Consider the following 133,878-nt stretch of genomic DNA (forward strand, 5'->3'; position numbering starts at 1 on the left):
ATATTTGCAACTTTCTCTAGTTCGTGACATCACCAAACGTGATGGGGAAAAAATAACGCATACTCAACCTGACAGGAAGAAATTTACACATAAGTGATTTTAAAAAAAAAAATAATTTAACTTAAAAAATAAGTGAATCATTTCAAAAAAGGGGGACTCTACAGAAGGGAAATGTGATATAAAGCTAGCACTGCTCTTTTAAATTAACTTAAATTTATCCTTTTCAACCATTATAGATGCTCTATAAAAAAAAAAAAATAATAATAATAAATCAACACTCACCCAACACCCTATCAGAAGCCTGCCTGCATCTTAGCTTTATGGGGAAACCATGCATTGAAACAAAGTTTGCTCCAGCAAGAGCCGAAATGGCAAGTTAGCAAGTTTTAAAAAGTACACAGCTTGGGTGGCCACAATGGCAACAGTCTGCTCTCTTCCAATGGTAGCCAGCTGCATTCTGTTTTATGACATTAATGGGATGCACTAAGGTGATGCTTGAGAATATGAATGGTAGGTTCACTTCCAAAGAGCAAGAGTCCATTTTCTTGACACCAATGCAGATTACTCAAGGCCACTGGTGGATACATTTACAAAATGATAAGGAGCCTACTATATCTTCTTAGGAGCCACAGGGAAGAGGTTTCTATACCAAAATATATAAAATATAAATATTCATATAAATAATGCTGCATAACGTAGCCCATGCCAAGTCTGTTCCTATTGGAGCAAACTAAAAGATGATCAGTCCCTTTGAGAACAAGGATGCAGAATGTTCTGTTGGTAAATTGCAATTACAGGTGCCAGTAACTAATGAGGGCTCTCAGCTACTGTAGAGTCACATCACATTCATATCTCGATTCACCATCTTATCTGTACATTCTAACTCTTCCAATACATGAATAACATTACAATAGTAGTTTTTTATGCTTTGATAGGACCAACATAGCTATATCCTATAAATAAAAATACATTTCTTTGATAACTGATTGGAGATGTGAGGACTCTGTATAGTTCAACCAAAACGGTTGGATTCTGTATAGTCCTGTGCAAATATTAAAATAAAAGGAAAACAAAAGAAAGTTTTTTTTTGCTATAAGGATTTGACCCCCTACAGTTTTCACAGCAACACCCACTGTCCAGAACGGTACCATGTTTTGTAACCCTTCAGTCCAATATGTTTCAGCAAACAAATTTTAGCTTTCTGTCCCGCTGAAGCACCCTTTATTTAGAAGCCAGTTGGCAGTCAGTCATCTATTGTCATACAAACATCTCCTGACTCATCCCATCGGGGCTGGTGTTTCGGTCGGTCCCACTGAGATGGATTGTTCTGTTCTCCCCAGCGGGACTGATCATTTTGCTCTGACCACCGAGAATCATTCGGGTCTTCACCATCATCCACTAGATCATCATCAGCATCGACAGCTTCTACGGGATCATTGTCATCATATTCTTCATCCCTGGGAAAATCTGCATCTCCCACTGGATCAATGCCTGCTTCTTGCAGCCCTGGTTGAGATTTATCCACACAGTCTACACAAACTCCATAGCGCCGAGAGCCGTGTCGAATCCCTACACTAGCCGCAAGCATGAAGATCTTCTTGCACACCATGCATTTATATTTTTTATCTTTTTTATGCACCTGTAAATATATAAAAACATGGGGATTAGCGACAGTGAAATGTGTGGGTCCATAGGTTATAAAAAGTTTTATAGCCCGAGTGTCGACCTACTGCCCCATTTGTTCAGACCAACAGCAAAAAGTAAAATGGAGCTGGTGGCTCATTTGCTGCTGTACTATACAGTCACCTAAACTGGTGTATTAGCAGATGAACTTTCAACCATCTCCAACTGATAAACCAACACAAAGATATTGGTTGGAATTATCCACCAAACACATACATACTGTATACGGTACAAAATATATATATTTTATCTGTACGTGTATGCTAGTTATTGCAAATTTATATAGTAGAGGCTTAAGATCAAACCTTTAAGTTACACAATTGCTTTATGTTTTTCTCTTTTTAAATAACTTAAACTGAATGATAATATTGGTCTGATTTTGCAAAAGCACAGCAATTCATACACTGTGTTTGACAGGACAAAAGTAAAACTTTTGGATTCCCTTTTTTTACATGCACACTTAAAATATACAAAGGGAAACTCTATATTGAAGGACTAGTAAGAAGCCTATGAAAAGCACACTGTGCCAAAATCCAAAACACACCTATACACACCCACATAGCTCTTACCAAGGAATGTCTTTTTACATGCTCTCTTCGGGTAAACAGCTTTCCACAGATGTCACAACTAAAAGATCTTACTCCGGTGTGTATCAGTAAGTGTCGTTTTAGTGTCCTTCTGTACTTTGCTACATAATTGCAATGAGGACATTTTAACTTATTCATTAACCCTGATGATGCATCTCCTAAACACAAAAATGAGAGAGAAGTGGACACATTAGAGCAAACACTTAACATTATTTTGCATATGAAGTTAGCCAAAAAAACATAAATAAATGGAAGGAATAAAATACAAACAAAATAAAATACAAAGAGAATTTCCTCCATTTTTTTTATTTTTAAATTTACAGAACAAATAGATGATAGACTTACCATTTTCCCAAGATTCTCTTGTCCACGATTCAGGGAACATACCAAATTTAAATTCATTTGAGGTCCCTGAAAGAAGGATAAAAGCAAATATTGTAGTTACACAGTTTCTGCAATAATCGGCTGCTTCAGTTATACATAAAATAAATGCAGACTAAAATAAAAATTAGAAGCAAGGTTTTACAAAAATACAGCAGCATGATATATTTGGCCTTCTAAATATACAGGGTCCTTTTAAATTGCTGTCATTTTTCTTTAAGGGAAGGACTTCTGGAAAAAAAAATCCTTAAATATATTGTGTAATACTATGTAAGCATTGTATTTTTTTATCATTTAAGTTAATGGCACATTTTATGTTTGAATGGATCAATCCATTTTTCCTCCAATTTGAGTTGTTTAGCCTACATTTTACTTTTCCATGGCCAAGATTTCCTGCCTTTGAGATCTCATATTGTAGAAAATGCTTCCAAAGGACCCGTGTACCTTTAATGATGGTCAGGCAGAAAGGCATGGCAACACTTTCCAACCATCTCACTGCATGCCCAGAAATCTTTCCCTGTGGCTCACTAAGCTGAACAATTACCAGCAATCGCTGAATCTATATAGATGACACCTGACGCAGGAGTGCCATTATACCAGCAGCATAGACTCTGCATACACAGGTTGCATTTTTTAGTGGCAATACACTTCAGGAAAAGACAAAGACTAGTGGCATAGAAAGGGTTTAAGTACAATCAAATCTCTTCTTAGATAGAAAATAAGATTATTAAAAGACAAAGTATTGTAGTTTTGTAAACATTCTAAGGGCTCTGGCACACGGAGTTTTGTCGCGGGCGACTAATTTCCCCATGTTCGCGGGCGACTAATCTCCCCGAGTTGCCATGACCCGCCATCCCACCGGCGAACATGTAAGTCGCCAGCGGGATGGCACACAGAAAAAGACTCGCGAGTATTAGTCGCCCGTGACAAGGGAGATTTGTCACAGGCGACTAATCTCCCCGTGTGCCAGAGCCCTAAAGCCCCAATTTACTACTTTTTAGTTGCAAACCAGCCGACTTGAAAGGGAAAATTCAACATCAAATTTAAATCAGTATTTTATAGAGTAACATATGCTAAGCAACTTTTCAACTGGTCCTCATTTATTTTGTATGGTTTTTAAATTATTAGCCTGCCTATTTCCAGACTGGAACTGAAAAACTCCTTTTGATAGGGTTTCTGACCCCTGAAGCAAAAAAAGAAAAGACACAACACATTTAATTTTAGTGCTTATCATCCTTTTCGGACCCTCAGCTATTTATCTTCCGTTCTGATATCCAAGCTTTTGCCTGGATGCTACAACCAGATATTATATCTTAGAATACAACTGTCATAGTAAATTAATTTTACTATTTACTTCATTTTAGAGTGAACTAACCTTTTATAGCTCTGTCTATATACAAAATACCTATTATCTATATCTACACACCTTTTATTTCAAGAAGGTACAATGTCTTGTATAATCTAAATAAAATATGCATAGGAGCAAGAGTGGTATAAATGAGTGTTTGTACTTGATATGTGCCTATTTAAAGGGCACAAGAAAACAGCACTTTGGCAGCCTTATAATTTAAGGATTAAGATATACTAAGGACAGGGTTCGCATTTGTTTTGTTTTTTTTATGCTTGTGTTGCTCCCCAACTTTTTACACTTAAATTAGGCTCATGGGTAAAAATGTATGGGTACTCCTGTTCTAAGGCTTTGTGCATATTTGTGTTTTTAATGCAATTGCAGTCATTAAAACAGCTACAACAGTGAGCGTAAACCAAGACTGATAAAATTTGGCTGCACTTAGCCCAAAATATCATTGGGCAAGTGCATTATTTTGAAGAATGCTAGCCCAGGTTAGGAGATAGGCTTCCCTAGTTGGCCAGCTTATCTGGCCAACTAGCCACTTAACAGTTGAAAGCTGAAGGCAAGTTTTAAATTTTAAAAAAAAAATATACCCCCAAACAATGTAGGTATCTATATAAATATACTGCATAAACAAGCTTCATCTAAACAAACCATTTCCATAAAAATATACTTTAGTAAAATGTGCTTTTGGGTACTCCTAAATAGAAAACAGCCATTTTAAGAATTAAGGGCCGCGTCCTGGGATCATAGGATTCACAGTGCACACAGACAGCCAAGGCACACATACATGCTAATAATATAAACTGTTGGTTAAGTTTCCATTCTGTGGGTATAGTTTTCCTTTAAGGGCGAGTGATTTGCAGTATCAATCAGTGCCATATTTTCACCAATCTGTGACCTTTTCACCAACTAATGCACGGGGGAAATGGCCTGAACAAATGATTGACAGCAAATGGGAACCTAAAAAGCCCTCTGCTTTCAGTAATGGGTGAAACCACCCACTGAACTCCATCTTGTACTTATACACATGGTTTTCCACTGAAGCAGAAGTCTTGGTATCTGCTAATCAGCCTATTTTTAATTGCTGTATAAAAGTGCTACCCAATCCAGTGTGTTCAATGAAGTCGTAAAAGATGTATATTCATGGGGGTATTATCAGAGCTGTGGCGTCAGAAGCTATTTTGGGTACCTGGAGTCAGGTACCAAAAACTGAGTCAAAGACTTTATGTGCTTTCTCCCTGAGCATTATGGGTATTTGCAAATTAAAATATTAAGTTTCTAGAAACGATGTACAATCTTCAGACAAAGTAAATGAGAGTTTAGCAGCACTGCTCTCATTCGCTATACTAGGCACACTTACATTCTATTCTATACCCATAACAACACAGTTTTTACACAATATAGCTACTTATGCCTGCACGCGAATGAATGAGATACGCTCGGGTGCAGGCACATGTAGCCAATATACGCATGAACACGCGAGAGAATGCAAAGTCTCGCGTTTTTATGCGTATATCGGCTACATGTGCCCGCACCCAAGCGTATTCCATTCATTCTGGTGCAGGCACAAGTAGCAGGCGTAGGGCTGAATTTTTGCCAAGCATTTTTCTGCTTGCCGAAAATATCAGCCCTACGCCACGTGTGGCATCAGCCTAAGACAACTTCACTCGTGTTTTTGTCTAGCAATAAAAGCTAACATCATTTGCAATGGATGCAATTAATACACATTACTGTAAAAGGGCAGTATATAACTTTTTCCCTCAAAGATTAGCAAAATAAAGAGGACTAATGCTGAAAATACAATCTTAAAAATGCATGTTTCTCATATTTAAGGCATTAACTGACAAATTTGCTTTTATACTTCTTACATCTTACTATTATTTAGCCAAGTTACTGTACCTAGGTACTGAAATCTAGGTTACATATAAGCAGAAGTCTATTATGCATTGTAATGATCTGTGAACTGATATTATAACCAAACATGGTGCAGCTTCAATTTTGTGATTAAAAAAATATGTATGTTCATCACAAGCCCTGTTCATTGAAATTATGTTGAACAAAAGGCTACACTGTCCCTTAAAGGGGTTAATCAGCATAAAATTAACATTTATTATGGTGAAGACAACGGAATTCTAATACGATTTGTAACTGGTCTTTTTCATAGTATTTGAATAATTTACAGTTTTTGTTCTGGATCTCTTAGGCTTGGAATTTAAATGGTACTTTGGTAGCTAGGTTGCTCTAGCAACTATGAAGCAAATTTTAAGATCAAAATGAAAGATAAGTAGTCAAGGGCCTCAAAAGAAAGAAAAAAAAAAAAATACAAAAGGAAAAATAGGCAATACCAAAAACTGATTCCCCAAAATCGATTTGTTTAGGTTGTTAAAATGTGAGGTTTTGCTAGCATAGGCTTTTTTGGGGGGAAAAAATGCACTGAATTCATTAGTAGCCACAGAAGGTGGTCGCAGGTGTTTAATCAATAAATGTGACGTTGGCCTTTTTGCTGCTGACCAATTAGAACCAATAGCACATTGGGCACTACAGATTTTCTACTCCAGCTTGTGAAATTGCCAAGATCGAACTGTCAGAGCAAACAAGAATTTAAATAGGCTAGATGCAGGGCAAAGGAAAATTGAAATACATATGTCTTGACCTCACAGGGCAGAGCACTTCTATGTCTGGCCAGCACTGCAAATCACTTGGCTCCCTTTTAAGAAACAAAAGGTACAATAGCATCTATTGCCTGTGTCTCTTTATAGGAGAAGGAAAGGGTAAATCACTGTGGGTGCCAAATGTTAAAGGAACAGTAACACCAAAAAATAAAAATAGCTTTAAAGTAATAAAAATATAATGCACTGTTGCCCTGCACTGGTAAAACTGGTGTGTTTGCTACAGTAACACTACTATAATTTATATAATAAGCTGCTGTATAGCCATGGGGGCAGCCATTCAAGCTGGAAAAATGGAGAAAGGGCACAGGTTACATAGCAGATAACAGATACGTTCTGTAGAATACAATAGTGTTTTATCTGTTATCTGCTGTGTGCCTGTGCCTTTTCTCCTTTGAATGGCTGCCCCCATGGCTACACAGCAGCTTATTTATATAAATTATAGTAGACTTTCTGAAGTAAACACACAACTTTTACCAGTGCAGGGCAGCAGCATATTATATTTTAGTTAGTTTTATACACTTTCATTTTTTGGTGTTACTGTTCCTTTAAGGTGGCCCATACACGGTAAAATCCCCTTGCTTGGAGAGTTCGCCAACAAACAGATCTTCTCCCGATATCCCCACCTTCAGGTGGGCGATATTGGGCTAACGTGGTAGTTTGGGATGAGCCAAACAATCGAATAAGAAAGCTAGGTATAGGCGCAGTCAGTTCAAGGACCACATCAACCAGCCAATGTGGTCCCCCCCAATCCAAATGAAAAAATCAAACCTGCCCAATCGAGATCTGATCGATTTCAGGCCAGATGTCGGTCGAGCAGGCCCATTGTTCCTACCCATACACGGGCTGATAAGCTGCCTAATCTGTCTAAAGCAGGGGTTCCCAACGGACCAGTACTGGGCCATGGGCGGCTTTCAAGTGGGTAGCCTCGGTTCCTGTCCGCACTAAAAATGGAGGCGGCGCACATATAAAAGGCATGATATGATGTGCCGTGCGTTCAAAGTTATGAGTTGCGCATATAAAGACACACAGAGGCACAGATAAAAGGCGCACATGAACGTGCAAATGACCGCTGTTCGTGGAAAAAAATTTCAGCTTGCAGCCGGTCCATGGTGAAAAAAAGGTTGGGGACCCCTGGTCTAAAGGACCAATATCGGCAGTGAGAATCCGCCCATGTATGGCCACCTTTAAACATCCCCAGTGAATGTTATCACTTACCCGATACACCGGGCTGGTGCTCCTGTTAGGAGAAAACTGCACTGGCCCGGGGTATATGCAAAAGTTCTGAGACAATTTGAAATGTGTCCTCATTTTTATTTTTTTAAATATTTAACTTTTTGTTAAGCAGCTCTCTAGTTTGGAATTTCAGCATCTGGTTGCTAGCAACAATTTGCAAACTTACTGGCATCTCATGAACATCATCTTTGTGTGCAAGATGAAACATAGAGCATACTATGTGAATTATTAACTTCTCTTTATGTTACTGTTCAGTGTTATTACAGAAATATTAAAAAATGTATCTGCTAGCTTACTCTTGTGGCTTGTTTCATAGTGGACTACTGCATTCAACTTGGCCTAGGTAGCATTTCTGCAGGTACTCTGCCTGGTTCTTCCCTAAGAAAGATCTCTAGCTTGTGTGCAGCTTACAAAATAAAATTTGGGTAGCACCACACTGGCTTCTTTTAAATTATTATTTTCTAAATAACCAATTTCATATTTTCACTGGAGCCCTATAGGATCCTTGCACTTCTCAGGCAGTGAATTCATAATTTGATATGCCAATTATTAAAGGGGATATAAACCCTTGACTTCAAAGGAGCTGCTGTTTGTTACAGAGGATCTAACCCAAAAAAATAACTCTCAGAATGTTTCTAGGAGCAGTTATGGCCAAAGACACTCTTCAGATAGTGTTTAATGGCTCAGATTACTGCTCTGGGGAAGTTTCCAGCAGTTCATGTTTGTGTTTAGATCCCCTTTAAACACATTGTGATAAACTATTGTTTAGTCATATTGCAAAAAAACAGTTTTTAGTTTCCATGTTACCTGCTCCATCCTGAAAGCACTGCACATCCTCCTCTGGATAGGAAACCGACTGCTGCAGCATTGTGTTACCGTCCACTTGAAGTTCATTGTTTGGAGGGATGTTATAAACAAATCGCTTTGTAGTTTGGTTTTTTCTTCTTGGCTTGCTCGGCTCTTGCACAGCAATGGAGTTGGAACCCATGTCATTCCACACAAACACTTTGCCCTGAGCTTGGGGCTCAATTTCAGTCACTTCAGGGGAGCTATCCTGAATCCAAGCAGAGTCATTAGCTTGGAAGTTTTCAGTCGGTGTCTCATCAAGATTAAATCCATCATTATCTACCTTTGCATTGGTAGCCAAATTAGTGAGATTGTGGGTTGCCCAGAAGCTAGCAACTTTTGAATCCTTGTGTGCGAGTCCGTCTTTACTTTTCCTTTTGTTATAGTTTACCACAACGGCTTCTGGAGCTTCTGACTTTGTACTGATATTCAAGGCATCTTTGATGAAATTACGGCAGGACTGAACAACTTCAGTCATCTGCAGGTAGCTGGCAACTGTCATCACTTCAATGGCATTTTGGCTAGTGAGCACAAGATTGCCAGAGTACATAAAGTCCAAGATGACTGAAAAGCCATGAACAGCAACAACGTCTAAATAAGTAACAGTGGTTTGGTCACGGCTCTCTTTGTTTGTAAAACAGTATAGGGTTTTAAAAAAGCGGCTGCCTGCAACCAAGATATTCTTATGAGCTCTGAAAACTTTGCCATTTACCACTATATTGACATCACAAAAAATCCCTTTCTTCCTCTGGTCATTTAATTCTTGCAGCAGCTGGTAGCAGTAGGAATTCTCATTTGGCCTAGTACTGTAGTCACCAAGCGACTGGGACACTTCCTGCTTCTCGTCAGGCTCCTGGAGGGAAAATAAATAAATAAAAATCAATAAAGTGCATCTAAACTACAAAAAGTCTAGAAGATTTAATGCAAAGTTTTCACATTATGAAATTTTGTGGGCATTAAAAGCAAAACTATAGCTAAAAAACATAATACACCTGTGCAAGAATGTGCGTCAATGCAAATTACTATCTGGTGCCTTCTATTTATTATGTATTTAAGGGACAAGGAAAGCCTGACTTATTGAGGGCGCCCAAGTGACCCTAAGATCCTTAATGCCTACTCTAGGCCAGTACACTTTCCCAAGGTACTTTTCTCTAGGGTGGGCCATCTCCCCCCAGCTTTCCTGACAACCCCTGTGCTTCTTCAGATGTGGCACAATACACAACTCTCTAGAAAAAGTGTACTGTGCATGCACATGTCTAAAAGTCTGACTATGGTGCAGGGTATGCCTTGGGGACTAGGAGGAATTGCAGTAGCCGGCCCTAGAGAAAACTACCCAAGTAAGTGATTAGCCAGTATTTATTTATGAGTGACTATGGCATGACACACAAATTCAAGCCCAGAATTAAGGAACTAGCCACTGAAATGAATTGGGAGATTTTGCCACTCTCCCAGCTGGAGATAGCCCAGAAGACAAACAGCCAGAAACACTATGTGCCACTGCCCTAAAATTGCAAACTTGTGGTTCAAGTAGCATGTTTCTGCTTTCCCACACATCTGATAAACAGGAGCATCTCCCTGTTCTGTTGAATAGCAAAATGTGTGCCAAAGGAAAATGAACTTCTAGAGATAATGCTCTTAAACATCTGAAGAAGTAAATACAGAATTAGGCACTTTGTGATGTATTATAAACATAGCCGAAATTGCTTTTTCAAGAGCTTGTCATGTGATTCTCACCTTAAAAAAAATTCTCACTTCATCAGTGGAGTGTGATCTCAGTCACTTTGACCCACACGATATATGCTACTACCCTGGTGCAGAAAAACCATTCCAGTGAAGAGACTCCTATGTGTGGAACTAAATGGGCATATAGTAAACTGCAGTACAAGCAAACTGACCAGAAACGTGCCTGCTGCCTCCACATAAGTGTTGAAAGTGGCCGAAAGGTCACATGATTGGCTGAATCTCTATGGATTTTAGTTACACTGCAGGTTCCCTTGGGGCAGTGAGTGATGATATTAACTAACTGAACACTCCCTGCAAAGCATCACATACATGCTACATAGAATCATAAGTGATACTAAAGTGCTTTTTAAAAGAAAATAAAATACTGTTTTATGCTTTTCCCCTATGCTGCAGTATAAACATACAATCCCTAAAGCAATACAATGTATGCAACACTAAAAAAAAATATAGTTAAACCCCATGACCTCTTACAGTGCATAGTTTACTGATGAAAAAAAAAAATACTTCTTGTGTCAACAGAAATGTAACAAGCATAAGTAGTGAGTAACATGGGTATTTTGAAGCAAAAGTACTTGTGCCACAAATAGCAGTAGGTTATGCATACTTTTTTAATCCCTAAAGATGGGGGATATGTTCCTCATGAAGGAAAATTATATTTTAGGCAACTTCCCAATGAACATTCAGTATGAATTTCCAGCAGGTTATTTGCAAATGCAATCACAGCTATTGTCCCTTTCTATACCCGGCATCCGTGGGTCTGACTCCTAAAACGTTAAATGTAGCTGCAGGGCAGTGCTGACTTCTTATGTGGGTTCAAGAGCCAAGACCAGCAGCGCATAAAGCAGGGATCCCCAACCTTTCTTACTCATGAGCTACAGCCAAATGTAAAAGGACTTGGGGAGCAACACAAGCACCATAAAAGTTCATGGAGGTGCCAAATAAGGGCTGTGATTGGCTATTAGGCAGCCTCTATACATACTATCAGCTTACAGGGGGCTTTATTTGGTAGGAAATCTTGTTTTTATTCAATCAAAACTTACCACCAAATCAGGAATTCAAAAATAACTCCCTGGTTTGGGGGCACGGAGAGCAACACCCAAGGGGTTGGTGAGCAACATGTTGCCCCTGAGCCACTGGTTGGGGATCCCTGGCATAAAGGAACAGGGAAACACTGGCTTCAATGGCAATTACATTTACAAATGAGTTTGATGGGACTGCCAATAGGAAAGCTGCTTGGCATATGATTAGGCAAATGTTTATTGTTGGCTGTACATCTCCCATAACTCTACCCCAGGCTGCACCACGTTGCTTCATGCCTAGACATGGGATTTTGTAGCTAAAGTGGCACTCTAGGAACGACTTCCTGGTGCTGCACAGCCCATGTGTATGTGACAGAGAGGGACAAGCGGCCGGGTATACACGGACTGTCGGGCCCCCATTGGGGAGCAGCCACGTAGCGACACGTCCCCTAAGCCAGGACAGTCCGCAAGCGGGCGGCGCCCACCTGGGGGAGGCACAGGAAGGGGACAGGGGGAGTAGAAGAACAGGGCGGGGGGAGTACACTTCCGGCCTCACAGCAGCATCTTAGGCCCCTGGAACAGTCTATGTAGGTCACCCCCTTCCTTCCCAGGGACAGTGACTGTGTGCAGCGCCCCCACCCCCTCCCGGCGTGAGGCAGCGGATAATCAGCTTTACCCACAGGGTGCGCAGCCACTGGCTCCAAGGGCAAAGCTGCCCAACAAAGGGGCGGCCGGGTCACGTGATCCGTACACCCCAGGAGCCATGATTAGGGGCCCGCCATGGTATAGGGGACATGTTGTGTCACAGAGAGAGGCAATGTTACACGGCCCTACACTATGGTATAAACACTGCACCCACTCCCGGCCCCTTATTACCTGAGCAGCTGGGTCGTTGATGCGATGCCGGGCGGTGAGGCTGTGGCGGAGCAGCGCGGCCCGCTTGTAGTTGCGAGTGCCCTTGGACAGCTCGTCGCGCCCGGGGCTCCCTCCCTCCTCCCTGTGGCACCAGGCGCAGGACATGAGGCCGGTCTCTTGGCAGAAACGAAGCCATTCGAATTCGTGCAGCCAGGAGCCCTGGAAGGAGCAGTGCAGGCTGGGCAGCAGGGACTGGGGGCGGGCAGCCGGGAACAGGCCGAAACGCCGGGTGCCATCACCCTGAATGGCGCAGTCTTCTTCTTCTTCCTCCTCTCCCGGCTCCCCCTTCTCGGCCTGCTCCCCGCCGCCTGGCACTGCCTCTTCTTCCTCCTCGTCGTCGTCCTCTTCTTCGTCGTCCTCTTCGTCACTGCTTTCCCCGCTTACCGAGCCCCCCTGCCCCGCAGCCGTATTACTGCCTCCCGTACCGGCTCGCTGCTCTAGCCGGCTTCCCAGCACCACTCCCGGGTAGGCCTCGGTCTCCTCTTCGTCATCCTCCAGCAGGCCCTCCGCGTCTAGCTCCACTTCTACTTCTTCCTCCCCGCCGGCCCCCCCTCCGTTCATCTGCCGCATGGACCAGGCCGCGGCTTCCTCCATAGACAGGACCCCTGAGCCGACGCCATTGTTGTTGTTATTGTTCACGGGGGTCCCCGCTGTGGACAGGCCGCCGCCGCCTCCCCGGAAGGCCAAAGTCCTGCGGTTCATCTCCGCCATGTTTTACGGCTTCCCAACCTGCCACCTCCTGCCGGGGGCCACCACGCGTCCCGCCTGTGTGGGGTGCCTGTGAGTGTGCCTGCCCGCACCGCCGCGCAGGGGCTTCTGGGAAGTACAACAACCGCCCCCTCCGGTCACCGAGCGGCTACTGGGCAGCCCCAGCTCCGTCCGTACTACAAGCGCGTTCCTCCGTTCGGTTTGCGTGTAGGAAACAGATGGCGCCTAGGGACGCATCTCTCCCCCTGCACGGCCCTCGCTGAGGTCGAATGGCAAATGAACAACGGACTGCGCCCACAATGCACCGGGGCGCTGTCCGGAGAGGGGGAGTCAGGGGGGCGGGTGAGGTGGGGGTGGGGGGAGGCCTCCTTCCATGCACAGGCTATTACTGTGCCTCACCCCATTGCTGGGACTGCACCCTGTCTGGGGGAAGGGATTCGGCTAGGGACAGATGGGTTCTGCTTGCACAGTCTGCCGAATTCATGGGGCTCCCGTACCCCAACATTGCTTCTGCCTGTCTGTGTGCTATCTGTATTTTCATACTCGCTGGATACCCTGCGCCTTGGCTTGTTAGCTGGGGTTCGATTTGTTCTCATAAGCGGTCATGTGTAATTGCTAGCAGCCCAGTGTTTGGTGCAGAGAGTTGTAGTTCGACAATAGGTGCTAATATCATTGTTCTCATTATATGTGTCAGGTTAGAACCTATGTTAACATGGCTCAGTTCTAGGTGATTCTGAACTCTTGTAGCCTACTACAGGCAGTGTTTGTTCCACTGATTTAGTTCTGGGCTGAGTCCCATACACTTGGCACAACCTGCCATTGCTTTCCTATAATAAACCTGATATCTGGATGAGCTGAGTTTGCCTGTAGGCTCCCTTCTCTTCTGTACATTACAACTAACTCCTGCTGCACCTGTCACAAGTCAATAAGATTATGTCACCAAAGGCCACACTGGGACCAATATTGTCTGCCCACTCAGCCACACTTGACTATTGACCTGTGTATGGGATCCAAACAACTGCCTTCCGACAAAGCTCTGCGTAACCTGCTAGCTATAGAAAGAAATAAGTATGTGTGGGCAACTTGTGCATAAATGCTTAGGATTTCTATAAAGTGTGGTCATGGCGACTGCCCAAACGAAAGCAACCCCCCTCACACCCTGAGAATGCATTTAATATATATATGTTAAAGGGGTTGTTCAACTTCAAACAAACCTTAAGTATTTTATTTGTTGTTTATTTTTTTTATTTATTTGTATTGTAGTTTTGAATTTCAGCAGCTTTCTGGTTGCTAGGGTCTTGTTTACCCTAGCAACCAAGCAGTGGTTTAAATAGGAGGCAGGAATATGAATAGGAGGGGGCTTAATAGAAAGATAAAGAATAGAAAGTAACAATTATCAGGGTTGGAACCGATCCCTACTGGGTGCTTCGGGGCCCGCAGGTCCCCCTCTACAGACGAGCCTAAGTATGCATGCTCGGGGGAGGAGGATGGGTGAGCAGCGGGGGCTTGGGGGCGTGGGGACCACGGGGGGGAGGCCCTTAGGTTGTTGGGCCCATGTGGTGGCAGCCCTGGTGGGCCCTGCACCCCCCACTCCGATTCTAACAACAATAATAATAAAATTTGTAAGTTCATGGAGTAATAGTAGTTTAACTACTGAGGTCAGTGACCCCTCATTTGAAAACATGTAGAAGAGAGAGGATAATAATTAGAAAATTATAAAAAAAATAATGACCAATTGCAAAGTTGGTAGAAATATGACATTCTATAACATTAAATGTGGTACGTGAACAATCCCTTTAAAATCTGATGTGTTTTTTTAGAGTGCAGTTTTGTGCTGCCCCTTAGGCTGATGCCACACATGGCGTTTTTACGCTACGTTTTTTCTCAGCCTAAAAACGCCGCACAAGCCACACAGCCCCTGACTATGGCGTTTTTCAGTCTAGTACTGGTGATGTAGCAAATCCCGTTTCCATCGTGCTAATAGTGCAAAATAGTAAAAAAAACGCTGCGTATTTCCGCTAGGTCTGGCAGCTACCTTTGTGTAGACATAGGAATAGCTTGCTTTGCAAATACTGCGTATTTCAGCGAACGCTTGAACAATCCGTGCTAAGGCGTTTTCTAGCGTATTTCCGCATTGTGTGGTTTGCCTAGAGTCTTTTCAAGTTATTTCTATGGATGATGATACGCAGCGTAAAAACGCCACGTGTGGCATCAGCCTTAGCACTGGAAGTTTTGGTGCAGTGCAACAGAAGTGTAACAGTGCAGTGGGAAGGCAATGCAGTCTATCTAGAGATCACTTCATTAGCTCAGTAGGTGTACTCTCACAGTGTGGGTACAGGCTGTCAGATCCAATGATTGTGTGTAGAGGCACAACACCTGACCTGTATGTATGTTTGCTTTATATACACAGCACAGTGCATTTAGACTTTACATTAATACAACAGGCATGGAACAATACAGTAATAAACATAAATAACCACATATAATGGGGCATAGTTATGAAAGAGTAAAAAAGAGAGCTTACTGCAGTTTACTAAAGGGGACTTCCCCAACTCTCTATTCACTTTTACAGGATTTTCTACGGCATAGTTATCAATGGGTGAGTCAACAGAGGAAACTGATTTTTTACCCTGTTTCCCCCAAAATCCTATACAAGTGAAAAACAGGTTGGTGAGTTTCCCTCTGTGGAACTGTGAGCAAAGAAAACATTAGTACAGGTATTGGGGGAAATAAAGGGGGGCTTCAAATGAATAATTACCATCTTTTTGTGTTACTTTCTGGGGGGTCATCTGAATTTCTGTACTGGGTGGTGTTGGGGGTGTGGTCATAGCATAAATTAGTGAGGTCAGTGTAAATAGATGTGGATGATGCATACCTGGGTGTGGCCAAAAAAACTCCCAGAAGCTCCGGGATGCAGATGGCTCAGCCTTAGTAATGCAGTCCAGGGCTGATAAGAAATAAACTGTACTAAATGCAAAATCTAGTTTGTTTCAGAATATGTTCTATTTTTTTTTTATTAATTAGTTGTATTTCCTTCCTAGACCCCTGACCATCACACACATATAATTATAAATAGATATTGATATTCCTGAAAACTATTTTAATAATAATTAATTTTGTTTTAAAAAAGGTGATTTAACAAAAGGCGATTTAGGCCCATGGTGCAGAGGAGATATGATTTCCACTGGCATTTTTTAGTTGGTGGAGAGGCGCCTGAATGTGGCCTTGCAGCCTATCATTGACTTGAATGGAATTGGCCTGCCACTAGTAGGGGAGACTGAACTACTATGCTGTAAGAGAAGGGAAGGAGACTGAACTACTATGCTGTAAGAAAAGGGAAGGAGACTTCACCGTTTGCTCACACTCCACTATGCAAACATAGACATTTTTCCCTTTTTCAAGTGTCCCATTTCAAGGGGTAGTTCTCCTTAAAACAAGCTTTTAGTACAATGTAGAGAGCATTATTATTAACAATTAGCAGTTAGACTTCAAATTTAATTCTGAATCAGTGACCACAGCAAGCAGTTCAAAAAAGTCAAAGAAATATTAATCATTTTTAAAACATGTCAATATTATTAAAGTTTAACTTCCCCTTTAACTTTTTTTTTTTTTTATCCATTTATCTTCCAAGATTAGTACACTAAGCATGATGTTTGTTTCCAAAAGCTACTGTACCAAAGACAGTTCCCACTTCTTCCATAGTGGCTGAATGCCAGTGCTGCTGAACTACAACAGCAGAAACCCAAAGCGATGCTTATGTCTTCTCACTGGCAATTTACTTTGTTGTTGGTGCCATACCATTGCTGCAAAAGTAATCCTAAACATAAAAGTTAAAATCTTATGTGTGACTACCATGTCTGTAACCCTCAGTCGTTAGTAGTATGATAAGTGAAGTAATCCTTCACCAATAGGCACAATGAAAAGTGCAAAGTAAATCAATAGACTGACACTGTGAACACCAGTGTGAGCACCTAGATTATTGTGCTTGTGCCACCAATTCTATCTATACAGGCATCTAAATTGTGCATCCCCACCCCCCCAAGGCTATTACCCTAGGCATGAGCTTTTTTATGGCTGTGTAGAACAGGGATCCCCAACGTTATATACTTGTGAACCACACTCAGATGTAAAAAGTGTTGGTGAAAAACCTTATTTGGGGATTCCAAATAAGGGCTGTGGCTGTTTGGTTGCCCCGTGTGGCCTGTAGGAGGCTCTGCTTGGAGTAAAACTGTGCTTCTAAAACTTACCTCCAACAAGAAATGTAAAAATGGGCACCTACTTTGAGGCCACTGGGAGCAACATGTTGCTTACGAGACTCTGGTTGGGGGATCACTGATGTACAAAATTCCCCCTTATCCACCCTATCTTCAGTTTGGTAGGCACATGCGCAGCACAATTAATGCTTCTGCCCTGATTGGATAACAGAGGTACCATGCTACACCTTAGCTCTGCCACCAGGTTTAGCCACAACAAGTGTTCGTCGGTCCATCAGGCTGGGAGTGCAGATTTATTTTCTAAATAGGCACATAAGGGCTGTGTCCTGAAGCTGCCACCCTAGGTACTTGCTTTGGGTGCCTATATAGAAAAATGGTTTCTATGCTAAAAATAATGTTATATGTCTCCAAAAGATAGCGTGAAGAGGGAAATTTAGTATCAGTTTCACACAGTGCCATCTGTATTGCCCAGGGAGTGACTCTGGGCCCATGAAGATGGAAAACACCTAACATGTTTGGCTGACTCTTTATAAGCTTTCCTCATTCACAGACTCCTTGTTCTGCCCACATTAGGGCAGAACAATAAAGTGTTGGCTCAAGTTGATTGAGCTCTTTTTCCTTTTCATACATGCATCTGTGTTAGTGATCGAAAGTAGATAACCTAAAATGATTTTTTTTCACAGATCAGGAAGTTTTGACAGCATATTGTTTGTTACTTGGACATGTTACCAAATAAGCCCTATATGTGTGTTACAATTTATGTAACTTGTGTATGTTGCCAATTCTATCCACAATTTGATTTTTATTTTTGAAATAAGGACAAATTCTGCAGGGGTAAAGGGACAATGGGCTGTGTTCTCAGCACCAAGCAAGACATTTTATAGGTCCTGCCTTCTCTGCAACGGCATCATTACAGGGGCCATTGGACCTCACCAGCAGGGGTGGTAATAGGAAGGCCTTGTAAAGACCCACATTTACCCATTCCCTCTCTTCTGCCTGCCTCTGCCTGCATCTCCCAATAAATATGTGTGCCAGGGAAAGTGGGATTGTGGATTGTTTAGTGGAGCCCTGAATGCAATGACAATTTCTAGCTTTTGCTGCCTAAAATCACTGCTCACTGAGAGTGCTAATAATTGGCTTGAGTGTCTCTGCATATCTAGTGGCTGCCGACTGTCAAATTTACATGCAGCTCAGTGCCAGCTCTGTAAGCACTTATGATAAATGTTAGTGCTCTCAGCAACCATGGCTGTTTATGGTAATTTAGTTTTTTTAAGTGCCCACTGGTTTAGAAAGAGTGAAGAGGAAAAAAGGAAGATACAAGAAGGAGAAAATGATGGCAAAGTAGGTTAAAGTTCAGAACCAAAAAGCATGGGGTAGGGAAGATAAGTGAGGGTGTGAATGAGAGATGTAAAGAAGGGAGAGCAGAAATAGAGTGCAGAAGATAAAGAAAATTAGCAAAAGATAAAAATGAAGAAGACAACAGGAGATGAGTGCAGTACATACTATTGTAATATGATGAGTGCACATGGGGCACTTTGTTGCCCACTTGAAATCACATTCCCTGAAAATACACCTTAATTGTGCTGAACAGAAATCTTATAAAACTTATGAATGGCATAATCATGTGAAATTGGCTTCAAATGATTTATTGTGATCAATTCATGTGTTTAACCAATGCCAGTTCCTGCAATTCCCAATGAGCTTATATTAAGGAACCCCGGGAGAGTGCAGATTTCCTCTGAGTAACAAAGCACTCTGTGCCATTACCCTTACTTGATATCCAGTGCCCTGTTTATCTGATGAATATTCTGTTTCTTGTATCTACATGGATTTGAGATTTAGCTATAAATCAGAATAAAAGTTGATGGTAATGTAGCAGCCAGAGAAAGGCTTTGTACATAGTCATGTTTAGCATCCTGTTTCATGCATAAGGGATTCGGAGGTATGAGCCCAGTTAAAGCTTTAATATCTGCTGCCAGTAATAGCTAATCTGTGGCACACCAACTGTGCCGTTACTAAGCTTCCAGCATCCTCCCAAAGCCACTGCAGGGTTTTTTATGTTCAACTTAAAAATGCTTGGAAATACTGTATATTCTCCCTATTCTAGCAGGTGTTACAAATGCAAGTAAACCACAAATTGCAGCATTTTTGCACAAAATTTGGTAATATATTGATATTAGTGAATGCAAAGAATTTCTTTGTATGATCTTTGTGGCCAAACACCGATTGCACAACCATCATTCCTAGCCTTCCTCTGAAGTAAACTGAGTTCTTATAAGCATGCAAAATAAAATACTACTAAGTTGAATGAAAGGACCGGCAAGATGAATTCAAACGTAGCTGGCTTCCTGCATATACAATAGCTAGATTAACAATTCAGTTCTCGTGAATTGTTTGAGTAGCAAGTTGCAACCGATATCTGCAGCTTTCTGCGATATCGGACGCTTCGGCCAGTTGCCATACACGCACTGAATATCATATAAAACGAGGTTTCGTACGATATTATCGGTGCGTATATGGCCAGCTTTATTGAAAAGACATCTAAAACATATAACAATTATTTCTAACCTGAGTAGTGCATATGCAGATGGTTGTGTCTTTCTAGGGGTAAAGAGTGACTGCATCCCAAGGTGTTGCCAGAAAGCGGTCACTTTATTGCAGAATTGCGCACCAAATAGGTAAGTAATCAGGGCTAATTAGTAACAACAAAAAGAGGGTGTTACCATTTTTAGACATTATTGTGCCATGGCAGTGTATAACTGACAGCCTCTGAAAGTAAAACTTTAATTTGCATTTACTTGATCAATATTACATGTATAATCCACTTAGAGACTTTTAGCGCCAGTGTTGCATGAAGAACTTTTTGACTTGAGGCCAAATAATAAAATGTAGTGTTTGAATTGCATATTTCTCCAGAGGAAGAGTAGAAGACAGGTTGCTGGCGAGACTGACAATGTCGATGCTTCCTGCTGGAAATATTCTGCCTTTACTTTCCCCCCTTTCAGTAGCTCCCATCCAACATATGGGCTCATTTGGCAGCATTTTTGCAACTGACTTCCTGTGTGGCTACATCAAAAACACGTTGTGGGTTGTAGATAGAGACAGATAAGCCATTGGAAAATAGCAAGCAGAGCCATCTGCCCTTTCATCTCTGGCTGAAATAATTTTAGCACATATTTATTTTAGCATGATCTGTGTGCATTATACACCAAAGCAACGTCAGCAGCAAATGATATAAAATAACAGGTGATTGGTAAGTGAGCAGAGAAATGCATTGAAATTGGGAAACATCTAATAATTAAAAGGAACATTATAAATTGGACATTATACTCTCACATTTTCTTAGTCAAAAACAACCCTGCTGGCATATTTTTGGGGTATCTCTGTACAGGCCATGCAAAAATACTATACTATGGAGAATGCCATCTATAGTCCCATTTGGCTACATGGTTGAGGATGTTTAGACTACATTTTTTACCTGGAACAGTGAACTCCCAAAGACAGCCATGTGGGGCATTGCATTAGAGTGACCAGGTGAGTGAATAATTATGCTGGTTCTGCTGTATAGAGGGTAATATGAGGCCTTTTGCTCACATTTTTAAATGCCTAAACATTAATTTCTATGTGGTTTGCCTAAAACTGTATGTTTAACTGCTTGTCAAATCCTTCTTGCCTCGAAACACTTTACCTGGTGTTTACATCTGATTTTCATGGAGGGTTAAGGGATTTTATTTCAGGCATGTTGGCACTGCCACCTAAGCCACTATAAAATAAAGTACAAGGTTGCCTATGTGCCATTGCCCTTAGGGACCGAAGTGCAATTGTGTGTTCTGTTTACAAGCTAAGGAAGAACACTGGATACTTTATAAATTGTCACTTTAAGTTGCATAAGACCTTCCCAACAAAAAATCTTCGGAAGGGCCCAACTCAGAGTAGCAAACCCTACCCGGCGCCCTCCACCCTGCCTACGTGTGTCCCACCACCCGCTCGCATATAAATCCCTGCTCTCAGGTAGGAGAGCCAGCGGGAAGTAGGGATTTATATGTAACGATAACGGAAGCAATCCCCATGATCATGGCCCCCTCCTGCAACTGTGCAGTCAGCTTTTTCTATGATTATGCCACTGGTCACTTTCTAAAAGTGACAACATAAAAACAAATATAAAATTGTTAAAAGGGGTTGCTTCACAAGACTCTGATAGTATTCACAAATATTTTATCTATTTCTATTTATTTTTCTAAAGTTTATATTTTAAGAATGAATATGTTTATTTAATTCCCTCCTCATATTTCCCATGAGGAAGCTCCTGGTCACCAACTCTGTTACAATTTAATATAATTTTTGTCGCTATTAGTAGCTTTGAGATGTCAACAACTGATGTATCAAATTGTAACATTTACTCTAAAACAAACGTTGCAAACCTTCACATGGAGGAGCATGCTCAGTATGGGTTGAAGCCGCTGCAAAGAAACTGATCCTATTGTAAATATTGTAGAGCAATTTAGTTTAATTTTGTATGCGTTGAGGACTGATTGTTTCATATACAGCATGTCAGAGGGCTGGATTTTATTGAAAATAAGGTGTTCAAAAAAAAAAGTCTTTGGAGCTGAGTGTGCATTATGCAAATCCCACTAAAGTTGATTAGTAAGGTTGGCCCATGTGTTCATCTTGATCCTGGCCCACCAGCTGGAACATACCATTCAGCACTGAGTTACATCTGTCTGGCATTTATAATATGTTTATGGGCAATCACCATAACCTCATGGTTCCTTTACAACTGAGACATTTGTTTTCAATGTTTGAACATGGCCACACCTTTTTGTGAGATCTATTTGGGCCAACAGATCAAGTAGTGCATGATATGTCCACTAGGCAAGCATTCGGACAAGCACTGGAAAGCGGAAGGCTGTGCAAAGCCATGTCTGTGATTTTCAGGACAATCCCTGACCTCAAACTGATGGAAATAATTGTCAGACAAATGTTATGCCTGACAGAGCAAAGGACAACCAATGGGATGTAACTGAATGGTGTGTCACTTAAAGGATGATTCAATTACTAAGTACTCTGTGTATGGCTTAACCTACTAAGCCTTCATCCGACTGCTATGGGCTCCTGCTCTGGAGCAATGTTTGCAGAGGGTTTAGGGCTATGGCACTTGTGACCATTTCTGTGTTTTTTCTTCAGCTTTTAACTACTTGCTAATGATTAAAAAAATGCCCCAAATTGGCCTCCACTGCTTTCTAGTTGCTGTTTGTTTTCTTTTATTAAAATTTGAACTTAATTGTTACTGTTCTTTCAACAAAGAAACCAATTCTACGGTGATAAAAAAAACCCCACACCGTGTGCTAATAAAACCTGTAATATTATTTTATTATTCTTAAAAACATAATAATAATAATTAAAGAGAAAGTTGTATTCATGCAGGTACGTGTATAGAGTGTTTCTTGTTCTGTAATTGCATTGCCTACCCAATCACTATGTGCAATTCAGTTGCACATATATAGTGAATAATGTTCTCCCTATAGTAAAATATAAGGATAATATAAGTTACTGAGGAGTTCCATGACCATATAAAAGCATAACGCCAAAGGCCTTTTTAATATTCTTATATTTTACAACAGGGGGTACATTGTTTATTACAATACACAAGTTTCATTATTATTTACAGGATATTCATGGCTCTTTTGTATTATATGTTTTTTAAACACAGCAAAGTGGAAAGCTGACTGAAGGGTTATGTATCTGGAGTCATAATCATAATATAGTAGTAGTAATAGTCAATCTCTCCAAAATAATTTGATATAAAACAACTGTCTGCAAGTAGGACTAACAGGGCCAGGCCCAGATTTGTGGGCAGGCCACAAAGGCCTGGGCCTAGGGGGGGCAAAAATCTGGGGGCGGCATGCTGCCCACTGGCTACATATGAACTAGTGTTGGAGGTGATCGGTAGCAACAGTCAGGAGGTGTGTGTGAGCAGGGAGGTGTGAGAGCAAGGAGGCGCATTCGAGCGGGGGAGGGGGTTGTTAGCAGTGGGGCGGGCTCTGCAAGTGGCCTAGGGGTGCCCTATCTTTAAATCCAGACTGTATGAGACAGTGGTTAGTTGAGGCTCATCTCTTCTGCAAGCTGGTGTACACTCTGAGTAATGTTTGAGAGCTGCTTCCAGGCTTCTTTCTGCGAAGACTCACTGACATCCCTCCGAAGCTGCAAGCTATTCATATCGTAGCACAAGCTGTCCACATGACCTTGCATGCGACGGATTTCATTATCTCTGTCAGCAATCTGGGAAGAATAAATACATTTGTTATCTAGTGCACAAAGGTGATAGTGTGTAGAAGTGTGTAGAAGGGAAGTCATTGTGAGGAATGATAATGAGGCATGATTCCTGGCACCAGGAAAGTCATTAAAAAAAAAAAAAAATAGCAAGCGCTACGCACATAAACACTGTATACAAAGCAACTGTGCCCAAACTGCACTGAGTTGATTGTATCTATTAAGGTGAAAAAAGTGAAAGGCATAAGGGCAGATCTATCAAAACACAAGTTCAAATCCCGAATGGGAAAAATTGGTACGGATTGGAAACGAAAATTTATGAAGATCGCAAATATCATGAAAATGCTTACGAAAAAATCGTATTAGTCACGATAATATCATATTGGCGATCCGAAAATCACTAAATTTTCGTACTGAACGATTGTAAAAAGCGAAAAAACTGATCCGATTTTTTCGGGTGAAAAATACGAAAAAGTCAGGCAAACGTCGAAAAAGTCGCGCAAGATAGGAAAAAGTCACGGATTGGCCCAATTGAACGAACGCCCGGAGCCTTCGTGGATGAGTATATGTGCCCCATAGTGTGCGGAATTGCAACTGCTAGGTGTTCTTGGTTCTCTTTTTCTGCAATGCACATAGGCATGTACTGTATTTAACTGCACTTTCAAAGTCTTATGCAATTAAAGGGTTGTAAACATACAGCATGGGCCCTAATACTCCTGTTAAAATGCATACCGTGATACTGTGATCCAATCTTGGCTCTGAGGCCAAAGGTTACAAGCAGCCCATCACCTATTGGGCCAGCTTGGGCAAAGATCCACTAATTTGGCAACCTCAATAAAAGAATGAATGGCCTGGTTAAATCATACAAGTAGAGGATCTGTTATTTGAAAACCCTTTTTTCTAGAAAGCTCCAATTTACAGGAATGCCATCTCTCATAGGGTTATATTTATCAAAGAGTGAAGTGAGCTCGCTACAGTCTGCTAGAGTGAAATTCCGCCACTTTCCATTCATTTCTATAGCATTTTGAAATGCATATTTATCAAAGGGTGAACTTTCACTCTAGCAGACTTCTCTAGCTCTAACGTCACCCCTTGATAAATATACCGCACAAACTCCATCTGTACTATTTTAACAGTTTTTATTACATGCGAATATAAATAAGATAATAAATGTCCAATGGAACAACTTAATGAAAAGTCAGGTTGGAACTAGTAGATGATGCTTCACAAGTGTGTTTACTTTGAATGTACAAACTTCATAGTTAAAAAGGCTAATTTCACATCTATACACAAGTTTGTTGATGTTTCCATTGCAGCCAGTGTGGTGAACTTTTGCCTTCGGACTCGCTACTGGGTTGGATCTGCTCAGCATAAGCCAGCAAAGCAGGCGCTTTCAGGCCAGTTTCCAATCCACTCTGCTGTGTGTGCCTGCAAGCAAGTGAATGCTGTGCAGATCCATGCAGCGACTTACAGTGGCAGACCTGCTTCTCTCAGGCTGAAAAATAAAGCCAGGCTGAGAGCAGCGGAGCCAACGCACCGTGGGGCCTTAGACTAAGTTTTTGTGGGTGGATAGAAACTCGAGCAGATAAGGCCCTGGTGAGACTTCAGCATTGGACCCCAGTGCTGCAAAGCAGCAATGCTATTCACAATGCCACTGTGCTGCCCATATTCTAGTTCAGTGCTGTCCAACTGGCGGCCCGCGGGCCGCATGGGGCCCGCGACCCCCCTCTGTGTGGCCCCCCACCTGTCTGGCTGCTTTGATGGCTTACCTTTGAGTAAGCATTAAATGGTATCAGTACTGAGATTAACTGCCCCCCCTGCATGGTTCTCACCTCAGATTCAGGCTGTAATCCCTCTGTATTGTTTAAAAATGTAATCCCCTGTGGTGTTCACACCTTTTAATACCTGCATTGTTCACCCCCTGCAGTGTTCACACCTCAGGCTCAGGCTGTAATCACTCCCATTGTTCCCTTCTTCACACCTCAGACATAGGTACTGTAGGCAGAGTATGGCACATACAGCCAGCATAGGGCAGGCAGAGTATGGCACATACAGCCAGCATAGGGCAGGTAGAGTATGGCACACACAGGCAGCATAGGTCAGGGAGGGTATGGCACACACAGGAAGGGTAGAACAGGCAGAGTATGGCACACACAGTCAGGGTATGGCAGGCAGAGTATGGCACACACAGGCAGGGTAGGGCAGGCAGAGTATGGCACAGAGGCAGCATAGGGAAGGCAGAGTATGGCACACAGAGGCAGCATAGGGAAGGCAGAGTATGGCACACACAGGCAGGGTAGGACAGGCAGAGTATGGCACACACAGGCAGGGTAGGACAGGCAGAGTATGGCACACACAGGCAGGGTAGGACAGGCAGAGTATGGCACACACAGGCAGGGTAGGACAGGCAGAGTATGGCACACACAGGCAGGGTAGGACAGGCAGAGTATGGCACACACAGGCAGGGTAGGACAGGCAGAGTATGGCACACACAGGCAGGGTAGGACAGGCAGAGTATGGCAGCCCTATGCTGCTTGTGGGAGGTGAACCTGGCAGGGGTTTGTTGTGGGAGTTTGTTAGCAGTTGGAAATAGCCATTAAATGGTCCCAAAGGAGTGTAATTATGTACTGGGGGTTGCTCTACTATCCACAGGGGAGGAGGAGGCATATGGCATTTAAGGGTATATCTTAATATGACATAATTCTTTCACATATGAATGATGGTTGATATCCCCACTGTAAGGACCAAGCATTTGGGACTTTGCTGTGCTACCACCATTGTGATAAAATAGGTGTGGTTTGAAGTGGGTGTGGTTTCAAAAAGGGGAGTGGTCAAAACTGGCCTCCATTAGCGGCCCTCCACCATGTATGCTAGAGAAATTCCGGCCCTCGGCACCGTAGAAGTTGGACAGCACTGTTCTAGTTCATAGCCCTTTATCCTTGGTTATATTCCTGGCTCATTGGTTCTTTTGCTTATTTTGTATTGCTTGTGGTCTGTTCCTGCTTTCTCTCCTGTCCATCCCATGCTTAGTTCTGTAAAACTGACCTTTGCCTGGCTTATGACTATGTTCCTGGCTCATCCTTGTCTGTACTGTGCCAGTAGGTGAAATAATTACACAATTGTCCCATGCTTTTACAGACTTTTGTTATGACAACTATTTTATTCCTGTAATTTGTTATTGTGTGCTTGATTGTTTCTTTACAATCGAATGAAAGATTAAAAAAATTGTGTCCATAATTAGGCTTGTCAGCAATTAGCACCCACGGAGTTCATTCCTGATGTCCCAGGCTAGATCAGTGTAACTGGCTTCAGACAGTCAATTGTGTTACTACCTGCCTTTGAGGCACATAGTTGTAATTCCATTGAAGATGAAAATTCTCTCCAAAAAGTCTGAACTGGTATTCACTTGTACAAAATTCACAGTTTCCTGTTGGCTCTAATTTTCTTGGACATTTCCCCATACTAGACTAAGTTGTCAACACAACATAAAATTGATGTTACAGTATTGTTCAACAAGCTCTCCATGATGGAGTGATAGATAAGGAATTTCAATCAGTTTTATATTAAATACACCCTGTGACACCTGTGTTACACTATACAATGCTTCAAACTATAATTAATTCTTTTGTACCTTATCCATGGATTTTGATAAAAAAAAAACACAGTCATGTTCTTGTTTTTAGGACCAGAGCTGGGCCTAGAGCCAAGGGTGCCCAAGACAAGCCCTTGTTCTCCTTTCACTCTCGCTTGTCTTCTTACATCAGGAAGCAGAGGGAATTTGAGTAGGCAGCAGGTATGTGCCTAAGGTCCTAGCCCTACCCCCCCACATGTCCTAGCCACATGCATATGCTACCTATCCCAAGCTCTGGCCCTGGATAAGGATAGAACTTAGATATTGGAAATACTAAATCTTTTTGAGGTCTGTGATGCTACCATTTTGGTAAGCATGGATATCCACACTTTATACCTCTGTTATGTAGGAAGCAGGGCTTGGAGCTGTAACAAGGTATTTTGAAACAAGAACCAAGATTTATTTTGAAGGGTCTACAGAATTTTTCATGGCTTTATTAAAAGTAATTGTTGGAAAAAAGCATTTCTTTTTTGGGGATCAATTACAAAGGACAGCTATGGGCAGTAATGTGGCCCCCACACATATGCAACTATTTACATGGATTGTTTTTAACATATTCATGTATATAATACAGTATTCAAATAATATTGTCATCGTAACCATTATTACATAGATGGCAATATTAAGTTGTGGGAAGGCCCTATTAAGTTTGCATGGGTAGGGCACATTAACAGGGATGCAAGAAAGATTTGGTCACAGAAGTTTTGGATGCTAGTATGTGGAAACTGTTAGAAATCCCAAAATTAGACATTTAAAAAAAAATGTCTTCAAAAGTCTTCTAGACTCACCTGTTAGCAAGTTTACACCTAGCAGTCTTGTGAGGAGAATCATAAAAACAACATTTGCATAGATTGTAGACTTGCTCCCAGCATGTACCACCATTTGCTGAACAACCATTAGGACCATGACACACAGGGAGATTAGTCGCGCCGTGACAAATCTCCGTTGTTGCAGGCGACTAATCTCCCCGCAATGCCATCCCACCGGCTGGAATGTAAATCACCGGTGGGATGTCATACGCAGCGCCGCAATTTGCCGAAGTTGCCAAAGTTGCCTTGAGAAAAAACTTCTTCAGCTTTTGGCAAGTCGCGCCGCCGCATATGCCATCCCATACGCCCATACTGTGGGATGGCATTGTGGGGAGATTAGTCGCCCGCAACAACAGAGATTTGTCGTGTGGCGACTAATCTCCCCATGTGTCACGGCCCATAATGGCATATCAACAAAGAGATATTCTGGTCAAAGCAGACATAGGTTCTGGCAGGCGAGGAACACAGAGGAAAAAATGGACACATTTTCCTGTCTGTCTTGTACAAACAGTAGCAGTAATCTACATACATGCCCAATGATACCAATCAAAAAATATGTACTCGTAATTCCACATTTGTGTTCTATTTTATTAAATACCCCTGTGGCATAAGCCTAAGTAAGTAAGATCACACAAAAAGTCAAATTCCAAATTAAGCAACACAAGTGTAGTATTCATTGTAGCTATACACATTTGCAAATACCGGCCCACTTAAGCAAGACACACAATATGGCAACTTAGGTACCAAATGATTGACTAAGAAAAGGGTAGGTTTGCAATCCCTTCTGGAAAAAAAACAGCCTCTCTATATTTTTGCCTTTCCTATTAATAACATCAGCATCAAGCATCATTTTTACTGGCCAGGCTGGTAAAATACCAGCCAAGTGGCAACCTTAGACAATGGGGTGATTGTGTAAAATTGCTGAAAAGCCTTAAAATCAAGTTGATGCATTCTACTTATAGACTTACAACTGTTGAAAGGTTTGTAAAACGGTTTGTAAATCACAGTATCATATATTTATGGTCCCTTTTCTATCATTTTATATTTGATATTAAGATACTGCAAACACTTATTAAGCATAATTATTATAATGGAATTTTATCAGGGTATTTTTTTTTTTTTTTTTTAAAAGGTTTTTATTTTCATTTTCTTTACAAACATAACATAAAAGCACATTCACATATACAGTGTATAATGCCATGACCGTATACAAGTATGCAATAGCAAGGACGATTGGATACAGTGGACATTGCCTGATCTAGTTGCAGAGTCAAAGTTAGGGAGGAACTTTATTACCAGACATCCTGGTGTTATATCCTGAGATTCTCGCTAGAGTGTGCGTCTAACCAGGGAGACCATACATTCTCGAACTTATTTGGGCAGCCCCTAGCCAGATATGTCAGCCTAATAAGTGGGAGTCTAGAGTGGACCAGTTGTACCCATTGGTGGAGGTCGGGGGGGTGGGGGCTCATCCACTTCATTGCAATTACCTTTTTGGCGTAGAAGTATAGTGATCTGAGTAGCGTTTTAGTTTTATTCAGAGGGACTAAGTCTTCTATAAGTCCCAGGAGACATACCTCTGGGGACAAGATACCTGGCAAGGGGATTTGTTCATTTAAGTAGTTAGTTACATCTGTCCAATATTTAAATATTGTGGGGCAGGTCCAAATTAGATGAAAGAACCCGGCTTCTGTCATTTGGCATTTCGGGCAAGAGGCATGTTGGTTCTTCCCCATAACCTTTAAGCGCATTGGGGTGATATATGTTCTGTGTATTATTTTAAATTGGACCATCTTGTCCTTGGTGGATATCAGAAAGCTGTATAGATCATCTGTTACTTCTGCCCACTTGTCGTCATCGAGTTGGGGGATATCACCGTCCCATTTACGTTTAGCTGTGTCAAATGGGATCCCAAGACTTGGTAGGAACATTTTGTATATTTCAGACACCAATTTTTTGGGGTTTGGGTCCCAAAGTCTTGTTTCAAAGGGGAGTTCTGCAACCTTAATAACTTGAGAGCCAAATTGTGATATCATTGCATGGCGTAGCTGGAAGTACCTATATATTTCCAAGTTTGCCTGGTCTAGTTTCCCTTTTAGTTGGTCAAAGGATGGGAATATACCTTCTATTAGGAGATCTTGCAGGTGGCGGACTCCCAGTTTAGGCCAGTATTTAAAATCGGGGAGAAGTAGTAGGTGTTTGAAGTTGGAGTTCCTCCACAGTGGGGAACGGGGAGATGGCAGATGCATAAGTTTGGGGAATAGGGTCTTAGTGATTGCCCAATTTTTTTGTGGGACTTTAATAACTGGGGGAAGTCCTAGGGTGTCTTTAGCCTTTCTATAGGGGGCGTTTCTCAGGGCTTCCATAGACTCCGTGCACGAAGCCAGTAGTACTGTGAGGGGATTGTCCATCTCTTGGCTAAACCAACTGTGCAAGAACCATAGTTGTGAGGCATAGTAGTAATATTGTAGGTGAGGAAGGGCCAAAACCCCATTGTCTTGCGGGGCCATTAATGTACGTCTATTAATCCTGGGAGCTTTGTGCGCCCAGATGAAAGGGAAAAGGATTGAGTCAATGCGCTTGAATAGTTGTGGGGGAAGCCATACAGGAGCATGATGTAGGGCATATAGGAATTTGGGTAAGTATACCATTTTAAATAGATTTACTCTACCCCATATGGACAGAGGGAGACCTTCCCAAAGCCCGCTAATTTCTTTAAATTTGTGTATAATTGGGTCGATGTTTTTTGCAATATACACAGTAGGGTCTTGTGATATTATGATACCTAGGTATCTGAATTCCGTGACCCATTTCAGTCCCTGTATATCATCTCGCACTTGGGGGCCCTCAAGAGAAAAGAGGGTTGATTTAGTTTTGTTTATTTTCAGACCACTAAATGCTCCAAGGCTGTCTGCTAAGTTGATGGCGTTGGTAAGGGAGTCCTCGTGATCTGCAAGGAACAGAAGGACATCATCCGCGTAGAGGGCTATTTTTTCCTCTAGCCTGCCATATTTGAGCCCTTGTATGCTGGAAGTTTGACGGATCAGAAGGGCGTATGGTTCTATTGCGAGGGCAAATAAAAGAGGGGAAAGAGGGCATCCCTGCCTGGTACCGCGTGAAAGGGGGAAGGGTTTGGAGGAGACATTATTAATGCGAATTTGTGCCACTGGGGAGAGGTAAAGGAGCTTTATCCAGGAAATAAAAGTGGGGCCAATACAGAATTTGCTTAGTATTTTCCATAAGTATGGCCATTCTACAGAGTCAAAGGCCTTTGTTGCGTCTAGTGACACTACAGTTCTGGAGCCTGTGTTGGAGTGATCAATTTGGAGGTGGGTATAGAGGCGCCTTAAATTTATTGCCGTGCTTTTATTAGGCATAAACCCTGTTTGGTCTGGGTGGACGATGGAGGCTATGACTTTATTAAGGCGCTGAGCTAGGATTTTCGCCAGTATTTTTACATCAGTATTTATAAGGGAAATGGGTCTATATGAGTCACATAGTTCAGGATCTTTTCCTTCTTTGAGGATGAGCACAATTATTGCGGCATAAAAGGAGGGGGGGAGAGTGCCTATTACTTTGGCTTCTAAGAGGGTGGAGTGGAGTCTAGGGATTAGTTCTTCGCTCATCACGCGGTACCAGGAGGCTGGGAGACCATCTAGGCCCGGGGTTTTCCCAGGGGGGAGGTCACCTATTGCGTCCGCTACCTCACTTAGGGTTATTGGGCTGTCTAGATAGGCAGATTCTGTGTTACTAAGCGTGGGGAAGGAAATATCTTGCAAAAGTTGTTCCATATCTGGCTCTGTGCATGCGGTGCGTGAGGTATATAGGTCTTGGTAGTATTCCGCGAATACCTTAGCTATGTCTAGTGGGTCAGTGGCATAGGTACCTTGATTGTTTTTGATTCTTGCAATCATAGTGGTGGGGTTGCTGACTTTGGCCAAGTATGCGAGGGTCTTCCTATTCTTGTCCCCTTGGTCGAAGGCTCACTGGCTAGCATATAGTATTTTTTTGCGAGTGCAAGCAGTTTGTTTTAGTTCTAGCTACCTTTGGCCAGATATTAGTAGCTGGTGGTTGTAGTCAGTGGTGTCCTCACTGTATGTTTTCTCGGCTAGGGTGACTGCCGCCTCTGCCTCATTCATTTCAGTTTTGTTTGCCTTTCTGACTGTTGCTATTGTGCTTATGAGAGACCCCCTAGCTACTGCTTTGGATGCTTCCCAGGTTGTGTTGCTCTGACTGGTGCCTGCATTAGTTTCCCAGAATAGTTTATAGTCTGTCTTGCAGGTTTCTGCTACTACACTATTACTAAGCCATAGGGGAGAGAGTCGCCATAGTTGGTGAGTGGGTGTATTCTAGTGCGTATTTTTAGGTGCAGTGGTGCATGGTCTGATAGGGCTCTGGGAAGGTATGAGGCTTCTGTCACCCACTGCGTAAAGTCCGGTGAGCCTAGAGCCATGTCTATGCGTGAAAGGGAGCTTTTGCCTATTGAGTGGCAGGAATATTGTTTATCAGTTGGGTGCTTGTGTCTCCATATGTCATGTAGGCCATGGGCCTCCAGCCAGTGTTTGAGGTGACCACTTTGATGCGTTGCTGTAGAGAGTCTATCTACAGCAGGGTCTACTACTGTGTTGAAATCGCCCATTAAGACCAAAGGGCATGGTAGGTATGGGGAAGTTTTCTCAAAAACAGTGTCTAGGGTCCCACTGTCAAAGGGGGGGGTATGTAGAGAGAGACTATTACCATTGTTTGGTTATTGAGTTTGCAATGGAGGATTACGTATCTGCCATAGCGGTCTGTAGCTAGATTCAGTAGCTCAAAGGGTGTATGTTTGCGGACAAGGATTGATATGCCCCTAGAATAGGTGGAGTATGGTGCATGGTAGGCAAAATTAACCCACCTTTTTTTAAGCGCCAGGAGTTTCTGTCCTACCAAATGAGTCTCCTGTAAGAGGAGAAGATCAGGTTTATATTTATTGACATAGTCAAACATAAGGGCTCTTTTAAATTTAGAGTTTAGGCCGCGGATGTTCCATGATATAAAGCTAGTTTCCCCCATTGTAGTGGTGTTGAGATTTCAGGCCTAGACTGAGACTTCGTAGGTTAGCGAAGCCTAGGGGACTTCCTTGCGTAGTGGGGTCGGCAGTAAAGGTCATAGCATGTTGTGCGATAGAATAGTGCTTCGAACATAAACAATAACAGTAACAAATAAACCCATCCCATCCCTCCTTAACCCTCCCTGCCCATCTATCCAACATAGACGGCCTATACCCGAAACAATTAAACTGGGTTGGTGAAATTTTATCAGGGTATTTTTATTATTATTATTTTAATATAGGGTTGGAGAACACCAAAAATGTTGCCTGCCTTTTGGCACAATAAATCACCTTTTTCAATATTTTAGAGTGCAACTGTGTTTTCAAGAGATATACACTTCTGGTACTAACCATTGGCAGTGAGAGCCAAGGGCTAATACCAGCACCTGATGCTACAACAAGCGAGTGTAGAGTGGTGTAGCTTGTTACCAAAATTGTGTGTTATGGGTTACATGTGGCATTTGGGTTACATGTGGCAGTTCATAATATCCCTTATCTATCCAGTTTTTTATCTGGACATCCATGATTTTTAAATTGTCACAGTAATGTATTGTTATAAAAATATCCATGCATTCACAGAAAGTGAGTGCTATTTAACTGGTAAGTGCTATGCCAGTGCAGTGCTTTGTGTGCTAGCTGGGGGCCTGGCCAGTATGTTCCAGTTTTTAATTGAGGAAGGTTAAACATGACACAGTGGGAGCTCAATGCTGAGGTCTTTGCCCAACATTCTGTAACTTGCAGGTAAATCACTCCATAAGGGGAAGGGAGAACAGCTGGTAGCCAAGGTTTAGCAGATTAGATGGGGGTGGGTTTTAATCACCTTAGAGCAGTTGCCTTGGCCGGAGCCAGTCCTGGTTAGCCGGCCTTCTGATTTGATGGATTAGCTTCTGATCTGGGGACCCCTGGAGCTCCGGTCCTAAACAGTTTGCCAACCCCATTCATTTTATTCTGCCATGGGCCTAAAAATGGCCCCAAACTGACTCCCACAGACAGGTCACAGAATTTATAGGTGAATTCTGATCCCCTATAATGACTAAATTCTAGTATTTTAATCTGTTCAATAATATCATTATAATTAGCTTTCCCTGATGAGAGTTATGATTAGGAGATCATGTTGCCATTGTTACATTACTTCTGTATTATTACGATTGTGTTCTCTAACCTTAATATTCTATGCATATGGCTGACTGCAGTCTGACAAAGCTGTATTAGAACTGGCACACATTTGTAGAAGAGGAGCTGAGAGATTAGGGTGCTGCCAGTGCCTTTGGTCTGCCAGTGCCCTGCAAGAGTTGCTATATAAGGGCCAATAATCTTCCGACTTCGGTCCGGTCAGACAGAATCAGCAGCTTTACAGTGGTACAAAGCTACTTTACTCAATCACACTATTATGCTGGAACTTTGGGGGAAAATACTTTTTTCACTTTCCAATTGCATTTGTCATTGAGCCCTATCATTTCAAAATCCAGGCAATTTGTACCTATGCTATTTTAAAATCACACTTTTAACCATTACTTTAATATTTAAATTACCCCTGGATTAGTCTGATGTTAATAGCATAGTACAATGCTGTTTGCAGAAAGTTGGGACCCTGTGTAAAATATAAAAGTAACAGAATGGGATGATTTGCAAATCATTTCAACCCTATATTTGACTGAAAACTGAGAAATGTTATTGCTTTCCGAAAAATATATGCTTGTTTTGATTTGATGCCAGCAACACAGACAGGGGTATGTTTCCCGCTGGGTTGTCTCAAGTCTTCTTTTAACAATACTCTTGTAATTAAGAGTTGTCATACACACAGGGTGATCAAAGAGGTTAAATCAGGCCAACTCTAGTAATAAAACGTTGCTATCAAACTGCAGATTTCCAAAACCAATTTTAAACAGAGTCTAGTGCCAGTCTGCCATACAGTCGGGGGGTCACAACCTGTTTATAAAGCATGGTGATTAAATGTAAATCTGCAGCAGGACTGCACTCTTTTAAAGGAGAACTAAACCCTAAAAATGAATATTGCTAGAAATGCCATATTTTATATACTAAACTGTGTGCACTAGCTTAAAGTTTCAGCATCTCTTTAGTAGTAATGAGATAGGTCTTTACAGCTGTCAAAGGAGCTCCCCATCTTGCATTCTGTTAGACCTGTTGGGGGCAGTGCAGAGCAACTGTTGAGAAGTTAAACTTATCTATCAGCTTTATGTTGTGACATTTATATTGTATACATACAGTATATAGTGAGTGGGTCCCTAAGCTCAGGTAAGTGACAGAAGCACAGAGCGTGTGCAGTGAATCAGCAGAAAAGAAGATGGGGGGCTACTGGGGGCACCTTTGGAGGTACAGATCCTCTCTGCTAAAGGGCTGTGGTTGCCTTGGGTTGGTACATTTCTAGCCTATTTCTTAGTTAAGCTTTAGTTCTCCTTTAAGGACTTTCTGAAATTTCTCAAAAAAGAAAAATCAATGTTAATATCATGGGTAGTAGAAAAAAGACGTCCAAACAGTGCTCTAAATGCATTTCTTACTCTCCCTAGAGACAGGCCATATCTCATGAGTGCCATTTCTGCCCTTTTGGTCGACTCTAAGACCATTAGCATTATAACCCTTCCATCTGCTGTCAAGGTGCGTCCTGACTAAGCACATCAGTGAGCTGTACAGTTGCTGCATATTACCCTGCCTAAGCACAGCACTGAGTGCTAGAATTGCTGCATACTAGAATACTGAAGCTGTCCTGTTCATAAGTACCTGCAAAACACATCAGTTAGGTTCTTTACTTGGAAAATGATTATACCTAGAATTTTGTTGGTTATATTTATAGCATGTTTGATGGTCATCAAGAACCCAAAGGTGAAATGTGCAGGTAACAACTGTACTAAACCTAATGAAAAATGTCTGCTACGTGCATAAAGTAGAAATGACTTCCATGGAACTGGAAGTATTGGCTCCATGGACATGGAGTATTGGCTACATCTCTGCATTGATACATCTTGCTCTGGGAAACTGGAAAGAAATGTTTGCCATTTTGTGTGAGCAAAAGAAAGGATGTTGCATACCCAAAAGCTTGCATTTTGTTTGCCAATTAGTCTTTATGTCTTGATGTCTGTGCTAGTTCATTTAATCCTAGGCAAGTAAATACAATCCTATAAACAAGGAATTAGGCTCAACTCCTCCCACCAAGAGATTAATAACCCTCTGTTAGTAAATGAGCTAATTAAGGCTTTCCTGACAAATAAACTTAATGAGCATGAATTCCTTACTGTAACTTTACAGATTTATAATGAAATTAAATAAGCCCCTTGAATAAATATGGCACATTTTCCCTCAAGTGGAATAGCCAGAGGTCAGGGTCACTTCCTGGGGAGCCCCTGCCATGAGGGGAGCTGACAAACCCGCCTTGGGCAGTAGAGCCCCACAAGTTACTAGGGGCAGTAAAAAGCCGCTCCTGGTAACTTGAACTTCCAATTTTTTAAATTTGAATTTTGGCTCTTTTAGTGCAGAGAGTGCTATTTTAGCTAAAATACATAAGATCATTTACTATGGAGGCTTGTAAAGCTGCTATGGAGTACAGAAAATGTCTTTTGCTGAAAGAGGACTAGGAATCAATTACTGAGTCAACTGAACTATAGAAATAATGCTTAGAAGTCAAAAATAAATAAATAACAGAAAAGTACCAAATTTTTTTATGATCTTTTATGATCTTAAGACCCCAGATCAAGCCAGAATCAATCATACAAATATATACTGTAAATAAAACGCAATATTTATTTACCACCATGCCAACAAAAGAAAAAGGTTAAAAACAATTAAAAACAAAGGCAAAGAAGGAGGGGCTCTTACTTGACCTATTATTGAAGTAATCATTCCTAAATCCCATAATAAACCAGATTATTATGAGCATATATTAAAATGATGTGAAAACCATGGGCATGTAAAGACATAATACTGAAACATCAAGCAGCTAGACTGGGATAAGTCACCCTATCCTACAGTTTATGGCCAGTTCACACGCACAATAATCAATCATCCCATACCATATGTCCCTACATGCTTATATGATCATTATTAAGTAATTGAGCATTAAGGAGTATTAATCAATTCTTGGCACAAACAGGTAATGCCTCCAATATGGTATTGAAAGTTTCTTTCTTATAGGGGAATCAGCTCGCCGTACAACCTTTGTATTATTTCACCGTGCCCCCATAATGTTCATAAATGTGCGTCACCATCAGTCATGTTAATAACACAATGGTATCTCAGTGGCTGTTCCAAGATATTTTGCTTAAGGGCTCTGGCACACGGGGAGATTAGTCGCCCGCGGCAAAACTCCCTGTTCGCGGGCGACTAATCTCCCCGAGTTGCCTACCCCTGCCATGTTCGCCGGTGGGATGGCAGAGGGAAGGCAACTTGGGGAGATTAGTCGCCCGCGAACAGGGAGTTTTGCCGCGGGCGACTAATCTCCCCATGTGCCAGAGCCCTAAATGTCTCCAAATGCCATTTACAGCTATGTCACACTTAGCTGGACTCTTACACTCCCAGCATAGCCCCAATAACGTGAACACCCAAATAAGCATTAAGTGCAGATCGGCAATTAATCTTATGCGATGATACTTATCCACTCATGAGTTGGTTCCAAAGGCCTTTAGTGTCTGTAGTGTCTTTCTTACAGTAAATGGAGTTGTGTAATAAAATGGTGAAAATACCTGCTAAAATTTGGCTTCCGGTCATTTGAAATAAGGCGATACAGTGAAGGAAGGAGCAGCATCCACTATGTAACGATCGATTGATCTAGCCTAGCCTGACTCCTTCCTATACAGAAGGAAGGCTAGGCTCGATCAATCGATCGGTCAGTGGTCCCCATTTGAAAGCTGCAAAGAGTCAGAAGAAGGCAAAAAAATTTAAAACTATAAAAATAAGTAACGAAGACCAATTAAAGAATTGTTTACAACTGGCCATTCTTAAACATACTAAAAGTTAACTTAGAGGTGAACCACCCCTTTAACTAAAGGGCACTGGGCCTCCAAACAAAATCATATTAGGACATAAAATATTCTATTCTAAAAAAAAATAGATTGCCTAGGACCATACTTGGTCCCCTACACTTCAGGTCCCCTAGCAGCTAAAGGTTTTCACATCTAGGGTTGCCCAAAATTACTCTCTACTTTTTCTACAAGGTGCAATTTACATTTTGATGCTGCAGGCAAAATGGTAGTTGGCTAACTGAACAATCATTGGAGAGTCACTGTTCTTGCTTGACTGATAATTTGCCTCCCTGGCCTATAGCTGACAAAGCAGATTATGCTACCATACATGAATAGGTTGCTTGCAGATTGCACATTTCTCATATGACATTCTGATCCTATAGAGTATGTATGTACATATATTTTTTTATTTATTTAGCACTACTTATGTATGCAGCGCTGTACAGCACAACAATAAATGAATAGAACAAACAGGGGTCATTACAATAAAAACATACAAATAAATACAAAATACAGTTAAATAAATATTAAGAGCTAAATGTCCAAGAGACCAGAAGAAGGAGACCCCCTGACCCATGAACCTCATACTCTGTGTAATGTGTTATTAACAAAAAGTCAGAGCATTTACATAAGTTGTTACTCATCTTGCAATGATCTGTAACTCGTGCATTGACTGGAGCATAAAGTACAAATGTGCCCCTTTATTTGTCCCTGACAGATTTTTTAGTTTTATTTTTGTATTTATTCTCTTGGCAGTGGCGCTTTTGTATGCCAAAAACAGGGGACGATAGCAAAGTAAATTGCTTCCCATGTGTTTTATGACCTGGAGCCTGTGACCTTTTTTACCACAAATACAAAAGGGTGAAAAAGGAGAACCCCCAACCCCCATTTCCAGTACAGAATTCCTCAGTAACAATGAGGCATAGAGAAGAGTGCTATGAGTACTACATGGGTAATTTCAGATAAGCAAGCAATGGAGTTTTACCAGTTTCACCACTCCCTACAATGGAGTAAAATAATTCCTTCTGTGATATAAATAATTATGATTAACAGCAGTCATTGTATCTCCTACTTTCCAAGAAGCAGTAGAATTAATTGGATTCATGACCCTAACAGTACACAAAAAACATCCAAATTATAATCTTCTGCAAGCTCAGGTCTTTTCTGGGGTTTCAGGTGGGGAATGCTGGGAGTTGTAGTTTTGAGACAGCTAGTAGGCCTCAGGATGCCTTTACTCCCCAGTCCCTTTCTTCCCTATTATACCAGGTCCTCCAAGTCTTTATTATCCCTAAAGCTTTAATCTTACATTTTGATCAATCTGCCCCTGAGAGTCTCAGCACCCATAAACAGTATTTAGCAGTAGTGAGAGATTTAGTTCAATAACTGCAATTCCTAGCAGCCTTCTGCCTTTGGATGCTCCATGCTGAATGCAAAGAATACAATGGAAAGGTCAAGTGTTTTCTGGATCCAACAGACAAATATAATCTTGAGGGGTTTTCATAATTGGTCTAAATATCTCACAAAAGCCGTATTATTCTATTCTCAATACTGACCATTGACTTTTCACCCAATTTATTACTCCACCTTGATACACACGTTCATCTATTTTTCTTAGAGAACATGGAGAGGTTGAGAATGCCTTTATCAATGGCTATTAGGCCTGGGCCAGAGACACAAAGAGCAGACTGTCCAGTTAGGCTCTTACCCTCCCCCCTACTTTGCCTTAATGGAGCAGCTGCCTATGGATTACATGGAGAAGAAACTAGAATTTCAGGTTTGTGGAGACCACATGTTTCCTGTACCATGGCTGTTTAGACCCTTAGGCTCTGTGCACTGACATCTGCTGTGCAATTCTGACCTGTATAGCTGAGTCTCTATAGAGGAAATACTCGATCGCACAACACATTATTTATTTATGGTTCCTCAAGAGCAAAGAGAAAGGTCAGCCCTGTTTTGTGGATAACAAACAAACATGTAGTCAATGTCACTATATATTTATAAAATGATCGAATGGGTGTCTAACATACGGATCATATAAAGAAAGAGGAAAGCAGTGGTTACTGAGTCACAACATGTACCCCTAAATGAGCTGAGATTCTTGTACAGTACTGCCCCCCGAAGCCCAGCTACTATGATTCATACGCAAGAATTATTTGAAGAATTACTTGTTAGGCAATGGAAGCCTTCATAGCATGTAAAACAATTTGACAACAATAATTTTATAGAACAGGACTTTCTACTGATCTCTGAAATGAGGGAAAGAAAGACCCAGTTTAAGGGTGACAACACACTGAGCTACTAGTAGCAGCTACTTTTTCAAGGCTACTAAATGCCAGAAAATACCCTGCCATAGACAATACTGTGAGCTGCCTCTGCTAAAACACACGTAGAGACAATTATCAGTAAATGATCAGCATTGTCTTTTTTAGTAGCCACGACAAGTAGCTGCTACTAGTAGCTCCACGTGTTTTCACCCTAAGGGCAGGACCCCGTCCGGAGCAAATTACAATATACTCTAAAAGATCCAAGTGCATCGCAGTCTCTTTCTCACTTAATCTCACTTCTGGAAAGATCTTGGCCAACAGGACTGAATAAACAGGATCGGGGTCACCCATTCCAATGTACTCACCTATTGCAATTCTTTTCCCTTTATTTAAAATACTTGATTTCATTCTGTTATTAAACCTTATGAAGGTGGGTGGGATAGAGAAGCCATTTACCCCAACTATGGGTAACTTCGATTGTTATAATTCATCAAGACAAAAATGCAAAAAATACCCTCATTTGAAGAGTACTCTAGCAGCATGCAGCCTGCAGCTTATTTAATGTTCTATTTTGGTATTATCTATCAAATATAAAATTTATTTATTCCATATTACTTATCTTTTGTTAGAGATGAAGTAGTAATGTGCACAGTCCCTGCCATATGTAACTGCAGTTACTGTAATTATCATGTCACTATCCTGGCACAAAATGCATTGGAAAGGTGCCACATGTGCTACAGGCCACAGATCCAGCATGCTTGGCTTAATTAAGTACATCCATTTTTGTTGCAGTAAGTAAATTACCATTTCCCAAACACATGCGCCACCCTAAATCTAATGTCCTCTTTTATACTGAAACCAGGGGTGTTTCTGGCCTCTGAGCTGCCCTGAGGTGGCTTCTGCGATGCCACCCCCCTCAGCCCCCACGCTTACCCTTACAGCACTGGAAGGGGTCCGCAGGGGGGCTGCATTAATTGGCAGAGCCAAATTTCTGGTTTAAAAATTGAAAATTTGGCTCTTACTAGGAGCATTTTTTTCCATACCTGGTAAACTTAGGGGCATTGCCGTCTGAGGCGAGTTTGCAGCAGTGCAGTTACCCTGACTGGAACCAATTTAACCCAAGTTGGATTTATAAAGGTGAAGAACTTTACAAAAATATAAAAATGAAGATGTCTTTAATTTTGCAAATGCCACAGACTTGGGAACCCAATAATAAGTGTATTACAAATAAAGTATACCTTTTAACAACTGGAGCTTGCTCCTTGTTGCTATTCCATTGGTGTGTATTAGAGCGATAAATTCAGCTTAGGGAACACCCTACAACACTTCCCCTTAATGTCAATGGGAAGTAACCAGGTTGGATTAGCCCACTGGTGTACTGGAAGAAAACCTGGTGGCCCCTGTCCTGTTGGGCCCCATCAGCCCAAGCACACTGGCAGGCTTCGTGGTGAAGTTCTAGGAGGCCAGAACTGCACAACTCCTGGCGCCAGTATTTATGGAGGGTCTTTAGCTGGGGGGCAGGGTGTGGCTGGAATGGTGGGCCCTTTTATTGGGTTTTCCGTTGGGCAGTAACAGTGGCAAGTAGCAGGGTTTTCAAATGGGTTTGGAGGGGCTGAGTTGCCAAATTTTATTGGCCCATGTGTGGTCAGCTTTACTTTTTTCTGGAGTTGTTCACCTTTAAAATAACTTTTAGTATTATGTAAAGCAGTGATCCCCTACCAGTGGCTCACAAGCAACCCCTTGGGTGTTGCTCTCAGTGGCCTCAGAGCAGGTACTTATTTTTGAATTCCTGGCTTGGCCAAACAGGGCCTCCTGTAGGCTGCTAGTCTACATAGGGGCTACCAAATAGCCAAGTTTTGATCTTATTTGGCCCCCTGGAACTTTTTTCATGCTTGTATTGCTCCTCAACAATTTTTCCATTTGAAGAGGTATAAATGGTTGGGGACCCCAGAGAATGATATTTTGAGACAATATGCAATTGGTTTTCATTTTGTATTATTTATTGTTTTTGAGTTATTTACCTTTTATTCGGCAGCTTTCCAGTTTGAAATTTCAGCAATCTGGTTTCTAGGGTCCAAATTTCCCTAGCAACCATGCACTGATTTGAATGAGAGACTGGAGTATGAATAGAAGGGGGTCTGAATAGAAAGATAAGAAATAAAAAGTAGCAACAATAACAAGTTTGTAGCTTTACAAAGCATTTGTTTTTTCCATGGGGTTAGTGACCCCTATTTGACAGCTAGAAATAGTTGGAAGAAGGCAAATAACTCAAAAATTATAAAAAAGAAAAAATGAAGGCCAATTGAAAAGTTGCTTAGAATTAACTATTCTATAACATACCAAAAATTAATTCAAAGGTAAAGTGCCTTTAATATTAACGAATTTTGGCATTATGAAGTCTACTTTTTTGTGTGTTTTTTTTTATTGTGACAGAGCTCAGAATTACTAACAAATAACAAATGAAATTTGTGGCTGTCTATGTAATGGGCTGCATACCTGCTTATGAAGCTGAGATATGTGTTCCACCAAATGGGTTTTGTCCACACGCAGCTGCGAGTTCTCTAGCTGAAGACCGGAGCGCCTCTTCTCTAAGTCAGTCAGTTGGCTCTTAAGGGAACTTCCATTCAGTTCCACAAATTTCCTTCCTTTTTGTTCTTTCAGCAACTATTAGAACAGGAATTGCATTTATTGCTTCAGCCATTCATAACACAGAATATGCAGTATATTATCATTATATCACTATCTTTTAAAGTGGTCAGTCTATCGTGTCTGTAAATTGTCAGTCAAAAAAAAATGTTGTTTAAAAACAAAAAAAATTTTAATGGTAGTTTATACATTTGGAGTGGCTTTGCATATTTTGTTATTTGTATGTACTAAAGTATATTTATCAGATTTTTATTGTTTTGACATGGGAAGTTTGGCAAACACGGGGAAATCAAGGAAAGGCTTAAAACTGGTAGTTCATCTAATGAACTCCCCCCTTCCCCTCCTCTCAAATGGTATGTACATTCCTAAAAAAATCCTCCCCATCCAAATAAAAAGACAGTGAAAAACAGTGCTGTTATCTGAAATGCATCCATCATCTTGGATCTGCTTTGTCATGGCATCACTCTTACAATACTCACACAATGCCCCTGCCAAAGTCGCTAAACCAACTGGTATCTATCGTGGCATACACAAGCTTGAATCCTTTGTTCACAGTATCTGGCAGAGCGCTACTAAAGCTCACTATACATGAAAAGATCTGCTTGTTTGGCGAGGTTGCCAAAGGAATGGATCTTTCCCTGATGTACCCACCTATACCAGATTGATGTGTTCATTTTGCTCTAGGGCATCTACCCAATACTGACATCTGCCCAATATTTAGAAAGATATTGGTTGGGTAGGCCCATCTGAGGGCTCCATAAAAAGGCCCATAAGCTGCAGACTCGGACCATGAGCAGCTTTTATTGACCCGTGTATGGCCACCTTAACAGTAACCGGAACGATTAAAATCAAACTGCAGGAAAAAAACTTTCGCAAACTTATAGCTAGGGCTTTCCTTGTCCTTTATGGCTTCTGAATGTGTAACTTGTACATTAGATTACTTATCCTGGCCTCCATTCCAACTTTACCACTTCCATGGCACAAGATTTGACATGTCCGTCAGGATGACTGGAGTCAGCGCAGGGACTTTAAAGCTGGCCAAACACGTACCAATAAAATCGTAAAAAAACTTAGTACCAGCCATGTGGGCTCTAAATTATTGTCCTGATAATTTTTGCACCACGGCAATTGGTTGTTTAGTGGATTTTTCGGGCGGATAACGACAATATCCTTGTGGGACCTACAATGGGAGTGACTTTGGTATGATTGGTGCCTGCCAACTATTTCATGTTCAGAACATCCTCTGATTTGTATTTTAAGGGCTTAAGGTCCCCATACACGGGCCGATAGTAGCTGCCGATATCGGTCCCTTGGACCGATTCGGCAGCTAATCGGCCTGTGTATGGGCACTCCCGACAGGCCTGCCCGACCGAGATCTGGCCTGAAATCGGCCAGATCTCGATCGGGCAGGTTAAAAAATCTGGTCGGATCGGGGACCGCATCGGCTGGTTGATGCGGTCCCCGAACCGACTTTGCCATTGCCCGTTGTTGTAATTTGATCGTTTGGCCCCAGGGCCAAACGATCGTATTACCCTGGATTCTCCCGATATCGCCCACCCGTAGGTGGGGGATATCGGGAGAAGATCCGCTCGCATGGCGACATCGCCAAGCAAGCGGATCTTATAGTGTATGGGGACCTTTAATCCTACAGTTTCAGTTAGTTTCAATGTTAGTTTCAGATTGTTGCATTTAAACAAATGACTGATATCAGAACGTTTGTCGGAAGAAGACTAAAATCTAAATCTGAACGTGAATGGAAAGGGAGGGGTTGCATTACAGTGAGAGTCTAGGGCAGTGCTGTCCAACTTCTGCGGTGCCGAGGGCCGGAATTTCTCTCGCATACATGGTGGAGGGCCGCTAATGGAAGCCAATTTTGACCACTCCCCCTTTAAACCACACCCACTTCAAACCACACCCATTTTATCACAATGGCGGTAGTGCAGCAAAAATCCAAATGCTTTGTCCTCACTCACACCATCATTCTTATGTGAAAGACTTATATTATGTCATATTAAGACGTACCCTTAAATCCATATGCCTCCTCCTCCCCCATGGAAGCAACTTCCAGCATATAATTACACACCTTCGGGACCATTTAATTGCTATTTCCAACTGCTAACAAACTCCCAAAACAAACCCCTGCCAGGTTCACCTCCCACAGGCAGCATAGGGTAGGCAGAGTATGGCACACACAGGCAGCATAGGGCAGGGAGAGTATGGCACACACAGGCAGGGTAGGGCAGGGAGGATATGGCACACACAGGCTGGGTAGGGCAGGCAGAATATGGCACACACAGGCATCATAGGGCAGGCAGAGTATGGCACACACAGGCATCATAGAGCAGGCAAAGTATGGCACATACCCTCCCTGCCCTATGCTGCCTGTGTGTGCCATACTCTGCCTGCCCTACCCAGCCTGTGTGTGCCATATCCTCCCTGCCCTACCCTGCCTGTGTGTGCCATACCCTCCCTGCCCTATGCTGCCTATGTGTGCCATACCCTTCCTGCCCTATGCTGCCTGTGTGTGCCATACTCTGCCTACCCTATGCTGTCTACACACAGGCAGCATAGTCCAGGCAGCACATACAATGTCTAAGGTGTGAACAGGAGAACAATATGGGTGATTACAGCCTGAGCCTGAGGTGTTAACACTGCAGGGGGTAAACAATGCAGAGATCAGAAGGTGTGAACAGTACAGGGGATTACATTTTTAAACAATACAGAGGGATTACAGCCTGAATCTGAGGTGAGAACCATGCATGGGGCCAGTTAATCTCAGTACTGATACCATTTAAAGCTTACATAAAGGTAAGCCATCAAAGCAGTCAGACAGGTGGGGGGCCACACAGAGGGGGGTCGAGGGCCGCATGCAGCCCGCGGGCCGCCAGTTGGACAGCACTGGTCTAGGGGATGGGGCAAACACACAGACTGCAATCACACAGACAGAACATCATGGTTTCCTTCAGTCTGTGGATCAGGTATGTTTGTGTAAAAATAAAATACAGTTATATGTATATCTGGAAGTTCAGATATTGTTTATGCACTTCTTCTACATAAGTCCAACTGAATAAGCTCATGTCAAAATGGGGGCTATATATTTTCCTTTAATGTGTTTACAGGCAGAACCTCTGCTGTCATAAACTAGCGTTGCTGCACTGCTGCATGTATTATACATTGCTGCCGAATATGATAACCATTTATATATACAGCATAATCAATTTAATTGCTAGTATTTTTAGCTGAATACACAAGACATGCTTTGCATACAACATTATAAATGCAGACACATAAGGTATGTAAAAAGGGGATTTTATTCAGCATATATGTTCAACAATGCTAAGTTCCAAAGACATTAAAAATAAAATGAAATACATACCACACAAAGTGTCCCAATATAAGCAGCAGCACTCAGGCTTAATAGGCAGATAAGTTGGTGTGTGGCAATATTTGGCTATTAAATTTTAATAGTAGGTAGTGCCCTCCATTAATTGCAGTTTTTTACACATAGACATACCTACCTGCATGACAACAGGAAAGGCAAATGTGTACCGCTGGTTGCAAGAAAGATTGTTTATTCCCTCCATTGACGTTTGTGGGTTGAATCGTCAGATATGGAGGTGGAAACAATAGGGATTCTACCTCCATCTGACGATTCAGCCCTAAATGTAGATTTTTCTTTTGTCCTGCCTGATCGACAAGACAACAGATATCTGAAGCTTTTGTGATATCAGTCATCTTGTCGATCCTCCATACAAGCACCAAATATCATACAAAACAAGCTTTTGTACAATAATATTGGTGCATGCATGGCCAGCTTAACTCCTAACGACACAACTAAGCTGCCATCTTCACCCCTCTGACCAATTTGGCAGCTTATTGGCCTGTGTATGGTGCACTTGGAAGGGCCTGCCTGAACCAATATCTGTTCTTTTTTTTATCAGTATCAGACAGGTTTGGAAATTCAGTAGGAAGAGGGTTGCACTGGTACATTGACGTCTGAAGACAGTACTTGTCTGATGGGTCTACATAGGCCCACTGTACGAGCCAGACTGTGGCTGCCAAACTGAGCTGAGATCAAGCAGCAAATGAGCAGATCTCAGCGTGTATGGCCGGCTTTACATTGTCATCATTGTTTACTTCACTGCTGGAGTTTGAGCCCTTACCATAACAAAGGGGTTTTCTATTCATATGATGGGATGGTGTAAGCAGGCAGGGAAGGGTGATTGGACCACTGTGGTTCTCCCTAAAGGAAAGCACTGCAACAGTAAAACACCCTGTGTGCCATTAGCATTAAAATATGTCCATTTATAAAAAGGGCTACAGCAGCCTATTTCACCTTTTTAACATTGTTAAATAAAAATGAACCATAATCAAAGACATTGTAAGGTTGCTGCAGAAGAGTTTCATACAAAAGGCATCAGTATAATTATCCTACATTATTGCTGTAAATTGACCGTGAATTACAGTCCTCCACTGTGGGTTAGAGCACTTTCTACACCCAGTACATTGACAGCTGAGAAAGTGTTATTATACCACAGGCACCCGACAAGGGAAGAGGAGGTAAAAGAAAGAAAACAGGTTGCCGACCCAGTCTTTTTCTACATCTGTCCCATTAGTTCTGGCAAGGTGGTCTAAGCCACAGCCCTATTAAATGAGCTTATTTTGTTGAAACTGGGCAAGTTTGGGTTTTATAAGGCTCTGTACACAAGCAGCTTGTATGTGCATTTACAAGCAAATGCATGTATAAGTACAGGGGTCCCCAACCTTTTTTACCCATGAGCAACAATTAAATGTAAAAAATGTTGGGAAGCAACATAAGCATGAAAACATTTCCTATGGGATTACCAATAAGGGCTATAATTGGTTATCTGATAACCCAATGATGACTGGCAGACTACTATAGGCTCTGCTTGACAGTACATATGGTCTTTATGCCTCCAAACCTTGTCTTCAAGTCAGAAATTAAAAAATGAAAACCTGCTTTGAGGCCATTTGGAGCAAAGGGGTTAGTGAGCACATGTTGCCCCTGGTTGGGGATCACTGTATTAGTACATATAAACTCAAAATTGATCACAGTGTACTGGTATGATAAAGCAAATGCATATGTAAGTGCATACAAATATGAATGTGGTCACAGTGTGCTTGTTTTGTGCATTTAACAGTATTACATACATTACACAGGTTAAAAAAAGCTGGTGAGTACTGCTCACTTTAAGTTGTATTGAACGATTTTAACGCATTAAAATGCATTCAAAAGAATTAGGAACACATCTGAAATGCATGACTCTTGAGCCTAAAGGTGGCCATACACGTGGCGATCTGACGATGTTTTGTACGACCATCGGTCGCACGAAACATCGTAAGATCCACCACACACCATTCAGGGCTGAATCGGCAGGTAAGGAGGTAGAAACAATAGGATTTCTACCTCCTTCTGCCGATTCAGCTCTGAAGGGAGAATTTTGGTCAGGCGCCTTCTATGGCGCCCGATCAAAATTTTCAAACTGGTCCGATCGGCGAGTCGTCCGATATCAGCAGCTTCCTGCGATATCGGTCGACTCGCCGACATGCCATACAATCACCGATTATCGTACGAAACGAGGTTTCGTACGATAATATCGGTGCGTGTATGGCCACCTTAAGGGCTCTGGTACACGGGGAGATTAGTCGCCCGCGGCAAAACTCCCTGCTCGCGGGCGACTAATCTCCCCGAGTTGCCTTCCCCCTGCCATCCCACCGGCGAACATGTAAGTCGCCGGCGGGATGGCAGACGCGGCGGGGCGATTTCGGCAAATCGCCGAAAAAGCCTCGCGAGTCTTTTTCGGCGATTTGCGCGAAATCGCCCCGCCGCGTCTGCCATCCCGCCGGCGACTTACATGTTCGCCGGTGGGATGGCAGGGGGAAGGCAACTCGGGGAGATTAGTCGCCCGCGAGCAGGGAGTTTTGCCGCGGGCGACTAATCTCCCCGTGTACCAGAGCCCTTAGTGTATAAGCCATAAGATAATAGAGTTCTGTGCAGGGGTTGGCACAGTTAAAGCACCATGGACAGCGGCCTCCCATAGCTACATAGTAACTTGTGTAAAGCACAAACGTAAATCAAATGTGCAACACTGGCCTGTGCCTGTATTTTATTAGTCATAAAGTATGAATAACTCTGAATGTACTCATCAGTGTGCATTTGTTCCAACACAGTACTAATCAATTTATTATTTATAAAGCACCATCATTTGCCACAGTGCTTTACAGAACAAAGGGATACAAATACAAGACCAGTAGTTTACGCATAAAAAGATTTCACCAGAACAGATGCACAGTTACAACTGCATATTGTTAGGAGACAAAGCTGTTTGCAGATTTAAATGTATCTGATTATGTATCAGAGGAAAAATGTCTGCTATTTGCTTTAGGAAAATGTGATGGTGCTGGCAAACGGAGGGGATAAATGCAGTACAAATGATGCCATTTGGGTGGGGGAGATGTACCCAACTGATATACTCAGGGGCGCTTCTGCCATTAGGCGAGTTGAGAAACTCGCCTCAGGCGGCAGAAGCGCCCCAGTTACCAGGGGCGGCAAAAAGCTGCAATTGCGCTCTCTGCACTAGCGATCTCACTGCCCCTGGACCCGCTCCTGCGCTCAGAAGGTAAGCGCTGGGGAGCGGGGGCCGCATCGAGGGGCCGCCTCAGGCGGCGATATGTCCAGAATCGCCCCTGGATATACTTTGTAGGCAAATGTAGGCTTTACACGTCCTTTAAAGCCATTATAGAAAACAACTGACTATGCAGTTAGTTGCTGCAGCATATACAGTATAGCCAGCAAAGCAAGTCAACATGTACACACTGCCAGGTCAGCTAATACAAATTTTTAGCTTGTAAACTGGAGTTATGCCACTGACACTAAGGAAATTGGATCTTGGCATTGCAAGCAGGTGATAGAATTATCCCAGTACCTGCTCTTGGGCAGAGGTTACTTTTTCCTTTTCATCTTGTACAAGCCTCTTCCAGTAAGAAAGTGTCATTTCAAGTTGCCTTTCTTTTTCTTTCCCTGATGTGAGTTCGGAAATCCTTTTGGTGCGATTCAGATTTTGTTCTTCTCTCAGCTGACGCTCCTGTGATGATAAAGGTAAGATAGAAAAATTAATGATGCTATTTAGAATTTGCAAGAATGAACATGCAAGGAAATCCATTGGTATACAAGCATGCTTTAATTTAAAATTGCCATAAGGAACAAGAAACAGCAAACTACTATATACCAAACTGACATATGGTGAGATGTGATGTTATCTGATATAATAATTTAATTGCAATGATTTTTGTGCTTTGGGTACATGTAAATTCTAGTATTCCACCTTTGTTGAATGGGGTAGGTATGGCATTGCAATGTTCATTTTGCACTTTCCAAGAGGGTATACCTCAGAGAGACTGTTGGTCTGCTAGGGCCCCTGAGCCAGAGACTCATTATAATATTGTAGGATAGATTCACACAAATGATGCTACAGGGATCATTGCAATCCTCCTGATACTTATCTGTTACTAAGGAAGCAGCAGTAATATCCAGATGGGCATGTTGCTGCCTGCTTGTACAAATCCAGTGGCAGTGGTTCCTCACCTGAATGTTGGGATTACCAGGACAAGCTAAAAATAAGAGTCCCCTGAATAAGATTTTTTTTATGTAATTGCTGATCAATCAGTGCCCCATTGGGTTCTATCCAAGGTAATACCACTAGCATTAGTACATAATAGGAGGTAATGCTAAAAATACTGCAGATCCTCTTTAATTCCCCTAAACCAACTGATGGAAATTTTTATCTCTCCAATATAATCATAAGAGTATATGGCTAAATGGCTCTCCAACTATCTATACATACCCAGATAGAGAAACAGTACGGTAGAAATTGGCAAAACTGCCCAACCAAATTTGAACATGTATGTCCAGCTTTATTCTTTCATGTTTACCATTGTCTTCACTTCCCATAGTAAGTTCATCCCCTAAACTAGAGGCTTTATGATTTCTTAGGTTCAAATCCCCTGTGTATCACGACATATTTTAAAGGCCTTTTAAGATAATGACAAGTCACAGATATATATACAAACATTCATGGAAAGTAGTCGTTTAATACGTCTTGGAATATGCTAGATACCAAATAAGTATCAATCCCAAATCTCACTTTAACTGGCCTTATTTGGAGCCTAGCTCCCATTCTTTGGTCTGCCCTGGGGGAGGTGAAGCCCCAGTGTTTTGGAACATATGCCCTAAACAAAGCAGGACTGAGGACAGAAAGCCAAGTAGGAGCGGTCAACTTACATATGGCTTTCTTTCTTAACAGAAATGAATACATCTCCCATTTATTAACAACATCTTAACATATTTGGCACTGCCACCTAGTTTCATTGCTTCTGTGGGGATAACTTATTGCTACAATGCTGATAGAAGCAAAGAAGAGTAATTTCAGGTATTTTGATGCTGTGTTTTATCAACATAAAAAAGGATTTGGGGTAATGAGAGTAAAGCAGAATAAATTTTGGAAACCCAGTTTTATCCCTTAAGTTTTCATTTTTGTGGAATACCCTATAGGCTAATGCTTACCCACTAGGCTTTAAAGCACAACCAGGGCAGTGGTTAATCAGATCTGGTTAGCAACTGCCCTGGTTGTGCTTTAAAACCCAGCGGGTGAGACTATAGGCTAATGCCACACAGGGCTTTTTCTCCACCCGTGTAAATACCCTGACAGAGAAAACACCATTTGGTTGCCATTTGTGACTTTAGCCACAGTAAATATTAGGAGCAATTCTGGGTCCCCCTATCCACATTTAAAAAAAAAAAATGTGGCATTTTCTTTATGATAATGTAAAAGTTGGCTTTTTCCCAACCAGCAGAAAAAAATCCAAATGTAACATCAGCCTCAGAATTGAGCCAGAATTGTTTTTGGATGATTTATCACTTCTGAAAGCTTGCTCAAATGGGTGGTGATATTTGCCGTTTGCATTTACATTGCTTTTGGAAGACAGACAGTCTTCAGTCTATATGCAAAGAGAGTGTCTGGTCATTACAAATAGCAGTCTCTGGGCTGGAACTAATTAACAAGTGTATAGTTTATCTTGCTTGATTAGCGGCACCACCCAAGACAAAATAAATAACCATGGGTGTGAGAAGTTAACCAAGAGTTCAAAAGCCACAGAGACAAAGGAGACTAGAACACAACAATGGAAAAGATGCACTTTTGTATGCTCTGTATCATTAGGGACTTGAGAGACTGTATGTATGTGTAAGAAACACAAACAAACCTTACCTTTTCAAGCTGTTTGGTAGCTTCCAGAACTTGGGAATGTAAGTGCCCATTTTCTTTGGTTAGACAACTACAGTCTTCTGCCATTTTGGTTCGCAAATATTTATCTTCATCTGCAGACATTTGTTTTTCTTTCAGCTGGTATCTTAGCTTCTCTGCTTCTTTGCTGGTAATAACAACACATATGAAATTATATGTTTCAGAACATTTTGTAGGATTTATCCAGGCCTGAGATAAAGCTTGTTCCTCTAAGCCAGGGATCCCCAACTTTTTTTTACCAATGAGTAATATTTCAATGAAAAAAAAAAGCTGGGGAGCAACACAAGCACAAAAACTTTCCTAGTAGGTGAAATATGGGCTTAGATTGGTTAATTGGTAGCCCAATGTGGATTGGCAGACTACTTGAGGGTCATTTTAGCAGTGCACATGGTCTTTATGCTTCCAAAACTTGCCTCCAAGTCAGAAATTAAAAAATGGGCACCAACTTTGAGGCCACTGGGAGCAACACCCAAGGGGTTGGTGAGCAACCACTGGCTGGGGATCACTGCTCTAAGTATAATAGAAATTAGCTTTTTTATTTTAAATCAATGTTTATTTGCATTTATAATTATAAATTGGAGCTGACATTCACAGTTTGTCTGGGCTAATGAATTTTATAAAGGCCTGAGCTGGGTTGTTTCATCTATTGATGGCAAAGGGAAATGGCAGCTATCACTAGTCTGTATAAATGTAAATATGCAACGAAAGATGGTTCTATGCAGTGAAGCAGCTGCAGGATTCAGACTTGTGAGTCCCTCTAATCAGCTGAACTAGTGCATATATTTACATTACTTGTGCACCTGTGAGATACTGGAAGGTCATGTAGTACTACTGGACTTTTTGTTTTAAATAAAAAGGTGCCATCTCCAGGAAATTGGGTAGTGAATATGGCATTAATAGTGCACTAATAGTGCAGAGATTTTCATAGTACTGATTAGAACTCTATTATAAATTTCAGAAATCCAATTAGGAATGCAGAATAACATTCAGTATACATTAGCATTTCAAGCATGATTAACCTTTATCAAAACTCCTTCCTACAGTCCAATTTATCTCAGATCTGAATACAGAAGTGTTTATCAGCAGGCAAGTGAAAGAAAAAGATGCAAATAAGACCACACCAGCCAGAGTAACTTTATACAATTATTTTGTAGGGTTGCTTTGGGGCCAAACCACCAACATGCATGAGCCTTTATGTAGTGATGTCTCTATTATCTGTTGTAACCCAAATAAGGAACCCCACAAACAGGTTTTCAGCATTCAGTCTACCAAAAAGGTTCACAGAGCTAGCTAATACATACCGTAACTCTGAACCAATTTTGCTTTGTACAGACTGTGCAGCTGTGAGATATTTTTCTTCCAGCTGGTGTAGAACAGACTGCATCCTAAGGTATTCTACCCTCTTCTCTGCGAGTTTTTGCTCTACACTTTCATGTTCTTTGATTTGTTCCTGATGCTAAAAAGTAGTGAAAGAGCAAATATTAAATATAGACAGACATATCTTTTAAAGCACTATACATAAAGATAAATATAAATAAACTACAGCCCAGAAGAGATAGTTCTACAACAGTCAAAGAGCAGGGATGGTTATCCAATAGAAGTAAAGCAGCATGAATACTGTTTACAAAAAAATAAAATTTGTAATTTTAATATCAGTTTGTTTGATACAGCTTTTTACAAAAAACACCTGCTTACTCTATTAGTATTGCCTCACTGGTCTTCAAAAAAAAAAAAATACCCCACCACGCCAGGGAAACAGATGAGCTTTTACAGAAGCTGATAGGACTGCAGACTTCTGCAAACACAGCACGCAGTCCTAACGGCTTCTGTAAAAAGATTATTCTGTTAGCATGTGTGAGGTTCGGCGTGGAGCTGGTGGGTTAGGATAAGATGCCAGGAGATCTGTACGGCAAAAGGGGAGGATACTGCTGCTGTATTGATGATTTATTGCTGGTAATACATTTTAGATGTCATTTACAAACTCCAGTGTGCAAGTGAAACAGAGAAGAGCATGCTCCTTAGTGCTCACTTACAGGGCATTTTCGCCCAGGATTGCTGCACTCTGTACTTAGCGCCAGATCAAAAATCCAGCACTCGGGGCTGGATTAAGGACAGGGCCCTAATGCTGGCTGCACCTCATGCTCCTCCCTACTTTGTGCCTCTGAATGAGGGAGGATGCCTATGTGTCACACCCCTTCCACCTCTCACTAACACAGCATTGACATCAGTGCAATCAGTGTTACATTCGTGAAGGGAGCCACAAGTCTCTGAAAATCACACTTTTGTTTGCACTACAAGGTATACCAAGTTCATTACTAGTACATAGTGGTGCTTACTTCTCTCTCCAGTCCCTCTGGATGGGTGGGTCAGATAAATACCAGAGAAAGCAGCTCATAATACCAGCATGTTTCACAAATAAACTGTGTGAATACATTCCATGGTTTTAATCTCTATTCGCATGGGTTCCAAAGGACAATTCTAATCCACCATTAAATCCTTAGGTACATTACTCATTTCTCTTATACCGCAGGTTTACTATTCCTAAAAATAATGACCATCACCCCTAGCTGGAAATATGGTATTTAATAACCTCAGCCTGCAGGTGAAGGACCTCGCTTTCTTTCTCCTTTACATTGTTTATAGTTCTCTGCAGTTCATGTTGAATTTTCTGTAGCTCTTCTTCCTTATGTGCAATATCTAGTGTGGAAACCTCTGCAAGTTTCTTTAGCTGGGTGACTTCTTCCAACAAGACCATCTTTTCTCGAAAGTTTGTCTCTGGGGAAAAAAAAGTAATTAGCAGGTTAGACCCGGGAGTGACAGCAGATAGGTCACTTATTATAATGGGACAATCTCCCCCAAGTGCATATATCAATATCAATGGTTCGAACAACATTAAAACCAACTGCACTTGTGTTTTCACTTAAATTGGGCGCAATTATGCTCAGCAGACTTGCATCTAAAGCAGACATCCCCAAACAGAGGCTCGAAAGCAACATGTTGCTTACAACCTGCTTTGATGTTGCTCACAGTGTCCTCAAAGCAGGTGCCCATTTTTACATTTCTGACTTGGAGACAAGTTTTGGAAGCACAGAGACACAGATTTACTCCAAGCAGTCTCCTAGAGGCTAGCAGTCAAGATGGGGTTACCAAATAGCCAATCACAACCAACTTTTTCATGCTTGTGTGGCTTACCAATATTTTTTACATCTGAGTGTGGCAACCAAAAAGGTTGGGGATTAGGTGCATACACCATTCTGATGACTGTCAAACCACAAGTGCAATTGGTTTTGATGCATTGGCACACACAAAGTAAAAATTCTGGGTTAAAAACATGGCGATTTGCATCACAAATTGCAAGCTGCATTAAGTGATTAAATTACACATAGGGCTTCATTCATGAAATCACAAGTTCAAATCCCAAATGGGAAAAATTCGGATTGGATACGATAATTTCTGAAGATTGCAAATATCACGAAAATAATATATATATATAATAACGTATTGGCAATCCGAAATTTTCGTACTGAACGATTGTAAACAGCGGGAAAATGTTTCCGACTTTGATCCTTCTCTGCACTCTACAGCTCCAACCTGGCCCAAGGAAAGTCACAATACCGAAGCTTGAATGAATTCGAAACTTTCGTACTCGGCGCGACAATACGATTTTGTTGCACAAATTTTGTCACAAAGTACGAAAAAGTTGCGAAAGGCAAGAAAAAGTTGCAGAAAATACGCACGGAGCATTCAAACGAACGCTCGGAGCGTGTTTGTGTTTTTTGTGCTTCTTAGCTTAGCTTGCACGATTAGTTATGCCCTTTTTATTACAATAAAATCATGGACAAAAAAAATACCCTTTCTTGTACAATAAAAATCCTTCAGACTTTCTACTGAAGGGGGATTGTGAAGCATGTGGGACATCATACTGCCTGCATGCTCTATAACAGTGTTCCCCAACCAGTGGCTCGTGAGCAACATGTTGCACCCCAACCCTTTGGGTGTTGCTCTCAGTGGCCTCAAAGCAGGTGCTTATTTTTGAATTTCTGGTAAGAAGGCAAGTTTTAGTTGCATAAAAGCTAAGTATAATCCCAAACAGAGCCTTCTGTAGGCTGCCAGTCCACATAGGGGCTACCAAATAGCCAACGATAACTCTCATTGGCACACCCAGGAACCTTTTTCATGCTTGTGTTGCTCCCTAACATTTTTTACATTTAAATGTGGCTTTTATGGTATAAAAGGTTGGGGATTCCTGCTCTATAAAGTGTGTGTGGCTCCTTTAATATTTTGTGTTATATCCTACTGAGAGGCATGATTTACATTTAGTAGAACTGTAAGCCTTTGCTACTAGTTACATCTCTTCTGCTCACGGCTGGATAAAAAATATCTGGGTAAAATATTGTTATGGTAAAAAGCAGCTAGAATGTATTTTGCCAACAGCCAATGAAGTTCCTAGAACTCATGGGCTAAGGTGCTAAATCTAATCCAGGTTCAGATTACGCTCCAAGCACTGAGTGGCCAGTAGTGTCTAAACCCACCCATATCCCTCACCCTATGAATGTGTGATTGTGTGCAAGCTCTTTCACAATTCATTTTTTCATTTCCTTTGGTAAAAGACCTTATTGTTTGTTGCTGTTAGGCCCCTCAGGTCCTGGGTGTTGCCAGAGCGCCTTGTGCTATATACAGGGCTATACATGAACTACGCGAAGTTTTAAAGTGCAAAAACCCCCCCTTTAAGACATGATCTTATTCAATTGGGCTTCTGTGAAAAAGGTATAAAAATAAAATCCGAACTTCCAAAAAATGTTATATCATTTTTTACATAGCCATATATGATTCCATATAATTAAAAGGGAAACATTAGATTTTATCTCTAGTTTAGAGATAGTGTAGGATTTCCCAACCCCCCTTAGGTCACACAACCCCCCACTTTGTATTGGCTGTGACCCCACCGTGTAGGTTTTTCCTGTTTTCCGAATTTTCTCCTTTGCTGACAAAAACCTGATCACATCACAACCTAAATAGTTTTGAGTTATATCTTATTCACTATTCCACATCTCAGACATTTGTTTTCTAATTGTGTTTAAATTGTCACACATGACATAAAGGGTTTGGAGGAGAAAAGGAATTCATGGCAGATGGTGCCTTTCTCTTGCCTATAGAAAAGATCTGACACCTGGCAAAGCAGATGATGCTGCAAGTGGAAAATGTAAATTCTTTAAATGTAATCATTTGTAAATGAAGATCTATATTGTATCTGCTTGGTTATAAAGTGATCACTGGCTCGAAAAGTAGGAGAAACCCATTGTATTGGTACAGGCAGAAAAAAATTAAACAAATATTCTGTTTAAGAACCAATCCGAATAAGCTCTAGAGAGTACACACCCACTAAATCATACAGATAGTGTTTCCCTGCCAGGTGTCTGTGTATTGTGTGCATTGAACCACTGGCAACCCTTTCAATAAAGAGCAGGCAGACACTGAGAGGCACAGCAGTCTTATGATCTAATCTGATTACCTGACAGACTTTGCAGGTTATTGTGAATCGTCTCCTTCTCTCTTTTCACAGAATTTATTCTTTTCTCTTTGATGCTTAGCTCCACCTCCATGCTGTTGATATGGGACTGCACCTCCTAAACAGACAGGAAGAAATGCCATTAAATATATATATATATATATATATATATATATATAAATAAAGGATGTCGGCACTCTTAGGATTTCCACAATAAGGCAAAAAAAGTAAAGTTTTTTTCAAATGCAAGTGGTGAGATTTATTGTTTCCAACAATAAATCTCACCACTTGCATTTGAAAAAAACTTTACTTTTTTTGCCTTATTGTGGAAATCCTAAGAGTGCCGACATCCTTTATTTATCTACAGATTTTATAGCTCTGGCACCTAGGTTTACTCTCATTTTTATGGTGTGCCTCCCACTCTGGACTATATATATATATATATATATATATATATATATATATCGGAAAAAAATCGCCAGCACTCACATCTAAAAATAGATGGACTAACATTTCGGTTAGCAGTCTAGCCTTTCTCAAAGTGATACAAACAACACAGCTATTGCCTCATAAAGCCAAAGTGGCAGGAAGATAAAGCACTTCTTTTTTTTTTATAAGTGAATGCGGTTACATTTTGTTTTTGTTATAAAAAAATACAGATATTTTGGCCTCCTTCATAGTATATATTGCACTTCAAGACCTGTGTATATACATACATATATATATATACATAAACATTCACACTATCCATGGAAAGACTGGTTATAGAATACACACGGAGCTACTAGTAGAAGTTACTTGTCGTGGCTACTAAAAAAGACAATGCTGACCATTTACTGATAATTGTTTTCTATGTGTGCAGAGGCAATTCTACGTATTTTTAAAGTTTAGTAGCCTTGCTACTAGTAGCCCAGTGTGTCTTCACCCTTATGAATGGAAAGCAGCTGCATGGGTGGCAAACCTCCCATCTGCCACTGCCGAAAAACCAAGTATTGCAAGAAATAAAAAACATTTCTACAGAAAAAAGACCTTTAAACAATTTAGTGATATTTCTATTAAAATTTCCATTAGGCATACATAAAATGTACATTTAACACTCTCTGTGCATATAACAGGGAGCTAACATTCATTAGAAAAGGTAAACAGACCAGGAGACAGAAACCCAGAGCCCGTTGGTCACTGTCAACTAACTGCATTATATTCCACTTTCTATAGAGTTTGTTCAAACATCTCAACAAGGAAAGGTGGCATCCAGGTGCAACCAAGAAATTCCAAGAAAGTCAAGTTAAGTGACATCAATCATCATATGAAAGCTGTAAGAGACTTCTTGTCAGCTATAATTTTATTCCACTTACAATGTACATGACCAAACACCTAATGCCGTGCTGTCCAACATATTTAATATAGCAGCTGATTATCTAATTTATAGATACTATATATATTTGTGTTCTGGACTATATTAAAATAATTGTTAAATCTTATAAAGGCATCAATACAATGCAAGGGACAACAATCCATTGGCATACATGGGATGTTATCCTCTGACTTGGAAGTGGCATGAGTTAGAACATCTTCATTATTTCTCGCAATCAAATGTATTGGTGCAGCTAGGATGGCTGTGCATCTAAATATTTTTTTCCATTTTTTATTATTTTGCTGGCCTGTTTGTGAGTTCCCAGAGTGCCCAATATCTTTTTTGCTATTGTGATTACGCTTGTCTAGGGTCTGGGGCTAGAGCACCTGGACCACCTCTCTATTTTGGTGAGTTTTCTACAGTAAAGAATGCATTAGTGTCTGCATTTGTTTATTTTCTCTAGCTGTTCATGTAGCCACATGAAATGCGCACAATCTACTCTTGGCAATTTTACAAGGGCATAGCTGGTCATACATGTACAAATAACATCATACAAAATTATTTTTGGTTTGTGAATGATGGTTCACCAATCATAATGTATCTATATGCACCATGATTTATGGCTGGTGCATTGATTAGGCAATTTTGAAAAATGTAATTAGCCCATGCACCATGCTGAAATATACTACAAAGAGCATTCAGGCAGTGAGCTAGTTTATTGGATACAGTTAGGGTCTGCTAGTGTATGGCTGCATTTAGTTAAAAGGCAGAAACTGGCACCAGCAATTATTCTTTACTGGTCTCTACACTGTGGCAAGCTTTACCCATCTGCCTACCCAACATTCTCTGAACTATTTTCACACAATAGCAGACACAAAAAAATGCAAAACAAATACATACTTTCATTTGTGTTATCATGTTTTCAGCCTCAGAAGCTAGTTTTGGCTGAATGCTGGTTGCCTTTTTAGCTTGATCTCTTGTGAAATATATTGTTAAGAAAACATCTCACATTGAAAAGTTTTAACATGTTTCCCCCTTTTCAATAAAACACATCATTTTATTCAACGCCATCATATCTTTTACTTGATTCTTCAAATTCTGAACTAGAACCTGAAACAAAACCCTAAAGAAGAATTTGTACTGAAATAATTATAAACCATTTTCTCCACAACTTTTCACCAAAAAGTGGCAGAATACCTGGTAGAATATTGCCCCCCCCCCAAAGTAGTCCCACATTCCCAGTGGGCACAAAGTGCTTCAACCTAACACTGGTGATTCTGCATCTGATGCTTATATTGAGTGTACTGTACTTACAGGGGGACTTTTCTACTAAGGTTACTCTCGCACTATTAGTTTTTTCATTGAAACACATAGGAAAATCAGATTGTAAAGGTCCCCATACACAGGCCGACTATAGCTGCCGATATCGGTCCCTTGGACCGATTCGGCAGCTAATCGGCCCATGTATGGGCAGAACAGAGCGGCCTGGCCGACCGATATCTGGCCTGAAATTGGCCAGATCTCGATCGGCCAGGTTAGAAAATCCGGTCGGATCGGGGACCGCATCGGCTTGTTGATGCGCTCCCCGAACCGACTGCCCCATAACCACAAATGTAATCATTTGTGGGGCCAAACCATCGGATTATTTTTTTTAAGTTACTTGCTACCCGATATCTCCCACCCGTAGGTGGGGATATCGGGTGAAGATCCGCTCGCTTGGCGACATCGCCAAGCGAGCGGATCTTATAGTGTATGGGCACCTTAAGACCCAAGGGGTCAGGGAATAATTAAAGCAAGTAAACACTCTAATTATAAATTCTTATCATGACTTTTTTTATGTATGGCATTTACATTGTTCTAGTACAGGTATGAGACCTGTTATCCAGAATGCTCGGGACCTCGGGTTTTCTGGATAAGGGGTCTTTCGGTAATTTAGATCACCACACCTTAAGTCTTCTAAAAATCATATAAATGTTAAATAAACCCGACAGAATTGTTTTGCCTTCAATAAGGAATAATTATATCTTGGTTGGGATCAAGTACAAGCTACTGGTTTATTATTATAGAGAAAAAGGAAATTATTTTAATTATATGCTTATAATGGAGTCTATGGGAGATGGCCTTTTATTACATAATTCGGAACTTTCTGGATAATGGGATAAGGGGTCCTATACCTGTACTTGAAAGGTTTAGCAGGCAGTTGGAATTTTTTTCTGTATATATTTTGTTGCCATTTTTCTGCACACCTTTGATTTGGAATTTAAATTGTTATCAGGTTGCAGTCAGAAAGTGGTCTGCATTAAACACAGAAAAGTGAATAAAAGAATAAAATGGTCAATTACACATAAACAATGGCAGTATCGTTGCCCATACTAAGCCAACAATTAATGTCAACTTCACCCCTATGACTGCCTGTGATTTGTAACTTGTGTTCCCAGGCCTTAGGGAAAAATAACTGGGAAGATTAGTGCTCTTCTAAGGAAGGTTGTGAAAATCTTTTAGAACTTTGGGTCCTTTTGCACTTACATTTTATGAGCGCCCATCTTACCTTGCAGTGGGGCTGAGACTCTGGCAGTTCAAGAATTTGTGATCTTCTATAAGACAATAAGCCGTAACTGCTATTTTATAAAGGGAGGCTATAAATCCAGGTGACACTTCTCGACCAACTTTATGTTTAGGGCCAAAGCTTGTAAAATTTACCAATTTATATGCAGATTTTGTTCTGTCGTGTTTTACCAGCATTCATTCTTTGTTCCTTTAACAGTGTAAGTTTTAGCTGAATGGAATGAAATCAGAGTCTCTCTCTTTATATTTATATATGGCTCAGGGTGCCAGCACTCAATCACATGAATATGCAAATTGCCTCTGATCAGGTTTTGTTTGACAGCAGCAGATTGTGACTGGTCAACTCAGTTGGTATAGGGAACACAAGAGTTAAGGTGGCCATACACGGACCGATTTTTTACTTACAAACGACCGATTCCCGAACGATCCGATGCTATCGTTAAGTTATCGTATAGTTGGTGGTGTACGAACGATCGTCGGCCCACTAAACGAGCCGACATTATCGTCCCCAAAATCGATCGGCCAGGTTTAAAAATTTTGGTCGTTTAACGATAAAATCTGCCAGTTGGTGTGAGTGTCAGACATTTGTCTTTCAACGATTGTTCTCTGCGCATGTCACGATTGCCAGCAGCAGAAGTCAACGACATCGATCGTACGTAGATGTACGATCGTAGGTATTTTACGATAATGATGCGACAAAATCTTTCCCGAATTATCGTTGCCCGTGGATGGCATATCGTATGGGAACTCGATCGCCATACGATCGTTTGTCGATATAATCGTTCATCGCACAACGAGCGAAATCGCCTCGTGTATGGCCACCTTTAGGGTTCTATGTCTGGAAATCAATTAAACTATAAGAAATATTGAAAAATGCATGGCCAGGGTTAGTCAACTGAAATTGCACAACAAGCACTAGCTCTTCACTATCGGCTTCATTCTGGCCCAAAATCTGTGCACTGGCAGGCACAACATTACCCTGTTTGTGCACAGACGAATCAGTGCACAGCCATTTGGGGCTAGAAGAAAGCAGATTGTCTTTTAATCCCCCAGCACAGATTAACTGGCAGAGGAGAAGTCAGACTGGTAATCTATGGATTCTGGCAATTGCCAGAGGGACTGCTGTAAATTGCCATATTTATTGGGCTTGTGGGAGGCTCTTTGAACCTCTGTGTACTCGAAATGCAGGGGCTTATTTTGAATCTCATGCTGGGGGAGAGGAAAGCTTAATGGTGGAATGGTACACTGGTCGTTTTAACGCAATATATTAGTGCATCGCTTTTAAGTAGACAAAAAGTATTGTACAATAACACCCTAAACAGTTCTGCAGAGACTTGTCCTAAAATCAGTTACATGCTCTTGTGTCAACACTCTGGTGGCGAAAAGTCCAAAATTACAGAATATGCCATTTCCCTGAAGAAAAAATATACCTTCCTTTTTAAAAAAAATTAATAAGTAAGGTTATTTTAAAAAGGTGCATATGTCACCAATACGATGACATGTACAGAAAAAAAGTTTTGTCTTTTATTTAAAGGTATTCATGAATTGAAAGTTAAGTCTACCTTGCATAGGTGGAAAGGACTGACTGAAGCTGTCAAGAAAAAGGGATCAAGACAAATCTTTTCATAGGTTTGCAAAGAATTCTGACATATGTAGTTCATTAGTCTGCCCATACCCAGACTGGCAATCTGTGGATTCTGGCAAATGAGTGGCTGCTGTAAGATGTCAAAGACAGTCACTATTTAGTGGCTAGTGGGGGATTGTTTGAGCCACTGTCACTTCAAATGTCAGGGCCTATTCTGCATTCCAGTCCGGGCCTGAGTCTGCCCAGCCAATACACTTCCAACAGCTGCCCCATATCATGCCAATAGGCAATGGTGGAGAACAATGCTGGTTTCCTTGTCAGCTCAGACATGCAAAACGTCTGCCAGCAGTGAATTGTCAGCATGCAAAACTCCTGCATGACTGCTCAGTCAAGAGAACCAGCACTGCCATACATTGCCACCTTCTTCAACTCCCACTTCTGCAATCTTTCAGCAAGATACATTTTTACCTTTGTGTTAGACCAGCTGAAGCCTGAGAGCCTGTTGATATCATACCCAATTCTATATCTGGCCTACAGATTCAAAGCTACGAAAGGAAATGCAAATAGTTTTAGATCTCTATTGCTTTGCCAATAAACAATCTGGCCATTCATAGGTAGGGTAGCAATAAAGCCAGTGTAGCATTTTGGATAAAGAGGAAAACGTAGTCCTGTTGCAGTATGTATATTAGTAAGGATATAGAAAAGATGTCTCTAGATCCAGGAGATAGACTTGTTTCTGAAGATTCTTTATATATTCTGCTTCAATAAAAGGAAACAGCTCCTTGTTTCTAGAAGAAAAAAAAATACACAAGGTTGTGAAGAAGTAAACAATGCCATTGACAGATGATAGAATCAGTGTTTTACTGTTGTTACCCTGTTTATCTCTCCAATATGTCTTTATCCTGAAAAGTTCTCTTCTGAGCAACCTTGATAACAGGGGTAGAAGGTGACAAGTTGCATTTCAACTAAATTTGGCCATACATTATAAGATTTGATTGTTTGGCAAAATCGCCAAGCAATTGGATCTCTCCCCAATATTCCCACTTAAGGTGGGCAATATTGGGCTAATTTTAAGGATGTAGATAGGAGCGTTCAGAGTGAGGACCACATCAATGAGCCAATGCAGTCTTTGTTCTGACTGAAAAATCAAACCTGCCCAATCGACACCTTGGCGATATTTGCCAGATATCAGTCAGGTAGAGCCGTTGTTGGACCCCATAAATGGGCAGATACTGCCAAATTCGTCTAAAGGACTGGAATCGGCAGCTTAAATCTGCCTGTGTATGGCCACATTTAGAGCAAGGCAACTCAAAAGATATGCTCACCCAGCCTAGGTGCTGTGGCTATATTGCTGAAAATTAACCATGTTTTTGTAAATCATTGCTAAAAGTCCACCCTGAAGTAATATACTTGTCAAGAGAAATAACTAAAGATGGAGGACGGGGGATCAGTAACGGGGAAAATTTTTAGCACTGGGTGTTGAAAATGCAAAATAACCATAGCAGCTGTGGTTGGGAGGTGTACCCTTTCTGATATGGCTACTGGTTTAAAGGAATACGGTCAAAGGAGAAAAATGTTTTTTACAAAATGCATTAGTTAATAGAATTTATCCAGTAGAATCCTGCATTGTAATACATTTTTCAAAAGAGCAAATAGATTATTTTAATTTTGAAATTTGACATGGGGCTAGGCATGTTCTTAATTCCGCAGGTGCCCTCAGCCATTTGACTTTTAATAAACTTTAATAAACTTCAGTCACACTTTGCTGCTGCACTGCCAGTTGCAGTGATATCACCCCCCTCCCCTTGCCTCCCAGCATCAGATCAGCTGAACAATGAAAATGTAGCACAATAACAGTCCCTAAAGGTGGCCATACACAGGCCGATTGTAGCTGCCGATATAGGTCCCTTGGCAGCTTATCGGCCGGAATGAGGGGCATGACCGACCAATATCTGGCCTGAAATTGGCCAGATATCGATCAGGCAGGTTAAAAGATTTAGTCGAATCCGGGACCGCATCGGCTCGATGATGCGGTCCCCGAACCGACTGCACCCATTCCTGTTATAATTCGATCTATGGCCCCAGGGTCAAACGATCAAATTAGCCTATATTTTACCAATATCGCCCACCCCTAGGTGGGAATATCGGGAGAAGATCTTAACGTGTATGGCCACCTTAACAGTCATAACTCCTTCAGTTACACTGAGTAGGAGAAACAATAGGTTACCTGAAAGCAGTTCTAATGAGTAGTGCTGGCTCTTTCTGAAAGTTCAGAATCAGGCAAAGCACACACCAATATTACAACCAAAAAATACATTTGTTCGTTCAAGAAATACATTTCAAATGGTAGAATCAATTATTTGCAATGTGAACAGCCTAATATAGTAATAAAAACTATTCCATAAAAATCATGACACTCTTTGAACAACCCTTTATCAAGCTCAGCTTTAGTTTCTTTAATCAGCTGGAGGCTGAATAGAATAGGCAAATCATTTATAAACCATGGAAAATAAAATATTAAGTCCTAATTGTTACTTAAACCAGGTCCATTTATAAAATAATAAAGTTAGTTTAAAAGGTTTACCTTATAATATTTTGTATATTAGTTGGCCACTTCATTTAAAGACCTATACATTTATTATTTAATATCATGTTAACTACATTTATCATAAAACATACAATTTAAACTCCTGATGATCTATCTACTACAACTAAAAATAAATAAAAGCAGACAGTTGATCGGTCACCATGGACTGCATCGTAGGGATGTGTGGGCCCAGCCCAAAACCTGCAGGTCCCATGGGTACAGGTTAACGAACACTCAATTTTTGCAGGCCACTTGTGGGCGCAGGCCAAACTCTGCCACCCTGCTCAGAACATTTTAATGCCCCACTTCCTGCTACCTGTCTCTATCTGTCTTGGTGTCATCACAGTTAAGGTGGCCATACACGCACCGATATTATCGTACGAAACCTCGTTTCGTACGATAATCGGTGCGTGTATGGTATGTCGGCGAGTCGACCGATATCGCAGGAACCTGCTGATATCGGACGACTCGCCGATCGGACCAGTTGGAAAATTTTGATCGGGCGCCATAGAAGGCGCCTGACCAAAATTCTCCCTTCAGATCTGAATCGGCAGAAGGAGGTAGAAATCCTATTGTTTCTACCTCCTTACCTGCCGATTCAGCCCTGAATGGTGTGTGGCGGATCTTAAGATGTTTCGTGCGACCGATGGTCGTACGAAACATCGTCAGATCGCCACGTGTATGGCCACCTTTAGGGGGGTTGGGTATATAGAGACAGCTTGCTAGGTTGGGTAGGGTTCGGGTTGGGAGTAGGCAGGTTAGGGTTGGGTGCTGTTCACTACTGCATTGGTACAATTTAGTAAATCAGCCCAATGGGCTCAGTGTTACAAAAGCTACCAATCAATGTAGAAAATGTTGTGTTATACTTACTTAATCTCAGTGGTTTTCATATTTCTTTTAGAATTTTTTGACTTGAGGGATGCCTTTATGGTTTCTGTAAGACCAGCAAAATAAGTACAATAAATGTGAAACGGCCTTAAATTACACTTGAACTATCAAAAGGCAAAAACAAAACACTATTTAACTCTTTTACTGCCAAGCACGTATGGCATACGTGCTGGCAGTAAAAGGGCTTAAACGCCAACGACGTGTCTCATACGTCGTTGGCATTTAAGCGCTGCCCTCTGCAGCGGCGGCATGTGCCGCCGCTGCAGAGGGCTTCTAACAATGACAGCCCCCCTGGGCAATGTGCCAGGGGGGCTGTCATCAGGGTCCTGCGAGCCGATCGCTCGCAGGACCCTCCAGGAAGCAGCAGACGCGATCGCATCGCATCTGCTGCTTCCTGCTTCCTCCCTCTCCCCCAGCGCCGGCCCAACTGAGCCAGGAGCGATCGGGTCTTCAGGAACAGGTAAGGAGTTTTTTTTTTATTGCTTTTACACACTTTTACACACTTATACACACATTTACATACATTTATACACACTTACATACATTTACACACACTTACAGCACACATTTTAGCATTTTTTTATTTATTTTTTTTTTTTTTTTTTTTTTTTCATTTTTCACACTTTTATACACTTATTTACACTCATATACACACTTACACACTATCACACAACTTTTACACATGTACACACATGTATACACAAACACTTTGGTTTTTTTTGTTTTGCTTTTTTTTTTTTTTTTTTTTCATTTTACCACTTTGTTTTTATTTTCTTTTACCTAAAAACTGTTTATTTTGACAGCGTAACTATTGGATCAGATATTCTGGCCACTAATTACACTGTCATGTGACTTATTTTGTTGTTTCACTGATTTGCACAATTTTTGTGGTTTTATCACATTTTATCCCTATATAAGTATTCCTGATCTGTTTTTAGCGTAGCTTTGCCAGGTGTAACTTTGGTGTACAAAAATAACTTTACCTATTTTGAATTCATCAGAATGTGTACTTTCCAAAAATATATGGTTTTCTGGGGGTCTCTGTATAGTTAGGGGAAGTTTTGGCACATAATACACTGACAGGGGGCTCTGTGTGCAAAAGCTGAGCTGGCAGGCGAGAAATCCTTATGCGCTATTTTCATTTAGGGTTCAGTACATACTGCAGACTTTGGTATATCTATGCATATTGGGCATCAAACTGTTCAGTAGGCCTCTGGTGTTCCTATTTGGGGTGACTTGCCTTTGTACGCAAGAAATTGTGTGAGATAAATGCGACAAATTGCAACATTTTTAGGCGATTTTCTGAAATGTCATAAAAACCAATAACTTTAGGAAAGCTCTGCAGATTGGTACTTTGGTGTAGAAAGGACTCTTTACCCTTGTTGGATTTGTCAGAATGTGTACTTTCCAAAAATATATGGTTTTGTGGGGGTCACTGTATAGTTAGGGGAAGTTTTGGCACATAATACACTGACAGGGGGCTCTGTGTGCAAAAGCTGAGCTGGCAGGCGAGAAATCCTTATGCGCTATTTTCATTTAGGGTTCAGTACATACTGCAGACTTTGGTATATCTATGCATATTGGGCATCAAACTGTTCAGTAGGCCTCTGGTGTTCCTATTTGGGGTGACTTGCCTTTGTACGCAAGAAATTGTGTGAGATAAATGCGACAAATTGCAACATTTTTAGGCGATTTTCTGAAATGTCATAAAAACCAATAACTTTAGGAAAGCTCTGCAGATTGGTACTTTGGTGTAGAAAGGACTCTTTACCCTTGTTGGATTTGTCAGAATGTGTACTTTCCAAAAATATATGGTTTTGTGGGGGTCACTGTATAGTTAGGGGAAGTTTTGGCACATAATACACTGACAGGGGGCTCTGTGTGCAAAAGCTGAGCTGGCAGGCGAGAAATCCTTATGCGCTATTTTCATTTAGGGTTCAGTACATACCGCAGACTTTGGTATATCTATGCATATTGGGCATCAAACTGTTCAGTAGGCCTCTGGTGTTCCTATTTGGGGTGACTTGCCTTTGTACGCAAGAAATTGTGTGAGATAAATGCGACAAATTGCAACATTTTTAGGCGATTTTCTGAAATGTCATAAAAACCAATAACTTTAGGAAAGCTCTGCAGATTGGTACTTTGGTGTAGAAAGGACTCTTTACCCTTGTTGGATTTGTCAGAATGTGTACTTTCCAAAAATATATGGTTTTGTGGGGGTCACTGTATGGTTAGGGGAAGTTTTGGCACATAATACACTGACAGGGGGCTCTGTGTGCAAAAGCTGAGCTGGCAGGCGAGAAATCCTTATGCGCTATTTTCATTTTGGGTTCAGTACATACCGCAGACTTTGGTATATCTATGCATATTGGGCATCAAACTGTTCAGTAGACCTCTGGTGTTCCTTTTTGGGGTGATTTGTCTTTATCTGATCTTTATCAAGAAATTGTGAGAGATAAATGCGGCAAATTGCAACATTTTTATGCGATTTTCGAAATGTCATATAAATCTGCAAACTTAGGAAAGCTTTACAGCTTGGTACTTTGTAGCAATAAGAAATGTTTACCCATTATAGATTCGGGGGGATGTGTATTTTCCAAAAATATATGGCTTTCTGGGGTGAATGTACTTTTTTTGTAGCATTATCCCACATAAAGGATGTAAATGTGTTGATTTTGCAGGAGCTGAAATGATAGATCATATGGGGGTATGTTCCCATTGGGGCCCCTACATGCCACATACTTAGGTAAACCTATACATATTGGGCATCAAACTGTTCAGTGGACCCCTGGCGTTCAAATTTAGGGTGTTTTATCTTGGTACCTAACACTATGTGGGAGATAAGATGCTGCAAAGTGGAAGCTTTGAGGGGATTTTTGGAAATGTCATCAAAATTGCTAACTTTAGAAAAGCTGTGCGGCTTGGTACTTTGGAGTAGAAAGACATGGGTACCCATTTTAGATTCGGGGGAATGTGTACTTTCCAAAAATATATGACTTTCTGGGGTGAGCGTACTTTTTTGTAGCTTTATCCCACATATAATGATGTAAATGTGTTGATTTTGCAGGAGCTGAAATGACAGAAATGACAGTATATATGGGGGTATGTTCACATTCGGGCCCCTACATGCCACATACTTGGGTAAACCTATACATATTGGGCATCAAACTGTTCAGTGGACCCCTGGTGTTCAAATTCAGGGTGTTTTATCTTGGTACCTAATGCTATGTGGGAGATAAGATGCTGCAAAGTGGAAGCTTTGAGGGGATTTTTGGAAATGTCATCAAAATTGCTAACTTTAGAAAAGCTGTGCGGCTTGGTACTTTGGAGTAGAAAGACATGGGTACCCATTTTAGATTCGGGGGAATGTGTACTTTCCAAAAATATATGACTTTCTGGGGTGAGCGTACTTTTTTGTAGCTTTATCCCACATATAATGATGTAAATGTGTTGATTTTGCAGGAGCTGAAATGACAGAAATGACAGTATATATGGGGGTATGTTCACATTGGGGCCCCTACATGCCACATACTTAGGTAAACCTATACATATTGGGCATCAAACTGTTCAGTGGACCCCTGGCGTTCAAATTCAGGGTGTTTTATCTTGGTACCTAATGCTATGTGGGAGATAAGATGCTTCAAAATGGAAGCTTTGAGGGGATTTTTGGAAATGTCATCAAAATTGCTAACTTTAGAAAAGCTGTGCGGCTTGGTACTTTGGAGTAGAAAGACATGGGTACCCATTTTAGATTCGGGGGAATGTGTACTTTCCAAAAATATATGGCTTTCTGGGGTGAGCGTACTTTTTTGTAGCTTTATCTCACATATAATGATGTAAATGTGTTGATTTTGCAGGAGCTGAAATGACAGAAATGACAGTATATATGGGGGTATGTTCACATTCGGGCCCCTACATGCCACATACTTGGGTAAACCTATACATATTGGGCATCAAACTGTTCAGTGGACCCCTGGTGTTCAAATTCAGGGTGTTTTATCTTGGTACCTAATGCTATGTGGGAGATAAGATGCTTCAAAGTGGAAGCTTTGAGGGGATTTTTGGAAATGTCATCAAAATTGCTAACTTTAGAAAAGCTGTGCGGCTTGGTACTTTGGAGTAGAAAGACATAGGTACCCATTTTAGATTCGGGGGAATGTGTACTTTCCAAAAATATATGACTTTCTGGGGTGAGCATACTTTTTACTAGCTTTATCCCACATATAATGATGTAAATGTGTTGATTTTGCAGAAGCTGAAATGACAGAAATGACAGTATATATGGGGGTATGTTCACATTCGGGCCCCTACATGCCACATACTTGGGTAAACCTATACATATTGGGCATCAAACTGTTCAGTGGACCCGTGGCGTTCAAATTCAGGGTGTTTTATCTTGGTACCTAATGCTATGTGGGAGATAAGATGCTTCAAAATGGAAGCTTTGAGGGGATTTTTGGAAATGTCATCAAAATTGCTAACTTTAGAAAAGCTGTGCGGCTTGGGTACTTTGGAGTAGAAAGACATGGGTACCCATTTTAGATTCGGGGAATGTGTACTTTCCAAAAATATATGACTTTCTGGGGTGAGCGTACTTTTTACTAGCTTCATCCCACATATAATGATGTAAATGTGTTGATTTTGCAGAAGCTGAAATGACAGAAATGACAGTTCATATGGGGTATGTTCACATTGGGGCCCCTACATGCCACATACTTAGGTAAACCTATACATATTGGGCATCAAACTGTTCAGTGGACCCCTGGCGTTCAAATTCAGGGTGTTTTATCTTGGTACCTAATGCTATGTGGGAGATAAGATGCTTCAAAGTGGAAGCTTTGAGGGGATTTTTGGAAATGTCATCAAAATTGCTAACTTTAGAAAAGCTGTGCGGCTTGGTACTTTGGAGTAGAAAGACATGGGTACCCATTTTAGATTCGGGGGAATGTGTACTTTCCAAACATATATGACTTTCTGGGGTGAGCATACTTTTACTAGCTTTATCCCACATATAATGATGTAAATGTGTTGATTTTGCAGAAGCTGAAATGACAGAAATGACAGTTCATATGGGGTATGTTCACATTCGGGCCCCTACATGCCACATACTTAGGTAAACCTATACATATTGGGCATCAAACTGTTCAGTGGACCCCAGGCATTCATATTTAGGGTGTTTTATTTGGTTACTTTATGACCTGTAGGAGATAAGATACTATAGACTAGAAGCTTTGAAGCGATTTTTAAAAAAATCACAAATTTTGATAAAACCAATAACTTTAGGAAGCATTGCGACTTGATAGTTTGGAGTAGACAGACAGCTGTGCCTATTCTGTATTCCCCAGAATCTGTTCTTTCCAAAAATGTACAATTTTCTGGGATAAACCTTCTGTTAGTGGAATTTTGGCCTTGAAATCCAAAGTATGCAGTTTTTTTGGAGCAGTGCTTTGGGAATTTGGTAGTGTAATGCTGGGAGTTTTTGACCTATACAAGTGAGAAATCTCCATAAAACTATATATATTTGGTATTGGCACGTTCAGGAGACATGGGACTTTCCAAATCAGTTGTATATTCATGCATAAAATAATTTTTCTTTCTAGTATGTGTGATTATATTATGGAAAATTTGATTTTTTTTGCATTTTTAGACATTTAGAAGCCTATATCTTGTTACAGAATTGGAATTACACAAAAATTCTACCATATTTTGAAAGCTTAGGTTGTTCTGAAAAAAACGATATATTGTTTTCCTTGGTAAACTAAAAGTCCCCCCGAGGAAAGGCCCCTAAAGTGAAACAGTGCAAAATGTTCAAAAACTGTCTGGCAATACAAGTTCCGCTTTGACCAAAATGGCTGGCAGTAAAAGGGTTAATGGCTCATACTCTTGTGTTTATTGTCGAGTTCCTGTGTGATGGGTTTTTTTATGCATTCCAATGCACAGATTAACAGAGCTAAAGCTTTCCTATGGGGCAACTTTTAGTTATTTAGCTTTTTATTTAGCATCTTTCTGGTTTGGAATTTCAGCAGCTATGTGGTTGCTAGGGTCTTGCTTACCATAGCAACCAGGCAGTCTGAATGAGAGCCTGGAATATAAATGAGAGGAGGCCTGAATAGAAATATAAGGAAAGGAATATAAGGGAAAAAAGGAACAATAGAGTAGAATTTGTTTAGCTGATGAGGTCAGTGACCCCCATTTGAAAGCTGGGTAGATGTAGAAGAGGAATAATTTAAAAACTAGAAAAAATAAATCATGAAGACCATATTTGCTAGAAATAGGACATACTATAATATGTTAAAAGTTACATAGTCACACCATAGCCTGAACTGGAGGACTAATGGCTAGCAAGTTCAGGCACACACTGGACATGGGGACATCTTCTAATGATTATAGCAGTATAACGATATATTTATTTAGGTACAGGCGCATGCCGGTCTTATTGACCAACTGACAGCTTTATATGATTTGCACTTGTGATAGAATTGTATTAAAAAGTCTAAAGATTTATATACAGAAAGGCAAAACTACAAGTGTTAATGTGTAGAAAATCATGGGTAGGGAACTGTGGTTCTTTATATGATCTGAAGTACACTCCCAGCACCTCAGTGACAAGTGTATATCCAGCAGTGCAAAGTACATTTTTTGTTTTATGCACTGATTTTCTCATTTCATTACTTTTTTCGCTGGATTTGACATATGATACAATTATGTGTTTATACCATACCTGTCATGAAAAGATATACAGATTTGGGATATGTACTTGATGATAACTTAGGTGCATGAATCCATATTCGTGGCAAAACCAACTATTGGGTTTATGTAATGTTTACATGATTTTAATAGGCTTATGGCGATCCAGATTACAGGAAGAGCTCTTATCTGCAAAACCCAGGTCCCAAGCACTCCAGATATTAGTTCCTATACCTTTACTGCTACAGAAAGGCTTTACTGTTTTGCTAGAACTGCAGGGCAAATAATGTATTTCTGTTTTCAAAACATCCATGATTAGGGCATGTACAGGTGAGTGTTATTCCTTTTATATTTATGGAGCATTTGTTTTTGTTGAACCTCCCCTTTAGCTAATAGCCATCCAGTTGGCAGGGTTAGCACTGGGAAACCAGATGGGATCTAGTAAATCTCAGTTCATATGTGTTTTACATGAATACTGAGTAATATATCTGGATGAGCTCTGACACATTAATTAGTAAGGCACACCTGCTAATTAACAAAGCTTAAGCTCTCTGTCTTCTGGGGCATTTAGTAACGCTGCTGCTGCTGAGTAGAACTGCTTGTGAGGTCCCCCTACTGGATGTGACAGGGTAATACAGGGGAAATGTATCTCAATATACATGTAAAGCTGATGTGTTAATATAGATTAGATTAGATTAGATTAGATTAGATTCAAATTTATTGTCATTACACATGTACACCTACAAGGCAACGAAATGCAGTTTAGGTCTAACCAGAAGTGCAATTAGCAGAAAGTACAGGATAAAGGTATAAGTTCTAAGTGCATTAGTGAGCATACTAGTAACCATGCTTATGAATTTTCATTGGATGAACCGTATATACAAGTACTATTAACTGTAGTCAGGAATTTGCAGATAGATATGAACATAGTGTACAGGATATTATGTAAGCTTAGTATACAGATGCAAGTAACTATAATGATAAGTTTACAGTGGATGAACCGTATATACAAGTACTATTAACTGTAGTCAGGAATTTGCAAATAGATATGAACATAATGTACAGATTGCTAATTTCTATAGACAGAAATTTACAAGTGGACATGTACAGGTAGATATGAACATAATGTACAGGAATTTACAAGTAGACATGTGCGAATATATACTCAATCAGAAGTATTACAATGTATTGTACATGGATATTTGTATTTTCAAACAGATATGTACATTGTGGTGCAATCCATATTAAATAGTGTAACGTGTAAATAGTGTAATGATAAGAGTATAGGGATGTGAGGGGTGGACACGTGTCAGTGGGGGGCAGAGTTCAATAAGGAGACGGCTCTAGGAAAGAAGCTGTTCCTCAGTCTGCTGGTTCTTGACCTGAGACACCTGAAGTGCCGACCAGAAGGCAGGAGAGAAAACAGTTTGTGGGCAGGGTGAGAGTAATACATCATGGACCAAAACGCATGGGTGCTAGGAACCTGCAGCTCCTGAGTTAAACTGAACCACTGCTTCAGATGGGCTTGGGTTATGAGCTGGTGTAGAACAGGGGCACAGAGAAGGCAGCCCACAAGAAGATCTTGTCGGGCTCTGAGAAAGACTGCTATGACATTATAAGTTATACAACAGCCACATGGATTAATACTAATAAAACAATTATACATGCATTTTACATAAATCAATCTTTCTATCTACATACAAAGTATATGTAACAATTATAACCCTTCGGAAACTTTTCTGTGGTGGGTATGGAACACTACAATGAAAAATAGCAAATCACATGACAAAGGAGTAACTAGTTACATTTAAGTTACATTTTTGTAAGTTATACAATGGCCTATTTTTAGCAACTTTTCACTTGATCTTCATTTATTATTCCTTCTTTATTATTTCTTTAGAGTTATTTGCCTTCCTCATCTACCTAACCCCAGCTTTCAAATGGTGGTCAGCCAAATACAAACCTATTGCTCTGAGATGCTGTAATTGTATTGTTACAAGGGCATCTCATGCATTAGAACTCATTTTGTACTTTTTTATCCCAATCAGTTTGATAGAAATGAATCTCCTCTGTAGTCTCCCTATATGTCTCTTTTGTAGCACACCTTATGCATGTGTATATTTATTTTTGCATGCCATATTACTGTGTATGCCAATGGAAGCATATATGGTGTCAGTATACTAACTATCTAAATACTGTAACCTGAAGGGTGTGAAAACAGAAACTAAGATGTACACATTTTCAAGAAAACAGAATGATTTCTCACTGAAATGTATGTAGTTTACAGTACACCAATTCCTTCCTGTTACTCTGTTGCAACTATAGTTATATAGTGTTGGCAGAACTGATCCAAACACTAATCCCATCAACTGGGTGAACAGTAAATACTACTGCAGGTAGCTGAACTAAACACTTCACCCACAGAAGTATTTTGGGGACTCCCGGTTAGTATGATCCCTGACTGCCAAGTTATGTCCCAATTGACCACCAGAAAGGGAAAGTAGTGCACAGAAGTGAGGCGGCAGGATCACAGCAGCAGATATAAATATCGCGCCAATAGGCTGCGGAAAGTCAGCTGAGATCCCCCCACACAAAGCTGTCCCACTCACCGGACATGCCTTCTTTCCTGCCCAGGTGCGGGGCGAACATAAGCTTACACTCTACGGCGTCTTTGGCGTTTCTATGACAACTGTTTCCAACCAAAACCGAAAGACGTCAGCCTGTATTGCGGCGTAGTATCAGTGGCACTGCGGCCATTTTGGAAACTGGTAAGACGAGATTACGCCATATAGAAATAGCGTTAACTGAATGAGAAAAAAGCAAAAAGACTTGTTAAATATATATTTTTTGCAGAGATGACAGGTCGCCCATAATAGGCTCAGCCACGCAGCTCTAAGCTTAATATGTGAGCGCTACGGGATACAATACAAATTACAGGCGTGAGGGAAAAGTCTCTTCTAATGCAAAGTTCTTGCGTATTAGTATCGTGTGCTAGATGCAGAATTCTGTTGGAGGTGGGATATTCATCAACATCTAGACCTCATTTTCTATGGCTGTCTGTTTTATTTAGTTACCAGGATTGTAAATTTGTAACTGTGTTGTTTCGCACCTGAGAGCTGCTGTTGGAAAGGAAATGCTGCAACAAGTTGCGCTGCGACACAATGCGACCGAGTGCACCTAGTTAACGCTTCCTTATTATTAGAAACATCGGGGACCCTGAACTTTTAATAAATGAAAAATATTTGTCTGCAGTCTCATGGCAGTAGCGTCCTCCATAGCTGTGGAGTTGGATAGATCTATTGGTTCCATAGCAAGTGTAACACTTGTTTGGCTTAATAGGGGTATTATTACCAGGCTAGTGGGACATTAGAGCATGTGTTACAGCAACCCCCTTTCCCAGGATGGGCCTCTGCTATATGGGAGCTATGTCAGGGGCTAGATGATATAGTTGAACTACAACTTCACTGGTGTTGTGCAATAGATTGAGATAATAGGACGCCAGGAGCTCTTGCAGAATAACTGGATAATGCTTTATTGGACAAGGCACATACAGAATAGTGCAACAGGGTATATACTCACAGCCACAGCAGTATAGGACTTGGTCACAATGGAATACAGCAGATGTGATACTTTAGGAACAGAATAACCCACTTGGAGGATGCACAGGGGATTAGCTGATACCTGAGATGAAGACCTTTCAGTAGGGAGTGTTCCGGCCGACTGTGGTCCAGGGGAGAGCTCCTAACACTGGTACCTGGCGTCTAATAAACCGGTCCCTAAAGAACGACAACAGAGCCGGGGTAGGCTAAACCCTTTTACAACTCCTGGTTGGGGCTATTAACTGCCCTTGCTGAATAAGCTATCTGAACTTACCACCCCTAGAGGGTGCTATTACATAGAACTGACTGTGCTGGCTTGTTCTCATTCACGGGGCCCTGTCCCCGACTTATCACTAGGGTATGAGGTCCCCTAGGGTACAATTGGCTTCTGGGCCTATGTCTGGTCCAGGCTCAGTTGGGGCTCTGCCTAGGACACAGCATGCAGCCAAAAGAGAAAGACACTCCTCCTTGCAAGACACTATATAGTCCCCAAGGGGAGTGGTCAACCTGGGCTAAACCTATTAAGTGTTTCAGCTGCCGATTTTGGCCTTGAGACCAACTGGGTAGCTTCTCTGCCTGTGTATGGGGCCCTCCCTGACCAATATCTGGACAAAAATTGGGCAGATATCGACCGGACAGGCTACCATGGCTACCATGAGCAGGGGCTGGCTGAGCCTGGTCGGCCTGAGCCTGTTTTGGCGCGTAGTTCGCGTGGGGGGGGGGGTTGCGATGTGAAGCGATAGTTCATTGCCCCCACCGCATAATGAAAAGCAGCAGGGAGCACAGACTAAGGGGCACATTTACAAAAGCACGAATGCTCTAGCGTTCATGCGAACGCTCCGATCGTATTTTCGCCGAATTTTTCGGGCGTCCGCACGACTTTTTTCCTGCGGTGCACGACTTTTTCGTACGGCGCACAACTTTTTCTGACGTTTGCACGAAAAAATCGGAAAAAGGTTTTACCGCTGTTTACAATTGTTCGGTACGAAAATTTCGTGACTTTCGGATCGCCAATACGATATTATCGTGACTAATACGATTTTTTCATAAGCATTTTCGTGATATTTGCGATCTTACGAAATTTTCGTTTCCAATACGATTTTTTCCCATTCGTGATTCGGATGCGTGGATTAGTAAATGTGCCCCTAAGGGTAGCCAAGAAAGGCTCCTGCTTGGCGCCCCCCAATTGTTGCGCCCTAGGCAGCTGCCTCTTCTGCCTACTCCTAGTTCCGGCCCTGACCATGAGGCGAATTGAGAAACTCACCTCAGGCGGCAGCGCCCCCCAATTTACCAGGGGTGGCAAAAAGCCATTCCTGGTAACTTTAAGACTCAAATTTCAGTTTTTTAAATGGAAATTCCGCTCTGCTAGTGTAGAGAGCGCAATTGCGCTTTCTACACTAGTAATATGATCGCCCCTGGACCCCCTCCGGTGCTGTAAAGGTAAGCGTCGGGGGGCGGCATCAGCGGAGGCGACTCGGGCGGCTGAAAAGGCCCCTGAAAAGGCTTGATTCTTCAGTGTCGGCTCATTGATGCGGTACGACTTTTACTATCTCCTTCATTGCAATGCGATCATTTGGCCCTAGACCGCATTAGCATGATATCGCCTACCCAAGGTGGGCATATCGGGGAAAAGATTTGCTCGTTTGGCAACCCTGAGAGGGACTTTTGTACATATTTATGGTTATGGCACTGTGCACTGGGTATTTGGCACCTATTCTGGCTGGATTTTTCAGGTGTGTGCAAACCAAGAAACACACACATTTGTTTTTATTTTCTTAGTAATTGTGTGTGTCCATGTGTATATTATATAATTATTATTTTTTTTAAGTTTACAATTAATACAATCTTAGATTGTAAGCTTTCACAATTAGGGCACTTCCTCATTCTTTCCTAACAATGTAAAATTGTAACTTTGAATTGATTCTGATGAAATGTTTGCCTGTATGTGTAAACTGTAAGGTCTTGTATTTGCATTAAAATCTGCAACCACATGTATATGTTCTGTGTATGTATGCTTAGGGTATTGGTATTCCATTTTAAGATTTGATATCTGCAGTACTGTATTTTTGATTAAAAAAAACCTGTACTCTCCACTAGAGTGCATCATACTATCACTTGTTAAACTGTTTGACACAAAAGAAATTCTTTACAGCAGTGCTGTCCAACTGGCGGCCTGCGACCCATCTCTGTGTGGCCCCCCACCTGTCTGGCTGCTTTGATGGCTTACCTTTGTGTAAGCTTTAAATGGTATCAGTACTGAGATTAACTGGCCCCCTGCATGGTTCTCACCTCGGATTCAGGCTGTAATTCCCCTGTATTGTTTAAAAATGTAATCCCCTGTGTTGTTCACACCTTTTAATCCCAGCATTGTTCACCCTCTGCAGAGTTCACACCTCAGGCTCAGGCTGTATTCACCCACATTGTTCACCTGTTCACACCTCAGACATTGTATGTACTGCCTGGTAGGCAGAGTATGGCACATAGGCAGCATAGGGCAGGGAGGGTATGGCATATACAGGTAGGGCAGGCAGAGTATGGCACACACAGGCAGCATAGGACAGGCAGAGTATGGAACACACAGCAGCATAGGGCAGACATTAAATGGTCCCTAACGTGTGTATTTATGTGCTGGGGGTGGCTGTGCTATATACAGGTGAGGAGGAGGCATATGGATTTAAGGGTGTGTCTTAAAATGACATAATATAATCCTTTGATGTATGAATAAAGGTTGATATCCCTGCAGTGAGGACAAAGCATTTGGGTTTTTGCTGCACTACCACCATTGTGATAAAATGGGTGTGGTTTGAAGTGGGTGTGATTTAAACAAGGGGAGTGGTCAAAACTGGCTTCTATTAGTGGCCCTCCACCATGTATGCTAGAGAAATTCTGGCCCTGGGCACTGCAGAAGTTGCACAGCACTGCTTTACAGAATCATTCTGTTAAAAACCTAGCAGTAAGCATATAGACCAGTGCTGTCCAACCTTTGAGGTACCGAGGGCTGGAATTTTTCTGGGCTACATGGTGGAGGACCGATAATGGAAGCCAGTTTTGACCACTCCCCCTTTTTAAACTGCACCCACTTCAAACCACACCCATGTTATCACAAGAGCTTTTAAGACTATACCCACATTAATGGTGGTAACGCAGCAAAACCCAGGGCCGCCATCGCCATCAGGGGAGTAGAGGGGGTATAACTGTCCCGGGTCCCATGAAATCTTCTGCATTGAAACCATTTGAAACCATTTTTTTATGTTTGATTTTGAAATTTCAAATTGTGCTAGCTATATTCTTCATTTCCCAGGGTGCCACAGCCATGTGACCTGTGCTCTTGTAAACTTAAGTCACACTTTACTGCTGAGCTGCAAGTTGGAGTGATATCACTCCCCCCCCCCCCCTCGTAGCCGATCAGCAGAACAATGGGAAGGGAGCAAGATAGCAGCTCCCAGTAGGTATTAGAATAGCACCCAATAGTAAGAAATCCAAGTCCAGCTTGGGACTACTCCAGTTACATGGGAGTAGGAGATTAATAGGTTACCTGAAAGCAGTTCTAATGTGTAGCCTTGGCTCCTGAAAACTCAGACCCCAAAATGCACTGAGATGGCGCCTACAAACCAATATTAAAACTAAAAAAAAAATACATTTGTTGGTTCAAGAATACAATTTTAAATGGTAAAGTGAATTATTTGCTATGTAAACAGTGTAATTCAGAAATAAAAGTGCACCATACACCGTCAGAATCCATTTAAGAGGAAAGATAGCAAGCAGATCTGCTTTAAGTGAAAACATGCTACTTTTCGCTCAGCCAGATCTGTCCAGCTGGAGGTCCACAGCCTAAATGCAGTATTACTAGGGAAACCTAATAACCATTGCTTCTCCACGCTTTGTAATCGTCATCTTTAGAAATAATGCAGAGGCATATATTATCTAAGTGAAAGTAGGCTAGATAAACCTACCAGAATTATGGCACAAGTTTTGTGGGAACATTCCTACCTCAGTTTTTCTACATGGAAAATAGTGAACAGCATCATTAAACATTTAGAGCTATGCTGAAAATATAAGTCTTTATGGGGAATGAATTAGAGTTCCCTTTCTCAGCCTGAAAACTATAGGCCTGTTAGTCTGACATCAGTAGTAGGAAAGCTTTTGGAAGGGGTAATAAGGGATAGGGTACTTGAATACATTGCAGTTCACAATACTATAAGTTTGTGCCAGCATGGTTTTATGCGTAACAGATCTTGCCAGACTAATTTAGTCGCCTTTTATGAGGAGGTGAGCAGGAACCTCGATGCTGGAATGGCAGTTGATCTCATCTACTTGGACTTTGCTAAAGCGTTTGATACAGTACCTCACAGAAGGTTAATGATCAAGTTGAGGAATATTGGCCTAGAACATAATATTTGTAATTGGATAGAGAACTGGCTGAAGTATAGATTACAAAGAGTGGTGGTAAATGGAACATTTTCTAATTGGACCAGTGTTGTTAGTGGAGTACCGCAGGGGTCAGTCCTTGGTCCTTTGCTTTTAAATTTGTTTATTAATGACCTGGAGGTGGGCATAGAAAGTACTGTTTCTATTTTTGCTGATGACACTAAATTGTGCAAAACTATAGGTTCCATGCAGGATGCTGCCGCTCTGCAGAGCAATTTGCCAAAATTGGAAAACTGGGCAGCAAACTGGAAAATGAGGTTTAATGTTGACAAGTGCAAAGTTATGCATTTTGGTAGAAATAATATAAACGCAAACTATCTACTGAATGGTAGTTTGTTGGGGGTATCCTTAATGGAGAAGGATCTAGGGTTTTTTGTAGATAACAAGTTGTGTAATTCCAGGCAGTGTCATTCTGTGGCTACTAAAGCAAATAAAGTGCTGTCTTGTATAAAAAAGGGCATTGACTCAAGGGATGAAAACATAATTTTGCCTCTTTATAGGTCCCTGGTAAGGCCTCACCGTGAGTATGCAGTGCAGTTTTGGGCTCCAGTCCTTAAGAAGGATATTAATGAGCTGGAGAGAGTGCAGAGACTGCAACTAAACTGGTAAAGGGGATGGGAGATTTAAGCTATGAGGTTAGACTGTCGAGGTTGGGGTTGTTTTATCTGGAAAAGAGGCACTTGCGAGGGGACATGATTACTCTGTACAAGTACATTAGAGGGGGTTATAGGCAGATAGGGGGTGTTCTTTTTTCCCATAAAAACGATCAACGCACCAGGGGTCACCCCTTTAGATTAGAGGAACGGAGCTTCCATTTGAAGCAGCGTAGGTGGTTTTTCACGGTGAGGGCAGTGAGGTTGGGGAATGCCCTTCCTAGAGATGTGGTAATGGCAGATTCTGTTAATGCTTTTAAGAGGGGCCTGGATAAGTTTTTGAACAAGCAGAATATCCAAGGATTAGTGGTTGTATATATAGTTTATGTATGTGAGTGTATAGATTGGTAAGTATAGGTTGTGTGTTCTGGGTTTACTTGGATGGGTTGAACTTGATGGACTCTGGTCTTTTTTCAACCCTTTGTAACTATGTAACTATGTGCATTGCTACTGAAGGCTACTGCCGCTGGCACCTACAGGAAGGGGAGAGAGATTAAAGTGATGTCACTGTAGTCTTCACATTGCTGTAGGCTGCCAGCACCATATCTCAGAGAAGCAATCAGGGATCTGGGAATTTAGATATGCAGTAAGTACTTAAAAAGAATGCCTTTAGACTTACTTTTAATTTATATTAACCTTTCCTTGTCCTTTAATGTTTAATTTATAGTACCCCCCAGCATCATGCATCCTTTACTTAGAACAATATACCATGGAGAGCTAAAATTTATAGTATAAAACACAAAGGGATGCCACCACTATTCTAATATTACATTGTATTTTTGAGGTGTTGGGCTTCTGCAGTTTCCATTGTTTTAAGTGGATACATAATGCATAGCTATATAGAAACTATCACATTCTTTGCTGAGTAATCATGCAGCTTTTGTTTTTTAAGGTAAGATCTTAAGGGCCGTGGTAGACGGGGAGATTAGTCGACCACGACAAATCTTCCTTGTTGCGGGCGACTAATCTCCCCGATATGCCATCCCACTGGCTTGAATGTAAATCGCCGGTGGGATGGCATATGCAGCGCCGCGATTTACATTCTGGTAATAATAATTGACTGTGCGATTTACATTCTGGTAATAATAATTGACTGTGCTTGCTTGCAGCAAACAAAAATAGGCATTACATTAATACAGAGCCTAGATTTAATGAAACATGAAAATATCAAAATGATAAGAAAAAAAGGAGAACAGTTAAAACACAAGTTTATTAAATCAGCATACAAATGTAATAAAAAAATGAGTTAAGGTTTAAAAAACATCTATAAAATTGCACTTTTATATGACACACATTGCTTGGAAAATTCACTTCATTAAAATGTTCTGTTGTGTTTTTGCTTATATTTATAGTGTTCTATTTTCTAAAGGCCTTGTTTCTTAATCAGTCTTTTGTATTTTCTCATTTGTAGTGTGGATTGTCACAATTACAGTCTTAGAATTTAGTTGCAAAGTGACTAATAAAAGTCTCAAATTTGTTTTTCTGTTAGTTCCCAGCTTGATGTAGAAAATATTTTATGTTTTGTGTGGCCAAACCAAATTTTAACTTTTGTAGCTTGTTGGAGGCATGGAGCGATTAATTACAAAATGTGGCCCCTCCCACATCCCAGAGGTCTATGTAAATACAGCTATAAGCACTCACAGAAACGCTGCACTGAGTCCTCTGTCAAAAAAATTGTTGTTTCTGTTTTCCTGTGCCAGAGACACGCAGCTCTCTCCTCTCTTCCCTCTCCTGCTCCCCCCTCCCTCAAGAATGCTAAGAACTCACTCCCCACTCACCCCCTAGGGAAAGTGTGATCTGAGCCAATCAGCAGGAAGCTTCCTCATAGTCTTACAAACTGAGCATGTACACGTGTCTTGGTCTTGGTGCAGGAGTGAGGTATTATGGGAACTTTCTTTACAGAGCTCAGTGTTTTTTTTCTATGAGGCTTCTGATCATCTGAATGCGAGAAATATGGGGAGACTTAAGGGTACTATTGAGAGAACTGAAGGTATGCCTGCAGCTTGAGATTAACTCTTTATTAGCCTTTCCTTCTCCTTTAATAATATACTGTAATTGACTGAAAAATTTAAAAATGTAGGCATAAATCACATAAAAGACTGTTGAGGTATGATCTTGCTTCTTTTTGTAGTAGCTGGCCCTTATTAGCTTTCTTTCTATGTAGTAGCTGGCCCAACACTTCTTACAAATAATGGAGTGCCCTTGTTGCTTCTATCAGATGATTACAATCTACCGATAGTATACACAAGTCTACACTGTATGTCTTTGTTATTTGTTATATGTGCTTTAAATAGGGTTGTCACCTTTTGTTTACAGGCAATCAGGGCAGTGAAATTCGGGGCAGGTCTGATTACATTAGGGGTGGGGCCATGCAGTGGCAATCCAATTGGGCAAATGTCACGTCAATCAAGGAGAGTACTCTCAGGATTACATTATTTGGAAGACTGGGCAGGTAGTTTTGATTAGGACAGCACCTCTGAAAACAGGGCTGTCAAGGTCAAAACTGGTCAGGTAGCTACCCTAGCTTTAAATGTTGGCACTGTAATACAAGAGTCAAGCCATTGCACCAGGATTTTAACTAATATCATTTGGCAGTATGTAACACTAATAAAATGTAAAGTTATCTAGGAGAGTGATGCCAGGATTATTTAAATATCTTATTTTCTGGGTTTTTTTTATTTTTTTCAAGTTCTTTACTATAGTCTGTAGTTGAAAAGTTCTAAATATATGGGCACTGTAGAACCAATGTCTCTAAACATGCTTTTGTAGAAGTGACTCCTCACAAGCTTGTTAGAACTGTCTTAAATATATCCATTTCATGGTATATCCTATTGGGTTTAGTTTTCCTTTAATATGAGATAATTTAAAACTATTTAGAAAACTCTGCATTTTGCCATCGGCAGATTTTCTGAGAAACACTCAAATAATTGGCTGCGGCAAAAGTTTGCAGAGTGAGAAAAAAGTTGCTGCCGCGTCAAAAAAAGTCACAGGCGTCAAAAAAGTTGTGCGGTAGCCATATTTTTTATGAATTTCTCACCGTTTTGCAAATCTTTTAGGAATTTCGTTTTTTTTTGGCAAAGCAAAACGGGACAGATTTTCTCATCACCGCTTAAATCTGTTTGAGGTAACAAACATGTTTGTGATTTGAAATTAAGTATTAATTTGTATTTTTTTTTATAAATACAATTATTTTAAACCTGGGCCATATACCTACCACCAGATGTTTCTTTCTGTGAATAAGGTGAATAAATATTTCATGCATCTGGTGCTAGGTAAAAGCAATATATAGTTAAGTAACAAAAGTAATGTGCTGTGGTAGTTACAGCTTCTCTGATATGATTAAACAGTTCTTTGAGAGTGCAAGAATGTTTTTATATTTCAAGCAACCAATGTGTCAGTGTTGTGTGGAATGACTTATTACTTGGTGCTGTTGGCTAGTTTTGCTACACATTGAGGCTTATATAGTTTGGTTTAAGGGAGATTCTGATGTACAACTGCCAGATGGTAGCCCCACCACATTGACAAATATGTGCTTGTGCCTGACTCTTGCTTAGCTTAGAGTTCTTCTTCTTTATTCTTCAAAAATACAAAATTTAATCTCGTGTTTCAGAAATGAAGGACATATTCAGATATAGCTGAAACCTACTCTATTAATCACAGCTGACCCTTAGTGAGTTAGATCTTTGCATCTTGAATGATGGGTTACATTGGTTTAAGGTAGGTATTGCATTGGCATTTCAGCCTGGCAAGGTTGTTTTGAAAAGCAAAACAATTCAGCACCAAATCTTTATACACATAATTACTTATGGCAAGTGTTCTGAACAGTTCTATACATTACATGTCATGCTGTAAATATGAGCTTCTATTATAAATGATTACCTTCAATGGATAGAGTTTATCTAGCTTATACATCCTTGGTACATCCTGTTTTCTTCAGTGTCTTTTTATACAGGTCTTTATGGTGAACTCTGTGCTCATACTGATTTTCAGCAAGACAGAATATCAGTCATTAAAATAAGCACAGAAGTGCCCTTCAGAGTTATTGAACACATTACTGGAAATGTGCAGTTCCTGATGTACATGTTGGGGCATTGTTGCATAAAAGACCACTTGAAGCCTTCTTAGACCTCCTTTCCATAAAAAGAATGTAGACTACTACAGGACTGCACAATATTCTAAGCTACAGAAGGGAAGAACGACCCATAAAATGGTCAAAATTGTTTTTCTCCTGCAAGACTAATGTTTATACAGCTGATAAACATCCAAGACAATTTCTTTCTTCATCTAGTAAACTGAATGCTGTTACAAAGCTTGCTGATACTGCATGCTCCTGGTTTCATTTGATGTAACTCACATTCAAAATACTGTCAATGATTACATATTAAACACAGATACATTATAGGTTTACATAAAAGAGTCAACTACCAATACCATACTTACACATGTGAACTATTTATAATTATGTCTAAAGGTAGGGAAGAAACTGTGTTCTAATATGAGCAGAAGTCTACCAATACTACTACAGTTACAGGAAAAGTTTTTAAACTAGATACTGCTTTTAACCAAATATTTGTTGGTATCACAAATATTTATCACCATCTCGCCTATCAGAGTCACACATAGCCAATAATTAAAGGACCAGTAACACCAAAAATGTATATTGCAATTGACATGCCCATTAATGTGTTTTGTATATTTAAAATGTTTCCATGAAGCAGAAGCCCTGTTTTTTTATTGCAATAAACTTTGGTAACTCCCAGCATTTTGTTGTTTAGTATGCTGGCTAATGATAGGGTGTCAGACTGGCAGCCCATGTGGAGTATTTACTTTTTGCTGTGGGTCTTCTGTGGCCCACAGAAAAGAGCATCTCCTTCCCACTGTGTTGTTCTAGCTGTTATCCCAATGAGATATCACAACAGTGGCATATCTATAAGTTACTGGATACAAAAACCAATTAATTTTAGCCACCCACTCCAAATTTTGGGAATAAGGCATGTTTAATGAAACATGCATAACTGGGCACCTACACCTCCTGCATCACCCAGCTGTTGCAAATCCTGTTTATGTAGTTACACCCCTGGGTCATAATGTACATTCACCTAACAGCTCTGATGTGCTGTCAAGTAAGAGTGATTTTGTTATCTTTCTGTTTCTTACTAGAACAATTTTGGAGGAGGGTTGAAGAGCTTATAAAGTTAATGAAGAGCAAGATAAAATGAGAGCAGAAAAAATTAAGAGTGCAATGAAAAGAAAAAGCTTACAATTTAAATTAAGAGTGGGGAGAAAAAGACAGGGTAAAAAGTAGATCTAAAATTATTTATTGAATCCAAAATTATTTTAAAAATTGTAAATAGTAAAAAAATTAAGCAAGAAGGATTTTTCATCTGTCTGCACAACTGAGGAGCCCAGCCTATCAAGGCTTCTAGTAATATAACTACTGATGCATGGGGAAATTCAAAAGAGACTTGAAAATGTAAAGGTAAATAAAGGTGCAGGACCGGATGGTATTCATCCCAGGGTATTAAATGAGCTGAGCTCTGTGATTGCCAAACCTCTGTACTTAATTTTTCAGAATTCATTGAGGTCAAGCATGGTTCTGAGAGACTGGCGAATTGCTAATATGGTGCCGTTATTTAAAAAGGGATCCCATTCTTAGCCTGAAAACTATTGACCTGTTAATCACATTAGTGGTAGGAAAGCTTTTGGAAGGGGTAATAAGGGATAGGATACTTGAATACATTGCACATCACAATGCAGGTATGGGATCCCTCATCCGGAAACCCGTTATCCAGAAAGTTCCGAATTACAGAAAGGCCACCTCCCATAGACTCCATTATAAGCAAATAATTCTAATTTTTAAGAATTATTTTCTTTTTTCTATGTAATAATAAAACAGTACCTTGTACTTGATCCCAACTCAGATATAATGAATGCTTATTGGAGGCAAAACAAGCCTATTGAGTTCATTCAATATGTAAATGATTTTTAGTAGACTTAAGTTAGAGAGATCCAAATTACAGAAAGATCCCTTATCTGGAAAACCCTGCGTCCCAAGCATTCTGGATAACAGGTCCCATACCTGTACTATAGGTTTGTGCCAGCATGGTTTTATGTGTAACAGAACTTGCCAGACTAATTTAATATGAGGAGGAGAGCAGGAACCTCAATGCTGGAATGGCAGTGGATGTCATCTACTTGGACTTTGCTTAAAGGAACAGTAACACCAAAAAATAAAAATGTTTTTAAGTAATCATAATACAATGCACTGTTGCCCTGCACTGGTAAAATTTGCACATTTGCTTCAGAAACACTTTTATAGTTTATATAAAAAGCTGCTGTGTAGCCACGGGGGCAGCCATTCAAGCTGGAAAAAAGGAGAAAAGGCACAGGTTACATAGCAGATAACAGATAAAACACCATTGTATTGTACATAACTTATCTGTTATCTGCTATGTAACCTGTGCCTTTTCTCTTTTAAATGGCTGCCCCCATGGCTACACAGCAGCTTAATTTACTAAACGATAGTAATGTTTCTAAAGCAAACACACCAGTTGCACCAGTGCAGGGCAACAGTACATTATACTGTAGTTCCTTGTATACACTTTGATTTTTTGGTGTTACTGTTCCTTTAAGCATTTGATACAGTACTGCACAGAAAGTTAATGATAATATTGAGGAATATTTGGCTGAAACATAATATTTGTACTTGGATAAAGAACTGGCTAAAGGATAGATTACAAAGATTGGTGGTAAATGGACCATTTTTGAATTGGGCCAGTATTGTTAGTGGAGTCCCGCAGGGGTCAGTCCTTGGTCCTTTGCTTTTTAACTTGTTTATTAAATCTGGAGGTGGGCATAGAGAGTACTGTTTCTATTTTTGCTGATGATACAAAATGGTGCAAAACTATAAGTTCCATGCAGGATGCTGCCACTTTGCAGAGCGATTTTACAAAATTGGAAAACTGGGCAGCAAAATGGAAAATGAGGTTCAATGTTGAAAAGTGCAAAGTTATGCACTTTGGTAGAAGTAATATAAATGCAAGTTATACACTAAATGGGAGTGTTTTGGCAGGGATCCTTAATTTAGAAGGGTCTGAGGATTTTTGTGTAATTCCAGGTAATGTCATTCAGTGGCTACTAAAGCAAATAAAGTGCTGTCTTGCATTGAGTCAAGGGATGAAAACTTAATTTTGCCTCTTTATAGGTCTTTGGTAAGGCCTCACCTTGAGTATACAGTACAGTTTTGGGCTCCAGTCTTTCAGAAGGACATTTATGAGCTGAGATAGTGCAGAGATGTGAAACACTGGTAAATGGTTGGAAGATTTAAACTATGAGGTTATACTAGGTTGGGGTTGTTTTCTCTGTAAAAAAGGTTTGCGAGGATTGCGAGGGAACGTGATTACTCTTTACAAGTACATTAGAGAGGATTATAGACATAAAAACAAATACCAGAAGCCACCCCTTTAGATTAGAGGAATGGAACTTTTTCTCACATTTAAAGCAGCGTAGGTGGTTTTTCACGGTGAGGGAAGTTAGGTTGTACAATGCCCTTCTTAGTGCTGGATTCTGTTGCCTATAAGAGGGGTTTGGATGATTTGAATCAAGCATAATTTCCAAGGCTATTGTGATACTAAAAGCTACAGTTAATATTGATGTTGGTATATATGGTTTATGTATGTGAGAGTATAGATAGGTCAGTGTGGGTCTGTATGTGAGTGGATAGATAGGTCAGTATGGGTCTGTATGTGAGTGTATAGATAGGTCAGTATGGGTCTGTATGTGAGTGTATAGATAGGTCAGTGTGGGTCTGTATGTGAGTGGATAGATAGGTCAGTATGGGTCTGTATGTGAGTGGATAGATAGGTCAGTATGGGTCTGTATGTGAGTGTATAGATAGGTCAGTATAAGTTTGTGTGTGCTGGGTTCACTTGGAAGGGTTGAACTTGAGGGACTTTTTTCAACCCTGTGTAACTATGTAAGGAGGAGGCAAATTTAGGATTATAAAAAGATAAACTGAGAAAAAGAAGAGCAGAACTGGGCAAGAGATAGAATGGGAGAAAAGAAAAGAGGGACATAAGAGGGAGTTGAATGTTTCTAGATGGTTCCAGGGCCACAAGAAAAGCTAAAAGGGACAAAACCAGAGCAGAATAGGGGAGACTGTGGAGAAGAAGGGAAGCTGAAGGTAAAGAGAAAGGGAAATACATTAAGAAAGACTAAGAAATAAAGGAGAGAAAAATAAAAAAGGGGAAAGAACCACTCCCCTCATTTCCTAGTCCCACTGTTCCTCTCTACATCTTTTATATGCAGTTTAAACTGTTGGAATATGATCAATAAATAAAAAAGATAAAAAAGGGGGAAAGAACAACAACTGGAACAGGGAGAACAGGGAGGTACAAAGCAAAAAAAAAAAAAAAAACAGAGAAAGAAAAATAAAATACTAAAAATATGATTTCTAAAAATTATAAAGATTTTTTAAGCAAAGACTGTGATCAACCAGCCTCATTTATTACGTGTGAGGCAAGGTGCAAAAAATAGCCACAACACGTGGGGCAAAAACTGTGCTCAAAGTGCCCTGTTATGTGCACTTTACACCTTGCTCCTTGTGCTGTTCTGGAGGCTCTAGCACTTGTAAATGTGCCATTGGTGACTGAGCCCTTATGTGTGTGTGTATATATATATATATATATAGGGCAATTTCATTTTCTTGTGTTTCTGGCCCTTTAAGATATGTTTGTTCTGCCAGTACCTCCAACCTGAACCTAAGATGGTGTGCCGAAGTTAAATTTTGAACAGGTTGACACTTTCATTTAGTGTGAAGACAAATATCTGTTTTCCCAGAATAGCACACTCTCTCAGATGTAATATAAGTGGCTATTGTACCATTATGTCTTACTCTCGTCAAGACAGTGAGTTCAAAAAAATTATTCACTCATTCGGTTGTTTTCATCAACCAGACAGTATGACAACTAACAGTCCAGTATTGTTTACTCATACAGCCTGCGAGTAAGACAGCTACTTAGTAAAGCATACTAATACTGTTTGTGTGTAAGACAACTGCTCACCATGGCTTATCTCCCACAATCCATGCATGACTTACTGTCACTGGCCATTATCACACCTTTAAGTAAGACAGCTGCTCAGTATGGAACACTCCTCCAACCAGTAAGTGAAATAGGAGCCCGGGAGACAACGAAATGTATATAGTCGATATGGCTCACTCTCCCATACATCAAGTAAACTGTAGTATAGTATGTAATATGACTCAGTCTCCAAGGCATTAGGTAAAACAGTTATCATTCTCCTAGACAGTGAGTAGCTGTTTGGTATGCCTGACTCATAGCCAACAAGTATGAAAAAAAGCTGCCTAGTATGGAAGTCTTGTGCTAGCCAAAGAGTGAAAGAAGATACTAACCACTATGACTCAGTCTCCCAGAAGACATATGTTTGCCCAGTATCGCTCACTCTCTCAGACATTGGGTTAGGCATGTTATTTTGGGCCCAAAAAAGCTCATACTTCTATCTTGTAAGAAAGACCAGTGGACCTAAAACATCTCGCAATCTTAGTCAGTGACTAACTCAACTGTGCTTTGGTTTTTCTAGTCAGGAAACCTCTGGCAGGCTTTCTTCCAGCGGCAGGCCGTACACCACTTATCCCTGTTTTCCATGCCGTATACCTTGCGGCATTTCTTACCTTCCCCACGAGGCTTTCTGGCAGAGAGAGAGAAGAAAAGAGTATTTATTATAGCAACTGATTACTTGGAATCATATGATGAAGTACTCCCTGTGGGCAGTAAATGCATATGTAAATCCAAACTTTTTGCGCTTTAACCTTAATTTAAAGGAAAAGGAAAGGTAAATAAGCTTTTTCAGAAAGGTCTATGTAAATAGATCATTGAAGCACTTACAGAAAAGCTGCACTGAGTCCTCTATCAAAAGAAACACAGGATTTTTTGTCTTCTTTTGTGTACAGATGTACTTCGGTATCAGACTTCCCCTCTCAGAAAAATCCTTCATTTCTGCTGGAGTCTGTTCTGCATTCTCCTTTCTCCATTCACCTGCTCCCCCCTTCCATAAGAATTCACTCCCGCTCACATCAGAATGTGTGATCTATGCTACCAGCAGCATGGAAGCTATGGCGACCAAGCTAAAATAGCAGCTGCTATCTTAAACATATGGAGGGAGCTTCTAGGGCTGTTTACTCAGGTATTGTAAAGATTTCTTATAGCATTCTAACTTGCACTAATGTGGCAAATCTATTGGCAGTAAAATGCCAAAATGACTTTCCTTCTCCTTTAAAAAAAAAAAATCCCTCTTTAATTTAATAAATATATATTAATGGAAGATGCAAAGAAGATATTAATTATAAGTACACTTACATAGACAATAGTTAATCTCTCAAACAAAGCAATTTTGAGATTATATTGTTTGGTAACTGGGTGTACCATAAGTAAAAAGTGATCCTTATATGTAAACTTTATAGTAAATCATGAATTGAATTGCTTATTAATGGATAGATACTGACAGAGACCACATCAATGTTGCATATCAATCAAGATATGTAAAACTGTTTTTGGAAGATGGGGGACAGACCTGTTACTAATGCAAGAGAAAGAAGCAGCAATTTGTTTATAAATATTATTAGTAGATAAAAAAAAACTTGACCTTACATTTTAACAGACAAGATCTATATAAGATTATTTTATACATTTTCTAATGCAGTGGGCACAATGAAATACCTCTAGTCCTAGTTTTTCTGGGGCCATAATTATATAGTTACAACAGTGCTGGGGCTTGCTATCCTGATCTGACCTTTTTCTTTGTGTCTGGTGCTATGCCATATGAGATGCATTGAGCAGAATGAGTCTTAAGGTGGCCATACACGCACCGATATTATCGTACGAAACCTCGTTTCGTACGATAATCGGTGCATGTATGGCATGTCGGCGAGTCGGCCGATATCGCAGGAAGCTGCCGATATCGGACGACTCGCCGATCGGACAAGTTTGAAAATTTTGATCGGGCACCATAGAAGGCGCCTGACCAAAATTCTCCCTTCAGAGCTGAATCGGCAGAAGGAGGTAGAAATCCTATTGTTTCTACCTCCTTACCTGCCGATTCAGCCCTGAATGGTGTGTGGCGGATCTTACGATGTTTCGTGCGACCGATGGTCGTACGAAACATCGTCAGATCGCCACGTGTATGGCCACCTTAACCCTGCACCATGGCATGTACAAATAACAGGGCTGTTAGACCCTGGTCATTTTGGTCAAGTTATTAAAGAGTACCCAATCAAGCGAAATATTTATTAACTCTAACTCCTAAATCTAATTTAATGCAATTTTAGCATTCTAACGAATGACTAGGTTAAAAATGCATGTTTGAAATAAGTAGGGTGTAAAAGAAATTCAACCTTTCCTACCACTTGATCAAATTGCCAGCCCTTGTCTGCCTTTTAAGTAGGGCTAAGCTCGGAGTTTCCCCATTTCTACCACTGCCACCCCTTGAACCTGATTAGTCAAGGAAGTCAATCTTTAAACAATAACAACAAGGGGCTCTTCAATTGTTGGTGAGCTTAGCTCTATATTCCCTCAAAGTTGAATACTACATGAGATTCTCCAAGTAGTATTTTAACAGCTGCTGAAGAGCCTCTGGTTGGACATACTTGCATTAGCATCATGTAATGGCAGTTAATGTGCATTGTAATGGGAACAGGGATTCTCAAGTCAGTGGAGGGAGGAAATTAGCAGAATGAGTAAGAATTAGTTAAGATGTTATGGGCTAAACAAGGAATGGTTAAGAAAAGGGAGAAGGTTTGGAGGGCATGAAGAATGCAAAGCAACTTTAACAACTTAAAAAAAGAAGCTTGCATACAACAGAATTGGGATTGTGACTGAAATATAGCTATTACATTATTGCAAATTATTGTTTTTTTGGACAATTTAAAATGCTAATTCAAGCCAACTCACCAGTAGATTTACTGCTCAAGTATTCATCAATGCCATGAACTATAGAGATATAATTATCACTATTTAACTGGGTTTAGCTGGCTTACTGTATGGATATCGATAGAACAAATCTGTGGCTGGAATATCCCTAAAGGTACATTTCTTTTTGGCTGCTGTCATGCAGTTGATGAGATAAAGTACAGCAGCTTATAAACTGAGACAGATGTTTTCTAGAAAAGGGATATAAAATATTGGAACTCTTGGATACACACTAAGGGGCACATTTACTAATCCACGAACGTCCGAATGTGTTTTTTTCGTAATGATCGGTACTTTGTGACTTTTTCGCGAATTGTCGCAACTTTTTCGAGCTCTCAATACGAAAGTTGCGACAATTCGCGAAAGTCGTAATGGCTATGAAAAAGTCGCGACAATTCACGAAAGTCATAATGGAAATGAAAAAGTCGCGACAATTCACGAAAGTCATAATGGCAATGAAAAAGTCGCGACAATTCACGAAATTTGTAATGGCTATGAAAAAGTCGCGACAATTCGTGCAAGTCGTAACGGTTACGAAAAAGTCGCGACAATTTACGGAAAAGTCGTAACGGCGACGAAAAAAACGCAAAAAATACGAAAAAGTCGCAAAATGTTCGTTTTCCAATCCGTATTTTTCTCATTCGGATTCGTGGATTAGTAAATCAGCCCCTAAGGGTTATACAGCCCCTAGATATTCTTTGTAACATTCCAACCCTAAAAGAATAATCCGGCAAGAAAAAATTTCCCTTGGTAACACAGTATGATTATTGTAGTAGACAAATTATAGAATTGTTTTATAATTCTGGCCCCTTTTGCAAAATATTTTTGGATATTTGGTCAAGAACACACTTTTGGTGTCTTACACAATGATTATGAAGGACAAGAACAAGCTGTGTCATTTTTACCAAAAAAACTACATTTATGCAGAGAGCAACAAGAAACATATTCTTGCAAGTGCTATAACTCCATAACACATCCTACAAAAGGGGGTTTTATAGTTTGTATACTCATACTGAAGAGCCTTTGGGGCATATGTCAAATAATTGAAATTTTCTGCTAAAATATGGATACTTGAACATTTTGTGCGTCCTTAATTATATGGCAGATTCTGGTACTAAGACAATGGCATTAATATATATTTGTAAAGGGAGCATAATTGAAAGCTGTGATGTTTGCCAATTCTTTTAGCAACCATTCAGATCCTTGCCTCCAAGCAGCTAACTAGTGTCACATGGTGATGGTTACTATGCGTTTCTAGAATGGTGGAATACTGTGCACCTTTTGTTGTTTTATCATATATGTTTCACAACTACAGTGGTTACTATTAGAAAGACTAAGGTTAGACAGGAAACTTTGTTACAAGAGGAAGCAAGATGTATTAAGCTGATAAATACAGAGTTTCCATTTGGCTTAAATAACATGTAAAGTTTTAGGAGTTTTAAAGGAAAATGTATAAGCTTCATCTCATGAAAATAAGAAACTTTGTAAATAATTATATTTATAAAATTTCTTATTTAAATATTAGGTAGAGATTTCTGAATTAATCATGTTATTCTTCATTATCCCAAATATAGACTAACTGAAGGCACAGATGAATGATGTTTTTATGTATATTTTTGTCTATTTAAATAAATTGCTTTAACACAAAAAAACTGCTAATAGGGGGTAAGTGAAGCACAGCACAACCTGAAGTGATACATAACTTTTAGCAAGTCTTTTAGGATATCTATTAAATTTCTTACATGAGATGAAAATAATAATACATTGTTTTCATGCTCTTTACCCATTTCTAGATTCCTAAAACCATTATCATGCTTTTTTTTAGGTTATACACATTTTCATTTGTACAAGAAAGCCATTAAATAACCCAGGGTAAGTATATTTAATCTTTGTGATGTACTGTATATGATGTAAGTAATAATGTACAGGTCTGTTTTGGATCTTTTTTTAATATTACTTGCTGGTGCCATATAACCAAAAGATGACTTTTGCATTGTGTTGGATGATGTGCACACATGCTTCAAAATCTGATTTGGGGTAGTCTTAGTTATATCAAGCAGTTTCCAGTTCTTTTTCCTGATCACTGGTTTGCAGCTTAACACCACAGATGGACTGAATTGGACCAAGTGTGGTACTGCACTCATTTACTCTTGTGGTAGTGCAGTTGTAATGCACACTTTGCAGAGTGTCCTAGTTGACCCAAGGGGCTGTTTCCTACAAATAAAGTTGTTGATTTTTGACCTGTATTTCAGGCATTATCCCCATTCTATTGTATGCATGCTGGACATAATGTGTTTTGGTGGAGGTACTTGGAATTTAAGCTGGTAGAGGTATAAGCATAGGTCCACCATAAATATAGTCACAAAAATAAACAGAAGGATAATGGTTTGAGCATAATCTGTCTTCTTCCTGTAGTACATATTCACCTCACTCCGATTCCTGTTTTTGGGGGAGAAGGCAACACTGTCTGAACTGGCAGTTTAGATTCCCTAATCTCTGTGTAGCTTGGCAGGGAAACCTAAGACACAAATAGACAAGAAAATCACATTTCATAATGCAATTCATAAATGCATGAAGTTACTGCTTTATGTTTTAACACAATAATGTGAGCTGTCATAATATACTGATGCAGTTTAAGAAAAGAAAAGATAACCCCTTAATTAGAAAACACTTTAGCAATAGCTTCTCACTATTCAATTCAACTTAAATACCAATCAGGATTTCATTGATTCAATAAAGTGATTAGTGGTGAATTGAAGGTGCTAGCTTTTTCAATACTGTCACTTAAAAAAAGCCTGTGCTACAGTTTCGTATCATCACAGTTTCTCTTCAAAACCATCAATTAAAAAATAAATAAAATGTGCAAGTTTTGAAAGTGCCAATATCAATACCACACTTAAAAAGACCTTTAAAAATCATCCAATCAAGTGCATGTGCTATTTCCGTTATATTCATTCAGAACCATTAATTAGAAAAGTGCTAGTGCCACAAATTCAAATATCTCTGTATACAGTATATAATTTTGTTGTTAAAAAGTTAAATATGAAAGAGATTACTATTGAATCAATAAATTAACTATATACTAAGTTTAAATTAACTAAATAAACTAAATATACTTATGCAGTCAACACCAGCCTTGAACAAGAAGGTTTATGCACCTGCACAAAATTTTGCACATTTTAAAGTCAAATGATTAAAGTGCATGCTGTCTTTCCCATGAGCAAATTATGCTCAATTGCACCCTATTGACTTATGGTCACAGTATTTTGTACCTGCATTATCTGGTGTAAAATTATGCCCTACTTTAGGGAGCCCAGAAATAAACTGATGTTCTGGGAAAGAACATTGTATTAGACACAAAAAAGTAGATTGCACTGAAATTTTGCTTCTAGAACTTTAAACAGCATTAGTTAAATGGGCCCTATGAACAGATAATGTGTCAGGTATTAAGCAGCATTGCATAGTGTCCTGTTATAGGAAAAGTGGAACTAAAAACATCATAGTGCATATTACTAAATATAAATACAAACTTCTCATGCCAGAGCAGTTGCGCTGGCATCATAGGGGTTAACACTGGAAACATTAAGGGGCTGATTTACTAAGACACGATTTCGAATCCGAATTGGAAAAATTCCGATTGGAAACGATTATTTTGCGACTTTTTCGTATTTTTTGCGTTTTTTTTCGGCGTCTTTACTATTTTTGCGTAAAAACGCGAGTTTTTCGTAGCCATTACGAAAGTTGCGCAAAGTCGCGATTTTTTCGTAAAGCGTTAACACTTGCGCGCAAAGTCGCGCCTTTTTCGTAGCGTTAAAACTTAAAAGGCGCAACGTTTCGCGCAAGTTTTAACGCTACGAAAAAATCGCGACTTTGCGCAACTTTCGTAATGGCTACGAAAAACTCGCGTTTTTACGCAAAAAATCGTAAAGACGCCGAAAAACTCGCGTTTTTACGCAAAAATCGTAAAGACGCTGAAAAAATCGCAAAAAATACGAAAAAGTCGTAAAGACGCCGAAAAAAAATCGCAAAATTACCGATCATTACGAAAAAAACGCAATCGGACACATTCGGCCCGTTCGTGGGTTAGTAAATGTGCCCCTTGGTCTCAGGCCCACAAAGAGGCCATTAATTAGATATTCCAGCAGGAGGCTGTGGGAAGGTGTCACTTACTGGTGTACTGTAGGTGTGTTTTAACAGAGGCAATTCTCAGTATTGTCTATGACAACATATTTTCTGGCGTTTAGTAGCTGCTACTAGTAGCTCTGTGTGTCTTCACCCTTTGTGTGTGTGGAAAGGGAAATTTATTTGTATTCTAATTAACAAGTTGACTGCAAGCAGGAGAGAGTAATGTAACACTTTGGCTGCTAGAGTACTTGTTGAATTAGGAGAAGCTAACCCTAACTACAGTGAGAGTGTCTGATACATTTGTGTATTGTGAAATATTACCTGTTATAGAGAACAGGAAAAGATTTATATTAGGTTTCTATTGTGATTTCTATTTCTGTTGTTAATGATAGATGGTGGCAACAATTAGATTTTCTGGGTGTTGGTATGTTGGGGGCATCTGATGTTAGTCTAACCTGTGTGTAAGGTGACTGAGTGTAACCCCTTGTAGCCATGTCCCAGAGTCACGTGGGCTGAGAGTGCCATTTTTGTGACACAACTTTAAAATTTAAACTTAATGTGAGGCCTGCCAAAAAAAGTTTTTTGTACAATAAATAAAATATGTAAGTGGTTTTAAGGTTAACTAAAAGTAACATGTAATTGCAATTAAAATAATTTTTTATCCTTTTAGCTAATGTAATATGTGGCATGTTTTGCTCTGATCTGCATATAAATGCTCACTCCTGTGCTGAAATCAGCCCTGGATGGCAGATACCATGTCTGTCAGTTCTTATTGAATCCGTAGTTAATCATGCACAACTTTCAGAATGGTGACTTAAGGTAAAAGATGTGGAGTATACTCCCAGTATTTGTAAATGCCTTATATAAGTTCTCTACTTACCGAAGTACCAGTAAATGTTACAGGAGACAGAATCCAAGACACACCAATACTGTTGCCATTGGTAAGAACCTTTTTTGAACCAGGTATTTTTACAGGAGCAGTGGTCTGTGAAAAGAATAACTTTAATTTACTAGTTTAAACAATGCAATTTGCAAACATGGATTCTATTTTTTACCACTTAAATCCTCTGCCAGAGATGCTTTCAGCATCCAGACAATAGGGAGAGTAGTAATGATTACATTAACAATAGAAATAAATAATAATAAATAGACAGGTTTTCTTGTCAGTTGTTGTTTGGAATCATGGAGCCATAACACGATAAATGTGCCATCTATCAAGACTTCTTAGTCAAATATATGGAATGATTACTCTCTAGCCCTGCAAAGTGGTTTTTAAGGGGAACATGGTATACCCAGTATTGATTATTTGACTGCACACAAAATGAAAGGTCTACAGGGATGCTAGTGTGATGTTTATTAACCACTTAAACACACTTTACAAAAGACACTAGTAGATAAGGTCAATGCATTTTCTGCATTGTTTTATCAGGGCCCTCCCTGTAGTATATAGAACTACTGGTTGGGGTAAGGAGGTTCAGTTCAGTTATTTAATTATACCATTCTAAATGGATCATAAAAAACATGGCTCTTTTGAAAAGTCAGTGGAATGTTAGAATTTAGTTGGCTATTATCCATTTGGTCTATATTTAACTTGCATCAGTATTACAGTCATGTTGTGTTTTGTTATCTTAGATGTTTGAACCAGAGCAGAAGTTACATTTTGAAGAATTTACAGAATTATTCATACTTAATCATTAATATACAATGCAGTGATTATAAAAGGTAGTAGCTCTGAGTGTGGGTACCTGGTATGCATGATCTAGGTTTCTAAGACAGGATGTACTTGGAGCTGAGCGGCTAAGTGATGAATTAGATTTGGTCGCCGTTTTGGCAAACATAGGTTCACGTTTTCCTTTATCAAAAGTAGGTGATTGCAGTGACTGAGAAAATGGTGAGAGGTGCCTTAATCCTTCACTGACGGCATCTGTGTTCAGTCTTATTTCTGTATAATAGAAGTCCTCCTCTCCCTCATTCTCATCAGATTCTCCAGTATGTCTACAAAAAAAAAAACAACTTTCAAGCTCATACTAGGCAAACATTATTCTCAGTGATTTTTCCTTATGGTCCAAATGTATGTAATTTATTGAATGCAGACCTTGTTGCTATAAGTATTCCTACTCAATATTTTGGTTGATAACACATATTGGCAACTATATAATACATCTGATTGCCTTGAGATTTGTCAAACCTTGATGATTGCTGAAATCAGCTGTCTGACACACAAGATGGATACACAGAAGAATGGACAGGTATATGTAGGGAATTCTGCTATAAAGTGTGACCAGGAAACTGAGCAAAAATATTTTAATGTTCAATGTTTTACTGTGGCAACTATTTACAAAAAAGGAATGGTAAGATGCAATGGCGATACAATTACATTCTTACAATTTACAAGCTATTGTCCACAAGCTATTGACTAAAATCTAGATGCTCTTTATTATCAACCTAATTCATGGTGGGTTAACATTCATCTTGTCTTGCTATAAGGCTTAGCATGCCTAATAACTCCCAAGATTCCAATATTTTCTCTATAATTCAGAGGGCATGAAGACTGTCACTTTTTGAGCATATAACATATAGCTCTAGGCATAAAATGTTAGTGTTGGTCTAAAAACCTTCACTATGATGATTTGAAATTCACCTGCAATAAAGTCTTATGACTTAGAGTTAGAAATTTAAGGTCAGCAATCATTGTGAAGAGTCATTCGGGGTGCTGTTTAGACAAATCCACAGAGAGAAACAAAAAATATATTAAATGTGATCTAAACTTCAAAAATCTCTCTCCCCATGTAAAATGTGGATTGAATTCATAGTGCAGAATGTCAACGGCTTTCAGAGCTCCAACTGACCATTGTTTCTTGCACAATAGATGGTGTGTCATCTCTAGTATAGGTATTTGGATAAAAGTTCAGAATATACTGCTGTAGAAGTGTTCACTTATCTAATTACATAAGTGATAAAGTGAAATAGTTATTGAATGGCCACTTGCTAAGTAATGTATTGTCAATATAAACTGACCTGTTGGAGTTTCCAAAAAATGTTTAGCATTTTTAAAGTCTGTTTTTAGGGTTGCTTGGGAAAGCATACCTTAAAGATGTATTACCTTTTGATATACTGTAAGTTCACTTAGGCATATGGGTTACCCTCATAAAACAATTCATTGCATTTTTTTTCCATTAAGTTTACAAGTACAGCGCAAAGAATAAATCCTGTTCCCAGCCAGTATCTGCAGGTCATTTGCATAATTAGTGTTCTTAGTTATAAGGGTAATGCTAGTCATATTACTTCATTTGTAGATTTGTTTTCTAATTGTTTCTGGAGAGAGGCTTAAACATTTGGAAAAATTTTTCAGACTAAATTTAATGAATTCATCTGATGTGCTGTCATTTAATTCACAATTCTAACTTTGTGTCCATGTAGGTAATACACATTAGTACTTAATAGCAAGGATGGTACTAGTGATAATGTTATGAAAAGCTAAAGATATATGTGAAACAAGTTAAAGGCAGAGAGGAGGAAGGTAAAGCTATGTTTGTCCCACTGGAAAAGATTGGAAGAGAAATTCCAGATTCTATATTCAAATATGTCTCTGCCATAATATTTGTAGCATCTTCTTTGCTTTCATGATTGCTGATTGTTAACAACAATGATGTGGTTTTTGCATTTATCACTGCTCCACAGGATTTTTCTTTTCATATTCATGTTAATTTTTCCACTCAGATGTAATGATGCTCCTCTTATATGTAAAAAGGACGCAGAAACATTTTGTGAACTGTTGAGAAAAATATAATTACTTCTCCAACATCTCTGTTAAGAACAAAGAAAGCATATTCTTTTTGGGTCTCTACATATGTATGTATGTGCCTCATAGCTAGATGTAACAGAATCAGTTCCGAAGACTGCCAGCTACCAAGCAAAAATCCTGCTCATGAATAAAATGTAGTTGAATGTACGTTAGAGCTTTATAGATAAAAAGTAATACCGCTGCGGAAGGTAAAAAGATACAATAGCTATTTCACTTTTCAACTTACAGAAAGGCTTATTTATCAATTTTTGAATTTGTTTGAATTGTTGAAATTGGGCCGATTTTGATCGGGCGGGTTTGATTTTTCCATCGGATTGGGGACTGCATCAGCTCGTTGATGCAGTCCCCCATAAGACAGGGCCTCTGCCCGCCATTTTAATTGAATTAGCCCAGTATCACCCACACATAAGTGGGCATATCGGGAGAAGATCTGCCAGGTTGGGAAAACCCAACCTAAAAGAGCAAATTAGCACAGCAGCATATTTGGACACCATCGTCCGTTCAATAGAAAATGTTTTGGTTAGCTCCAACTGTGCATGCTCACGCAGGGTCCGTATCGGCAGTGAGACCCAAAACATGAATGGAAGATGGCACCAAGGTACACTGCTGTGCTGCTCTGCTCTGCTCTTTTAGATTGGGTTTTTTATAGGGCCAATTTTTAAAGTAATAGACTATGCGAGAAGGGAGAGGTGAGGGGGGTCGACGCAAGCCAGTTAAGGGTGCTTTTATACCTGGGGGGGGGGGGTGCAGTTCTCCTTTAAATGTATATTAAAAAGTTGTTTAGAATTACATTTTATTTTATTATGTAATAAGCAGTGTTTGGGTGGAGAGCCCCTCCATAACAGTAAGAAACTATAATGCTTTACCCCAGATGAATTGTTCTGATATGCTTCTTTATTCCAGCTGATGTGCTCAGAACTTTCTCACATGTCTTCCAGAGACATTTGAACATCACCTTCATGGAATTCTATAAAGAAACAATAACAATATAGTGCAATCTCAGTAACTGTAAATGTGTAAAATATTTTACACAAAGCATGGTTATTCATAAAGGTGTCCTTATACTTAAATAAATGTATCACAATTATGAAAAAAAACATTATAAATAATTAACAGTACTAGTTTATTTATGTTAAGACAGTATAATGTCAGACTAAAGCCAAAATGACACCAAAATCCATGCCATTATATTACACCACCTCAGACCTGACATAATCTGTTGACTCTTTGGTGCAGTAAAATGTGAAATTCAATCTTGTGCAACAAAATTTTTTACAATGCTTTTTTGAAGCAAATTAATTTCTTTTTATACTTGTCTACACATTTGCACAAAATCATACAGCTTTATAACGTGTTTTATTTTACACATTGTACCACACTGTTAAAGGGGATGTTCACCTATAGACAATAGTCTGTATTTGTACATTATCTTTATTGATTAAAATGTGTAGTTTGAAGCTACAGACTAGGATCAGAACTGCTACAACTCTGCTGTTTCCTCTGCCCTCTCCTCACTTTTTAGAAGGGATTGTCCCCACCAACTTGAATTCTGTCCTAACAGGAAGTTGACCTTGTTACTGGGCATGCCTTCCCTCTCCTGCTTTATTTGCATTTCACTGATTGGCTGGATCTTGCCCGCCAGATATGCAAATGAAAGTGGAAAAGAAAGGAATATGCAGTAACCATTTCAGAGTGGACTTTTTTATTTGGCTACCTGCCTAATTTTAGCAGCGCCGGTCCAAAGCTTATATGGTCTGTATCTGCAAAACTAAACATTAAAAATAATAAAGACAGATTATGAAATTGTTTCTCAGAGGGGCTGTTCAAATGCAAACTATTGTTTGAAGGTGAACATCCCATTTGTAAAGTGTTGTATTTCAACTGTTTTTTTTAAGCAGCTTATCTAAGTGAGGAAATGCCCAGTAAAGGTCCCCATACACGGGCCGATTGTAGCTGCCGATTGGACCGATTCGGCAGCTTATCGCCCGTGTAGGGGCAGAAACGAGGGGCCTGCCCGTCCAATATCTGGCCTGAAATTGGCCAAATATCGATCAGCCAGGTTAGAAAATTCAGTCGGATCGGGGACCGCATCGGCTCGTTGATGCGGTCCCCGAACCGACTGCCCCATTGCCGCCAATATAATTCGATCGTTTGGCCCCAGGGCCCATTAGCCTACACGCTCCCCGATATCGCCCACCCGTAGGTGGGGCGAATCTCAACGTGTATGGGGACCTTAAGTCTTTGCACACTAGTTTTACCCAGATATGAAAAGAATAGTTCAGACCTTTCTTTTCCTAGGGACAGGTTCATCAAAAAGAATGCTGCTTGGATCTGCATCTTCATTGTTCTCATCTGTATAATTCAGTGGTTGGAAATACCTAAAGCTGTCAGCAGATAATGGTGGGGATGGAGTTGAAGGATTAGAGCAGTCACTGGGTGTATTCCAACTCCAGCAACCACTACTGCTGGTGCTGGATGGAACAAACCCTGATTCTTTCCAAGACCCATCTGTGAAGAGAAACATAAAAGCTTACTAATATACATCCAGATATAGTAACTGCAATTAGGCCATACATGGTATCATCTTCAACGTAAGTTAGAACTGATTATTTTTTGTGTGCAGTGTTTAACTGATAAATAGTTCAATTTCATGTAAGGAGAGTCTTGCCTGTAAATGTGAGTGATCTTAAGATTATTTTATTAGTGTAGTGAAACAAATTATAATATAGTAACTTGAAAGAGAATGTTGTTCCAATCTTTGTTTTCTGTTTAATCTTGTGAGATGAAATAAGAATTGTTATACACATGAACTGCTTGCTCCAATAGCTAAAACAATACTACAGAACATGTGGAGCTCTTAAATATCAGTGAAAGCAGAAAAATGTTTTAGGTCTGGGGAGTGGGGGAATACATACATATTGGAATTAGGGGCAGTGGTTGTAATATTAACTTTGTGTATTATTTGAAGATAGCTAAAGCTAAATACACCTGATTGGTTGGCATGGTTGTCAGACAAGTGGATCTTTGACCAGTGTGGTCACCTATGTGCTGGGCTATATCAGACTGATCCACTCATTTGTCTATGATTAGATCATAATTGGTGCTATTGCAGCCTGTTGGGAAAAGATTGCGTTAATATGCCGATACAACCCTATAGTTTTAGTCCCTATTTTCAGCCAGATATGTGGAAGTCAGGGAGAGCACATGCACAGGCAAAGCAAATGCAAAGTCTGAAGGGGCCAAATTGGCAAACTAAATCCTCCCACACATAGCCAGCTTAAAACAGAGTGAGCTGAAGCAGGCCTGGTGCAAATCCACCACTATTACCAATATGCCAAAAGCACTCTAAACAGCTCCCACCAAAAGAGTTGTTAGCATTGCATATTACCACCACCAAGTCCTAAAGAGCTTAGAAACAATTCTCATGACCGTTACCAATGTTCTAAGAGCTAAGCTGGCAACACTTCTTCCTGCCACCACTATCATGAATCATGCTAAACCATACAAAGGTAAGATGACCACAGCAACAGGTCATGCTCCCCACTCACCGAGCACTATCAACCTAGATTACTGAGATCACCAGTGCATTAGACTTTCATAGAATTATAGAACATGATGAAAACAAAGAAAACTTTACAGCGCTCCTCTGTGGCATTTGATTCCTAAAGTTCTTCTCTTTGTTTGCATCTTTTTATTTTGATATTCCTGGTACTACATATTCCAAGATGAATAGCGAACTTGTATGCTAGAAGGGTACGCAGATACCTCTATTTTATTATATGTCTGTGCAAATGTCCAGTTCTTTTGCTTCAAATATTCACTTGAAAAACAGACTTAAGCATTACCTAGTGCAGTTGTGCCAAAAGATAGACCATGATCTACCAGTAGTTCTTGAGCCGGTGGCAAGTAGATAACAGCAGCGCATTGCCCCCCCCAAAAAAAGTTCTTGCACATAACCATTCTACCTAATATTCAGATGTTTGAAAACAATTGCATTTTATTACAGTATAAATTGGTTAGGTTGCATTTTTGTGGCTCTGTAACAAATGAGACTGTAAACCCTGATGCTATAGCATTCCCTTAAAAGGGCAGTATACCCCCGTTTTATACACAATGAAAAGGGCTTGTGCTGAACATGCTTTTTTCCTATGTGTTCTGTTATTTCTTATACTAAACAGTTTGGGGGTATACTGCTCCTTTAATATAGACCCCCCGGTGTGTGCATCCCTAATATAGGAAGAACTTTTTTGGCAGTTACTGCCATGGATGTCAAGAAGCGAAGTCAGTGCAAAATCAGTGCTTGGTAACTCAGAGGGTTGGGCAGGCAAACCCTTGAGCAACGAGAGATGCAGAGTGTAAACACTGGGATCAAAAGAAAGTAATTTATGAAGCATTAAGGGGTCTGTATAAAGAAAGAAGCTAACACTAGAACCACAAGCATTTTTTTCAAAGAAGTTATATGCATTTAGATTAAAAAAAAAACTCACTATGTAAAATATTTATAATTGCTGGATGAAATAAAACTTGCTTAATAAAATCGCAGTAACACGGCTATAACATTTTTTTGTGTTTTGTGTCATTTCCGCAAAAAGCCTTTCTTTCCCCAAATCTCCACTAACCTATAAATGACAGCAACCATTCCTACCACCTTTAACGTTACTCTATACATATAAAATGAAGTTACATGATTAAAACCATCCAGATCAAAATATTAGCTGTAAAAAAATGTAAACTCCCTTTTAACCAGTTTATGACAATAACTTGAGAGATCACTCTAGAACTGTATTTCTAAAACAATGGAACTGCCTCCTACCACCAGGGGCTTGTAACAATGGCAAGGTGGCTAAGCCTAAAGGCTAGTTAGGGGAAGATTTGGGTGAAAAACTTGTGCGCTATCCTAGATATTCTTGGAACAGTGGCTAAAACTTATGCACCATTGATTTTCTGTATTAATAATCTTATTATGAGCTAAAGGTTTCTCAGTTACCTTAATGTTAGTCACCCATAGTCATACAAGAAGTGACAGTTGTGTAGGCGTTTCCTGATAAATTACTTAATATGGAGCATCGCACATAGTTTGTGGGTAAATGGCTATAGGGATAATTCCCTGATTGATGTGCGTATCTATCACTGTATATTTACAACACACTTTGCAAGGATATAGGTAGCTTTACCAGTAAGTCGCATAGGAGGGCTTCGAACCAATGGACTTGTAGACAAACTGGTCAGTACCATTGCAGCTGTCACTTTGTCCATATCTGCTTCACCTTCAAATATTCTAGAATACAGTGGAAAACACGTATTTTTATATGCTTTGCACATCAGCTAGCATAAAGGCCACTTTAATAGTTTTATAAGCAGTTATTTAGTCACATAGCCAATTAGAGGTGCATATCTGTAGTTATATATGTTGAGATACATCAACAGTGTAATCAAAAATTGTGAATTATGTTGAGTCAGTTGAACTCAATACAACTATGCATGAACTGCTAGCTCCAATGCAGTTTTTGACTTTGTAATTTCAGGTATTCATGAGCATCAGCATCATATGAATGTTTCACAGTACAGTGCATTAACCAGTCAGTTTGATCAGATCTGCTTTGTCACGCCTCATTTTAAAATATCACTGCCAGAAGATAGTTTGCTAAATGTGTGATACAGTTTTATTTTTAACTACTTATCAAGGTGGATTTTCTCATTACCATGTCACATTTAAGAAATTACATACTGACCAATCATTGCATTTAAAATGCACATTTTTGCATTTATCTAAAGAAAAACATTTCATATCCGCATGGTAAGCTTTTACTGGCTATAGTAGAGGTATAGCCTATGATTAAGTGCCCACTTTAGGCACGAAAGACGTCAGGCTGTTCATGTTTGAGATGTTTTTTCTTTAAATAAAACTAATATGTTTTAACTGCATCACTTTTTGGCCAATTGGTCCAGTCCAGTCTTTAGTGCCAGCCTTGTTTTTCTGATTTTTGAGGTACTTTGTTTTGGAGAGTCCAGTGGGCTGAAGGTTTTGAGGTTTGAGCACCTGGACCCGATATACCAATAGGATGAATATACCATTTAAAGTAGTCCAGTTGGAAATTTTTTCTTTATTAATTTGATATAGTACAGATTATGCTTTTCTTGAAATATTAATTGTTTTGTTGCAGTCAACTTTTAGTTGACCAGAGACCATTGTGTAAAACTGTAAAATTCACTGGCTGACCTGTACCTGTTTGTAATTCTGACACCGCCACCAAGTAAAATGATCAATTGACTCATGGCCAGTTAGTTGTTCTGCTTGGTGCAGTTTAATCATCCAGTCTAGTCAATTGCAGTAATGTCTGGCAAGTTGGCCTCAGGTAGCATATGTGAATATGTTTTCCTTTTTTACTTTTTTTTTATATTTTTCATTTTTTCTGTAAGCATGCAAGTTTTTCCCAGACAACCTGTTCAAGTCCAATGAACAGTATGGGGCTGATTTATCAAAGTATGAGTTTGAATCTCGAAATGGGTAAAATTTGGATTAGATATGATAATTTCTGATGATCGGAAATGGCACAAAAATGCTTACGAAAGCATTTCTGAACGATCTGAACGATCGTTAACGACGGAAAATCCTTTCTGATTTTGATACTTCTGTGCATGTTTTTGGAAGCCTCCCATAGGACTCAATGGCACTCTGCAGCTCCAACCCGGCCCAAGGATAGTCACCCATAGGGCTCAATGGCACTCTGCAGCTCCAACCTGGCCCAAGGAAAGTCTCCCATAGGGCTCAATGGCACTCTGCAGCTCCAACCCGGCCCAAGGAAAGTCTCCCATAGGGCTCAATGGCACTCTGCAGCTCCAACCCGGCCCAAGGAAAGTCTCCCATAGGGCTCAATGGCACTCTGCAGCTCCAACCCGGCCCAAGGAAAGTCTCCCATAGGGCTCAGTGGCACTCTGCAGCTCCAACCCGGCCCAGGGAAAGTCTCCCATAGGGTTCAATGGCACTCTGCAGCTCCAACCCGGCCCAAGGAAAGCCTCCCATAGGGCTCAATGGCACTCTGCAGCTCCAACCCGGCCCAAGGAAAGTCTCCCATAGGGCTCAATGGCACTCTGCAGCTCCAACCCGGCCCAAGGAAAGTCTCCCATAGGGCTCAATGGCACTCTGCAGCTCCAACCTGGCCCAAGGAAAGTCACGATACCGAAGCTTGAGTGAATCCAAAACATTCATACTCAAGTATGATTTTGTTGCACAAATTGTTGCGCTTTTTGTCACAAAGTATGAAAAAGTTGAGCAAATTAACTAAAAAGTCGCAAAAAAATAGGCACAGTGCGCAAACTTAGAAAAGATACGTTTTTTTGTATTTGGAAGCGATCGTACTTTGATAAATGGGCCCCTGTGTGTTTAATTGTATTCATTAGTTTTCATGCACAAAGTATATAATAAACATGTAGCTTGGTGCTGGCTATTATATACCTATAGGCCGATGACAGACGGCAGAAGATTAGTGGCCCTGTGATTAATCTCCTTAAATGCTTTCCTACAGGCAAGATTGTAAATCGCTGGTTGGAAAACATGTGTTGCTTTGGCTTGCAAAGAAACTTTTGGTGACTTCCAGTGACACATGTTTTCCTTCCAGCGATTTATATTCTCGAAGGAAGGAAAGCATTCAAGGAAATTAGTCGCCACCTCTAGAGGAGATTAATCATGGGGCGACTAATCTCCTCCTCTGTCATCAGCCTAAGGCAGCGTATTTATTTCTCAAACCTAGCATTTGCTTTCTACATCAGAAATGTTTTCACCACAATGTTAAAGCTCTAGAGCTGCGGGTTTTCTAGAAAGCAATAACTGAAAAGTTTCAGTGATGCAGTAAGCTTTCTTTAAAGGGGTGGTTCAAGGGGGCATAGAATGTTTTTTTTTTATAGTTTTGGAATTCTCTTATTTTACCTCTGTTCAGCTTTCAAATGGCTCTTCCAGCAGCCAAAAAACTATTGCTCTGTGAAGCTACAATTGTATTGATATTCTTACTTTTTATCCTATTCAGTTCCATAATTATTTATATTCCAGTCTCTCATTTAACCACTGCCTGGTTGCTAAGGTAAATAAAACTCTAGCAACAAAATGACATACAAAATTGGGGGGCTGCTGAATGGAAAACTAAATAACTGAAAAACTATAAAAAAAAAGAAATGAAGATCAGTTGCAAATTATTTCAGAATATCAATGTCTAATTCATATTAAAGTTAATTTAAAATTTTGGGTGCCAAAATGTTAGGCACCCCCAAGTGACTTTAATTGCTTACCTTTTACCCCGGGCCTTTGCTTCTCCTTTAAGTAGCACCCTTACATACCATTAATAATCTATAACTTATAGGTTTACAACTTATAGGTAACTGCACTAGTTTTCCAGGATATCAAATAATACCCATTGTGCAGCTGTGTAAAATATAACTTACTAGTTGATTAAAACATTTGAGGTGCTGTCAAAGTGAATTATACTTCTATACACCTTGCTCTATTGGCAGTGCACCTTATCCCACACTACAGTTTAATATAGTAAATATTGTATCTAAGATTTTACATAATTCTAAACTGCATTGTTTGTTTAATTAAGGATTACAGGGTTTGTAATACAACAGGCCCAGGTCCTTCTGTATTTTAATGTTAAATGTCTTATGTCATACACCACACACTCCGTGATAAATGGCACAAAAGGAAGTGTAAAAAGTCCAGTATTGAGTATTCAGTAGTGGACAGGTGTAGAAGCAAGACCATGCACTTAATTTGGCCACAGGGCAAACAATTTAACATGATACATACCTTGCATGAGGGACATCAATACTGGATGAAACTACTTTGCATTTCTGCTCAAGAAGGGAGAAAGAGCTTGTGCATTCACCATTCATGTCCTGAGCGCGTTTAAGCACTTTGCCTGAATTACATTTCACAAATTCTGCTTCCTTCCTTTCTTTTGCTTGGTAAGTTATTGGTTTTTCTGATGCAATGTGACCAGTATGTCTTTCCAGGTATTGATTTGTGGATGGTACAAACTTGTTGTTTTTCCTTGTTCCCTGCAGAACAAATATAATAATTATTATACTGTAAGAATTGTTTAAAAAGTCTGTAAAATGAGAGCCCCAGGATAATATACCTTTCTCCCTGCATCTATATGTATTTAGTTTTTCTATTACAGCCAGTTCAACTACAGCTCTTCTACAGACTTCCTTGTCTAGCGTTAAGCTTCGCTCCTTTTGCTTTCTAAGCACTGCTTCTTTATCCGACTGTGATGCCCTCAAAGAGGTGCCTACTGGGTATGCCTGATTCATTTTAATTGGATCAGAGGCAGTGTGCATGGCCACTAGGCACTTCTTTGAGGTCTTTATAGTCAAAGAAAGAAGGAGTGCTGGAAAGCAAAAACAGCAGAGATTCACACTAGTCAAGGAAGTCAGTAAAAGAGCTGCTGTTTAGCAGCTTGTAATAGAGAAACAAAATAAATCTGCATAAAGGGAGAAAGTTATGTTATTCTGGTGGCTGTTTTAGGGGATTTTAAAAGAAAAGACTTACGTATCCTATAACAGTTTTCAAGGTCCTGAGTTTTAGACTCCAGCACCTGAATACACTTGAAAACATCTTTTAAAACCTTTATGTTAGGGGGCACATACTGTACCTTTAAGCTCATCCGTCCTTCATTCTGCCTCGCCAGTTTGTTCTTTAAGTATAGATAAGTCTGGTTTTGCAAAGTCAGTGCATAGATTTGTTTTATAATTTGTACAACTTTCAGTAAGGCTAGTTCTGGAATCACCCTTTTCTCCTGCGTATGGATGTTGTAAGCGGGCTGGGGAGAAGGGGTAGTCCAGGGAGGATGCTGTAGTAAATGGTTATTCTTGTGTCTGTGTGCAAAAGCCACAAATCTTTGAGCTGCTGAGGAACCAATAACTGTTGTTTCCTTTGCCACAGTGTACCATCATAACTGAGCTGCAGTCAAGTTTGTGTACATACTGTTGCCATCTTGGAGCTTAGAAGCTCCTTTGCTTTGAGCTATTTTCCTTCTCCAGCCACTGAATTTTCTCCCAGCTATGTAGGGTTGTTGCTGCCAACAAGCAGGGACACCAGCTCAGTTGTCTTTAGTGAATGAAGCCTCTGAAAGTCAATATAATATCATGATTCTTGAGCTTTTTAACTCCAGCTTTCCCATTTTACCAGCCAAGCTCTTTGCATTAGTAAACACCTATTAAATGCTGGTACAAATTTTTATTTGTATAATATAGCCTTCTCTGATATTCCTATCAATCTTTTCAGCCCAACTTTCCTCTATAATTTCTCACTGCTTCCTCCTACTCTATTTCTAGTTTAAAATCTCCCTCATACTTCTAAGCCACCCTCCCCCCAAAAACAGCTATACCAACATAATTGAGGTGCTGTCAGTCATTGGCAAAGAGTCTGTAGCTGAGGTGAAAGACAACCAGAAAAAATGCTACATTTGCCATATCCATGAATTTCCTCATGTAATATAAATGAAGAAAGATTTTTAGTACACGGCCAAAATAACAAATGGACTTACAGTAGGGAGCCTGGCCCTTTCTTATATTTGGCTTATTTTGCATTCATCCATTGCAGTTTTGGAAACAGTTTTTATTTCAGCGTATTTTGATGAATGCTTTTTTGTCTCCAGGTATTTGTCAAGAAATATGGAGCCTGCGTTATTAAAGATTTCTAAATTACAGTGAAGATAGCAAGAGAAGAAATTAGCTGGAAGAAGGAATCTGTGGTAAAACCAGAAGCAATCTGAAATTGTGAATACATTTAATATTTTCAGTGCATACACAAACTATCCAATGTTTTATCAAATCTCTGTATTTGAAATTAGCCTTTAATAAGTGAGAAAGGTACCTTTCCTTTTGCTAAAGCCCTATTGGCTCAGCTTTTACTCAGGTTTAAATACATTTTTCTTTTAATTATCTAGCCATAGCCTACCTAAACTCCACCCACAACCCTCATATACTGTTACAGTTTCATTTTAGATGTGGAAAAGAGGTTCAAGAATGGCTGGAAAACTAAAAACATTGACAGCAGCAGCATCTAATATCTAGCTTGTTCATAGCCTGTGCAAAGCAGTGCCATAACTGTTGTAAGCACAGTTCAACAGGAACATTTTTTGCCTTGTGCACAGCTGTCTCTTTGGCATACATTTGATCAGTTAGTGGGAAGCATCTGCTGTGTGACTTGGATTGCAATGACATCTATCCTCTCTGGGATTTTCTTTGTAGCATTACGTACCTTTTCAAGTCTTTTGTTTTGTCCCATCCCAACTTTTTGGAAATGTGTTACTGGCATCAAATTAGGATTAAAACAAGTCTGTACTACTTGCATATAAATATATTGTTAAACTGATTTGCAAATCATCCCATTCTGTTTGTGTTTAGGTTTTACACAGTGTTCCAAGATTTTTGAAAATGGTGTTCTATAAGGGAACACGTTTTACAAGTTTAGTAAGAAGCCAAAGAAATAGATAAGCTCTTTTGTTATTACTAAATATTTGTTGACACTGGAAGTTTAACTAATGGAGAACAGTTTGCAATGCAGATTGCAATATTTTCATACCTGGTTTCTTCACTTCTTTCCTGGAGTACTTTTGGAATACATTTCTTCAAAGACAGAAGACTGGCACAAAACCAGACCATAATAGCAGAAGTGATGCAATTAAATATTGTTTTATTTAAAAACAAAAAATCTTAAAAGGACAAGTTTAACACATTTCATGCCTTGAGAGGCCCCTCATTTGCTCTACATTTTTAGGGATAAACTGAAAAAATAAATTTTTTGGTGTTTTGATTTAGCTGAATAAAGAATCCTATACAGTAGTTTTGGCCAAATACCTATCCAAATCTGAACCCTAATTTGCACAACTGGACCCTAATCCCCTATAACTGTATCATCTAAAACAAAAAAAATATATAACCTTTAGTTGTCTAGTCCTTATTTGCAGTATAATGACATGTTCCAATTTAAACAGGTCAATAACTATCCCTTAAGGTTTTGAAGAAGTTTTAGGCCTAAAGCAATATAGCCTCCCTGTAATCTCTCCCATTAATCAGATTGCAAGAGAAGGATTGTCTTAATTGTGGTGAAAGAGCCTTTATAAACTGCCAGATTCAAGCTGACCTTCAGGCACAAGAAAAATAGTTTCAACTTGCACCATCCTGCGCCAATTCACTGAAAGAGTGCTCTGTGGTAGGAGACCCAGGAAGACCCCACTGCTGACAGAGAAATATAAGAAAGAATTGAGTTTGCTAAACATGTAGAAATCCTTTTGGGAAGACGTTCTGTGGACAGATGAAATGGAATTAGAGCTTTCTTGTAAAGCACAACATTATTTACTGGAAATTAATAAAGCCTTTAAAGAAAAGAACACCTACAGCCAAACATGGTGAAGGCTTTGCTGCCCAGAAACATGTTGCCTTAAGTCTGTGCATAGCAACATGAAACCAGGACATTATCAAGCCATTTTGGAGCAAAATATTGTACCCACTGTCAAAAAGCTGGGTCTCTGTGGAAAATATGGTGAGTCTTTCAGCAGGACAATAACCTTAAGCAAACTATGAAAAGCACCCAGGAATAAACAAAATGCTTGTTTGCTGTAAAGTTGCCATCAGTGAGTTCAGAACTAAATCTCACTGAACACATGAAGAGATCCGACAATTGCAATTAGGTGATGGCATCCTTCAAATCTGGAAGAACTGGAGCAGTTTGCAAAAAAAGATTGGTCTAAACTGTCAGTAGAGAGAATAACCTTTAATCAACAATTGCAGAGGATTGTTGTGAAAGAACTTTGATTAACTGCTACATGGATTCAAGCAAAAGCTTCAGAGACAATCTACAACAGTTTCTACTTGCACCAACTTAACAAAATTGTGTTCTGTGGTAGGAAACCCAGGAAGACCCACTAATGACAGAGAAACATGAGAAAACCTGACTGGAGGTTTGACCACAACACACCTGAACAAGTCAAAATTCTTCTAGGAGTATGTTCTGTGGACAGATGAGACTAAATTTAAGAGCTTTTTGGTAAAGAACATCCCTCTTATGTCAAACATGGAGGAGGTTTGCTGATGTTTTAGGGATGCCCTTGGAACTGACAGGCTTGACTCTGTGCATGGCATCATCAAATAAGGAGACTGCAAGGCAGTTTGGGTTGCAATATTGAATTGAGAAAGCTAGGTGTCTCACTGATCATGGGTGTTTCAGTAGCACAGTGACCCAATGTACATAACATCCAAGAATGGTTGAAGACAAAACACTAAACTGTTGAGAAGTTGCAAGCATATAAGTCCAGATATAAATCTGAAAACTGCAGTTGGTAGAAGGCATCCTTCAAATCTGGGAGAAGTTGATAGCAGTTTGCAATATAATAGTGAGATAACACCATAGAGAATGCATCTTTGAATAAATGTTTGTGTGGTACTGTACAGTGGACTTATGAGTAAATAATTGTGTTTGATTTATTTGCCAAATACCCATCAGTGCAGAACTTTTTTTTTGCTTATTTTTAATTTTTCTTGCAGTTGCATTTTTTCTTTTTTGGTGTACACCACGGTGTTGTGTGTATATATGTTGATGTTATATCTAAGGGTGTATGTACAAGTAAGTTTTATTGCATTGGTACAGTGTTAAACATTGGTAAGGTGGGCATCCATTTTTAGGCTTAGAAGTGCTTTTGTCTATTATATTTGATGACCTGTACATCAGTAGCAGCAGTGTTTTTATATACAAGATAAAGTATGTTCATGCATGAATAATCTTGTGTAACACAAAATTAGACCGAGGCTGGCTCTGTGATAAGGTTATCTACTTGCTTTTAAGTTGCAGATAACACAAGCAACAAATTAAACAAAACAATCCTTGGACATATAGCCAAACTGTAATTTTACCCTTTCAAAAATTTATTTTTGTAAAATATGGCTCACCAGGTCATCAGAAGAATAACTTAAGATAAAAACTGCCTTTAATCCCAATATGTTTGCAATGGCTGATAAAGTGATGCAGATGCCGGGATTTGCAGTACTGGTTGTTAAGGTTTTGCAGTACAGCAAGAGCTCAGAAACCTTATTCTGGCCTTTTGCTTCCTGTCGCCTCCGATCTGCATGTGCACGTGTGCTGAGAATTATAGTTTTGTAATCACTTATTAGACACATGCTGCTGCCTTTGCAGTGTGAGTTGATGGCTGATTGAGGATAATGGAGGCTGTACTTTAGCAATAGCTAGAAAGACACGTGTTGACAAACCCCCTCTGTTCTTTGTGCAGATGTGAGTATGCAGGCTGGTTTAACCTGCTCGTAGAGCTACTGTAGTTCAGAAACAGTCAGGGGAGCCATACATAGGTAGTCCCTGTGGCTAATAAATGTTTTCAGTACGTGCTAGAAGCAATTCCTTCTGGGAATTTTGGGAGTTGTAGTATGATAAGTGCAAGAGTACTTTGTGCTTGAAATTCCTCCCTGATCCCTGTCTGGGCTGCTTTTTCTGCTACAATTAGTAAAATTTTAGCTGAGGTTGCTGGGAGCTGTATCTCAGTATCAGCTGTTCTACATTTACAGTGATAGCAACGAGTATTTGTCTGGTGGGGGCTGTGATTTGTAGTGATGGATCACCTAGGGAGCTGCTTGCAGGTAATGCCTTCTGGGAGTTGTAGAAGCCCCATCTGTAGCCAAGTAAAAAATTAATAAAAATCACGTACATCTATTGTTAGGGTATCTGATGAGTGTGCACGTCAGGGTGTGCCACGGATAAAGTTTGCATGACTTTACACACAACGCACATTTCCCCTTCACTGTGACACGCACATTCACTCTCGCACCAGCCTGGTACACTTAAATGATATGTACAATAGAAGAGGTACACTTTTATATGACACACCCACAAAAACAGAAACACTTAGGGCATATTCTTCAGGGGGTGGAAAGACAGTTACCTGCAAATTAGTTATGTGCGAGTCAGGAAAAACTCAACCCACACCTGACCCTAACCCGCAAGGAGCCCCAGTGGGCCCTGCACCCCCCAGTCCGATCCTGTGCCCACCTCCTGATAAACATGTCCATCTGTCTTATAGACATATGCGCTCATTGAAACATACACTGTAGACTCCTATACATGCACATACATCCATACTGACAAAACCCTCACACTTGTGTACGTGTACTCACAGCAGTCTCTCACAGTCTCTTACACTCACAAAAACTCATACACGCTCACAGAAGCAGAAATGCACGCTCACAGACACACCCACTTGAAGCGCACAGAAGAGAATATGCCTATGTGTTACACTATGGAACTGATCAAACTGTACATGCAGCATATTTATGGAAAGAGTGTCCAAGGGGTTAACAGATTAACCCCCTTTGCGCCGTGTCTTTATTTAGACCCATTTCTTGATTAAATACAGTGTAATGCATTCACATCCCTTTAGCCAAAAAACAGGACGATTTGAAAAAAAAAAAGTACCACCCCAAGGATAATGAGTCCTGGACATGGCACAGCATAAATAAAAAAAAAAGTGTTGGTATTCCTTTAAGGGGAGCATACTGTATACTGAGTATCTGCATTTATTCGATGCACAGAGCTATTTTCAGCATCATTATTTCACCATTGTCCTCTTTATCCATGTGAGATTGATATCCTATCTGTTGTTATTAGAAGGAATAGCCTGGCATCACTGCTCAGCAGCAAGTCTTTGTTAGGGCTGCTACTGCGACACATGCCTGAAAGGTGGAAAAACTGACATAGAAGTATAGAGCGAGGCGAACACGAGCCATGGGCTGACACACCCCCTTCTAATGGAAAACACAGCTAAAATGCCTGTGTGCACAGGGCTGCCTGCTTTCTGCTACAAAGGGGATTCAGGCACCAGCAGTGTGGGACTTGAAGGCTTCTGAGGCATGCTGGGAGTTGTAGTACAAAAACAGGCTCTGGATAGAATACCTTTTATTCAGCAGCTACTGCACTGCAGTGATAAGGTTCAGTAGAATGACATTATTTTAAAATCCTTATCTATACACCTGGGCTTCAATTGCTCCTTAGTACTGTTTTGTATGGAGAACTGCCCAGTACTATGTGCAAACTTATTTTCTTTGTTATAAGAAATGTAATCCCCAGTTGCAGCACATGGCTACACACAGTACATATATGTCTGCTATAGGTTGCAGATCAGCATGCATGTAGGCACCTCTCTTTCTCTCTCTGTCTCTCTCTGTCTCTCTCTCTCTCTCTGTGTCTTTCTTTCTATCTCTCCATTCTGGTTACACCCACCTTTAAGGAGCAGTGCACAGATTCTTCTCCATCGCACGTGGCTCGCTGCTGCTCCACAGCCACTTCTTCTTTATCATTCGCTCTCTGCTTCTCAGCCCCCTCCTGGATAACTGCCCCCATTCCCAGTCTTTTTCTTGCCCCTTTCATACCCCAGTCTTGGGCATCCTCAGAAGTATTCACCTTACTGCCTAGGACGGACCGTTTGCTTAGGCGACGAGCCTGCATGTTAATCTATGGGATTGTCCTATCCCCTATCTCCTCCCCTCTAGGCACAAACAGCTGCAGCAGCCCCTATATCCAGCACAAACACAGCCTCCTATAGTCTGGGATCCCCCCCAACTGAGCATAAACAGCTCCCCACTAACTCCTCACCCTAGCTGTGTGTGGGCTTTCCCAAAGCCCCCAAACCCATGCAAACTGGAGTCCTCAAAATCCTGGACTGGAGTAGCCTTTTATTTGGAAGGTCAGTGGCAGAGAGGGACTGTATTTATACAATTAATGCTTGTTTTATATTTAGGTACTGCCATAGTGAGAGGAATATATTCTACTGTAATAGATCTATTTTGTTAACTCTTTGTACTACCTCTCATTTGCACTGTATTATATGGGTTTGCACTGATACACTATTTAAAATTTAACTTACAGGCCACAGCAAAAGAAGTGTGTGTCCTAGGCAATGCAACAAGGTTGTGCCCCAATTACAAATAAACATGCCATCCTATGTTCTAAATTTCACCCTGACAGCTAGAAGGTCACTAGTTAGCCTTTCCTCATATAAATGGTAAGCAAAGCTTAACTATTGTCTAAACTAATTATTAAGCTTAATACTCTTGACAAAAATTATTTTGTGAAAAAGCTATTATGTGCCTTGGAGCCCAAGTCAAATGCCCTTGTGTATGTGTGAACCCATGTGAGTGAGGAAGCAGACTCAGCGTTTGGGAGGCCAAGATTACAGATAACAAAGTGAGAATAATTAAGCTCAATTTCAAAATATTTGTGTGCGAAATAAATAATTTTTCCCAAAGTTAAAAGGATGGGGCTCTAAAACTATTTTGCTGCGAGGCCAGGTAACATCAAAGTAAGACAATGTAGGGCAGATATACTAAGATAGGTGCTACATTGTACCAGTGCAGTTACTTATGGTAGATCTTTGCTTTCTTTTTCTAAGGCCGCGAGAGTTTGAAAGTCTTGCGTTTTTATGCGTATTTCGGCTACATGTGCTTGCACCCGAGCGTATTCCATTCATTTGGGTGCAGGCACATGTAGGAGGCTTTGGGCAGTATTTTCGGCAAGCGTTTTTCTGCTTGCCGAAAATATCCGCCCTCCACTTCGTCTGACATTAGCCTAACAAAACTAAATGCTGGTTGCTTGCTACAGGCAACCGCACCTGTGCAATTTAGCAGGTATGTCTGTAAATGTGTTTGTTCATGATGGACTGGTTTGGATCATTGGTGTCAGGAAACAGGAAGGTGCAAGCCCAAATTTGGAAAAGCCTACACTTGCTCCACATGCATTGTCACAGCTACAGAAAGCAATTTTGCAGAATGCAGTGTGCAAAAAAGGCCACAATTAGACTTTCTTTTGCACTTTCCAGGCTGTCTTGCATTGTGCAGTTTGCAACAGGCCTCTGTGCTCCAGTTTGGGGAATAAGTAATGTAGTTTTTTTTTCTGTGGATTTTCTAACTTGCTGAGAGCATTGTTGGTATTTTTATAAGATTTGGACTTTGAAGGTGAACAACCACTTTAAGGACTTGATTTGACTGTCCCAGTTATCCCTGCAAAATTCTTTCACAGAAGAAAGGAGCTCTGATATTGTAATAATCAATCTATCCATCTCCTCAACAGGGCCCTTCCTGTGGCTTTAGAGTCTGCTCTCCCTGTTGTTATGCCATTATCAGTGCAATTTACTTTGTTTCTTATTTCTGGGGCGTATGTTCAAAATGTGGTCACTGTCACCATATATGTTTTTTTGTGTCGTGTCCAAGGATGGTCCTGCCATAAACCGAGGTGGAAGTTCACTTCCCGTAACAAATTGCTCCTGGGAACCTCTGTCTTCCACTAGTCTGAAATTACATGGACTTCTAAGTACCTTACAGGCTACACTTTGGGTTTTAAAATTAAGACTCCGCTAGAGATACAACTTAATTGCTTTAAATCCCAATAGAGATCTTGGACTGCATGCAGGAATATGATGTTAGGGCCCAGGCCCTTCTATGCATGTGTCCCATAGGGAGGAAAGATGTTGATTTCTTCTCTGTTGTTTTCACAGTTACTGTAAATTAGTAGATTCAGTGTGACATGTGAATATGAACTCTTTAAAACACACACAATGAAGTTTGATTTCAGAAGAAATTTCCCTTCTGTGGTCAAAAATATCGGCACCTTGGACTTATCAAATAATGTGCCAGTTCTGCCAGAAAATAACAATGCTGTTCTCATATGTATTTCTTTTGTTTGCATTCAATCAACACAAAGAAAATTGGAAATTATTACATCTTACAAAAAATCACAACAAGGGTTGTATTGTAAGAATTCTTTGAATTTCAAGCAAACAGGTGATTCTCCTGCAGGATAAGAAGCACACATTCATTCATAATTCATTCATTTTAAATTGTCTGCAAGTACCACACTGAACATGGGGAAAAGAAATGAACTGTTTGAGGAGGTGAGGCAGAATATCATGGGCAATCTCAGTGTTACACAAGAAAAATTGATGAAAGATTGCAACTTTCTAGCAAAGCTTCAGACACAAGGTACAACAGTTTCAACTTGCACCTTTACTCAGTAAAAGGGTGCAATGTGGAAGCAAACCCGCTACTGACAAACTTAAGAAAGCCTGACTAGAGATTGACCACAACACACTTGAACAAGCCAAAAAATCCTCTTGGGCGTATAAACTGTGGACAGATGAGACTAAATATGAGATCTTTTATGGTTAGGAACATCTAATTGTTTACAGAAAACACCATTCATAATGTCAAACAAGGAGGAGGTTTGCTAATCTTTTAGGGTTGAATTGCTGCCTCTGGAATTGATTGGCTTGAGCCCTTGCATGGCATCGTGAAATTAGGAATTTGCAAAGGCATTTTGGGGAGCAATATTGAACCCATTGTCAGAAAGCTGGGTCTCTTTCCCAGATCATGGGTATTTCAGCAGGACAATGATCCAAAGCACACTTTTAAAAGCACCCAGGAATGGTTAAAGGCAAACACTGGCCAGCAATGAATTCCAGATGTACAGTAACTTGCATTGAGCACTCCTGGAGGGATCTGAAAACAAATTTGGGAGAAATTGAGCAAATTCAGTAAAACAGTGGTAACATAGAAAGCTCATGTATGGCTACAGAAAGTGTTTGATTTTAAAGGTTGTGCTACCAAATATTAAAGGAGAAGGAAAGGCTAATAAAGAGTTAATCTCAAGCTGCAGGCATACCTTCAGTTGTCTCAGTAATGCCCTTAAGTTTCCCCATATTTCAACCATTCAGATGATCAGAAGCCAAACAGGAAGAAAAAATGCAGAGCTGGGTAAAGAAGATTCCCATAATGCCTCACTCCTGCACCGAGACTAAGACCAGCTCTTTAGTAAGCTCATGCGCATTTAGATCTTCTGTGGGCACGCACAAGCAGAAGCACTCCCCTTCCCACGGACCCTCTGACACTCCCACTACGAGAGCACCAATACCAACTGTCTGGTTGCTATGGTAACGTGCTATACACGGAAGCGATCCGAACAGCGCTCAGGGGGGAGGGTATGATGCGCATGCACAGTATAGTGCGGTGAGGGAAAGGAAGTGGGCATCCCATTTCAAACATGGTGGTGCCATTCACTAAAGCAATTCTAAAGTTTGCTTTAAGTAAAACTCTGTTATTCTTGCATTAATAGAGCCAAAAGTAAAGCTTTTTTAATTAACATTAGTAGGACTATTGAAGGGTGTCCTTTATAGATTTTGCCTTTCCTTCTCCTTTAAGTAAAGAATGTCAAAGTGATTTTTTTCAGATGTGAAAGGATATATTGAATGGTATAACAAAGTTCTGTAATCTTAATAAAGAAACAAAAAGTTGTGGAAATCTATTTTTGCCAACTTCAAACATATTTTGCAGTAGATCAATTTATTTTAGAATAATTTGTGAGTTCAATAAAGTACAAAGGTGCCAATATTTTTGGCCACTATAAGTAGCAATGCTGAACCTGTACTTCATTGCCTCTGTATAGCTGTCCCAAGACCATTTTTGGGCTATCCAGTCAACTTACCTGCATGCCAGTCACTTAGATATGGTGCCACTTGGATAACCAAATTGTACTTGTGTCCCCGTCCTATTTCCAAGTGGCCTATTACATATGTGGACTTATAATGTGCTAATCTGGGCAGCTTTCCATGCTTTGCCATCTTAAGACACTTTGGTGAGATTTGGAACACAGCCTTGTACTATGCTTTACTTTGTATCTTGTTCATACAGCAGGTAGAAACTGAGCTCAGTAGCTGATAAAGATTAAGTCTAAAAAAATGGGGGCCACTTTTTTATTCATATACTGTATGTTTTTTTAAAGCAAAGAAACAATATTGTTAAATGTAATTATTTCACAAGAGATCAACATCAGATGGACCTTTTGATTAATATAATATCATTTGGGTTTTTCTTGTATGTTGCTGGCAAATGATTTGCTATGCAACACTAGATCTAGAGTAAATTATATAATAGTTATTACTCCTTTTCTAATTGGCCAAAATACACAAAGCATGCTTTAACAATATAAAGCAAATATACCACATTACTGCACAATATTGTATTGCAATGTAGGACCTAATAGCTCCCAGTCCTCCCAGTTTTCTTGGTTTCTTTGTCTAGGGTCACATGAAAACATAGAAATGCCAGCCAAAATAAAGTCAATGAATCCCTTTGGGGCCATTGTGTGAGTATCAGATAAGCAGCATATATTCATCAGGAAGTTTAGGCATTCAGTTTGCCTTGTCTGCTGTGAGCAAATTGCTAGTTCACAAACAGCCAATCATAATGATCCAGACCGGAATATCTGTAGAGAAAATGTACAACCCAGGTAGCACAGAGCAAAATATGCTTGCCTTTGTGGGCCTCAGAAAAAGCAGTAAAAATACTGCTGCATCTCCCTTTAAATTCCTACACCCAAAATCAATTTTTTCAAAAACGGTCCAACAAATTTAAAGAATGGGATTTTACCCTATCCTAATAGATTTCAGGTTGTCTTACTTATTATGGACCTTTAGGCAAGGCAGCAGTGGGCGACATCACTTATACAAACTTTACATGTTTTTAATTAGGACATTTGAGCATTGTGCAAATATGAGCCATGATAGAGAAATTAAAAAATCTGTGCTCTAATCTACTGATCATTTTTATGATTGCTTAGGGGGCAGTATACTCCCTTTTTAACACAAGAGCAATAGATATGGCTTGGGCCTGTTTTAATCACAAAAATACATGATTTTTAATTTCTTGAGCTAAACAGGGCAAACAAGGAAACTAAAGCTACTCCATGTTTAGGACTTGTGAAATAGATAATTAGATAACCAGTATGCACCCACTGTTCACTTGTTGTTGTGTCTGTTTTGTAAGCAGGAGTCCATTAAGCAAGGGGATTATCTGTGCACTAATATAATGAATCATTTAACTCATGTTGAACAAAGCGATATACTGCCCCTTTCTGCCCCTAACCTGGTACACTCCCAAGGGATATTACTGCCCCTCATTTATAATTAGACCCTCAAGCTAGTTTACCTGTCTTCCACTTTTGCCATGGGCACAGTTGGGATGATTTCATTAATTCTTTAATCAGCCTCTGTAAAATAAAGTTGATACCACTGCTAGTGTAATATACAGTAAAGGGGATGGATTATCCCTGCACTAACCACTGATGTTCAAACCCAGATTGGTAACTGCCTCCTGGCTATCTCCTCCTGGATGAACCGACGCCAGCTCAAACTTAACCTAGCTAAAACAGAGCTCATGGTCTTCCCGCCCAAACCTGGCCCTCCTCCTCCTTTCACCATTACTATTGATGGCATGACCATCAACCCTGTAAATTATGCACGCTGCCTTGGGGTTATCTTTGACCAGTCACTCTCCTTCTCTAACCATATTAATAACACTGCCAAAACCTGCCGCTTTTTCCTCCGCAATATTGCCAAGATACGCCCCTTTCTTTCACAAGCAACAGCTAAAACACTAATCTATGCCCTTATCCTTTCCCGCTTAGATTACTGCAATCTCCTACTAACCGGCCTCCCAGACTCCCACCTCTCTCCCCTGCAATCAATTTTAAACTCTGCTGCCAGGATCCTCCTGCTCTCTCCTAAGAGGGATCCTGTTCAGCCTCAATTAAGCTCACTAGCATGGCTGCCTGTCAAGCAAAGGATAGCTTACAAAATCCTTCTGCTGACATTCAAAGCCCTTCAATCCTCTGCTCCTCACTACATTTCCTCACTGGTCTCCCTGCATGTTCCTGGTCGTCTCCTCCGCTCCTCTCAGAGCCTCCGTCTCTTTACACCATCCACACCCACTGTGCTCTCTCGTCTTAAACCTTTCTATCTCGCTGCTCCTTACCTCTGGAACTCTATCCCTGAATCCCTCCGTAGGGAAAACTCACCCACTCTCTTTAAGAAAAAACTCAGCTGTTACCTTCTGGAGCACTAAGACATTATTTTGCCCAGTCCTGCGCTTAGGGGCAAATGCCCATACCTGATGCACTCTTACCTTCCAGTTTGTGCCTGTATGTTACCCAACCAATCAGATTGTAAGCTCTACGGGGCAGGGACCTCCTTCCTACTGTGTCTCATACCACATGGCACATATATGTATTTATTGTATTTATTTATTATATCACTCGTCCTCCCTGTGTGTAATTTTGTATTCTGTAAGACTGTACAGCGCTGCGTACCCTTGTGGCGCTTTATAAATAAAGTTACACATACATACATACATACATTATCACTTTTACTCACAGAAATGCTTAGTAATACATAAAATAAGTAAAGTAAGAAGAACAGAGCAAGTTCCTCTCTTCCTGCTACGAAATGTAGAGAAAAGGGTGGAAAAGAATAGTAAAAAGTGTATTTAGCAAAGGGTGTGAAATGGCACATGGCTCATGTACCCATTAAGAATAATTCTAATTTGGGGTAGGATTTTACCCTTTGATGAGTCTCCTCATTTCATAGAAAGGCAGAATGACTAAAATATTGTAAAGTCTCTCTGGTACATATTTCTATACAGTGTGAGAAAAGGTGGCATTCTTTATATCAGGCCAGTTGTTCACAAAGTTCCTTCCCAGCAGTGTCGATATAAAGAAATCCTCCCAGCAGGAAACGGCATTCATACAGATCAGTCAGTGCCACTTAGTCATTCACCTGGCTGCTGTGTGACTTGCCAGAGGTTGTATTCCCTGGGGAGTGTGAGGTTGTTCCATTTGGCCATACACCAGCAGTTTCCTATTAGCTGCAATGAATATATTTTAGGCTAAATCATTAGCTGCGGTCACCTGATTAAAACAACTGTCACGGGTTAAATGTCCAGCGCTCTATTTTTTATGCAGTGTGTTACTATTAATTGTTCTGCCTTGGTCTCTTGTTACATGGTAGAAGCCAGTCCAGTATTTCTCAGTCACTCTGTTTGAGCTGGCAGATTGCTGCTTGTAAACACACGTGGTTCGCCAAGAGAAGTTTCTAGCCATTGGCTGATAAGTGCTACGCCTCTGCTGTAACATATATTGGAGCTGCTGCCTTGTCTACGAAAATTTGGCTAATGCGCCACAACTGGGAGGGAAGATTTGTTCACAATGAAAAATGAGTTTGGGCTGTTCTGTGGTCTACTTTGTACATTTGTTGTTGTTAGGAGATTGTTGGCCTTTCCTTTTTCTGTTCTATGTAGCATAAAGCATATAGTGCAGTACTGTACATGGTATGGTACATTTTCTATGACCAGGCCCACAACTTATAAAGCAAGGTAACTCACTGTACAAATTAAGAGCCACATTGCATTGTAGCACAAGCCCTGTAATTTTACACCAGCTTAACAAACGTCTTATCAGCTTGGTGCTGTCTCTAGAAGACAGCAGAGACCATGACCATATGTGCTGAAATAATGTATCATCTCTATCTAACGACTACTCAGTACTACTCATCTGCTACTAGATACAATGGTGTTTTTTTTAATGGCACCAAATGTGGCATCACTGTGTATGAATCTGTAGTTTAAAGGCCTACATTTTCCTACCATGTACATAAGTTGGGCACATCTCCCCCACCCAAATGGCATAATTTCTACTGCATATATCCTCTCCATTTGCCAGCACATAACATTTTCCTAAAACAAATAGAAGCTTTCACCCTGTGGCCTTTTTCCGTCACATCTTCAGTGACATTTACATCTGCAAACAGCACATGTGCTCTGTAAAGTTCATGCAATGAAGAATGCAGGCTTACACAGGCACAATTTACTTTAATAAAAAGTCCTGCTTAGATTGTGCCCTGTAATGGTTAAGCTGGCCATACATGCACCGATAATATCGTACGAAACCTCGCTTTGTACGATATTCAGTGCGTGTATGGCAAGTCGGTGAGTCGACCGATATCACAGGAGGCTGCTGATATCGGTCGACTCACCAATCGGGCGGGTTAAAAGATTTTGATTGGGCGCCATAGAAGAGGAGCGCCATCAGGAGAGGAGATTAGGAGACAAAAACAGCAGCAGACAGCTAGAGCAGAGTTTCTATGGGAATCAGCAATGCTATCTCTTCATTGGCTCCTAGACTGGAGACCATGTTTAGTAATCTTCATTATTTTTTTTTATAGTTTTTGAATAATGTGCTGAAATTCCAAGCTGGAGAGTTGCTGAACAAAGAAAAACCCAAATATAATAAAAAATAAAGACCAACTGCACATTTTCTCAAAATATCATTCTCTACATTATACTAAAAGTTAACTCAAAGGTGAATAGCCCTTTTAAAGATTTCAAAGAGGCTGTTCACTGATTAAAGTGACTCACAGAAATGCTGCACTGACTTCTCTGTCAGAAGATTTCTTGTGTCTGTAATTCATGTGCCAGAGACACGCAGCTCTCTGCTCCCCTCTCCCTCAAGAATGCTAAGGACTCCCCCCCCGCTTTGGAATGTGGATCTGAGCCAATCAGCAGGAAGCTGACTCATAGGGGCTGATTTACTTACCCACGAACGGGTCGAATGGAGTCCGATTGCGTTTTTTTCGTAATGATCGGTATTTTGCGATTTTTTCTTATGTTTTGCGATTTTTTCGGATTCTTTACGAATTTTTCGGATCCAATACGATTTTTGCGTAAAAACACGAGTTTTCCTATCCATTACGAAAGTTGCGTAAAAAGTTGCGCATTTTGCGTAGCGTTAAAACTTACGCGAAAAGTTGCGCATTTTTCGTAGCGTTAAGTTTTAACGCTACGAAAAATGCGCAACTTTTCGCGTAAGTTTTAACGCTACGCAAAATGCGCAACTTTTTACGCAACTTTCGTAATGGATACGAAAAACTCGCGTTTTTACGCAAAAATCGTATTGGATCCGAAAAATTCGTACAGAATCCGAAAAAATCTGGGTGTCTGTGCAGGAGTGCAGGAGTGAGGCATTATGGGAACTTTCTTTACACAGCTCAGCGTTTTTTCTTCCTGTTTGGCTTCTGATCATCTGAACAGGAGAAATATGGGGAGACTTAAGGGCACTATTGAGAGAACTGAAGGTATGCCTGCAGCTTGAGATTAACTCTTTATTAGCCTTTCCTTCTCCTTTAAGCTATAAGGTTAGACGGTCAAGGTTGGGGTTGTTTTCTCTCTTTGTGAGGGGACCTGATTACTCTGTACAAGCAAAGGTATGGGATCCTTTATCTGGAAGCCCATTACTCAGAAAAGTCCAGTTGTTTTAGACTTAATTCTACTAGATACTGTATATCCAGAAATCTCCAAATTACAGAAAAGCCATCTCCCATAGACTCCATTTTAATCAAATAATTTAAATTTAAAAAAAACACAATGTCCTTTTTCTCTGCCTGTATTTGATTCCAACTAAAATATATATATATAATTCTTAATGGAGGCAAAACAATTCTATTGAGTTTCATTCATATTTTAATTATTTTTTAGTAGACTTAAGTTATGGAGATCCAAATTACGGAAAGATCTCTTATTCGGAGATTCCCAGGTCCCGAGCATTTTGGATAATATGTCCCATACCTGTACATTAGAGGGGATTACAGGCAGATAGGGCATTTTCCTTTTTCCCATAAAAATGATCAACGCACCAGAGGCCCCTCCTTTAGATTAGAGGAAAGGAGCTTCCATTTGAAGCAGCGTAGGGGGTTTTTCACGGTGAGGGCAGTGAGGTTGGGGAATGCCCTTCCTAGTGATGTGGTAATGGCAGATTCTGTTAATGCCTTTAAGAGGGGCCTGGATGAGTTCTTGAACGAGTCTAATATTAGGCTACTGGGATACTAAAATCTACAATTAGTATTGATGTTGGTATATATAGTTTATACACAGTATATGAGAGTATAGATAGGTCAGGGTAGGTGCAGGGTTCACTTGGTGGGGTTGAACTTTATGGACTTTGGTCTTTTTTCAACCCAACTTAACTGTGTAACTGTGTGGGCATTAGACTGGATGCACAACGATGTTCAATAAAATATTTCAATTAACAAACAGTGGTGTGCTTGTCCAGTTAAAAGTTTAAATTATGTTTTGACCTATATACTTTATCGACTTCTTCATTGACCTATTTTCTAATATAATGAGAGAGTGAGAGAGGAGTGCATACAGTATTATAGGGGGAGCCAGCAAAATGTGTGCTTATATTTATCATTGTCTAATGACAGTATAATATCTAAACATCTAATCATTACTCCCAATCATCTGCAGTAATACCAGCCCCTTACTTTTTCTGAGACAGCAGGCTAGATGCCCTACCATGTTTGGGGGGGGGGGGGCAAGAGCAGGCAGAATATAATAGAAGGGTTGCCAACCAGTTTGTATTTTACCAGCCTAACCGGTAAAATAGTGGCCAAGACTGTGGCCAATATTACAGATTTACCGGCAATGTATTTGCCATTAAATTTTAATGACCTCTTCTTCTGCCCCAAGAACCTGCTCTTCAACATCATTGCACCGGCAGTCAACTCCATAGCTCTGCCCTTTACATCACTGACCTGCCCCACCTATGTCATCAACACACCCACCTGAATCATTGGCCAACCCCCCAGTGGTATTTATTTTTTTACAAAAGGTGGCAACCAAATATAATAGTTGCTCCCCTAGACTCGCTTTACCACAGTGAGCTTTTTACAGTATTTTTTTACTGGATTACTAACCTGAACCCCTGGTAGGAGAAAGTCCTACTAGCTTAGAAGCACTGTTAAATAGTATGTTTAGCAAGCCACTTGCACTTATTGCCATTACAGAATATTATTCATTGTATAATTACAATTTTCCAGTTAGTGGTACATCCCCTTTGGGACACTATAAAATGTAAATAGAGAATGGGTTGGTTTGCAAATCATTTAAACCTTATATTTAATTGCAAATAGTACAAAGGACACCAAATGTTGAAACTGAGCAATAGTATTGAAATTGTCTGTAAAGTACGGTATATGCTTATTTTAATTTTGATGCCAGCAAAATGTTTCAGGGAAATGTTCCCCACTGTGTGGTCTCACCTCTCCTTTTAACAACTCTCTGGGACACAGCTTTACTCTAGGAACAGAGGAGACCAATTGCTGTAGTATAGAATGTTGTCCTATTCTTGCCTAATATAGAATTTCAGCTGCTTAAAGGTCCCCATACACGCTGAGATCTCCAAGCTCGCCAAGAGAGCGGATCTGCACCCGATATCCCCACCTACGGGTGGGCGTAGTTAAAAAAAAATAATAATTCGATCGTTTGGCCCTGGGGCCAAACGATCGAATTATACTGGCAGCAAGGGGCAGTCGGTTCGGGGACCGCATCAACGAGCCGATGTGGTCCCCGATCCGACTAAATTTTCTAACCTGGCCGATCGAGATCTGGGCAATTTCAGGCCATCAGTCGGCCAGGCCCCTCGTTTCTAACCCTACACAGGCAGATAAGCTGCCAAATCAGTCCAAGGGACCGATATCGGCAGCTACAATCTGCCCGTGTATGGGGACCTTAACAGTTTGGGTTTCCTTTGTCGTATTTTTCCTTTCATGATGCGCCAAATGTTTTCAGTGGGTGACAGTTCCAGACTGTAGGTAGGGGCCAGTTAGCACCTGGGCTCTTTTACTATGGAGCCAGGCTGTAATACACGCAGAATGCAGTCTTCTGAAATAAGCAAGGCCTTCCCTAACAACAGGGGTGGGCAAAGTTTTTGGCTCGGGGGCCACATTTACTCACAGGCGGGCCAGGCCGGGCCAAAGTCCTCCCACCAGCTCCCCCCCCACCAGTATCCTCCATCTCTCCGACCTGCAGCTCCCTCCATCATTCCGCTGCATCTGTTCCCCGGCTCCCCGCTGCATCCTTTTTTATGGTTGCGCCCCCTGCGCACGAGCACGCACGAAGCGCAACCAATCAGGGGCCCAGAAATTATTTAAAGGGACCTGGAGTCGGCGGGCCGGATTAAAAAGGCCAACGGGCCGTAGTTTGCCCACCCCTTCCTAACAATGATGTTGCCTGGATGTCAGCATGTGTAGTTAAACGTATTATTCAGCATTAGTGGTGCCTTCCCAGATGTGCCAACTCCCCGTGCCACGTGCACTAACGCACCCCCATACCATCAGTGATGCTGGTTTTGAACTTTGCGCTGATAACAAGCAGAGAGGCAGTTCTACTCTAGCTCGTTGGATGCAGATTTCCAAAAAGTATTTCAATTTTTAATTTATGAGACCACAGGGCACCCTTAGTCTATCATCACCTCTTTGCCTCAGTCCATCTTAAATGAGCTTGCGCCCAGAGAATGCATTGCTGTTTCTGGATTGTGTTTATATATAGTTTCTTGTTTGCATGGTATAGTTTTCATTTGCAGTTGTGGATGCAGTGACAAACTGTGCTTTTTGTATCCCCCATGCCCATGCAGTGATTTCCACCACAGAATTGGGTCAGTATGTAATGCAGTGCTGCCCAAGGGCCCAATGGTTACAGCTGCCAATACTGGGTTTCAGTCTTATCCCTAGAGATTTCACCAGATTCTCTGAACCTTTTAATGATATTTTGTACTTTGAAATTCCCAGATTGTTTGCAGTTTTACACTAAGGAACGTTAATCCTAAATAGCTGCAATATTTCCTTACACAATAGTGTAGCCCCCCCCCATTTTTACTGAGAGACCTAGACTTTCTGGGATGCTCTTTTAACCATTACACAATTTTTTTTGAAATGTGTTGCTGGCATGAAATTCAGAATGAGTATATACTGTATTTATTTCAGAAAACTATATTTCTCGGTTATAACAATTGATATTGTCTTATTTGCAATTAAATACAGAGCATAAATGATTTGTGAATCATCCCATTCTCTTTTTACTGAGTAGTTGACCCATTACATTTTAGAATAATGCAGAAATGAACTTTTTGCAACTGGTCTTTTTTGTTGTTATTTTTCAGCCTTCTAGTTTGGAATTAAATGGCTATTTAGGCTTAATTTCTCTTGCAACCAGTTATTGATTTCCAAGTCAGACTGCATGAAATTAGTGTAAGAGTCAAACATTTCCCTTTAGTGTCACTATATCATGCTGGAAGGGCCAAATGTCACAATCCTGCTGACACAACGTCATTGGTCAACTATCAGCTTATCGCTTAACATAGCCAATTAGGCTGCTGTAGCCAGGGCTAAAAATTAATACAGTACTGCTGCAATGATGCTAGAAATGCCCCAGACATTAGCCTATTTCTGCCTCTAGAAATGCGAGTGCTTACAGAACCATAGGTCACTCACTCCACCTTCAGTCTTCACTGGGCTCCAACCATGACCCCCACTGTCCAAGTCTCAGAATAACAAATGATAGAACTTGCATCTCACTTTGGCTCTAATATCAAATGACTGCTGTTATCTGGCTCAGTTCCTGCCCTCTTTTACTAATTGAGATTTGAAAATGGTCAGTAATGGCTTGCCTCATTGGGGCCTTACCCTTAGGGGACATGTTACGGTAGCTTTACTCACTGTGAACTTGAATTGGCAGTCAGTTACACACAGGGTTTATGCAAAATATGAGAAATTGGTTCCACTTTTAACAGTGATCTTATTAAGTTGCTCCGAGAGGCAGAGTCCGTAATATTCCTGCCCTGCTAGAGCTGCCCTGGTCAGCATTAAGTGAACTGATGGTAAAGTGCAAGCTTTAGGGCAACAATTCAGTGGCAAAGTTGGGGTCTGCCGAGTGCTGTGGTGCATAAAATTGCATATACTCAGCTGGAACATTTACTGCTCAGTTGGAAACCCCGTAGATCTAGTAGTTGAGAGCTTAATGACATTGGATTGCATAGGTGAGCAGCCACACACAAACTTTACATGACCCCATACTAATGTACTAGTTTAAAGTATAGCTATGGGACCTGTTATCCAGAATGCTTGGGACATGGGGTTTTCTGGATAAGGGATCTTTTGAATTTTTTTATCTTTGTACCATAAGTCTACTAAAAAAAATCATTTAAACAATAATTAAGCTCAATAGGATTGTTTTGCCTCCAAAAAAGGATAATTTCTATATTATTTGGGATCAAGTACAAGGTACTGTTTTATTATTAGAGAGAAAAAGGAAATCAGTTTTTAAAATTAGAATTATTTACTTATAATGGAGTCACAGGAGATGGCCTTTACTAAATTAAGAAGGTTCTGGATAACGGGTTTCTGGATAACAAATCCCATACCCACACTTTCTCCGAGTGATTGATTGCAGTTCACCATCCTATTTTGGTGGATGCAAACATTTCTGCTCTGAAAACACACCTACTATTAAAGAGATACTGACAACAGAATTTAAATCTTTTATTTTCTCTATGAGGGGGCGGCCATATTTGTGCAGCAGGAGGCCGTTAGCATTAGAAGCTGTAACTGTCAGGCTGAGAGGGGACAGTCAGGTTTAGGAACTTCAAGTAACAGTTACTTACAAAAGCGGCCCTATCAGCGAAGAATGATCAACATGACCCATAGGGAACTTTTTATGTAGATTCATATTTTAAAAAGTCGTTTTCACTTTAAAGGAGAAGGAAAGGCTAATAAAGAGTTAATCTCAAGCTGCAGGCATACCTTCAGTTGTCTCAATAGTGCCCTTAAGTCTCCCCATATTTCACCTGTTCAGATGATCAGAAGCCAAACAGGAAAAAAGAACGCTGAGCTGTGTAAAGAAAGTTCCCATAATGCCTCACTCCTGCACCGACACCCAGACCAAGTGAACAGGCTCAGTTAGTAAGACTATGAGTCAGCTTCCTGCTGATTGGCTCAGATCCACATTCCTAAGGGGGGAAGAGTGAATTCTTAGCTTTCT

The 133,878-nt window shown here is 40.3% G+C and overlaps 3 protein-coding genes across 3 annotated transcripts in view; all 3 read right to left on the reverse strand.

Annotated features, from left to right (window-relative positions):
• Positions 1–13,529, reverse strand: part of zbtb10 (zinc finger and BTB domain containing 10) — a 15,381-nt gene extending 1,852 nt beyond the window's left edge. The window contains exons 1-5 of the mRNA XM_002936617.4: positions 12,395–13,529; positions 8,718–9,609; positions 2,616–2,681; positions 2,253–2,428; positions 1–1,639 (exon numbers count right to left, since the gene is read on the reverse strand). The exon at positions 1–1,639 is cut by the window's left edge and continues 1,852 nt beyond it. Coding sequence (XP_002936663.1) covers positions 1,244–1,639; positions 2,253–2,428; positions 2,616–2,681; positions 8,718–9,609; positions 12,395–13,144 — 2,280 coding nt within the window. The 5' untranslated portion in view covers positions 13,145–13,529 and the 3' untranslated portion in view covers positions 1–1,243. The remainder of the gene's footprint in view (positions 1,640–2,252; positions 2,429–2,615; positions 2,682–8,717; positions 9,610–12,394) is intronic.
• Positions 13,530–22,698: 9,169 nt separating this feature from the next.
• Positions 22,699–76,284, reverse strand: LOC100495020 (trichohyalin). Its single transcript, XM_031903976.1, has 11 exons — positions 76,145–76,284; positions 66,831–66,894; positions 64,072–64,161; positions 60,124–60,202; positions 57,873–57,987; positions 54,951–55,135; positions 53,662–53,816; positions 52,325–52,487; positions 49,985–50,143; positions 42,888–43,055; positions 22,699–23,634 (listed from the first exon to the last, which is right to left on the reverse strand). Exons 1-11 carry the CDS (start codon positions 76,182–76,184, stop codon positions 23,452–23,454), a joined length of 1,401 nt encoding a protein of 466 aa, XP_031759836.1. The 5' UTR covers positions 76,185–76,284; the 3' UTR covers positions 22,699–23,451.
• A 13,834-nt stretch (positions 76,285–90,118) lies between these two features.
• Positions 90,119–118,824, reverse strand: znf704 (zinc finger protein 704). Its single transcript, XM_031903977.1, has 10 exons — positions 118,409–118,824; positions 110,930–111,180; positions 107,304–107,407; positions 106,082–106,090; positions 104,414–104,637; positions 102,996–103,096; positions 100,070–100,319; positions 99,205–99,309; positions 96,626–96,717; positions 90,119–91,923 (listed from the first exon to the last, which is right to left on the reverse strand). The coding sequence occupies exons 1-10, from the start codon at positions 118,631–118,633 to the stop codon at positions 91,812–91,814; spliced, it is 1,473 nt and encodes a 490-aa protein (XP_031759837.1). The 5' UTR covers positions 118,634–118,824; the 3' UTR covers positions 90,119–91,811.
• Positions 118,825–133,878: the final 15,054 nt, after the last annotated feature.

This window comes from Xenopus tropicalis, chromosome 6 (assembly GCF_000004195.4).
Source record: "Xenopus tropicalis strain Nigerian chromosome 6, UCB_Xtro_10.0, whole genome shotgun sequence".
Lineage (NCBI taxonomy): Eukaryota > Metazoa > Chordata > Amphibia > Anura > Pipidae > Xenopus > Xenopus tropicalis.

Excerpts from the sequence above, each read along its gene's own strand:
- LOC100495020 (XM_031903976.1), bottom strand. The coding sequence starts at position 76,184 with ATGTTCGCCCCGCACCTGGGCAGGAAAGAAGGCATGTCCG. Across the intron at positions 55,136-57,872 it reads TAACCTGCAAAGTCTGTCAG|AGACAAACTTTCGAGAAAAG; the intron begins GTAATCAGATTA and ends TTTTTTCCCCAG. Across the intron at positions 52,488-53,661 it reads AAAATTGGTTCAGAGTTACG|CAAAGAAGCAGAGAAGCTAA; the intron begins GTATGTATTAGC and ends TGTTATTACCAG.
- znf704 (XM_031903977.1), bottom strand. The coding sequence starts at position 118,633 with ATGCAGGCTCGTCGCCTAAGCAAACGGTCCGTCCTAGGCAGTAAGGTG. Across the intron at positions 107,408-110,929 it reads ATTGATGTCCCTCATGCAAG|AATATTTGAAGGTGAAGCAG; the intron begins GTATGTATCATG and ends ACTGTATTCTAG. Across the intron at positions 100,320-102,995 it reads ATCAGAACAATTCATCTGGG|ACATACTGGAGAATCTGATG; the intron begins GTAAAGCATTAT and ends TTTTTTTTGTAG.